Below are 144,179 nucleotides of genomic sequence, written 5' to 3'. Positions count from 1 at the left end.
CCCCCATATCACACACACTACACCTCCATATCTTACACCCTGCTCCCCATACAGCCTGTACCCCCCATATCACACACACTGCCAGGGTGGATAAAAATCAATGTTTTTTTAAAAAAAAATCAAAAAAATCGGATTTTTTTTTATTTAAATCGGATTTTTTTCAATAAACTGCTTTTTGAGGAAAATATTTTACCATCCAAAGGTTCTTCCATCATGAGATAAAGCTGAGTTGTTTAACTCAGTAGAATAAAGGCTGTATATGTGTAACATTCACAATGCCATGCTCTTCCAGAGGTTTCTGTAGGATTAGTGGGCAGTTTCTCTCCTATATTATCACAGACGCTCGCTTTACTTATGCAGTTCTCAAAACTGAATTTGACTCCGCAGAGGTCCCAGTCTCTTCTTCACGGCAAAAATATTACAACATGAACAGAGTTGAGAAAAAGACCTTAATCCTATTGTTCTACAAACCTATGAATACAGAATCAACCCCTTCAGTGCCAAGTCCAAGAAGTTAGACAATATGTTTGATTGTTTGGAGTGGAATAAATCTGCACAACAGAAGAAGAATGTGAATCTAAGTGTGAGGAGGAGGAAGGGCAAGCAGACAACAAAATGAAAGTGAAACTTTGAGCACAATACTGCAGCATAGCCACAGACAGACAAGTCTGGATCTGTTTGTGTGTACGATCTGAGGTTTATTACATTCTTTCCTTATAATGGCAGCAGGCCGTAAAAGAGACCCAGTTTGGGAATATTTTAATGAAGCTCCTTCGCCTATCGGTAAGGCAGGCATGCGTGCAAGGCCTGGTGGCGCGAATGAGGCAACATCATGAGAAGTGCGGTGATGAAGATGACCAAAGAAACACTTCTGAACAGGCAGGATCTTCAGGTTGGTAAACATTTTTATTGAATCCTATTTCTAAAGACTGAACTGTCATGTGTGAGAAAAATTATATTTCTTACTATTACTGCATGTTACTGTCATTTGGTACAGTTATGAAGAAAAACAAATATTCCTTTTGGGGCAGGGGCAGTGATGTGTTGTGTACAATAAGCAGAAATTGTATAATAAACAATACAATAACAGCATTGACTTTTTTTGTTTAGGGGAATTCATGGATTCTGGAAACTATCCACCTCCAAGATCACCATCATCCTGTTCTACAGTTTCAGAGTTATCCATCCAGGATAGTGCTTCATTAGCAGCAGCATCATCATCAGACACCCACAGCCACATATCACCATCACCCAAAAGGAAGAAAAAACCTTTACCTCCTGGAACCACCATAGATAGGTTTGTGATAAGAACTAGCAGATTAGAAAAAGAGTTGATTGATGAAAAAATTGCCCAGTTTATTTATGCAACGAACTCTTCTTTCCGTCTGACTGACAACCCACATTTCACTAATATGGTTCAGTCACTGAGACCAGGATACAGTCCACCCAGCAGAGCTGATGTTGCAGGGAAACTGCTGGATCAAGTGTATCACAGAGAAATGGAGCAACGTGCAACAGCTCTGGAGGGTAAAATTGTTAACCTAAGTATTGATGGGTGGAGTAATGTCCACAATGATCCTATTGTATGTGCTTGTATAACAACAGAAGAAGGTAAAGTCTTCCTTGCACAAACAACTGATACGTCAGGAAATGCACACACAGCAGAATACTTACAAGAAGTGGCAGTAAAAGCTATAACGACATGTGAACAAAAATTCAAATGTCTAGTACGCAGTTTGGTCACTGACAATGCTGCAAACGTATCCAAGATGAGAAGAGATTTAGAAGAGCAGGGAGGAAATACAAAGCTGCTAATAACATGGTTGCAGTGCTCATTTGCTGCACCTCTTAGCCAAAGACTTAAGTGTTCCAGAAATAAAGGCTAATGTTGTTGAAATTGCTAAATACTTCCGTAATAATCATTTTGCTACAGCAGCTCTGAAAAGGATGGGTGGAACCAAGCTAACGCTCCCACAAGATGTTAGATGGAACTCTGTGGTGGACTGTTTTGAGCAGTATATCAAAAACTGGCCTATTCTGATGACACTTTGTGAAGAAAATCGAGATAAAATAGATGGCACTGTCACGGCCAAAATCCTCAACATTGGGCTTAAGAGAAATGTTGAACATATGCAGAGCTTCCTGAAACCCATCTCTCAAGCTTTAAACAAAATACAGAAAAATAGCTGTTTTATTGCGGATGCTGTTGAAATTTGGAAGGAACTGAGTGAACACTTAAAAACAGAACTACACATAGACAGAATTAAATTACAAGCAGTAAACAAACGAATGGGACAAGCACTGACTCCAGCTCATTTTTTGGCAAATATTGTCAATATCCAATATCAGGGTCAAAACCTAAGTGCTGAGGAAGAGGAGTTAGCTATGACATGGGTATCCAGCAATCATCCATCTTTAATGCCAACTATAATAAACTTCAGAGCTAAGGGGGAACCATTCAAGAAATATATGTTTGCTGAAGATATTTTAAGGAAGGTCACACCAGTAAACTGGTGGAAGTCACTTAAGCGCTTGGATTTAGAGACTGTTCAAGTAATGATTTCACTTTTAACAGCAGTAGCTTCTTCTGCAGGCGTTGAAAGAATATTCTCTTCCTTTGGACTCATTCATTCTAAATTGAGAAATCGGTTGGGACCCAATAAAGCAGGAAAGCTTGTTTTTCTTTTCCAGATTATGAATAGGAACAAAGAAGAAGATAATGATGATGAAGATGACGACAAGTGAGGTACAGAGGACAGCAGGGACAGTAGTATTTAAGTTTTTCATGTGTCGGCTGGGCTGACAGTCTAAGTTTCTTAAAATATATATATATTTTGTTTAGCCAAATTAGTTAACAAACATGGATGTTTGTTTAAGCAAATAACTTATGCTGTAATGTTGTTATTGTTTCAGTTGAATAAATCTATTTAAATTGTTATTAAGGTCAGGATTATTTTTCTCCTTCCTAAGTACAACAGAACAGTGGTGTCCAAATATGAATGATTAACCCATTAAACTGGGGAGAAAAAAAGTAATATAAAAAGTGATTCTAAAAATCTTCATCTACTTGCATGTGAAAGTAGCAGGAACTAGTTTAGGTAGAAACTTTGATTTAAATCACTGATTTAAATCAAGCCTTACTGACTAGTGATTTAAATCGTGATTTAAATCAGTTAGATTTAAATCAAATCCACCCTGCACACTGCACCCCCATATGTCACACACCCTGCTCCCCATACAGCCTGCACCCCCCATATCACACACACTACACCTCCATATCTTACACCCTGCTCCCCATACAGCCTGTACCCCCCATATCACACACACTGCACCCCCATATGTCACACACCCTGCTCCCCATACAGCCTGCACCCCCCATATCACACACACACTACACCTCTATATCTTACACCCTGCTCCCCATACAGCCTGTACCCCCCATATGTCACACACCCTGCCCCACATACAGCCTGCACCCCCCCATATCACACACCCTGCTCCACATATCTCACCCTGCCTGTACTCTAAATTACCCCTCTCAAAAACTCTGCACCCCTTCACATCCTTCTGTCACAGTCTGCAGCCCTCATATGCCACTCACCTCTCATTACCAGTCTTCATGTGTCCCGATCTCCTTCATGAAGCGATATCTTCTTCTGCTTCTTCTGCTTTCTGCCCGGCAATCCTGTGTCTCCTCCCACACAGTCACATGGGCACATGACATCATCGCAGGTCCTGGAAGGATGGATTCCGCCTCCTGTGCAGGAGTGCTTCTTCTCTGCCGCAGCTCAGAAACGCCTGGTGGGCCTCTCCAGGTCAGGGGCCCCTCTGCTCCCTGCTGACACCGGGCCCCCCTGACTCACAGGCTGGCGGTCGCGTGGTCGGCCACTGAAGAGCGCATCTCCTCTCTTACAGAGAGGAGCCGGCTCTGCGAGCGGCTGCCGGGCCCCTATAAACCTGCGGGCCCGGTTGCAGTGGCGACCTCTGCGACCGCGATCGTTACGCCCATGTGACGACCTGATAGGCCAGGGTGTTACATAAGGTACACAGAAGGCCAGGCATGAGATTGGTAATTTGAGTACATCAATCATTCCATTACTCTCATTAGTGTCACAGAGGCTTCAATTAAGATACTGTTCTCCTAGCCACTGGTCCTAGTAGTTGGATGGGCTTTGCAAACCCACTGGAGCCGTCACCACAGGAGTAATTACATGCAGTCCCACGTGAGGGACATGGCCTGAGGAAAATACCTCCACTAATGTGTGTCGCCCACCTGCAGCGGTCGCCCCAGGGACACCACTCCACCTTCGGGGACGCCGCAGGGTCTCCACTTGTTGGAATCTCTGGGCACAGGTATGTGAGGTTTATTTACATGGGAGTCATGACGCCACTCACGGTTTGCGGTCAGGTATATGCGTGATATCACTGCAGGTTTAACAAGCGTCTGGCCCTGATGGAGTCTGCAGTCTGGTCGTATGGCCTCTCGTGAGTGAGGCTGGCCCTAGGGGCTCGGGTGTGTAGAACAACAGGTCCCAGAATAACTCAGTCGCAGTCCAAGGTGTCTTTCAACTTGTTTTACTCACTTTCAGATGTTTTTGTAAGGTAACCCGGGCGATACTGAGATAACCCAGGAGGAACCAGGTATCCTTTAGGCCGGTCTAAGGGTAACCGTTAACTCGCCTTCCTAGCACTTTTTGTTTCGGATAACCCCTGACTTGAAGTACCATGGGGTTCATCCAGGGAAGTCGCTACTGCCTTTTCTCCCCTTTTTGGCCCTTTTGCCGGCAGCGTGGACCAAGGAAGATGGCTCCAGGCTCGATCCTCCTTATGGGCCCCCTCGTTGCTGCTGAGGCTCGGACTCTAGTTGGTTGGTGTGGGACTTGTGGTTCCCCCCACTGGCAGGTTTAGCAGATCAGTAAATGGTCGTCTACTCTAGGGACCTGTTCCCCGTGCGTGCCTAGTCACCAGGAGTCTCCGTACACGACCAGCTGACTTCCTCAGCGTCTTTCTGTCCGACTTGCTGGTAACCGTTCTCCCCCGCCAACAGCTACTACACGTGCAGGGTCTGTCTACCGTGTCAGCGCGCGTCTACCCCTTCATCTTTACGTGCCTTCTGCTACCAGACTGACTAACTCCTCCTACTTTCCTTACAGCCACTGCCACCTTAGCTTCCAGCCCCTCCCCTACACCCCTAGATGAGATGTGGAGGTACGCCCCCTCTTGGGTCTGCCCAATGGTCCCCTCTAAGGTCTGGGAGACCTGGTTGCTATGTGTCTGTGCGTACACACCCTATTCCGGCCTTTGGAATTACCTGGAAGCACTGTCCCAGCATGGTGGTGCCTGACCAGGTCAGGGGTGCCACATTCCCCCTTGGTTATCAACATCACGTCCTCGGGCTGCAAAGACAAGAAAGTTAAATACAACTTTTTCCACACAGGGCAGTCATTTACATTTAAAACATACCAGGTCCAATTCCACCACCACCTACCACCCACATGTCCTGGACCCACCCAGAAACTTCCAGGAGGCAGGTTACCGGTCCCTTTGGTGACCAGGTCTGGGTCATCTGTATCCCAGACCTTTCCTCCAGTCTTCCTAACCTGAGGAGGGTGGTGTAGGGTAGGCCCCATAAACAGGCGTACCCGCTTCCGCGTGTTGGAGAGCAGGCCCCATAAACAGGCGTGCTCCCTTGGTGTTGGAGAGCAGGCCTCATAAACAGGCGTGCTCTCTGGTGGTGCAGAGCCAGGCCCCATTAACAGGCGTGCTCTGAGAGATAGTACCAGTGAGGTAACTTTTTACAATGCAAGAGTTTGTGGCTATAGCCAGTTCATAGCCTGTGGTCCATTTTTAAAGTGCACATAACCTGGTGCTAAGGAGTAAAAGGTTCTCGCAACAGTCCTTGCGGGCACATATACATGAATGTTACTTTAACTTTTAACATGTTAAACATTCTCTAACTAAACAGGTTCTCTACAAAGACATTTTAGACTACACAGATTTTCTCCTCTCAAGACCAGGGCTCTTAGTTTCAGTGCTCTGATTCCGGGAGATTGCAGCATGAGCGCTTTGGGTGTTTTGGGAGTCTTCTGGTGGTGATGACTCTGGGGACCTGGTAGGAGCAGTGGGGGTGGAGTCTGAGCTCACTAAGGTTTCCCTTGGTCATTGCACTACGTCCAAGGCAAACCAGCCTCTCTCTCCCATGTGAATGTGAACTCGACAACATCCCCCACATAGAGATCACGACCAGGGTGACCCCGCTGCAGATGGGACTGCACGTCCCGTCTGGAGACAAAGATCCCCTTCTTCACTCCGGCTTCCACTATAAAGCCCCACCCTGTGCGGCAGCTGAATTCTTCCACTACCCCATGGTGGAGGGGACCTCTGTCCTGGTGCCTGGCCCGCCGCAGGGACTGTTTTTCCTGCAGGTCCCTAGCCTCCACTTGCTCTCTTTCTGGGGTCGGCTTCTCAAGGGGGTGTCTGGCTCTTACACTACGCTGCCCTCTGCGGGCTGGTCTCCGCATTACCATCACCTGGTCATCAGCAGGTTACCAGGTCACATACATGATGGAATTATTTGCAACCAGGTTGTTAGGGGAACAGCAGCGCGACCTCAGGGCCTCCCTTTCTCTCAAAGGGTGCTGCGACCTCCTCCGGTTGGTTGGGGAACAGCAAGGATGACTGTAAGACCTCTTCTCCCTCCCTGGTGGAGGGTGCTGCGACCTCTTCCGGTCTTTGGGGGAACAGCAGCGCGACCTCAGGGCCTCCCTTTCTCTCAAAGGGTGCTGCGACTTCCTCCGGTCGGTTGGGTAGCAGCTCTGGGGATGAGCCTTCAGTAGCCAGATAGGATGAGAAATCCCTCTCCAGCGGAGAGGGTGCTGTGACCGCTTCTGGTCGGGATGGCAGCTTGTGGCCCAGGCACTTGGCTAACAGGTCAGCCCAGGGCAAAGGCTTCGATTCTCTCTCTGGCTGAGGGGGCACTGTGTCCACTTCAGATCGGGGTTCGCAGGTGCTGGTTCCTCAGTCAGCGACTGGGTTCGCTGTGACCACCTCTGGTCGGGCAACTAAAACAGGAGGCGTTGCGGCCTGGTCTGGTCGTGGGTGTCGCATCTGGTGTTGCATCGGGGGTCGCACCGGACATCTCACCAGACGTCACATCGGGCAACGCACCAGACATCTCACCAGACATCATATCGGGCATCGCACTGGACATCGCATCAGGCATCGCACCAAGCATTGCATCAGGCATCGCATCAGGCATCGCTCCGGCGTCTGATGATAATGCCGGTGGGGTCAGCATACCATGTGGAAGAGGGGCGGTTTTGCACTCACTCAGATCCGTACTGGAGACATCCCGCAGCATGGTCGCCACTGCCGACGACGACTCCAGCTGAGTGTAGGGGTGCCTCCAGGTGGGCCTCGCTGCACCGACAACCGCAGGTTTCTAATTGCCATTATCATCTTTTTCTTCCAAGCGGCTATCTCTCGCCTGCTCTGTTCTTCCATACCGTCGGCAATTCTTCCCACTTCTGCCTCCAGCTCCTCTGCGGTCATGGGCCTGGTCCAACCCTGCTCTCCCTGGTCACCTTCTGCAGATGCCATCTTATCTCCATCGTTGCTCATCAAGTTCTGGTCACGCAGCCGTCTTAGTTTAGTTTCTGGTTGTTCTCCTCCCTTTGGACTGGGACGTCCCCGCAGTCCGGGGACAGATCCGCCCCCATCTTCTCTGTTAACTCTGCTAGAGCGCCCCCTACAAGCTGGGATAGCTACTCATCTTCGTGGACGGTTACCTTTCTTTTGCGCGGGCTGCAGCTTCTTAAATCGCGCGCTTTTAACAACAACAAAATGGCGGCGGTTTAAATTTTCTGATCATACCGCTGAGGCGCACTGTCACCTGTCTTAACAGGTCTAGTCCTTGATCCTGTTCGTGACGCCAGAAAGGGATGTGTCGCCCACCTGCAGCGGTCGCCCCAGGGACACCACTTCACCTTCGGGGACGCCGCAGGGTCTTCACCTTGGGTATGATGGGATGCTTTAAAAGAGGTCTGGGGGCACGAGATGAAAACATCATTCTCCCTCTGTACAAATCACTCGTCAGACCACACTTGGAGTATTGTGTGCAATTTTGGGCACCGGTGCTCAAGAAAGACATTACTGAACTTGAAAGGGTTCAGAGGCGGGCTACTAAAATAATAAATGGAGTGGGTGCATTACAATACACGGAAAGGTTATCAAAATTAGGTCTATTTACTCTAGAAAAGAGAAGACTTAGGGGAGACCTAATAAATATGTACAAATATATCAGAGGGCCATATAGAGATCTCTCCCATGATCTGTTTGTACCAAGGACTATGACAAGAACAAGGGAGCATTCTTTTCGATTGGAGGAAAGAAAATTCCTACATCAGCATAGAAGAGGGTTCTTCACGGTAAGAGCAGTGAGGCTCTGGAACTCTCTTCCTGAGGAAGTGGTGATGGCCAACTCACTGAATGAATTTAAGAGAGGAATGGATGCTTTTCTTGATAGCAAAAGTATAGAAGGTTATAAATAGCATAATCTTACAGGTGGATAGAAGAGAGACCTAGATTATTAGAGGAATGGGTGGGCTGCAACACCAAGACAGGTTATTAAACTTGGGGTTATTTAGTTTGGAAAAACAAAGGCTTAGGGACGATCTAATCACAATGTATAAACATATGAGGGGACAGTACAGAGACCTTTCCAAAGATCTTTTTACACCTAGGCCTGCGACTGGAACACGGGGGCATCCGTTACGTCTCGAGGAAAGAAGGTTTAATCATAATCACAGACGAGGATTCTTTACTGTACGAGCAGTGAGACTATGGAACTCTCTGCCGCATGATGTTGTAATGAGTGATTCACTACTAACATTTAAGCAGAGCCTGGACGCCTTTCTTGAAAAATATAATATTACCAGTTATGTATATTAGATTTTATGACAGGGTGTTGATCCAGGGAACTAGTCTGATTGCCGTATGTGGAGTCAGGAAGGAATTTTTTTCCCCATTGGAGCTTATTTGACACATTGGGGTTTTTTTGCCTTCCTCTGGATCAACATGTTAGGCTACGGGTTGAACTAGATGGACTTAGAGTCTCCCTTCAACCTTAAAAACTATGAAACTATGAAACTATGTCTGGCTACAGGTATGTCAGGTTTATTTACATGGGAGTCGTGACGCCACTCACGGTTTGCGGTCAGGGATATGGGTGATCGCCACTGCAGGTTTAACGAGCGTCTGGGACTGATTGAGTCTGCAGTTTGGTGGTATGGCCTCCCGTGAGTGAGGCTGGCCCCAGGGGCTCGGGTGTGTAGATCAACAGGTCCCAGAATAACTGTCCAAGGTGTCTTTCAAGTTGTTTACTCACTTTCAGATGTTTTTGTGAGGTAACCCGGGCGATACTGAGATAAACCAGGAGGAACCAAGTATCCTTTAGGCCGGTCTAAGGGTAACCGTTAACTCACCTTCCTAGCACTTCCTGTTTCGGATAACCCCTGACTTGAAGTACCGTGGGGTTCATCCAGGGACGTCGCTACTGCCTTTTCTCCCCTTTTTGGCCCATTTGCCGGCAGCGTGGACCAAGGAAGATGGCTCCAGGCTCGATCCTCCTTATGGGCCCCCTCGTTGCTGCTGAGGCTCGGACTCTAGTTGGTTGGTGTGGGACTTGTGGTTCCCCCCCCCGGCAGGTTTAGCAGATCAGTAAATGGACGTCTAGGGACCTGTTCCCCGTGCGTGCCTAGTCACCAGGAGTCTCCGTACACGACCAGCTGACTTCCTCAGCGTCTTTCTGTCCGACTTGCTGGTAACCGTTCTCCCCCACCAACAGCTACTACACGTGCAGGGTCTGACTAGCGTGTCAGCGTGCGTCTCCCCTTCATCTTTCTGCGCCTTCTGCTACCAGAATGACTAACTCCTCCTACTTTCCTTACAGCCACTGCCACCTTAGCTTCCAGCCCCTCCCCTACACCCCTAGATGAGATGTGGAGGAACACCCCCTCTTGGGTCTGCCCAAGGGTCCCCTCTAAGGTGTGGGAGACCTGGTTGCTATGTGTCTGTGCATACATACCCTATTCCGGTCTTTGGAATTACCTGGAAGCACTGTCCCAGCATGGGTGCAGTACTCTGTGGTGCCTGACCAGGTCAGGGGCGCCACAAATGCACAGATAGCATTAGGTAAAAGTTTCCCTTGGGTTGGGATCAAACCCGGGAGGCAGTTTGTGGTAGTTAAGACACTGACGAGGGGATGGGGTGTTGTTGCTGGATGGAGCTGGATACATGTGCCACTGTCGTAATATCTGTCATCTGGAGGAGTAAAGGCTGTGACTGCAGACCATACTGGTGGGAGATGCAAAAGTTGAGGTCCAACTAAAAGTTGGAAGACAGTGGATATCGCCTGGTACGGCAGCGTCAGTGAACCTCAAAAGCCGGGTGTACTCTTCTGGGCTTCAGAGAGGCATTCTGCGCATGATCGGAAGTGCAGAAGCTGTTCTTCTGATCATTCGCTGTTCACCTCTCTGAAGCCGGGACATGTACACCTAGCTTCTGAAATGCAGTGGCGCTGCCAAAATGAGCCTGTGCAAGATTTCAAGGAGCTGCGATTCCACCAGCTACTGGAAATCATGTGCTTGGTGTTGTTGTGGACAAACCCATTGTCTTATATATAGAGAAAAGAAACCCATTGTCTTGTTTCCTCCCTGCTCTTCTTTTCCTCCTATGCCGTTATTGCTTGATACCTCTGTGTGAGCGTGCAGTGAGATAGAGTTTTGGTTTCACCTGGTTGTCTATTTCTGTAGGCTTTATCACACTCCTGTTCTGGCCACTCCCCTGGGGTTGGGGGAGGGGGGTATAAGATCAGGGATGGTCAGAAGCAGGGACAGGAAGCCGGCTCAGACATCTTCAACTTCAGAGGTAACTCTGAGATAACGGACAGCTAGGAATCCCTGGACTGAATGGTTTCTCCATAAGCTCTGTTACAATTACAGACTATCTAAACAAGCCATTAGATGGCAACATTTCCCGCAACATCCTACATAGCAATCCTGCTCTTTACATTTTATACATTCTATACAGTGATAGGCATGTGTGTTCAGGGGCAACAATCCCACCACTTCCCTACATGTTTTTTTAAATTGAAAAAGGCTGATGGACAGATCTGGCCACATGGTCCTCCATCAGCAGCCATTGTATGGACAAGGGAGCTGTATGGTCTGTGATAATGAACGTTTAAAACTTATAGACCATATTAGTTAAGTGCCACAACATCATGTTCCCAGTACATTTGGTGAAATGAAGATGCAAGCTAATCACAATTCTGGTGCATTTAGTACAGTAAATCAGCCTTATTGTATTTTTTATGGATGAGAAGTCAGTCACTCTCTGTATTACGGGAGCATCAATTGGATTCTAATGGAGATGCATAGGGACAGAGCTCTGGTCTGCAGGGAAGATGATGAGAGATCTGGGACCGACCGAGGCAGCCGAGCCCAGCGCAAGACTAATTTTGTCAGTCTCAGAGTTTGCATGGAGGTGTGACCTTTTAGTTCAGGACCTATGTTCTTGTGATTGGTGGGGGTTCCAATGTGACCCCCGGTGATCAGCATCTTATCAGCTAGTACCTACCTGGTTAATAGTTTATAAGTTATGATTGTGAACATCTTTAAAAGGTTATGCTCATTAGTGATGGGCAGCCAGGGTATTTTTGGTGATCCGGTTCCCATGGCTCCGCTCACCAAAAAGAGTCGTCTCATTCGGATTGTTCTTGGCTCCCTATTAAATATGTGTTCAACCCAGGTGAACACATATTTAAGATTAAATTAATGCCGATGAAACCCCGCCTACCTGCGGCTAAAACCCGCCCACTTACAAGGGACCAATTAGATTGTTGAGTGTGCAGGGTTTAGCCACGGGTGGGCGGGGTTTCAGAGGCGAAAAGAGCCGTTTAGGGAATTTAGTGACTCTCACTGGGGATCCAGCTCCTGTCAGTCACAGCAGGGAGCCGGATCTTTGTGTCGGATCGTTCGCGACCGACACATCATTAATTCTCATCTCCAAGGTCCTGTCCCAATATGTAGCAGGTGTAATAATAATAATAATAATATTAGCAAATACCACTGTAATACTGCGTCACTGCACTCCTTGCTCTCATGCAGGGACGCACTTTGTCTCACCGCCGCGGCAGGGTCTTCCCATGCTGCCCGGTGTCCCTGCCTCTCCACCACGTGGGCTTCTCCTCCTCTCGCCTCCCGAAGTCTGTGCACGCATCACAGGACCTCCAGGAGCGCCCCTAAGGAGTGCGTGCCGCTGCCCCTCTCTTACAGGGCCAGCGCTCACTCCTAGGAAGTGCCTCTCAGCCTATCGCTAAGGCTAGGTTAACATTTCCGTTGTTTTGCATCAGTCACATGCGTTGCTTAACGCTTGTGACTGATGCGTTGTACAACGGATGACAAGTATTGGAAGAGAAAGCGGATTCCGTTATAAAACAAGAGACAGAGAGAACGATCAGCTGATCGCTCTCATTAGCTGGCCGCCGGCTTTTGAGAGCAAACAGATGATCTCCAGGCGGCCGGCTAATGAGAACGATCAGCTGATCGTTCACAATAGCCGGCCACCGACTTTTGAGAGCGAACAGATGATCTCACGGCGGCCGGCTAATGAGAACGATCAGTTTAGATAGTTAATGTCCAGTGCTCTAGCTACCTAGTTTTCAGCTTCCCTTGTTTGTCCCGTCTGTTCAGTCCTTTTGGTTTCCTTTACTTGTCGGTTCTATTCTTTCGGTACTAGTGTCCCTGCCTGTCCATCCCGGCCGTGCCTCCAGCCTCATCTATCCCAGTGGCCCTCGCCACACCAGAGATTGCGCCTGTCTAGCCCGGCTGTGCCTCCAGCCTCAGCTACCTCGGTGGCCCCTTGCTATAGCAGAGACAGTGCCTGTCCAGCCCGGCTGTGCCTCCAGTCTCAGATATCCGGTGGCCCTCGTCATATCAGAGTCCAAACTGGCCGTGCCTTCTGCCTCTGCTACCCTCGTGGTCACTGTCTACATTTGAGATTCAGCCCTGACTGCTCCTGTGTCCGTTTCTACCTAGGGGTCAGCTGCCACAGTCCCGGTCTTTACCCCACAAAAAAGTAGGTCTAGGGTCTCACTGTTGTCTAGTAGGCCCACTTCAGCTCGCCACAGCACCATCTCCAGTGGCGAGTATGACAACCTACTATTAGAAATGTAGAATAGTTCTCCTGATATAGCCATGTCTCTTACCTCATGTGCAGGGCATTGCTGGTTAAGTATCTATGGTTATGTTCACTCATATAGTGACAGTTAGTTGCTCCTGGTCATAATCATAGATATCTGAGCTGCAATACCCTGCACATGAGGTAAGAGACATAGCTAATCAGGAGAGCTATATTACATTTATAATTGGAGGCATTTGCTAATATAATTATTATTATTATTATTATTACACCTACATATTGGGATGGGATCTTGGAGATAGGAATACCCTTTTAAGTATCTGTATAAACAGGTCTATTGCCTTTTTGGAGTATCGAAAGAAAAGTAGGAATCTATTGCCTCTCCTTTCTCCCCATTTTATCACTTAGATTTCTGAAATTGCATTTTTGGCTGCTTTGGTGTTTATATCCTGGGTATTTACATTCTGAGCCTCAGTTTCCCACTTGACACATCCAAACCATGTTTTTGCCTTGTCATTTGGTACTTATGCCTAGCACAGCACACTGTCTATTTTTTTACTACACCTATTATGTCTTACCCTTGGGACTTCTGACAGTTTTGGAATGCCTCACTGGCATTAACCCTGTTGTGAGCCCCACATCTGCTCTACATTATGTGTTCATCCTTCATCATGAGAAAAAAATCTGCCCAGATTTTTACCTATTAGTATATAAGTTAAAGCCAGTGCTATACCGGAACTATCAGACAGATTCTATACATACCTGTAGTGGTCAGCTCAGATGTTTAGGTTTTGAAATCCAAGAAAGTAAAATTTTTAAAAATTAGCTGCTTGTTGAGTGACAGCAGCAAAGGAGAATATATATTCATAGTTATCCCCTCCCCCTGTTAGAATTAGCATAAGTATTATACAAACGATACACTTTGTCTCTTGGAGGACCTGTGTGAGGTCATACCCATGTGACCAGAAGGGGCGGGACTCAGCCAACAAAGCTGGATACCAGGTCACATGGGTATGACCTCACACAGGTCCTGCAAGAGACAAAGTGAATCATTTGTATAATATTTATGCTAATTCTAACAGGGGGAGGGGATAACTATGAATATATTATCTGCTCCAGTGCAACTGCAACTCAACAAGCAGCTCATTTTTTTTTTTTTTCCAAAACTTTTTATTAATTTTCCAATTTTTTATAAACATAACAAGATATTCAAGGTTACGCAAGGAAAAACATTTGTCTGACAATATGTGACATAATAGGGTGCAATGCCCCAACTTGATATTTTAAACTGATTATCTGATTGATATGGTCTCTATTAAACCAAGGCAAAAGTACTAAGAAATAACAGACACGATACAAGTCAATTAGAGTCATTAAGCCCCTAAGCCAACCCCGAATGCTTCCAAATTTTCTGGCACGTCTTGTGGCTACCTTAGCGTCTCGTCTCCCTTTCCTCCGGAACCCACACCTCCGTGATTTTCAATTTACCCAGTTTGTCCTGGATATCATTCAGAAGGTACCATTCCGATTGTATAAAAGGTGTCATCAGATTATTTATTTCTCCCTGAGTAAATTGACTTTCAATGAAATTTCTCCATTTCCCAAAGAACTTGGGTGTCAACCTGTCTTTGTCCGTTTCCGCTTCCACTTTCTCCAGCCTCAATAAATTATGTAATTCCCCGATGACCTCTTTTATGGATGGTCCCTCCCTTTGTATCCAATGCTTTAATATGGACCGTTTGGCTATCATGGCTATGTCATGTACTATTGTATATTTCTTCTTTCCCGGCATGTCCGATCCCCCTCTTACTCCTCCCTCAAAGGAATGGAAAATCCACACCATTAGCTCTAGATTTCCAGAAATTCCCCATGTTGCCTGGACAAATAATCTAACTTGATTCCAGAACCTGTGAATTTCCTTACACTCCCATAGTCCATGTAGCATATCTGTTTTTTCTCTTTGACATTTAGGACACCGCATATCTCTTCCCGGAATGTTGAAGCCCATAATAGCCCTGTGTAAAATTCTAAATTGGGTGTCTCTCCATCTCTCATTGGTAACATGTTTCCGCATCTGTACCCATCCCTTCAATATATCCCCTACAACTTCCTGCCCTTTCAATTGTTTCCCCCACGCTGTTAGAGTACGGCTATCCTCCCCAGATATAAGCATTCCCCGAAATGTTCGGTAAATTTTGGAAACATTGACACTTGCTACATCACTTTCCATAAGCTCATCAATCAAACTCTTATTCAATTCCTTTCCAAGCTCCCCCAAATCTACAAATACTCCATGCTTCAGTTGTTCATACTGGATGATATGTGAGCTATTAAGTTCATACTTGTCAAGCACTTCCCGTCCTGTCAGCCACCTTCTCTCCTCCACATTCATGACATCCTTCATTCTCTCGACGCCCTTCTCTTTCCATCTAGTAAATAGCTTATTTTCCCGTCCCATGGGAAAGTTCGGAGATGCCCAGGGATTTAAGTACTTAGATACTTTCCATGACAGTCCCAATTTCTTTCTTACCAGTTTCCATGTTAGCATAGTATCTCGGAATAAGATTGAGTTCCTTATATGCCCATCCGCCCTGGACAATGGGGAGTGTAAAATGGACGCCAAATCCCACGGTGATGCATACTTGGCTTCCATGCCATAGTCTGAGTGCCTGCTTGTTCCTCTCAACCAATCAAACACATGTCTCATTATACACACCAGGTTATAACCCCGAATATCCGGGAAACTAAGACCTCCTTCCTCCGTTGACTTCATCAATGTTCGTAACTTTATTCTAGGTTTCCTTCCCCGCCATATAAAATCCGCATACGCTGAGTTGAGCCTATTTACGTCCCTCAGTTTTAGCAATATCGGGATCGTCTGGAATGGGTACAACAGTCTAGGAAAGCTCATCATTTTTATCAGGTGGCACCTTGCCAGTAGTGGTAGAGGCAGACCCTTCCAACCCTTTAGTTGTGCTATAATTTTCCTAATTAGTGGGCCATAATTCATCTCGTAAATTGATTCCACCGTTCTTCCTATATGAATTCCCAGATATTTAAGTGATGTCTGTGCTATAGGAATGCCACATATACAACCATCCCTTACATTCCCCCCTTTTAGGAACAGGATCTCACACTTTTTTTTATTCAATTTGAATCCTGAGACTAATCCAAATTTTTCAATTAGGGCTAGAGTCTGTGGCAAATCCACGCTAGGGTCCCCCATATATAGTATGACATCATCGGCAAAAAGTGCTGTCTTTATTTCAGTTCCCCTTACCTTAATCCCTTTAAAACTATTCGGGCCCTGCAATATTCTTGACAATGGTTCAATGGCCAAGTCGAATAGGAGGGGAGATAGCGGGCAGCCTTGTCTTGTTCCCTTCATCAAAGGGAACACGTCTGATAAAAAACCTGGAGTGTGTACCCTAGCTCCCGAGTTAGCGTAAAGATTCCTAATGTATAGCCTCATTTTGCCTACAATCCCTGTGGCCTCTAGTACTTTGTCCAGCCAGCTCCAATTTACATTGTCAAACGCTTTTTCTGCGTCGAGTGTAACTAGAGCGGGTCTTGCCCCCCTCTCTATCTGATCCAATCTCATCGCATCCACCACTAGTATTGTCTTCCGGATATTAGTGACAGCATTTCTCCCTTTAATAAACCCTACCTGATGCTCTGTAATGATCCTTGGAAGAATCATGGCCAATCTATTAGCCATAATCTTAGATATTATTTTTAAATCCTGATTTATAAGTGATATGGGTCTATAACTAGAGGGATCATCCAGGTCTTTAGTTCCCTTAGGGAGTAATTTGATATATGCTACGTTTGAATTTTTAGGAATTTCCTCTCCTTCCAAAAATGCATTAAATACCGCAGTTAAATCTGGCGAGATCAGATCCCTCATAGCCTTATAAAACTCGCTGTTAAAACCGTCGGGGCCTGGTGCCTTGTTGGTGTTAAGCTCCCCGATTGTTCTAGTCACCTCCTCAACTGTGATATCTGCATTTAGGTCACTCAGATCTTCCTCTGTTACGCTAGGCAAGTGCGCTTGTCTTAACCACTCTGCCTCGTCAGTCATGTCATTGTTTCCTGGCCCATATAGTTTTCTATAAAAATGTCCCAGCAATTTATTAATTTCCTTAGGATCTGTGGTCACCTCCCCCCCCTTTCTTTTTAGTTTGGAAATCACTGTCATTTTCCTGCTACCCCTTGCCAAATTTGCCAGCATCCTCCCCGCCTTGTTGCCAAATCTATGTAGCTCTGCTTCCCTGTGCGACCAAAATAATTGTTCCTTTTTTTTTGCCCATTCGTCGAACCCCCTTTTTGCCTCCAACCATCTGTCTTTCGTCGTGGGAGATCTATTAGCCAAATACTTTGTGTATGCTACCCGCACTGCTTCACTCTGGGCATTATAATTCTCATTGGTCTTCCTTTTGATCATGGCCGCATATCCAATCAGGCGACCCCTCAAGACCGCTTTTGCCGTTTCCCAGTATAGCACTGGGTTCCCCTTGTGTTCCTTGTTTTCCTCTGTGAATTCTCCCCACCACTCTCGTAATACCCTGTGGAAATTATCTTGTCTGAGAAGAAATGATGGAAATCTCCATATGATATCTGTACCTCTCTTGAACTGCTCTCTGATACCCAATCTCAACGGACTATGATCAGATATCACCATGTTTTCTATCACACATTCTTGTGCCCGATTAACTAGGCCTTGAGAAATCCAAAATTGATCAATACGCGACCAGCTATCATGAGGATGCGAGAAGTGTGTATATTCTCTATCATGCGGGTGAGCTAATCTCCAGATGTCCTTCAAACCCACGTCTTCTAATGTCACATCCCTATGGTCCGGCCTTCTGTCCACATCCCCTGTCCTCTCCTTCCCCCTCCTCCTGTCTTCAGCTGAGTCTGGAACTGTGTTAAAATCACCTCCTACTATGATGTTGGTCTCCCCATCTGCTAGTATGCTGGCCTTTATGCCATCATGAAATATGCTCTGTTGGGAGTTTGGACCGTAAACATTATAGATACTTAATTTACCCGCTGGACTAATGATTGTTAAATGCTGCCACCGTCCCTGGTCGTCTGCCTCGTGTGTCACTACTTCATGGCTGAGCTGTTTATGTATTAGAATCATTGTCCCCGCTTTCCTACCTTGTGCCTCTGCCCCATATACAGTACCCACCCAGTATTTCTTCATGCGGAAAAAGTCCTCCTTCCTCAAATGCGTTTCCTGTAATAATGCAATATCTGTTTTTAGTCTTTTCAGATGTCTTAGTATCATTGCTCGTTTGTTAGGAGATCTCAAGCCTTTCACATTCCATGTAGTTATTTGTACCATATTTGCCTTTGTATTTTGCTCTTACTACTTCCTCCCCTGTGGGCCCTGAACTCACAAGAGACGAGACAATTATTACCAGGTATAGAATTTGCCCCCCAGGCTTGATATATCTTTTCCCCACCTTGTATGTATAACAAACATAACAATAAACAAGTAACTGTAGAACACGTTTTCCCTTCTGGGAAATTTTTGGCTCTTTTCGCCATGCTGATGACTTCCCCTTTTCCTAGCCAAACTGTTGAGCTCCCTAGTCACCCCCCTTAGAGTATACGTTCTAGCCCCGGATTCATATGAGTCACATGAACAAGCCTTAAATAATGGCAAAAATAGTACAGTATGACAAAAACTCTATAAGGACTTCAAGTCCAACTTAGCTCTATTTTCTGGTGGTCATCCCCGCACTCAGAGCAGACAGATCCACTTCATTTACGCCTGGAAGTCGTTCCTGGACAAAGGCGGGTGAAAGTAAGAATGAAAGTGAATCTAGAAGTGGAACTGAAAGTAAGCGTGAGACTGAATATGCGAGAGAAAAAGAGTGAGACAGAGCGCGTGAGGTACTGAAAGTGAGCGTGAGACTGAAAATGAAACTGAGTATGAGAGTGAGTGTGAAACTGAAAGTAAGCGTGAAACTGAAAATGAGACTGAATATGTGAGGGAGGGAGAAAAAAAAAAAAAAAAAAAAAGTGTGAGACTGAGAGTGAGTGTGAGAGTGTGAGACTGAACGTTAGGAGTAAGACTGAAAGTGAAACTGATAGCAAGCGTGAAAGCAAAACTGAACATGAGAGAGTGAAATCAAGAGAGTGAGAGAGTGCGAGAACAGGACCAGCAATATCTAGTTCAGTTCAGTTATCATGAACCATTTCCAACAGTTAGTCTCTGTGTTCCGAGCGAGGATTATTTTGTTGTTTTGGGCTCAATCTCCTTTCCTCTCTACTCTCCACCCGCGATTGCTCCTCAAAGCTTCTCGAGTCTTTCCCTGGGCCTCTTGGAGATCCTCCTCTGCTGGTCCCTTCTCCATTGTTTCCTCTTTTTTGTCCATCAGCCCGATTCTTATCTTGTTCTGCCATGAGAGTACGCTCTGCTTCTTTAAAGTCTTTGTAATATGCAAACGAGCCATTAAGATTTCTGACTTTCAGTGTGGCAGGGTATAGCAGTTGGCACTTGACTTTTTTGTTATACAGGAATGAACATACTTTGCTGAATTCTTTTCTCTTTCTGGAGACTTCTGCTGAATAATCGCCGAAAATTAGCAGTCTGTTGCCTTGGTAATGCAATGGTCGCTGTCTGTCTCTAAAGGCCTTCAGTATTTCCTCTTTATGTTTATAATCAAGATATTTGACTATCACTTGTCTTGCCCTCAGCGGGGCTTTCTTGTTTGGGTTTGGATCCTCTCCCCTATTCGCTTCTTGTTGTCTCAGTGGTCCCACTCTGTGCGCTCTTTCCACTCTGAATTTAGCCTTAATGCCCAGGGCCTGAGGTAACTCCTGTTCACATATGTTATCCAGCTGTCCCAAAGATACCGATTCTGGCAGCCCCACAATGCGCAGATTATTTCGCCTCGATCGGTTCTCTAAGTCTTCTGCTTTATCTCTCAAATAATCGTTAGATTTCACTAGAGCTGCTATTTGCTCTTGCATAGCCATTATTTTCTCCTCTGAGTCAGATATTCTCTGCTCTGTTTCTGCCAGTCTAGATGCATGTCCACTAATCTGCTTTTGCATAGCTGCTAGGGATGTTTGTATGGCTGTTTCAATGGCCACTTTAATCTCTTTTGACAGCTGTGATGTCACTTCGGCAGCCAATTTTTTATAATCAACATTGAGCTCTTGTGCATGCTTGTCTTGGCCTGCAGGTGGTGCTGGTTTCTTAGTTCTCTTATTCTGAGCTGGGGATTTTCCACCCTCCCCCATTTGTTTACAGTATTTAGATAATGGTGTGGCCGGCAGTTTCTTGTTTGCTTTAGAAGGAATGTTACTGTTTCTGACATGCAGCTTCTGCTGGCATTTATCATGATTAGACACCTTATATTGCATGTCTAAGTGATCAGTCCGGTCTCCTGCGTCTCTGGCCACTCTTTGCTTGCTGCACTCCTCCTCCTCCTCCTCCTCTCTTTCTTGTTCCTCCATGTCCCCTTCCTCTATCCATTGTGTTTCTCCCTCTGCAATCCCCTGCAGCGATTTCTCTCCTGCTCCATCCTCCCCCGACCCCCTGCTCTCATCTCCTTCACTTCTCCCTCTCCTGGCTTCCATTACCACATCTTGCACTGGGGACTCTGGCTCCTCCTCCATCAGGCTTGTAGGTGCCATGTCAGTCTCCTCTTCTCCACGCCGGCAGTCAGGATCTCCACTCCTGCAGGGCCCCTCACCACCACCAGCACTCCTCAGTAAGTACCGCTCCATAGCTGTGTGCTTCCTGCTACCAGACGTGCTGCTCTCTGCTCGCTCACTTGCCCGGGTATGCTGTTTATCGTCGGTTTCTCAGAGGGGTGTCGGGAGCTTCTCCTCTATGCTGCCTCCTCAGCCAGGACCGGAACAGGAACTCAACAAGCAGCTCATTTTACAAACTTTACTTTCTTGGATTTCAAAACCTAAACATCCGAGCTGACCACTACAGGTATGTATAGACTCAGCCTGATAGTGCCAGTATAGCACTGGCTATAGCTTATATACGAAAATCCTGGTGATTGGTTCCCTTTAAATCCCAATATTTATTACAAAAGGAAAGCCAAACAGACGAGTCTAGAATCTGAATGATAAATGGTTTCCCCTTTCCCTCAGCTACAGTTTGTTTTTAAAATAAAACTTTGCTTTACTCATCCTCCCCGGGTCCAGCCCTCCCGGTGTCTGTTATTGACTCACTTCACATGGACAATGCTGGAGGCTATCAGTGAGTTCAGCCATCAACTTGGGCAGAACTGCTGAGCTCACTGATTGGCTGCAGAGCTATCAATGTAGCATCAGTGCTTCTGACACTGGGAACAGCGGTGGAGACTCAGCACTACATCCGGGGAGGGGGTGTCAAGAACAGTTTGATTTTTAAAACAAACTGCAGCCAGTGGACAGAATTTTTCCCAAACTAAAAAATCCTTACAAGAGGCAATTAGACTGATTGTGTGTCGCCCAGGGAAGGGGGTACTCAGTCCCGGGCAGAATATTCAGTTAGGAATATCACTCCTGTGGCCGTTGCCCGGTGCCCTGGACCCCTTTTGTAAGGATGGATATTTACAGGGGAGATAAGAGTTAATGTCATGTGACGCTGTGTCACCAGGGGTTAAAGGGATACCCAGAACCGGGCCAAGGGGTTGCTTCTGGAAGGGGATCACGGTGTCGTGACCCGGTCCGTGCTCCCTGGTTCCACAATAAAAAGGGGGGTTATGTTCGTGACGCCACCCGTGGAATGTGATCAGAGATGACCACCGCTGCTGCAGAACCTCCGGGGGTGATGGAAGGCAGCTTGAGATGGGACGGCTCCCCACGGGTAGAGCCTTTTCCCCGGGGCAGTGTGTTAGTTTATGGGGGGAGTGCAGGACACGAGCACAATAAACAGGCAGACTCACGGTTTTGCAGTTTCTTTGTCTTTTACTGATGATGGTATTCAGCAGAGTACTGTCCACGGAGTCTGTGAAGGGTTCAGGGTTTCTCCCACCCAGCCGGGCCGTTTTGGCTTCCTTGCCTGCACTGTGTGTCTGTGGCCCTGCTGCTGTGTCAAGTAGGCAGCCGGCTCTGCTCTGCTCCTAGGTACCGACCTGACAGGCAACTCGAGTCCTTCCTAGTATGTTCCTGAACTCTGCGTTTGTTGCTTGTGTCTGTGGTACAGGTGAAAGATCTGGAATCTTCACTTCTCTGGTGTTCACTGTACAGTATGTAACCTGCAGTCTCGGATCCAGCATCCATTCTGTGTGCTCCACTGGGGTGAGCTCTGCAATGCTCTGTCTCCCAGGAATGTTCCTCTTTGTACTCTGTCTCCTTCCCTCAGACCCTCAGCTAGGCCTGGAATTGGTCAGTGGATCCTGAGGTGAGCTTGAGCCAGCTTCCAACCTACAGATCCTTTCTCCTCAGTGCTCTGCACTGAACAAACAAACTGAAACTACTGACCATTTCCCCTTCCCACCAGAATATACAGGGAAGCAGCTTGGGCTCCCCCTTCTGGCCAGGAGGTCTTGGTGTTGTGTGTGGGGAGTTAACCCTTTGTGTTGTTACTGTGGCAACCCTGGGGTGCCACATTCCCCCTTAGTGAAGAACAGTACTCCGGGACTGTGAAACAAACAAACAAGTTATCACAACAATTATATATATACAGAGTCTCAAAAGGAAAAAATACAAAAACCTTAAAGCTCAAAAAGAGTCCAAAATGTTCAAAAATATATAAGTGTTCATACAGTATAGTCTCTGTAGGTACTGGGCTTATTGGTCTTAACGTTGCAATTATATAAATTATTTCAATAACCAAACGCTTCTTAAAGGTCTCTCTACTCTGGTCATAAGTGCAGTAGGCCTCACGGCCCTCGGGCCACCAACATGTGATCAAGTTGTAACTCTCCGTGCTGCCACCTTACACCACTCTTCTCTCACCTTTTCTGTACACTAAACTGTTACGGTTTTTCATATAAACATAACATATGTACATTTTATATGCAATTCCACATTAGTCTTTATATCTTGCTGGTATCTGACCCTGAGTACTACGCTGTGACCTGCGTACTGCTGGTGTACTGGGTGTACTTAGCATAATGGTGTGGGTGGAAGTGTACCTATTTGGTGTTTCTGGTACTTGTGAGGATGGTGGACTGACTGTAGGACTGGCAAGCTCACTGGGACCAGGAATCTGTTCTTCTACGGTTTCAACTTCCAGTTCTTCTTGTCTTGAGACTTCTTGTGGTATGGGTTCTGATTGTGGTTCCACCACTTGAGGGAAGGCGATCATTGGGACTACTACTGCTCCATAGTAATTTGGCCATGTTTTTGGGAAATCTCCTAAGACTGTATGGAACACGTCTTCTTCCTCCTTGACAGGTTGTACCTGTATGGGTAAGGTGACTTCTGGTGTCTTCAGGGTTTCAGGACACGGTTTGAGTTGATCTCTTGACACGACAGCTGATGTCCTTCCTTCATCCTTACTGATGAGACACACTTTGGGATTATCCATACTGGATGGTAAGACTGTATATGGGGTGGTTTCCCACTGATTATCCAATTTGTTTGTGCGTCGTTTCCTCTTGAGAACTTGGTCACCAGGTTGCAATGGGGTTGCTAGAGCATGCTGGTTGAAGGTTCTCTCCTGTGTTCCCCTAGATTGGAGGCTTTTCTCTATGCACTCTTGTACTTGGCGATACTGCTGCTGACGTAGGGTATCCCAATTAGATTCTTGAACTTCCGCATCTGGCTTCAGAATTCCCATATCTAAATCAATTGGCAGTTTACCGGGCCTTGCACGCATGAGGTAACCGGGGGTGCAGTTTGTAGAACTCACCGGGACATGATTGTACAAGTCCACCAAGTCTGGCAATTTCTCTGGCCATTGATTTCTTTCTGACTCTGGTAAGGTCTTCAACAGGTCAATCACAATATGGTTCATCTTCTCACATAAGCCATTTGTTTGGGGATGGTATGCTGTTGTGCGGATCTTTTTACAGCCATACATGTTACAGAATTCTTGGAAGATCTGTGATTCGAAAGCTGGACCTTGATCTGCAAGGACTTGTTCTGGGTAACCATGGGGTCTGCAAAAGTACGTCTGGAATGCTTTAGCTGCTGTTCTAGCTGTAAGGTCTTTCACGGGTACCACCACTAAGAAGCGTGAGTAATGGTCCACGATGGTTAAGGCATAGACATAGCCGGACCGGCTTGGTGACAACTTGACGTGGTCTAATGCGACTAGCTCGAGTGGTTGCTTGGTTACTATGGACTAGAGTGGAGCTCTCTGGTTCTGTTGATCCTTTCTTCTGAGGTTGCACGGTTGCATTTTCTACACCAATCTTCAATTGATTTTCTCATGCCAACCCAGTAGAATCTTTCTCTTAAGAGCACTTCCAACTTTTTCCAACCAAAATGACCAGCACCGTCGTGGTAAGCTTCCAGAACCATCTTGACGTCTCTCTTGGGCACGATGATCTGCCAGACCAACTCATGTGTTTTTGGATTGGTGTGCCTTCTACAGAGCTTCACTTGGTACAGGAACAATTTACCTCTCTCTTTCCAGAGATGTTGTGTCTCAGCTGGGGCATTCTGATTCGGGTATGCACCTTGTTGTGTAAGCAGTTCTTTCACTAGCTTCACAGCTGGATCGCTGTCTTATGTGTCAGCCCATCCATGGTGTGCTAATGGGTTGAGAGTTGCCTGTTGTTGTTTTTGGTAGACACTCGGCTGATACTGTCCCACCTTAGGACGGTGAAAGGCCGGCAGCTCAATTTCTTCCAGTCCCTCCGGTTCCTCTTCCACGTTCCCCGAGTGTGGCATCTGCATCTGCATCTGCATTCCCGTTCTTGTGGCCTGCCCTGTACTTGATGACAAAGTTGTAGTTTGACAGTCGGGCTATCCATCGCTGTTCCAGCGCACCTAATTTTGCAGAGTCCAGGTGGGTCAACGGATTGTTGTCAGTAAAGATGGTAAATTCTGCAGCTGCCAGGTAGTGTTTGAAACGCTCTGTTACAGCCCAAACTACTGCCAGTAGTTCTAACTTGAAGGAGCTGTAATTCTCTTGGTTTCTTTCTGTAGGCCGGAGCTTCCTGCTTGCAAAGGCAATAACTTTCTCCTTGCCTTCCTGCTTTTGAGACAATACTGCTCCCAGTCCTACGTTGCTGGCATCCGTGTACAAAATGAAGGGTTGATGGTAATCTGGATATGCCAGGATCTCTTCTCCTGTCAGTGCCCACTTCAACTTCTTAAAGGATTCTTCTCTCTCATCACTCCACTGGAAAGGAGGATTTCGGGCTGCAGACTTCTTTGACTGTCCTACCAGGATGTCTTGTAGGGGAGCTGCTAGCTTCGTGAACCCTTTTATAAATCTTCTATAGTAGCCCACCAGTCCCAGGAATTGCCTCACCTCTTTCACGCTGGTGGGTCTCGGCCAATCTCTTATCACGGTAACTTTTTCAGGATCTGGTGCTACCCCTTCTGAGGTCACGACATGTCCCAGGTACTGTACCCTTGGCTTTAGAAGGTGACACTTGGATAGCTTGATTTTCATGCCGTATCCGGATAAGGCTTCAAACACTTCTGCCAGGTCTTGTAGATGCTGTTCATAGGTCTTGGAGTAGACTATGACGTCATCCAGGTACAGGAGCACAGTTTCAAAGTTCTTATGTCCTAGGCAGCACTCCATCAGTCGCTGGAAGGTACCAGGCGCGTTGCAGAGTCCAAACGGCATTCAATTGAACTCACAGAGGCCCATCGGCGTGGTGAATGCTGTCTTCTCCTTATCGGCCTCTGCCACAGGAACTTGCCAATACCCACTAGTCAGATCTAGGGTGGAAAAGTAAGTAGCGGATTTTAATGCAGCCAATGACTCTTCTATCCTAGGTAATGGGTATGCATCCTTGTGTGTAATGTGGTTGATCCGTCTGTAGTCTACGCACATCCTCATGGTCCCATCTTTTTTCTTAACTAGCACTAGTGGGGCTGCCCAGGGGCTACAACTGTCTCTTATTACCCCTGCTTCTTTCATTCCTTTGAGCATGTCTTTGGCGCATTGGTAGTGAGCCGGTGGTACTGGTCTATACCTCTCCTTTATGGGTGGATGGTTACCTGTGGGTATAGTGTGCTCTACCCCTTTGATCTGCCCAAAGTCTAATGGGTATTTGCTGAATATTTGTTCCTATTCTTTCACTACCCTGTATACTCCATGCTTTTGATGGGAGGGTGTAGAATCGGTACCTACATGTAGCTTTTGGCACCAATCCTCCAGCTTTCCCTCTGAGCCATTGTCTTCCGCCTGACTTGACGGCTTCAAGGGCTCAACGGTGGTGATGGCGTTGTTATCAACCGTATATAGCTTAGCCATGGTAGCATACTTTGGTAGGGTGACCTCATCTTCCCCACAATTTAGAAGGCGTATTGGCACTCTTCCCCTATGTACCTCAACTATTCCTCTGGCCGTCAATACAGTGGGCCTACTGTCTGAGTACACAGGTTCTACCAGGGCCTGATAGTCTCGCCCTCTGATGCCTATTGCGGCTCTACACCAGATCAGCATTTCAGTTTTGGGAGGAATTACAATAGGTATTGGGTCACTTACCCTTGCACTGCCAATTTCACCTCCTGACATTTCTACCTGCTGCTTCAGCATCAAGGCTTTAATTTCCTTCTGCAGGAGTCTCTGTTGCCCAGGTTTGGCAGTCTCGACGATCTGCTGCAAGACAGTAATTACCTCTGCAAAACAATTTTCAATTACATTCATTCCTAGCAGCATAGTTGGTTCACGTTCTCGTCGGTCAACATCAACAATGATAATACCCTGATTCTGCAATTCTACTCTCCCAATCTTAATGGTCATTTCTCTGAAACCAACCTGTGGTACTAATTCACCATTGCTAGCCCATATACTCAATGCAACATTAGATGGACTACTGCTAACGTCTGAATCAGCCCAGTACCTCTTATAAAGGACATGCGGAATTGATGTTATTTGGGAACCAGTGTCCAGCAAGGCGTTGAGCGGAATGCCATCCAGCACGATGGGGATGACTGGACGTCCTCCCACATACTTGTCGTGCCAGGGTGAGGGACCTTGAGAGTTTATTCCTGAGGAGCGGCCCGCCTCCCCAGGGGATCCCCATTTAAAGCACATTCACGGGCAAAGTGACCTGGCTCCTTGCAACGGCGGCAAATGGGCTGTCCATCCGGCTGGTAGCGGTCGCTGGGTCGTCCTCTCGTCGCTTGGTATCTCCTAGGCCTCATCCACGGGACATCCTCCTTGCTGGTCGCCAGCTCAATCTTGGGTGCAGACTTGGATCCACGCAGCTCCTGGACGATTCTAGCAATGGAAGCAACAGTGTCTGTCAGGGCATCAAGCCTTTGATGGAGAGCCTCATTAGTGATCGGCTCCAGGTGGTTAGCAGCAGCCGCTGACATGGCCGATGTCACCGGCACTACTGGCTGCTGGAGTGCCACTGTAAGGTGTTGAACAGAGTCTATATCCCGCGGCTCCTCCACCTGCTGGAGGCGGATGGCTCTATCCTTTAGCTGGGCAAATGTTAGTCCTGGATCCTGGATCACCATCATGCTCAGTTGTCCCCGGTGGGAAGGGGATGAGAGTCCATCCAGGAATTGGTCTATCAGCAGCTTATCTGCTCCAGGGGCTAAGGCAGGTTCTGCTAATTTAAGTGCTCTGAGCGCCTCCTGCAAGTTTAAGGCAAAGTCTCTTGCGCTCTTGTAACGGGGTGCCGGGGGTGCCTCGGGGATTGTAGTCGTGGCCCCTTTTTCTATCAGGCCAACCCCCGGCTACGCCGTCACTATTGGGACAGGGGATTGTTCTGTGGGGCAGAGTGTGGTGGAAAAGAGCATACTATCAGCCGCAGGAAGACTCTTCAGGCAGGGATCAGATAAACCAAACGACATATTTATTGCACAGAGTTTCACAGACAGCTCAATGCACGGATCTTGTAGCGCACGGTCACAATTCCTGTCCGGGGAAATCTTTCCTTGTTGTCTCCTCTAGTGGGGATGTGCCCGGCTACTCTGCTTCACCTAGGCTCCCACTCCGGCTATCACAGACTGGACCCACACCAATTCTGCTTCACCATTGAGGACACTTCTTCTCTCCTTCCCTTCGTTCTTCCTGTCCACTCAGCTCCACACTCTGCCCCTGGCTGTTCCTTCTCCCCCGTCCCAGAATCAACTGCCTTCAACACACACACCACTCCCTTTCCCGCTAAGCTGCCGGCTCCTCCTCCCTCCTGCACAGTTTCTATGGGGACAGCCGTCCCACCCGGCCACTAGGGGAAACCCACTAAAACAGTATAAACATTTTTATTAATAACATCAACATTAACAGCTTTCAGGGGGGGAAAACGGCGCCTCCTTGTAAGGGGTCTGCCCACCCCTTACACTCTCTCTAGGTTTTTGCTTGCATCCAAAGAACCTCATTTTAGCCCGGCTGCCGGCAGTGGATTCAAAAGCTGCTTTTAGTCCAGCTATTATATGCTCTACAGTGTCCTTTGCATCGTCCGGCCAGGATGTAGCCTCCCGCTGGGCATTGCCAGTTAACTGTCCCATAAGCATACCAACACGCTGAGCTTCTGTCAGGGAATACATGCTGTAGTAGATTTTTAGCTTTCCGATAAAGTCATTAAGTGTGTTGGGCTCACCTGAGTACTGCGGCAGCCACACTGCACCCGGGGTGTACGGCATCAGGAACGGCATGATAGGTGCCACTGCACCGCCGGGTACAACAGCGTCTCCCTGCTGCGACATCTTTGCGCCCCCTTAGTTAATTTCACCAGTCTTCTTGACAGCAAGCCTGGGACACTTTTCTGCGTTTTCGTTCGGGTCGCAACACCGAGCGCACCCCCTCTGCAAGCGGTGGGCGGAGTCTTAGTTTAGGTACGATGTTTTCCCGCGCGTAGCAGCTAATGGCGCGATTAAAGATGGCGCCTGGAAAATTTTACCAATCATGTTTTTGGATTTTCCAGGTATCTTTGCAAAGTTTAAAGTCCGTTCTTTGTTGCAACAATTCACAGAGAAAGTCTTTTATGCGATGCAATAAGTCTTTACAGGCACACGTCACCCGGGTTGCAGCCGGGTCCAGTCCGCATCCTGTTCGTGACGCCAAAGTTGTGTCGCCAGGGGTTAAGGGGATACCCAGAACCGGGCCAAGGGGTTGCTTCTGGAAGGGGATCACGGTGTCGTGACCCGGTCCGTGCTCCCTGGTTCCACAATAAAAAGGGGGGTTATGTTCGTGACGCCACCCGTGGAATGTGATCAGAGATGACCACCGCTGCTGCAGAACCTCCGGTGGTGATGGAAGGCAGCTTGAGATGAGACGGCTCCCCACGGGTAGAGCCTTTTCCCCGGGGCAGTGTGATAGTCTATGGGGGGAGTGCAGGACACGAGCACAATAAACAGGCAGACTCACGGTTTTGCAGTTTCTTTGTCTTTTACTGATGATGGTATTCAGCAGAGTACTGTCCACGGAGTCTGTGAGGGGTTCAGGGTTTCTCCCACCCAGCCGGGCCGTTTTGGCTTCCTTGCCTGCACTGTGTGTCTGTGGCCCTGCTGCTGTGTGAACTAGGCAGCCGGCTCTGCTCTGCTCCTAGGTACCGACCTGACAGGCAACTCAAGTCCTTCCTAGTATGTTCCTGAACTCTGCGTTTGTTGCTTGTGTCTGTGGTACAGGTGAAAGATCTGGAATCTTCACTTCTCTGGTGTTCACTGTACAGTATGTAACCTGCAGTCTCGGATCCAGCATCCGTTCTGTGTGCTCCACTGGGGTGAGTTCTGTAATGCTCTGCCTCCCAGAAATGTTCCTCTGTGTACTCTGTCTCCTTCCCTCAGACCCTCAGCTAGGCCTGGAATTGGTCAGTGGATCCTGAGGTGAGTTTGAGCCAGCTTCCAACCTACAGATCCTTTCTCCTCAGTGCTCTGCACTGAACAAACAAACTGAAACTACTGACCATTTCCCCTTCCCACCAGAATATACAGGGAAGCAGCTTGGGCTCCCCCTTCTGGCCAGGAGGTCTTGGTGTTGTGTGTGGGGAGTTAACCCCTTGTGTTGTTACTGTGGCAACCCTGGGGTGCCACAACGCCACCTGTGGATTGCGGTTAAGGATGGAGAACCGCCGCTGCTGAATGTGGGTACTCCCAGAGCTGGTGGTGATTGCAGCAATGATATTAAGCCCTCTGCAGGTAGGGCTGTACCTGGGGGATGTTACAAGGTAATAACGGAGACCACACCAGATTATCCTTAACAGTCTCTACTCACGTGAACCCAGGGGTTGCTGGTTCAGGTCCCTTGGAGTATCAGTGCCAATGTAGTGACCCAGGTTGCTCTGTCCACGGCACTCTCTGTTAGTTGGGTCCCCATAGTGTGGAGCATTTGAAACCCGACTGTTCCTTTTGGGTTACAGTCTCCTTCTCCGTACGGCGGGCAGTGCGGACCATGTGGGGAGGTAAGTTTCCAAACCCCGATCCTAGTTTACTGCTGATGCCCCCGGATTATTTGGTTCGGTGAAGTCCGTAAAGGTGTCCTCACCGGGCAGGTATTTATCAAGCCGTGTAGAACTGGCGCCTGATCTAGGGCCCTGTGCTCCGTTCGTGTTCCGGTGCCAGCGGTATCTCCGGTACCCGACCTGGCGACCTCTCTCCTGTGCCCTGGGGTCACCGTTACACGGACCTAACTCAGGCACGTCCGCACACCTCTTCTGCGTGCCATACTTCTCTAGACCCTCTACTGACTGACTGCTGACCACTCCCACCAGGTTGGTTAACCCCAGGATTTATTCCCATGGTGACCATCCCTCTATATGGTTAACCCTCTATGCCCGGTGTGGAGTGAAGAACTAGGATTTTGATTGTGCTTTGGTGGTATTGTAGCGCCCCTGACTGCGTGAGGGTGCTACAGGGAACTGCATCCCTGCATCCCTTGGGGACACCCCAAGGTGCAGGGCCTACCCCCCCATGGTTCCAGGTTCTCATCAACAGTGTCACTGACATCCCGCACTATAAGGCTATGTGCGCACGTTGCGTAAATACATGCAGTTACGCTGCGCTTTGTAGCGCAGCGTAACTGCATGCGTCCTGCGTCCCCTGCACAGTCTATGGAGATTGTGCAGGGGCCGTGCGCACGTGGCGTTTTAGAGCGCAGCGCTTCGGCTACTGCCGAAGCGCTGCGTTCTAAGAAGTGACATGTCACTTCTTCCGTGCGCTTTGCCGGCAGCTCCTGCTCTGTCTATGGCAGGAGCTGCAGGCAGAGCGCATGGAATCAGCTTTTTTTTTTTTCACTACGGACATTTCTGCAGCGATTTAAAGCGCACATGTGCTCTTCAGATCGCTGCAGAAATTTCTGCAGTGACTGTACGCAACGTGCGCACATAGCCTTAATCCCAACCACACCTCACACCAGGTCTGAACAGACACACCAAGGGGTTGGTCAAGTTGGAGCAGGCAGACTGGTGGGAGGGGAGACAATGAGTTGAGAGTTAGGGGTACTTTACACGGCTAGCGATGTCAAGTGCGATAGTACCCGCCCCCGTCACACATGCAATATCTGGTGATCGCTGCCGTAGCGAACATATCTTGTCGGCGACGTTGCGGTGACCGCTGAACAATCCCTCCTTCAAGGGGGAGGTGCGTTTGGCGTCACCGCGACGTCACTAAGCGGTCGGCCAATAGAAGCAGAGGGGCGGAGATGAGCAGGACATAACATCCCGCCCACCTTCTTCCGCATTGCCGGTGGACGCAGGTAAGGAGATGTTTGTCGTTCCTGCGGGTTTACACACAGCGATGTGTGGTGCTGCAGGGACGACAAACAACATCGTACCTGCGGCCGAACCGACATTATGGAAATGAACGACGTTACGCAGATCAGCGATATTGTACGTTTCTGCGCTTGTTCATCGTCGCACCTAGGATTTACACGTTGCAATGTCGCTACCGACGCCGGATGTGCATCACTAACGACGTGACCCCGACGATATATATCAGTAGCGATGTCGAAACGTGTAAAGCCCGCCTTAGCCCTCAGAGAGTGAGGAGCAGGGGAGTTGGAGCTCCCAGGGAGGCAACAGGTTGGGTCGCAAACGGTGGTGCGGGACCACAGGAGTCGGGGACCAGTAATAGGAACACTGGACAGGAGTGTAACAGACGCAGTCTAGGAGGACTGTTGGCACCAGAAAGCCCAGCCACCTTACCGGTACCGAGCACGGCAGGGTACAGGACCCTAGATCAGGGAAGAGCTTCAAGCGCCTTGGTAATTAACCTGTGGAGGATAGTCTCTTTATGAACTTTCCCCAAGAGCTCAGAGATTGGAGGCATCAGCACAACGCGGGGGATAGGGTTCTCCAAAATGCACAACCCACTAAAATCCCAAGTGCCAGCCATCAAGATCACAGCTGCCATACACACAGGTAGCGGGGCCCCCAAAGCTTCAAGCCGAGGGGCCACAACAGTCAAAAAATTTGTGCACGGAGGCAGGGCTCCGGATTTACCAAGTGACACTGGTGGGAGCGGGACCTGGACGGGCTTCCCCCGTAGAGACTGCGGTGCCTAGAGACTTTGGTTTACCATCTGTGTGAGTGTCTGCTTAATCCAGCTGATCCAGCACCACGTGTACCGCAGTGAGTAATCTGACCCCTGCACCCTGCTTGTCAAGGGCAAGCCACCCAAATCCCCAATATCCGGGGTCTTCCCTACCTGCGGACGGACTGACATCTGGCTGCCCCACACTATCTGCTCCGGCACTCCCTTCGGCAGCGGCGGTACTCCCCTAACCGCAACCTGCAGGTGGCGTCACGAACATTCATCCCCTGTAAATATCCCCTTACATTTAAAGTGGCCACAAACCCCCGGGTCTGGAGACCCTCGAGCCACAGCAAACCCGGATTTGAGCAGTTCGACTGCTGCTGGGGCGGCACAGTATCGGCACTGGTACTCCAGGTCCCAGGGGGTAGGTCCTGCATCCCCAAGAGGATGCAGTTCCTTGTAGTTTCCTGAGTGTCTCAGGGGCACTACAATTGGTTTCAACAAGTATCCTGTTGTCCAGTGTAAACCCACCAGTCTGCAGTCACTCTGTGTGTGTCACTAGGAGTTTTGCAGAAAACTCACCGATTGTCATGGCAGTATCAGATGCTGTTCACATTACAGATCCTGACACTCCCTTTGGTTTCTTTGGTGCTTCTAAACTACACAGGCAGGTTTGGGCATTGACCAGCTGTAAGCTCATTCATGATCAGGCTAGTGTTCACCTCTGCTAGGCTGACGGTTACTTCTGGATCACATGTTGTTGGAAGCCTATCACATTGACTCCCTTCCTATTTAAGATGGCATAAATTGTCTTCTCACGCCGACTATAGTTTATTGCTGTATTGGTCTGTGTGCTGTTGTGTCCCAGTCCTGCTGGAAGTGCTTTGTGCTTGACGTAGTGTTCTCCCAATGTCTTGCTGTTTCCTCCCTGCTCTTATTTTTCTCCTAAGCTGTTATTGTCTTTATTCCTGTGTGTGTGCTGTGAGAGTTTTGGTTTCCCCTGTTTGTCTATTTCTGATGGCTTAATCATTCCTGTTCCAGCCCTCCCTTAAGGTTGGGGAGAAGAGGTATAAGATCAGGGCTGGGCAGGAGCAGGGCCAGGAACGCGGCTCAGACATCCTCACCTTCACAAGTAACTCTGAGATCAGACATAGCTGGGGACCTCTAGCCTGAGGGCTAGTCTAGGAGCCCCTGTCTCCAGCTTTCTCAGTAATCTTTGTGACAATGTGACCTTTATGTGACTACAGACTTGTCAATCCTTTGTGCGCACTGTGAGGATTCTCCATTGTTAGAGCCGGGAACGGCAGTCACGTGGTTGCGAGTATGTGATATGTAGCAAAAAGAGTAGTCAGCAGCTGCAGGTAATATTATAATCCTTTGTTTTATTCTTCAAAAAAATACATTAAAACATAGACACTGTCTGATCTACGTGTTTCGAACTAATGAGTTCTTATTCAATTCATAACACATATAAAACCAAAATGGCAAGCTTAAATAAATCCTACCCCCATACACAATGCCAAAGGGAAAACAGTGGGAGGAGAAAACAAATCAGGTGTAGTAAATAATTACTGAATCAAAAAGCACCCACAATTAGACCATACAACCCCTTTAAGCTGCTGTTTTCTTCATAAGCCTCTGTTTTTCCTGCTGCACCAACGTCTTCTGTCCGTGCTGTATAGATACCGAAGGCTTCTAGGATCCATCTCTCCAGGTAAGACGTAACCGGTAAAGATCTTTATTATTGTTTGCTGACGACTTTTCAGGGTCAAGTTTAATCTTAAAAAATTGCAGAATAAAACATGCAGTATAACTATGAAGATTCAGAATTTTTTTTACTTTTCATTGAGGGAAAAAAAAACCCATTCACTCTTTTTTTACTCTACAGTGACTTCAGGCAGCTTATTATTCGGTCCTACAATAAGTGCAGCTCATGATGGCATTACTCAGCATAAGTCACGCATTGCTACACACGTTGACATAGTAGTAAAAGGAAACCTTCAGCAAACCCACATCTCCAGGATTTCAGGTTTACAACTTGCTGCCATATATCGGGTGACTGAAAGCAATAGGGTTAGAGCCATTCTGCTTTGTTACAGAAGGAATTACCGAGGATTATTTGATTACTTCTACAAAAACTCGGTAAAAGGGATATAAATAATTTACAGTTCTTGTAAACTGATTACACAACATAGTCAACCAATGCAATTAGTGATCATCAGGCTCTCACTAAAGACCTTGATAGTAGATCAGTCCATGTCTGGCCCAGTGTAGTCAATGGCTGACCAAGACGATTGAGCTGCAGTGGCACAGTGTGATTCCTGGTGCTGCTGATATTTCATTCTAGCAATGAGTGAGATCTCTTTGTTTAGCAGCTGAGCAGACACTCATTAGTGAGTTCTCCACCTAGCATTGAGATCCCATTCTTGAATGCATTTTTTTGGATGTTAGGTATGATTTTGCTTTTACGCCTTATGTCACAGGTGTGTCACGGTTGACAGACTGTCCAGGGGTGTCAGGCTGTAGAAGGTCGCAGGGTTTGGCTTCACAAACTGCTCCTTGACATTCTATTCTTCCTGCTGTGGTGTAAATGGCATCCTATGTATCTTCCCTGCTTGGGGTTAATCCCTTTCCTTTTAGGACCCTGTGGATATCCACACCTTTCAGCTGTTAATCATCATCACATCATGTTCCTTTGTGTCCTTAAATATCCACTTTTCCCCTTGGTGTTTGCTGACGATAGAGTTATATTCCTATACAGGCCTTAGATGCAAGCAGTCGGCTTGCAGTCATCTGAAGAAACATTGTTGTTTGTTGCTGTTCCTCTCCCTGAATCTTCCTAGAGATATTTGTTCACTTCCCCCTATTTGTGCTCCCTGTGTCTTATTTAGAGCTTAGTGGGATAGACTAAGTGCTCATCCCATCCGCTCCTTAGCTAGGGCCCAGTTCAGGGTCAGCCAGGGCCAGGTATCCTGATTGGCGCATAGATTTGAAACCTATCTAGGGAGCTCAGGGGAGCCAGGGGCCAGCAGAAGGGTGGATTAGGGATCACCATCTTCCCCTTCCCTAGACACAGGGTTCCCCTCTTCCCTTTCCTCTCTTTTCACCATTCACTTGGTATTTTCCCATACCTAGTGTGATACAGAGGGTTCACGCTACGATATATTGGGCGATATGTCGGCGGGGTCACGTCGTAAGTGACGCACTTCCGGCATCGTTTGATATATGACAGCGTGTGACAGCTACAAGCGACGGTGAACGACCAAAAATACTCACCTTATCGTTGCTCGTTGACCCGTCGCTCATTTTCAAAAAGTCGTTTCTTCTTTTCTGCGCCGGTTGTTCATCGTACCTGGGGCAGCACACATCACTCCGTGTGACACCCCGGGAACGATGAACTGCAGCTTACCTGCGTCCCGCCGGCAATGCGGAAGGAAGGAGATGGGCGGGATGTTTACGTCCCGCTCATCTCCGCCCCTCCACTTCTATTGGGTGGCCGCTGTGTGACGTCGCTGTGACGCCGAACGTCCCTCCCCCTTCAGGAAGAGGATGTTCGCCGCCCACAGCAACGTCACTCAGCAGATAAGTATGTGTGACAGGGGTAAACGACTTTGTGCACCACGGGCAACTAATTGCCCGTGATGCACAAACGATGGGGGTGGGTGCGATTGCTCGTGCGATCGCACGATAGATCGTACCATGTGACGCCGGCATAAGACTAAGGGACCATTTTAAAAGCTTAGGAAGCCTTTGCAGGTTTTTTGTGGTAATTATTCTAGTTTTCTGAGATAATGACTTTTGGGTTTTCAGTGGCTGTAAGCCATAATCATCAACATTAACAGAAATAAACACAGATCACTCTGTGTGTAATGACTCTATATAATATGTGTTTCCTTTTTTGTATTAAATTATTGAACTAAATGAACTTTTTGATGATATTCTAATTTATTGAGATGCACCTGCACACTTTCCCTAAGGCCCCGTTCACACGCACGTGCCTCCGGTACGTGCTAGGTCCGTGCCCGCATGCACCAGAGACACAGGCACACGTAAACCCATTATAATCAATGGGTTTATGTGCACGCACGTGTTCAGCCATTGGCCCGTGCCTGTGTGTGGAGCAATAGGTGTTTTAACTGCATGAGAGGACACACACAAGCTAGGGACCCCAACGTAAAGAAATACTTTGGCGTAGTGTTGGGGCTCTGTTGCATTGATCAATTCAGTAGCTAAATTTCTCTTTATTCGTATGTTCATGGCAGTAATGCGGATTCCATTTTTCACATTTTCATTCTTACATATAGCTATTGGATTTTTCATGTCAGTATTCACACAGCAGTTTCTGCTTTTCATATATTCCCCTTACATAGTCACTGGTGTGCATACCTTCTCTCCATATAGTGTAGATTTTTTTAGGTTTTTGCACCCAGTTCAGACTTAGAATGGTGTTCCAGACGTTATTTCTTAATTGTGCCACAAACACGGCATACGGAGAGGAAACCACCCCTTTAATACGTATGTGAAAAAACGGTTCGTTTTTTCACGTGCGTGTGAAGGGGGCCTAAAACAGTTGTTAGCAGGATATAGCATAATATTTGCAGCCCATAATATGCAAATTGTATGGGAATTGGATGATGCTGGTATCATGACCAGTCATTAATACAGTTAGGTCCAGAAATATTTGGACAGTGACACAATTCTCGCGAGTTGGGCTCTGCATGCCACCACATTGGATTTGAAATGAAACCTCTACAACAGAATTCAAGTGCAGATTGTAACGTTTAATTTGAAGGTTTGAACAAAAATATCTGATAGAAATTGTAGGAATTGTACACATTTCTTTACAAACACTCCACATTTTAGGAGGTCAAAAGTAATTGGACAAATAAACCAAACCCAAACAAAATATTTTTATTTTCAATATTTTGTTGCGAATCCTTTGGAGGCAATCACTGCCTTAAGTCTGGAACCCATGGACATCACCAAACGCTGGGTTTCCTCCTTCTTAATGCTTTGCCAGGCCTTTACAGCCGCAGCCTTCAGGTCTTGCTTGTTTGTGGGTCTTTCCGTCTTAAGTCTGGATTTGAGCAAGTGAAATGTATGCTCAATTGGGTTAAGATCTGGTGATTGACTTGGCCATTGCAGAATGTTCCACTTTTTTGCACTCATGAACTCCTGGGTAGCTTTGGCTGTATGCTTGGGGTCATTGACCATCTGTACTATGAAGCGCCGTCCGATCAACTTTGCGGCATTTGGCTGAATCTGGGCTGAAAGTATATCCCGGTACACTTCAGAATTCATCCGGCTACTCTTGTCTGCTGTTATGTCATCAATAAACACAAGTGACCCAGTGCCATTGAAAGCCATGCATGCCCATGCCATCACGTTGCCTCCACCATGTTTTACAGAGGATGTGGTGTGCCTTGGATCATGTGCCGTTCCCTTTCTTCTCCAAACTTTTTTCTTCCCATCATTCTGGTACAGGTTGATCTTGGTCTCATCTGTCCATAGAATACTTTTCCAGAAATGAGCTGGCTTCATGAGGTGTTTTTCAGCAAATTTAACTCTGGCCTGTCTATTTTTGGAATTGATGAATGGTTTGCATCTAGATGTGAACCCTTTGTATTTACTTTCATGGAGTCTTCTCTTTACTGTTGACTTAGAGACAGATACACCTACTTCACTGAGAGTGTTCTGGACTTCAGTTGATGTTGTGAACGGGTTCTTCTTCACCAAAGAAAGTATGCGGCGATCATCCACCACTGTTGTCATCCGTGGACGCCCAGGCCTTTTTGAGTTCCCAAGCTCACCAGTCAATTTCTTTTTTCTCAGAATGTACCCGACTGTTGATTTTGCTACTCCAAGCATGTCTGCTATCTCTCTGATGGATTTTTTCTTTTTTTTCAGCCTCAGGATGTTCTGCTTCACCTCAATTGAGAGTTCCTTAGACCGCATGTTGTCTGGTCACAGCAACAGCTTCCAAATGCAAAACCACACACCTGTAATCAACCCCAGACCTTTTAACTACTTCATTGATTACAGGTTAACGAGGGAGATGCCTTCAGAGTTAATTGTATCCCTTAGAGTCCCTTGTCCAATTACTTTTGGTCCCTTGAAAAAGAGGAGGCTATGCATTACAGAGCTATGATTCCTAAACCCTTTCTCCGATTTGGATGTGAAAACTCTCATATTGCAGCTGGGAGTGTGCACTTTCAGCCCATATTATATATATAATTGTATTTCTGAACATGTTTTTGTAAACAGCTAAAATAACAAAACTTGTGTCACTGTCCAAATATTTCTGGACCTAACTGTATCTGTATAACTTAATATGTAGCTTTATATGTGCTCTGATGGACTTGTTGATCATCACTTGCAATGGGCAGGCTAATGGGGGGATTGCATGTTCCTGTGTAGGTTGAGAAGAGTTCATTTACTTTAACATTTCTCCACCTAGTATAACAGCATCCCCTATGACCTGGACCAAGCCCATGAGAAAGTAATAAAGGAAACTAATCCACGGCCAGATAACGAATCCGACATTCTGATTCATCCACTAATTACCAGACATACAGTGCAGCCCGAGGACAAGGGAGGAAGCCACTGTAATACACAGAGGATAAAATAAAGAGCCACGACAGATAGAAATCCATCTCCAATACAAGAGGATGTCTGAGGTCAGAAGTGAAGGCTGATCTGTAAGATGATAAAGGACATTGTCAGACTAGAAGGAAGGAGGAAGAATTCTCATACAAAAGAGTGAAGAACTCACAAGAACTGCATCCTGAAGTGCAAACTTCTCTGGAAATAGAGCACAACTTTGTTGGGGTATGTTCAGATGTAACACTGAATTTTTATTTAGCAGATTTTTCGTCTGGAAAATCAGCAATAGAAGTTCTAGCTAAGTGGGTGAGCTTTCTCTAATCTCATCTATGCTTTGCTTTTATTTTCAGGACAGATTTTTCTGTCTGCACCATGTCAAGTTTGCCCATAGACAATAACGGGCGGCTTAAATCTGCAATATGCAGTAAAGTGGAATTTGCTGTAAATAAAAACAAAAAATTGCAAGGGAAAATGATAAAAAAAAAGAATTAAGGCTGTAGCCGTCATATGGTATGTAACGAGATCTGCAGCAAGATCCACAAAACAGGGGCAGATCTCCTGCAGATACTTATGGATTTGCTGCAGAAAGTGTCCGCAAGAAATCCGCTATGTGTGAACTTGCCTTTAGTATTAAAGTGACTCCACAACTACTTTTTATAGAGGTCATGTCCATTACGAACTGCTTTCATTTTGAAGTTGTTGCTGCGAAGAAAATGTGTCGCCCTGGACAAGCCAGGGGCCACAGGTAACAACACCACCACACCCCACACTCCCTGTAGGCACATCGAAGTCAGAACACAAAATCCTTGTTGCCTTCCCCAGGGGCTGTTGTCCACACCAGGGGGTGGAGCCAGGCAGTTGGTCTCCACCCACCAAGGAGTTCACAGTCCTGGAGGAGGGAAAACACAGGCAGTTAGAGTTAAGCTGAGGAAGTGGAAGGAGGAAAGAGTAGAGAGGAGAAAAGTGACAGAGAAAGAGCCTGAAGTTGGTCCGGGTGTGTGGCCCGGACAGAACAGCAAGGTTGGCAGACGGTGGTGACCGTCTGCAGTGGAGGCCGATTGGAGTCTGCCGTAAGGACCGTGGACGGGTGGTGACCCGGCGGTACCGGACCGGCGTACAAAGAGAAGCCAGCACCATTGGCAGGGGCCTTTCGGATCCCGGCAAGGCTTGGAGTCGCCGTGAATTTGCCAAATCCGTTAGTGAAGGGGACCTCCGGGTTTCCAAACAGCCAAGTCCCGATAGAAGGCAACCGTCCAACCGTGAAGGGGAGACACCGCCAAGGGCAACCGTTTCCCAGGGCCAGCGCCTGCGGGCAAAAAGGGGCTCCTCCGGCCTACATCCAAGTCGGGGAGCGGGTTACCGGTGGGAACCCATCGCTACCAACATTGAACTTAGGTGCAGGGAGAGACAGTCATCACTAACCTATGGGGAAGAAGCAACCGCAGCCGTCTGGGGGACCCGTCTATCCAGCCATGTATTTTACCGAGAACTGTGTCATCGTCTCAGGCTGAATGAGTACCCCCGTGCCGTACGGCACAGCGCTGCCCCTGCGACCCTGCACCTCACCAGGCCCCGCAACCCGCCTGTCATTCATCCCTACCCCATCATCGGGCCCCGGGACAACCCCCTACCCACGGAGGGGAGAACTAACATCAAAGCTGCTCCCTGTCACCGCTCCCGGGATCCTCGTCCAGAGCAGCGGTGGTGTCCACACAATCACCACAACCGTGGGTGGCGTCACGGACAATATCCCTAAAACCAAACCATTCCCCTTTTCACTCACGGGCGAGGAGCGCCACTCGAGTCCCCGGGATCCGGCCCATCGCTCGAGCCACCGAGCAGCAGCGGCCGCAGCAGCAGCGGCAGCCGGACCCGAGCAGTGGGAGAGCGCAGCGTCCCCTCTACCCGCCCGCGACATAAACATGTAGTCAAAGAAGCTCTCCATGCAGGTGAAACAAGCCATTCTTCATCTGCAAAAACAGGAAAAAAACTATCCAAATAATTGCTACAATATTAGGAGTGGCTAAATCTATAGTTTGGTACATCCAGAGAAAGAAAGCACTGGTGACCTCAACAATCCAAAAAGACTTGGACACCCACCCATAACAGAGGTGGATGATGGAAATATAATTACCATGGTGAAAAGAAACTCCTTCACAACATTCAACCAGGTGAACAACGCTCTCCAGGATGTAGGAGAATCAATATCAAAATCTACCATAAAGAGAAGACTGCATGAAAGAAAATACAGAGGGTTCACTACACAGTGCAAGCAACTCATAAGCCTCAAGAATGTAACGGGGTGCCAGGGGTGCCTCGGGGATTGTAGTCGTGGCCCCGGTTGCTCTCAGGCTAACCCCCGGCTCCGCCGTCACTATTGGGACGGGAGGTGGCTTGGTGGGGCAGAGGCCGCCGTCAGTTGTACAAAGAATCTGCAGACGTAGATCAATGGAACCAGCAGGAAAGTTTATTGAACACTTCTTCATCATAGAGGCAAAACACATCAGATGACTTCACACTTTTGCTAGGGAAAAACCTGTTCCGGACGTCTCCTCTAGTGGGGATGTGCCCGGCTACTCCACTTCACCTGGCTCCCACTCCGGCTAACACAGACTGGACCCACACCAATACTGCTTCACACTTGAGGATACTCCTTCTGTTCTTTTCTCTTGCTTTCCTGTTCACCCAGCTCCCACACTCTGCCCCTTTCTGCTTCTTCTCTCCCGTCCCGGACTCAACTGCCTCTGACTCAAAACCTTTTTCCTCCAACACACTCTCTCCCTCCCCCCAAGCTGCCGGCTCCACCTCTCTCCTGCACTGTTCCTATGGGGACAGCCGTCCCACCCGGCCACTAGGGGAAACCCACTAAAACAGTGCAATAACAATAAAACATTTTTATTAAATAACATCAGCATTCAGGGGAGAACTGCACCTCCTTGTAAGGGGTCTGCCCACCCCCTACAAGAATATGAAGGCTACAGGGCCACCATCAGGGCATTACAATTGTGACTCCTGTAAGGGTCCCCTGAGCAGAAGCCAGGAGGGGGGCCCGCCACTGACAGCCTGGGCCCCTCTCCTTTCATTCCTCAGCTCATCGGGGCCCAGGGGGCGGGGCCGTGATCAGGGCAATGAGGAAGGCCCGGTCGCTAATAAAGAGCTGCCCTCTCTCTTCCAGCTCTGCACTGATTTATGTGATCAGTGCAGGGCAGGACAGGAAATGTACTGGAGCAAAATGGAGGCTGAGGTGAAGGACCTATTAGGTCATCTGACTAATCATGTGCCTGATCACATGACCGGTAAACTGGCAGTTCCTGTTCAGCTTCTACAGCCTCCGTGCAGGTCCCAGTGGCTCCTCTCCTGTCCTGCACCGATCAGGAGCTGCAAGATGGGGTAATGTATAGTGTGTGTAAATGTGCATGTAGTCAGTCTGTCTCTGTCTGGATGTCTCTCTCATTCCCTCTCTGTCTATCTCTGTTATTACCTGTCAGTCTGTCTCTGTCATTAACTGTAAGTATGTCTCTTTCCCTGTCTGTCTCTCTCTTTCCCCGTCAGTCTGTCCCTCTCTCATTCCCTGTCTCTCTCTTTCCCTGTCTGTCTCTCTCTTTCCCTGTCAGTCTGTCTCTCTTTTTCCCTGTCAGTCTGTCTCTCTTTTTCCCTGTCAGTCTGTCTCTCTCTTTCCCTGTCTGTCTGTCTCTTTCCCTGTCTCTCTCTTTCCCTGTCTGTCTCTTTCTCTGTCTGTCTCTGTCCGTCTCGCCACAGAAATCATACTACCTCACACATAGTCTTACACTAACAATGTCCTTTGTTGCCTATAGCAACCAATAATAGCTCCTATTAATGACCAGTAGCTCCCAGCTCCATTGTCTTTAATGCAAGCAGGTTTCTTGGCGAATAACTGTAAAGTGCGGTTTTAAATTTTTCTCCCTACATAGTCTATGACGTTCCCTGGGTCACATGAAGTGTCTGTGCAAAATATCGTGATTGTAAATGAGACGGTGCAGATTCCTTTAGCAGACATACACATACATAGACACACACAGCTTTTATATATTAGATATACGCATATGGCTGACGATTCTGTCTGGGGTTCATCATTTTGATGACCCAAAAACGGTACATGCAGCTTTTTTCGGGCTGTCAAAATGACGACTAGCGGTTAATGTTTGATTGGTGAGGACTGTTTTCAGAATTGGAGATTTTCCAAAAGTGATGGTCGGACTGGTGAAGGTTCGAGGTAAGTACAGAAAGGAGGATCTCAGCTCACCCGCTAAATGCATCACCCAGGTCCTTTTTCTGGGGGACGGTGCAGGGAGGGCAGCTCCATGTTCAAAGAGGTAAAGTCCGGCAATAGGAAAAAGTTGTTTCCAGCATCATATCTAAGAAATAAGGATAAAAACAAATTTTATTCCATAACTTACTTGTGCAGATCTAGCAGGATATAGCTAAGACTAAGAGCCTCTTTTAGGTTTGACATGCGTAAGACATTGTTTTATGCTTTGTGGACGTCCATCCAACCTAGTGTTTGTTTTAACCTTAAGGAATAAAATTGTTTCTTAACCATATTTCTTGAACGTGATGCTGGAAACAACTTATTTCTGTTGCCGAAGGTTCGAGGGGTGGAGGCGGAGCTGTGGTGGAGTCTGAAGGGGGTCTGAAAATTTTGGCAGTATGGGCCCCTGAAATTCCTGGTGGCAGCCCTGGAAGGCTAGATTGGACCTTGTAAAAAAAATAAATTAAAAACCAGCCCAGTTATGGAAGAACATTCTTTGGACATATAAAACCAAGATCAACCTCTACCAGAATAATCTAAAGAAAAATACAGCTCATGATCCAAAGCATACCACTCATCTGTAAAACATGGTGGAGGCAGTGTGACGGCCGGGCATGCATGACTACCAGTGGCACTGGGTAACTAGTGTTTATTGATGATGTGACACAAGACAGAAGAAACCGGATGAATTCTGGGGTTTTTAGAGACACACTGTGTGCCCAAATCCAGCCAAATTGATTGATCAGCGTTTCATAATACAGATGGACAATGACCCAAAACATGAAGCCAAAGCAATCCAGGAGTGTATTAAAGCAAAGAAGTGGAATATTCTTAAATGGCCGAGTCATCATCTGATCTCAACCTGTGCCGCCCCCGTGCCAGCAGCCGGGGCTGCTCGGATCTGGATCCTCAGTGTAGCTCGAGGGATTCTTCCAGACCTAGGGGTCGCGCGGACACTTCAAATAAAAGGGGACGTATTTGTACGGGATTTGCTGTAAACTGTCTGTAACGCCACCCACGGTGTGTGGTGAAGTATGGCACACCGCTGTTGTGGGCACCCGGGGGCGATGGGATAGCAGCTGGATGTTAACCCCTCCGTGGGTAGGGACAGATGCCCCGGAGACCAGTGTCTCTGTGCTGAGGGTGGTGATTGCAGTGGCCGGTGCACCCGGTCAGACCGGGGAGTGTTAGTCTACTCACGAGTAAATAAATCAGACGAGTCCAGTGGTAAACCAAGGTGGTGGTGGCTGGCCGCCGCACCAGGTGCATTCGGGTCCCACACCCGGGCTGATGGTCTGTGTCACTTTCCTCTGCACTACTGTGAGTTCTCTTTGGGCTCTCCGATGTGGAAAACGAAAGCCCGCTCCCAGAACTACGGGTGGGAGCCTTGCCCGCTGACGCTGGCCCTTGGGATCTACCGGGCCCTGGCGGATGCCCTATTCCCCGCGGTGGGCTGTTGTCTGCTTTTGGGACTTTGGTTGGGACAGGACCTGTAATCCTGCCCTCAATTGGTTAATTAGCTAGGCCGTTGGTTCCGGTCCTGGCTTCAGGGTCTAAGTACCCCCTCTGTACACGGTTTCCGGGTCGGTTCTCTGGTGTTGGTACCGGCGGGCTCCAACCATGTCCCGGTCCACCTCGGATCTCCGGCAGCCGTCTTCCCATCTCCTGTTTGACACTGACCACCGTCTGCCACCTAGCCAGCACGCCGGGGCTCCAACCCCGACGACTTTCCACTCTGGCTTGCACTTGAACTTCCACTCTCAACTACACCTCCTCCACTCCACTTGAACTACAACTTCCGACTGAACTTTTCCCGCCCCGAGTTCTCCAGACCCCTAGGTGGGCGTTTCTCATCCAGCTGGTCCGGCCCACTGGTGTGCCTGTCCTACCCTGGGGGAGTGACTAGGATTTTGTCGGCTGTGTGTAACCCTTTGTGGGACGGTGTTATGCGGGGGCCCTTTTTGTGGGACTACCTGGCTGTGCCAGGGCGTCACATTCCCCCTTGGTTGAATACAGACCGTCCACGGGCTGTCCGACCACCACCGTTTATTGTAACCGGAACTGAAATAATAAAAAGGGATAACAAGTATAATAAAATTAATACATAAAAGCACATTTCTTCCCTTTACGGGAGGCACCATTCTTAGACGTTGCAAAATGGAACGGGACGGAACGGACCACCTTCTCATTGCACCCACCCAAAACAACCTGTTTCCTGGTGCCACCGCTAACACTGGTGCACACCCCTTATCCCAAGTCCAGGAACGGGTCCGAGTGACGCCCACATGGGCCGGGTAAAAAGTTCCTTACCCGGCAGTCCATCTCAAGGGCCCCAAGTCCGGAGGGAACCCTGGCCTGGAGGTTAGCCACCGGTTGCATTAGTGACTGGGCCTCGGCCTACTCTATCGCAGGCCATTCCTCCAATCAGCCTCTCCAGAGACTGCGCCTTGTGCAACAAGAAGATAGGTAGGGATATTTACAAGACCCAAAAGTTTCTGGGTTGGCCTGCCAATTCTCGGCCATGGTCCTTTAAAACAAGGCATTTTCTTTAACTTGGGCAAACACAACTGGGGTAGCCGGGAACCGCTACCTTTTACTCATCTTTAGATCAGGTGAGGTATTCGGTTTTCATTTGCACACATACACAACTATAAACACAGCAAGCGGGCACCACTCACTAATCTACGGTTTCCCTGTACCTGAGTGGTGACTGACCTAAGTTAGGGCGTGTGGACCTTCTTAGCCCTCCATTCTCACTTAGGACTTGTGGGGTAGAGTGTATTACAGGCTCCTCTCCCCTAATGTCAGGTACAGCTAGTAAGCACCTACGGGGGCGTAGCATAGGTGCAGGTGTAGGTGCATCCCTGGGTATCGATATTGGTGCATCGCTAGTCAGCCTCGCTGGCTCTGTATCTTCCACGGGTTGCGGGAACATTATCACGGGAACAATCACCGCTCCATTCTGCATAGGCCAGTCAGCCAGAAAGTCACCCATAACAGTGTGGATCACCTCTTTCCTCTATTCCGCGCTCGGAATGGGGGCAGGAACTTCCTCCACCATCTTCAAGGGCTCTGGACATCTCTTCAGGTGGTCCCTGGAAACAGTGGCAATGGTCTTCCCTTGGTCGCGACTGACAAGATACGCCTTTTGATTCTCCCAGTCAGTGGGTTGAATAACATAGGGGGTCCTCTGCCGCAGGTCATCCAACTTGTGCAATCTTCTATTCCTCTTCAGCACTACGTCTCCCGGTTCAAAGGGGGCAGCCTGGGCTCTTAATCTCTTAATATCTTAATTTATATTATCTATACTGAAAGACACCGCCTCTCTCTCCTTTTCTGTTTCTATAGGTGTCTTCTTCAAAATACCCCTGATGATCCCCCTTTCATTACATTAGGAGGGGGGGAAACGCGTCGAGAGAGCTGAGGGTGCCAGCTTATTTGAGTTGGGCCCTTTGACTCTGTCCTATCAATTACATCTATCACTCTGACTGGAGATTTCAGTCCAGTCAGGAACCAACCTATTTAACGCTATTGTTTGTGTTTTTGTGGTTCGTCTTACACTTACTCACCTGGTCTTCTTGGTGGTGGACATATGTTAATGAGTAATAGGGACAGCGAGGGTCAGCCACCTGGAACGGGGGGTGTCCTTAAAATTACGACACCCTCTGTTGGTAGGAAGGGCAAGCAGAGGTTGTGATCTAGTATCTACAGTCATTCCCTGGCAACCTGTCTATCGCTCAATTTCCTCACGCTAACCTATTTCCATCTAACATTCACTGGCACTGTTGTATGTCCTTTATGTTGTCCCGAGACAGACACTTTGTGTCTGTTTTTAGTATTGATTTATTAAAGTTTAGATTTTTAGAGGTATTGTCTATGTGGTTTTTCTGTTCTCATACCTCGGTATTCTACTGGTCGTGGTTCTGCTGGCCTAGCCCCAACACAACTGTTTCTGTCCCTGCAGTCTGTTGCTGGAGAGACTTAACCTTTCACCTACATTCTTATAGAAGCATTACTTTACATTATTATTATTTATTATTATAGCGCCATTTATTCCATGGCGCTTTACAAGTGAAAGAGGGTATACGTACAACAATCATTAACAGTACAAAACAGACTGGTATAGGAGGAGAGAGGACCCTGCCCGCGAGGGCTCACACTCTACAGGGAATGGGTGATGGTACAATAGGTGAGGACAGAGCTGGTTGCGCAGTGGTCTACTGCACTGAGGGCTATTGTCGGTTGTAGACTTGTTGGAAGAGATGGGTCTAGAGGTTCCTCTTGAAGCTTTCCACGGTAGGGGAGAGTCTGATATGCTGGGGTAGAGCGTTCCAGACTATGGGTGAAGCACGGGAGATATCTTGTATGCGATTGGGGGAAGAGTAGATAAGAGAGGAGCAGAGAAGGAGATCTTGTGAGGATCTGAGGTTGCGTGCATGTAGGTACCGGGAGACTAGGTCACAGATGTAGGGAGGAGACAAGTTGCTTTTTATATAATATATATATATATATATATATATATATATATATATATATATATATATATATAATGCGTGTGTGTGTGTGTATATATATATATATATATATATATATATATATGTATATAAGTAAAAAAAGTATATATATATATATTTAATGTATAATACCTTACACATTACCAACACTGTGATATCATACACGTTGCACTATCATACAATATGATCATTATACCATATTACATCACAATATTTACAAAAGATGCACGACATGATTCACTACATGAAATAACAATACAGTGACACAATTGGTGTACATACATCACTCTTACATACTTGTAATAAAACTTCTAATTCAATTTTTGTGCTTAAATAAAATGAAAATCTATTATCAATCAACACAACACGACTGAAACCTGCAGGGACCGACACCTTCTCACCATTAACCACTAGGTGGCGGTGTAACGCAGTTACTTATCGCTATCACGTGACCGGCCCCAAGCCGCCCCATCTGGTAATGACAGCAGGGAGGTGATAAGACCTTGGTGTGTGCGGTGTCAGCTGATACAATCATGTGATGCGCTGTATGACACGAGCTCACGGACACTAGAGCGTCCACATCTCCCCATCTCTTTGTCTCCTTCTAAGGAGCCATCTTGTTGATGACAATACGACCTACTACTTGTGTATTTGTCTTCTAGAACATGGCTGCTCTGTGGCCGTGTAAGGAGAACGCCTTGTAAGCAGGGTTGTATCCACTTGTTTTCCTTCTTGTAAGGAGAGGGGGCAGTAAGGTTGTGAGTGAGAGGATGGCGGAGATCTGAGGAGCTGACCTGCCGCGCGTCTGTACCGACTGTGACAGCTCTTTTCTACCAATCAGGTATGGACCCTGCGTCCTGGGAAGGAGTGAGCGTACATGGAGGCAGTGATCGTACATGTAGTGTGCATGTGTGTTGGCTGTATGATGTGTGGTCTGTATACACTGTATGGACAGGTGTGTAGATAGGATGGGAAATGCCTGGTACCATATGTGCTGTGTATAATGCAGGATGTGTGTAGTGTGTCTGCCAGGAGGATGATGGGCTATGTATAAATCATAACTACACCAGGTGCTATAGGATCCTATAATGTGAGTCCTCATCATGTCACGTTATTCCTTATAGGACTTCCTGACTTATTAGACCTTCCCGACTAGAGCAATGTATGGGTGGCCATTTGCTCTTACCCACAATACCATGCCCTGCCTGCGTGGGCCTTCCATCGTGTCCGGTCCCTCTCCCTGCCTACGTGGGCCTTCCATCGCGTCCGGTCCCTCTCCCTGCCTGCGTGGGCCTTCCATCGCGTCCGGTCCCTCTCCCTGCCTGCGCGAGCCTTCCATCGCGTCCGGTCCCTCTCCCTGCCTGCGTGGGCCTTCCATCGCGTCCGGTCCCTCTCCCTGCCTGCGTGGGCCTTCCATCGCGTCCGGTCCCTCTCCCTGCCTGCGCGAGCCTTCCATCGCGTCCGGTCCCTCTCCCTGCCTGCGTGGGCCTTCCATCGCGTCCGGTCCCTCTCCCTGCCTGCGCGAGCCTTCCATCGCGTCCGGTCCCTCTCCCTGCCTGCGCGGGCCCTCCATCGCGTCCGGTCCCTCTCCCTGCCTGCGCGGGCCCTCCATCGCGTCCGGTCCCTCTCCCTGCCTGCGCGGGCCTTCCATCGCGTCCGGTCCCTCTCCCTGCCTGCGCGGGCCTTCCATCGCGTCCGGTCCCTCTCCCTGCCTGCGCGGGCCTTCCATCGCGTCCGGTCCCTCTCCCTGCCTGCGCGGGCCTTCCATCGCGTCCGGTCCCTCTCCCTGCCTGCGCGGGCCTTCCATCGCGTCCGGTCCCTCTCCCTGCCTGCGCGGGCCTTCCATCGCGTCCGGTCCCTCTCCCTGCCTGCGCGGGCCTTCCATCGCGTCCGGTCCCTCTCCCTGCCTGCGCGGGCCTTCCATCGCGTCCGGTCCCTCTCCCTGCCTGCGCGGGCCTTCCATCGCGTCCGGTCCCTCTCCCTGCCTGCGCGGGCCTTCCATCGCGTCCGGTCCCTCTCCCTGCCTGCGCGGGCCTTCCATCGCGTCCGGTCCCTCTCCCTGCCTGCGCGGGCCTTCCATCGCGTCCGGTCCCTCTCCCTGCCTGCGCGGGCCTTCCATCGCGTCCGGTCCCTCTCCCTGCCTGCGCGGGCCTTCCATCGCGTCCGGTCCCTCTCCCTGCCTGCGCGGGCCTTCCATCGCGTCCGGTCCCTCTCCCTGCCTGCGCGGGCCTTCCATCGCGTCCGGTCCCTCTCCCTGCCTGCGCGGGCCTTCCATCGCGTCCGGTCCCTCTCCCTGCCTGCGCGGGCCTTCCATCGCGTCCAGCTCCTGAACTGGCCTGTATGGGCCTTCCCTTGCATCCGGCCCCTCTCCCCGCCTTGGCGGTCCCTCCCTCGCGTCTGGCCCCTCTCCCTGCCTGCGTGGGCCTTTGTGGATATGCTTTTATCAACATTTCACCTAGTGCCTCTCAATAGTCTGCGGTCGGCCATACACAGGACAATAAAATGTGAGTGGATCCTGGAGAAAATCTAAGGCCAAATTCAGACGTCAGTGAAACAATCTTAATCTCTTCGTATAGACCAGGCTGTTGTGTTTGGGACAGGAGACCGGCGGTCGGTCTGGACACCGTGGTTTGTGCTTCACATTGTTTTCTAGATCTCTGAATTCGGCCCTACGTGTACAGGGGCCCAGGTTTTCTGCATTGAGAACCACGAATGAACTCTCCTCTTTTGCATGGATTGTACATGATGGGTGCCGCTGTCCTGTCTCCTCATCTTGATAGCGGAGCACAGATTGTGTCACTCGTGACAGGAAGCTCCGGCCGCACTCCTCTCAGGGCTATGATTGCCTAACATGGCAGAGGGAAGTAATATAACGTGACCTCTGTGATTCCCAGAACTGTACATTGTATTAACCCATTAATGTAGGATTTTTTTATGACCTTTAAGTGTTTTCTGAAGATGAAAGACACATAAACTTACTCAAGAAGGTGTAAAAATAGTAAAATTCCTCTATACTGTTCCTTCCATGGAATTTTAATTATAGCCCAGGATACATTGCCCCTGTGATGCCAGTCATTGTCCACTGTGGTGATGTCACTACAGATGGCATCTGTGCGTTTTTTTTTCTTTCACAAACCCATCCATTTGAATAAGAGTTTCACCTGTAAATCGAATAAAAAATGGCGCTCTCTTGGCTCCAGCTCCGGGCCTTGCTCCCTTTTCCTATGGATGCTTCCCTTTGCCGCTGTAGCAAACCTCCTCTGACATTATCAACATTGGCCTTTTTAGGCCAGCTCAGACAGATGCCAGGTTTTTGCTTATTAAAGGAAATCTGTCACCAGATTTGGCAACTATAAGCTGCGACCACCACCACCACTGAGCAGCATACTGTATATAGGAGCCCAGGCCACTGTGTAGAATGTAAAAGAAACAACCACTTTTATAATACTTAACTGGGGGGGGGGCGGTCTGGTCCGATGGAGGTCGCTGCTCTCGTTCCGATGCCTCTTCACTACGGCGATCTCCGTCATCCTTCTTCTGAGGCCTGTGTGCATGAAGCATCTATGACATGCCTAGCTCCAGGGCCAGGGGGTTCTCTGTACCGGGACGGACTAGTCCGGTGATGTCGCGGCGGTATGGCCTGGTTTCGTGACCCTGGCAATGTCTTTCAATAACAGAGGGATGATGATTATGATTATGGGGGTTGTAGTTAAAAGTAAAGGTTTGTGACGCCACCTGTGGTTTTGCGGCTATGTGGGCCAACGCTGCGCTGTGTATTCCCAGCAGATGTTGATGGCGCAGCTGAGGTGATATTACTCCCCACAGGTAGAGCTTGAGGCCCGAGGATGATGAGAGGGCGTGGGAAGGATGTAGACGACACTGGGGTTGCAGTCAAAGTCTTTACTCCCGGTACCAGTTCCTCAGACGTACAGTCTGCCGGCAATCACCCGCGGTATGCTGGAATCCACTATGATGGGCTCCCGCCGATCCCAGGCAGGTCAGAGGTCAATACCGGTGCACCCCTCAGATGTGCCTTTCCATGCCATCTCTACTGCGCTGACTCTCGCCCTCCTGTCCCGCGCCTCCGCACACAGTGCCCGAGCCAGGGGCCGTGGACCTTCCAAGGGTTTTCTGCCTACTTGGCTCACTGATCCTCTGTGGCCCCCTTCCAGCAGATCTGTGTGCTGATTTTCGGCCCTGGATGCTTGTAACCATCCAGGCCCCCGGTGTTACTAAAAAGTATGTTTGTTTTCTTTTAATCTAGGGACTGGGTCCCCATTTTGTGGCCAGATCCTTCCACCCGGTGTTCTGTAGAGCAAGCCCACAGGTGCTTCCCGTACTCCCGTATCTCTAGAATCCCTTCTTCTGTGTCACTCAGGGCGAGCAGAACCTCCGAGTCTATATCCTCTGGTCGTCTCCTCACCACACCACTAACTGACATCAACTGTCAACTTTTAAACTCAACTCCGTCCACTCACCTCAGACACCTCACCCACTAAGCTCCGCCCCCAGTCTGGCCTCGGGGACAGTGCTAGCCACTATACAATTCCAGCTGCACTAGGCCCTATCCATGGTTTAGTGGAGTGTTGTGATGAGTCTGTGTGCGTGTGTCATGTGAACCGGTGGGTGACCCCCTCCTTACCTTGGGATAGGATACCACAACTCTGGCTGAGGTGCAGTACCTATGTGGCGACGGAAGCCTCAGAGGCACCACACCTACATCATCCACACTGGTTGGCATTGAGGTCCTGCTCAGGGCAGATAAAAGTATTGTAGTGCACATGCGCCGGCAGTCTTTAACCTTTCCTCGTGCCTGCGCATTACAGTACTTTAAGCTGCCCTCAGCCGGGCATATCACATTGCATTTGCCCAGGACTGTAATGTCGGCCTGTGTGGATGACGTAGACGAGTTATCCACACTGGGCTGGGAAGAAGGAGGACGGAGATCGAGCAGAGAGGAGGCGCCGGACCAGAGAGCAGTGAAACCCATCGGACTGGGCCACCCCCTAGGTGAGTAATATATAAAAGTGTTTTTTATGTTATACAGAGTGGCCTGGGCTCTTATATACAATATTCTGGAATGCTGTATATAACGGAGCACTGGTGATGGCCACAGTTTATAGTCGCCAAATCTGGTGACCCCTTCCCTTTAACCCCTTCACCCCCGGCCACTAAAACACCCTAATGACCGGGCCATTTTTTGCAATTCTGACCAGTGTCACTTTGACAGGTTATAACTCTGGAACGCTTCAACGGATCCTGGCGATTCTGAGATTGTTTTTTCGTGACATATTGTACTTCATGTCAGTGGTAAATTTAGGCCGATATTATTTGCGTTTATTTGTGAAAATTTTGGAAATTTGGCAATTTTCAAACTTTGAAAATTTATGCCCATAAATCTGAGAGATATGTCACACAAAATTGTTACTAAATAAAATTTCCCACTTGTCTACTTTACATCAGCGCAATTTTCGAAACAAAATTTTTTTTCGTCAGGAAGTTAGAAGGGGTCAAAGTTCATCAGCGATTTCTCATTTTTCCAACAAAATTTACAAAATAATTTTTTTTAGGGACCACATCACATTTGAAGTGACTTTGAGAGGCCGAGGTGACAGAAAATACCCAAAAGTGACCCCATTCTAAAACCTGCACCCCTCACACTGCTCAAAGCCACATCCAAGAAGTTTATTAACCCTTTAGGTGCTTCAGAGGAACCAAAGCAATGTGGAAGGAAAAAATGAAAATTTTACTTTTAACACAAAAATGTTACTTTAGCCATAAAATTTTAATTTCTCTAGTCCCTTCCACGACAGCATAGGAGGTTGTCTCTCCACGCCCTAATTGGGACAGGAAGTTCAAGAGGTTTAAAAGGACCCTCCCACCTCCCATAGCCAGTGTCTTTCCTGTCCCCATGGGGCATGGAGAGGTTTTTATTTTCTCCTATGCTGTGGTGGCCGGCGAACTACAGTATAATATTTTTTTTTTTTTTTTTCTTCCCCTGTTACCTTAAGCCGGACAGCATCGGTCGGGCCTTCACCGCTCCTCCCTTGCTGTTCCCTCACGCTGTGGGGGACCGCTGCTCCAGCCTTCCGGAACCTCCTCTGGGGTGATGCAGGCTGCTGAGCTCCCCGGCCGGCGTCCTCCCTGAGCCGCCGGCCGCTTCCTGCATGCACGCTGCCGGAGCGATCCGGAAGTGCTCCCGGGGGCGGGACTTCCGGTCTTGCGAACTTCCGGTTGAGCGCTTCCGGTTTGCGGAGGCAGCGTGGAGGACACGCCGCCGCTGACACGGCCTGTCGGGGACCTGCTGCAGGAGGCGGGGAACATTACCAGTCGCTGGGGGGGGGCAGGCCTTTCCACAGGAAGGCTGCCCGGAAGGCATCAGAACCACGGTAAGGTTTCTTCTGTGTGCACTGTCCGGTCTTCCTCTGCTTCTGCAGAGCCCAGCGTTTCCCCTGCTTCAGTAAGAGGCTGAGGGACGGTCCCTTATGCCTGGTATCAGGCTGACTTGGTGAGTGGTTTCCAGGAGGATGTGCCTGCTGGTATTTGTGTCAAGTCTGACAAGTGTGCAACGGAAACTTTGCCAGCAGTGTACGTCTGTCCCTTCCATGGGCTACTGGGAGTTGAATCTCAGTGGACACTCCTGGATATTGCTGTATCAGGATATGGGCTGGCTGCCTGGTCTGATGACGCCTCTCTGTTCCGTTGAGTGGAGAGGGCAGGCATCGTGTATATAGACACCGTCCCTTGTGCCAAGCTACGGTCCATGTTGATACAGGAGCTTCAGGCCTCGCTGGCCTCCCTCCCTGCTGCTGACCCTTCTGCCACAAAACAGTTACCTCCAGTCGTCTGATCCTGAGGCTGATTCCGCCTCGGTGGGTCCCGATAAAGGTTTTCCTCCGGGAGGCCTGACCGGTCTTTTCTTTTTCCCTGAGCTGATTGGGGGATCTTAATGGAGCAGTTGGGTGCACTATGGGGTTGGAGGATGAGTAGGTCCTCCCCTCCGTTCAGGGCGAAATATTCGCGGACCTGAAAACCACTGGGCATGCTACTGTCCTGGATCTTCTCTCTAGAATGGGATTTCCTTGAGGAGCTTTCTGGAGTGTCCTCTGACACAGTTTCCCCTGGAGAGTTCTGGGTTGCTTTGGGAGTTTCCCATGCAGGTGGCCAAGGTCGCTCTACAAACGGCACTCCCCCTTGCGGACGATTACCAGCTTGGGAATCTGATCGTTAGGTCAGGAGTCTCAGGAAGAAGTCCTAGGAGGCTTCGTCGTCTCCCATCGGGCCCATACTGCCTCCTCTTCGGTCCCCCTGTCCCTCCTTCGCAGGCTCGACCAGTGGAGGCTCATTTCCTGGGGTGCTCCTAGGGTTGAGTACTGGAATCCCTTCCCTTACTTAGGAAGGCAACTAGTTTGACAGGTACCTCTGTGTAGTCGGTCCGCCTGGCTGCCAGGACCTCAGTCTTGTCTAACTCGGACAGACGAGCTCTAGGCTAAGGCTTGGAGTAGGGACTCTCCTTCCACACTGCGGATTGCTCCCGTCTGTTTCAGGGTTGGGCCTGCCCTGGATGATATTCTGGACAGGGCGACTGATCGTCAGGCCAACCGGATACACCCTCCAGGCAACGGTCATTTCGTCCCTCGATACCTCGGGCCTCCCAGCCCAAGGGGTGAGGTGAGTCTGACCGTGGGAACTACCCTTTGGGTGAGGGGAGTACTTTTCTCATCCCTTCCCATCCACAAAGTCCTTAGCATGACGAACAGTGTGTCGGCTCGGGTGGGGAGACGGCTCTCTGCCTTTCTTCCCCAGTGGCGGGCCTTCTCCGCCTGGCCAGGGGTCCTACAAGCTCTTCTCAGAGGGTCTATTGGTCTCTTCCCCCAACCAACCCCCCCCCCCCGGCCTCCGCGACACACCATCTGGAGACGTCCGGTTTTTTTCCATCTATCTGAGGCGTCTAATTCCAGCGGGTCAGATGCCGTCGTTTCATGCATGGAGTCTGGGAACTCTGTTGTTCCCCTGCTCGGTCTCCGCCACCTGTTGGCCTCGATTGCCCTGAGGGACGCCTAGTTCCATGTGCCCTTCCATCCTTGTCTCCGGCAGTACCTCAAAATTGCGGTTCTGCACGGAGGGGCCATGCTTCATTTCCACTTACAGATACTTCCCTTCGGGTTCTTCTCGGCTCCAAGGCTCTTTCAAGGATCAGGGTTGAGGTGGTCACCTTCCTCCGTTGCAGAGTTGGCCTCATCCTGACAGGCATCCTTCCCCCAGAGGATCACAGATTGACGCTGCTGGCCAAACTCTCTATGTTCATAGACAAGCGCGCCCGACCCTTCGAGGCGCTATATCGGCCCTGGGTTTATGACGTCCTGCATTCCCTCAGTCTTGTGGGCTCCGGCCCACTCTTGTTGTCTATGGGATCATATCCTGGTTCATTGGGTCGGACTCCCTTCCTTCCTGAACTCCGGTTTCGCCTGTCGGCACCCGTCTTCTCGTCCCTTCTTTGGTGTGTCCCTACAACCTGATGGTTGGGGTTGCCTGGACCCGGTCACCCCTGGTTACACTGGCAGCCGATGCCAGCCAGAGGGGCTGGGGGGCTATGGTGGACGACTATCAGTTCAGGGGGGCTGGAGCCCTTAGGTCGGCACCCAGTCCTTCAACTACCGGGAACTCGGGGTGGTCGGAGAAGCCCTCCTCGCTGCCCAGGATCCCATCCGGGACACTCATGTCCAGGTCTACTGGGACAATGGCTCCACAGTGGCACATCTCCGCCATCAGGGCAGTACTAGGTCGGCGCCCTGAAGTCTGTGTCCTCCCGGATCTTCCACTGGGCAGGGCAGTCCCTGCTGTCCCTTTCTGCAGTCCATCTACAAGGGTCCCTACACCTTCCAGCAGACTTCCTGAGTCGTCAGGATGTTCACCCAGAGGAGTGGAGTCTGGCCCAAGCGGTGTTCTGCTCTCTGGTGGCAAGGTGGGGTACTCCAGAGGTGGACCTCTTTGCTTCAGCAGGAACTCGCCAGGTCGCAACATTGTCTCCCTGAACCCTCGGGGCAACGCGTTGGGGGTGAACGCCTTCTGCCACGATTGGTCCTTTTTGCCTCGATACGCCTTCCCGCCTACTCCTCTTCTCGCACGAAGCCTGAGGACGATCAGGGACGACGGAGCCACGACCATCCTGGTCGCTCCTCTGTGGCCGCGACGGAGTTGGTACTGCCTGATCCTGACTCTCAGCCTCGACGGACCGGTCCTCCTGGGTTCAGACCCCAGTTTCCTGTCTCAGGATCCGATATTCCATCCGGTTCCCCAGGAGCTCCAGTTGGCTGCCTTGCTTCTGAGGCCAGAGCACTGAAGGCCCAAGGACTTTCTGACTAGGTCGTGGCTGCTCTACAAAAGGACCGTACACCAGTGGCTAGTAGTATTTCCCCTGAGGTCTGGATGAGATTTCCTCCTGGTGTGGTTCTCGGCCTCCTGACCCGCTCCGGCCTACCATTGCGCAGATTGTCGAGGTCATCCAGAGTGGATTGGACTTAGGCCTTCGGCCCAGCGCCCTGAGGGTGCAGATCTCGGCGCTTCGTACAGTCTTGTCCCGGCTCTGGCAGATCGTCGCTGGATCCACCGTTTCAGGGTGTCCGCTAGTAGGCTCTGTCCGCGGCGGAGGATCCTGACGCCTTGCTGAGATCTCAATGTGGTCCTTACCGGATTTTCTCGGTCACCCTTTGGGCCACTGTCCTCTTGTAACATTCGTTCTCTTTCTCACAAGACTGCCTTTCTTGTGGCTATTACGTCTTCTCGTAGAGTCGGGGAACTTCAGGCTTTGTCTATTCGGGAGCCTTCCGGACCGTCAGAGATGACAGCATTGTTTTCAGCTGGACCCTTCCTTCCTTCCCAAGGTGGTTTCGGCTTTTCACCGTTCTCCGTCCTTCATCCTGCCTTCCTTCTGTCAGAATCCTCCGGGTGAGGAAGGGTTTCATTCTTTGGTTGTTCGTCGGACAGTGTTGCACTACCTGGAGGTTACTGCTTCCTGGCGCCTTGATTATATCCTGTTCATCCAGCCCTTTGGCCGACATAAGGGCAGGAAGGTGGCTAAGAGTGCCGTCGCCAACTGGATTGTGCGGGCAATTTGAGACGCCTACCTCGCTCAGCATCTCTCTCCGCCTACCGGATTCACGGCGCACTCCACCGGGGCTACCTCTGTCTCCTGGGCTGCAGGGGCTTCTCCTGAGCAGATCTGCAAGGCGGCTACGTGGTCTTCCCTCCATACTTTCACGAAGCATTGTTGTCTGGATCCGGATTCCAGCAGGGATTGGCTTTTGGCAGGACAGTCCTGCAGGCTGTGGTCCCCCCCTAGGTATCAATTCTTTGGTATTCCTCCTATGCTGTCGTGGAAGGGACTAGAGAAATAAGAATTATTCTTACCGTTAATTCGATTTCTAGGACCTTCCACGACAGCAGGTAATTCCCTCCCCTTTTATATTCATATATTCATGGATATGTTGTACTTCTCATTTGCTATGCGTTCTTTGTAAGACACTGGCTATGGGAGGTGGGAGGGTCCTTTTAAACCTCTTGAACTTCCTGTCCCAATTAGGGCGTGGAGAGACAACCTCCTATGCTGTCGTGGAAGGTCCTAGAAATCGAATTAACGGTAAGAATAATTCTTATTTTCACAAGGGAGAAAAGAGGCAGTGCACCATACAATGTATTGTGCATTTTCTCCTGAGTACGCTGATACCGCAAATGTGGTAAAAATCAATTGTTTGGGCGCACAGCAGAGCTCGGAAGGCAAGGTGCGCCATTTGAATTTTTGAACGCAAAATTAGCTGGACTCATTAGCAGACGCCATGTCGGGTTTGAAGACCCCCTGAGGTGCCTAAACAATGGAGCTCCCCCACAAGTGACCCCATTTTGGAAACTAGAGCCCTCAAATAATTTTTCTAGATGTTTGGTGAACACTTTGAACCCCTGGGGGCTTCACAGAAGTTTATAACGTTGAGCCGTGAAAAGAAAAGAAAAATTGTTACCACATAACTGTTGCTTCAGCTAGGTAGCTTTTTTTTTCTCAAGGGTATCTGGGAAAAAATGCACCATGAAATTTATAGTACATTTTTTCCTGAGTACGACGATACCTCATATGTGGTGGAAAGTAATTGTTTGGGCGCATGGCGGGGCTCAGAAGAGAAGGAGCACCATTTGACAGCAAAATTGGTTGGAATCATTAGCGGACGCCATGTCACGTTTAGGCACCATAGGGGGTCTCCAAACAGTGGAGCTCCCCCACGAATAACCCCATTTTGGAACTAGACCCCCCCAAGGAATTTATCTAGATGTTTGGTGAGCCCCTTGTACCCCCAGGGGCTCCACAGAAGTTGATAACGTTGAACCTTTAAAATTATTATTTTCCCTGCCGCCCATGACAGCACCACCTGAGAGAGAGGTTCCGCCCACATCAGGACAAGAAACCCACTGATAAAAAGGCGGCACCTCTCCTCCACATCAGTTTGGTTTCCTGTCCTGGTATGAACAACCCATTGCTATCCCAGGTCCGACCCGGTGTGGATGCCTGGTACTTACCTGAATCCGGTGCTCGGGCCTGGATGCACCCCCCCTCGGCCTGGAGTCGCTCCAGGGATGTGCGCACTCACGGCGGCCGCTGGAAGGCTTGTCTTTGCTGTGCAGCACGCTGGAGTGAAGCAGGACGCTCCGGCCGGAAGTGACGCGTGTACCCTGGTGACGTGCGCAGTGCGACCAGGAAGTGACTGGTGTACGCATGCGCACTGGGATCCAAGATGGTGGCGCCCATGTAACGGGGATCTCCGTTTAAAATGTGGCCGGCGCTTGGGACTGGTGAGTTTTTTTTTCTTCTCTGTTTTTCTGTATTATGGCAGGAGATTCACCCCGCAGCAAGGAGCAGCGCAAGGAGTCGCCACAGCGTGGTTCAGACCGTGGCTCAGCGGATCGTTCCAGGAATGCTGTATCCAGTCCGGGCAGCGTTCGGTCGGTGGGTCCCAAGAGGTCCAAGGTAGAAAAGAATCCGCCTCCTGATCCGGTATTGCCAGGAGTCGTGGGGGTGAGTGAACTTCGTGGTCAGCCGTGTTACTAAGGCCCCGTTTCCATGTCCCCTCTCTTGTTAGGTACAGAAAAAGTGTACCTTCAAGCAGCGTCACAAGGAATGTGCACTATGCCAATCCTTCCTGTCTTCTGATTACAACAAGGCCCTATGTGCAGGCTGTATCCAACAGACCCTCCTCAAAGAAGGGCCAGGGTCCTCATCTGAATTACGTTCCATTATTAGGACAGAAGTCCCTTAAATCCCTTAAGGGGGGCAAGAAACGCAAGAAATCGCGTCATCCTAAGCTGTCTACTCCTGATACCTCGGCGGGTTCGGCTCATGACTCTCGGTCGTCAGGCACCTCGGGATCCTCCCCCTCTGATTCTGACTCCTCCTTCTTTTCCGATGAAGGTGGTCGACCTTGTTTCCCTACTGCGGACGTGGGATCCTTGGTGAAGGCGGTGCATTCGACCATGGGAATGGTGGACCCCAGGGGACCCGAATCCACCAAGGATGTCATGTTTGGGGGCTTAGATTCCAAAAAACGTAAGGGGTTTCCTATTCCCCAGAAGGTTCAGGGTCTCATAGCTGACCAGTGGAGAAAAGTGGACAGAAGATTGAATCTTAGCTCTTCCCTTAAAAGGAAGTACCCAGTGGATGGGGAGGCGTCTACCTCCTGGGATAGAACCCTGAAGATTGATGTCGCTATTGCCAAGGCTTCCCGCTCCACTACCTTGCCATTTGAGGACTTGAGGGTCCCTTAAAGATCAGCTGGATAGGAAGGCTGATGGGTTTCTGAGAGGAACTTGGGAATCCACAGCAGGTGGCTTGCACCCTGCCGTGGCCAGCGCTTGCATTGCCCGGTCTTTGATGGTGTGGCTTCAGCAATTAGAAGACCAGTTGAGAAATGACACTCCAAGGAAGGATATTATCTCGTCCTTGCCCTTAATACAGGGTGCTGCAGCCTTTATGGCAGATGCCTCGGTTGATTCCTTAAGACTTTTCGCCAGATCGGCAGCGCTTTCCAATTCCGCACGTCGGGCCCTCTGGCTGAAAAATTGGAAGGGTGATGTCCAATCCAAGGGTCGGCTGTGCGGCATGCCTTGTGAAGGTACCTATCTTTTTGGCTCAGGCCTGGATGACCTCCTCACTAAGGCATCCGATAAGAAACAGGGGTTTCCGGTTTTCCCGGTGACATCCTCTCGCAGCCGGCCCTTTCGGAGACGTCAGTTTTTCACGAAAAAGTCCCAAAAAAAAAAGATCAGTGGAAGGACCGTAGAAAGAATACCTCAGGCTTTCTCTTTGGCAAGCACTCCGATAATAAGAACAAACCCTCCCAATGACGCCAGTCATCAGGTAGGGGGCCAGCTGTCCCTCTTCCTCCATGCCTGGAAGGCGATCTCCTCCAACAAATGGCTCCTTCAGATTGTGGCGGACGGGTTAAAATTGGAATTCAGTTCGCCCCCCTCGGGGGTCTCTAATAATAACCTCCTTGCGGTCCCCAGAGCGGCAGCAGGCCTTGGAAGTAGAAGTGCTGACTCTCCTCTCGAGGCAAGTCATTCAGGAGGTCCCCATGGGACAAGAAGGGGACGGCTTTTACTCCACTGTGTTTCTAGTTCGGAAGCTGGACTCCACCTTCCGCACCATCTTCAACCTGAGGAACTTGAATTTGCATCTGATGCAGCGAGCCTTCAAAATGGAGACCATGAAGTCAACTGTCAGGCTGTTGTATCCAGAGTGTTTTATGGCGGTCCTCGATTTAAAGGACGCCTATTATCACATCCCTATTTTTCCGTCTCACCGGCGGTTTCTCAGGTTCGCACTACACGTCTCCGGGAGGCTGAGACACTTCCAATTAGCAGCGCTGCCATTCGGGCTTTCCATGGCCCCACGGATCTTCACCAAAGTCATCGCGGAGGTCATGGCACATGTCAGGGAACAGGACATATTGATCGTTCCGTATCTGGACGACCTCCTGATAGTGGGTCAGTCGGAGTCTCTATGTGCCGCTCACGTGTCCAGGGTCATCACCATTCTGGAAGGCCTGGGGTGGGTGGTGAATCAGCAGAAGTCCAGACTCCAGCCTCTCCAGTTCAAGTCTTCCTGGGTCTCGTCTTGGACTCCACAAGCCAGTTGTGCCACCTGCCAGAGGACAAGGTCGCCAGGATCTTGTCCTTGCTCTCTTCCGGAAGAAGTTGCCCAGGCATGCCCTTACGGCAGGCTATGTCGCTGGTCGGAACTCTTACCTCTTGCATCCCAGGAGTATGGTGGGCCCAACTGCGTTCCAGAATCCTCCAGATGGAGGTCCTTCGGTTTCAGAGACTGTTTGGAGGCTGTTTGGAGAAAAAATTGACCCTGTCTGCAGACACCTTGCACTCCCTGGGTTGGTGGCAGGACCCCTCTCACCTCCGGACGGGGGTTCCTTGGCTTTCCCCAGTCACGGACACAATAGTCACGGATGCCAGCCGTTGGGGTTGGGGTGCCCATCTGCGCCAACAGGTGCTTCAGGGTCCCTGGGACGCTCAGTTGGTCAGACAGTCCTCCAACTACAGGGAGCTCATGGCGGTTCTCAAGGCACTAGAGGGGTTCCTACCCTTCTTGAGAGGTCGCCATGTTCGGATCCTTTCGGACAACAGGGTGACGGTGGCGTACGTCAACCATCAGGGAGGCACCAGGCCCCCTTCTCATCTGACTCTGACTATGCGCATCTTCCAGCTGGCCGAACAACCTCTCTCCTCCTTAACAGCTCTTCATATAAAGGGGACAGACAACGAGGAGGCAGACTTCCTCAGCCGGCACTGTCTCAGTCAGGGGGAGTGGTCCTTAGACCCGGAGGTCTTTCGCAAGATCATGCTTCTATGGGGTGTCCCTGTTCTAGACCTGTTCGCTACCATGGCGAATTGGAAAGTGGACAGGTTCTGCTCTCTCAACCCACGAGACGATCCTGTTGCCCTCGATGCGTTTCAGATGTCTTGGTTTCAAGGCCTCCTGTACGCGTTTCCTCTTCTGATCCTGTTGCCTTCGGTTCTCCGGAAAATCCGGGACGACAGAGCGGAGGTTATTCTCATCGCCCCCTTCTGGCTGAAGCGGGCATGGTTTTACTGGCTGCGGACACTCTCTGGTGGATCCTTGGGTTCTCCCGGACACCCCTCATCTCCTTTCCCAGGGCCCAGTTCGTCACCCCCCCCCGACCCGGCTCTCCATTTGACGGCCTGGCGTTTGAGCGGCATCTGCTAGCTCGACGGGGTTTTTCTTCTGGCTTGATAGACACTCTTCTTCACAGTAGAAAAGCGGTCACCACGGCCATTTACGGGAGGATCTGGAAGCGTTTTCTCCTTCAGTCCGGGGCTCGGGCGGAGGACCCCCCCCTCCCCCTCCTATCTCGGCTATACTAGAATTCCTCCAGAGGGGGTTGGAATTGGGGCTCTCCACCAGTACACTCCAGGTGCAGGTGTCAGCCTTAGGGGCACTGTTTAATTGTGGTCTGGCACAGAATGAGTGGATTTGCAGGTTTATTAAATCTAAGTCCAGGTCTGTACCTGTTCAGGCTCCCAGGGTGCCCCCATGGGACCTCAATTTAGTGTTGGATGCCCTCACAGGGCCACCGTTTGAACCCTTAGGGGAGGTCCCTCTCAAACTGCTGTCACTTAAGGTTTTTCTCCTCGTCGCACTCACCTCGGCCAGGCGGGTGGGGGATCTCCAAGCCTTGTCCATAGTTCACCCTTATACCCAGATTCTGGATGATAGAGTAGTGTTGCGGACTGATCCCTTCTGCCTGCCCAAGGTTTCTAAACCCTTTCATCGGTCCCAAGAAATCGTGCTTCCTTCCCTCTGTGACCCCCCTCATAACGAGAAGGAGGCTAGGTTGCACACATTGGATGTCCGGAGGGCCTTACTCACGTACCTAGATAGGACTAGGGAATGGAGACAGTCTCAGGCCCTGTTTGTCACATTTCAGGGGCAATCCATGGGGCTTCTAAGGCTATCTTGGCCAGATGAATCAGGGATGCCATCGGCTTGGCATACTCGGCTAAGGACACCACTCCTCCTCAGGGCATAAGGGCGCACTCCACTAGAGCAGTGTCTACGTCTTGGGCAGAGAGGGCTGATGCCTCTATTGACCAGATCTGTCGGGCGGCTACTTGGTCGTCTCCTGGTACTTTCTTTCGACACTATAGGCTGGACTTATCCTCCACAACTGACCTTTCCTTTGGGAGACGGGTCTTACAGGCGGTGGTCCCTCCCTAAGGTGGTGGTCTATATGAATCTCTCAGGTGGTGCTGTCATGGGCGGCAGGGAAAAATCTTAATTACTCACCGGTAATGGGATTTTCAATAGCCCATGACAGCACCCTTAGTTCCCCCCCTATTCACTGGATGTGGGCACCCTTCAGGGAGTGTTAGTTATTGGTGTTTTTCCTTGGGTGGTGGTATGATTAATCTGTTTGTTTGTGTTTTGTTGGTCCTCTCTGGCTCTGAAAACCTACTGATGTGGAGTAGAGGTGCCGCCTTTTTATCAGTGGGTTTCCTGTCCTGATGTGGGCGGAACCTATCTCTCAGGTGGTGCTGTCATGGGCTATTGAAAATCCCATTACCGGTGAGTAATTAAGATTTTTTTTTTTTACCACAAAATTTTTGCATCAATCAGGTAGCTGCTTTTTTTTTTTTTTTTTTTTTTTTTTTACAACGGTATCAGGAAAAAATGCACCATAAAACATATTGTGCAATTTTTTCCTGAGTACGCAGATACCTCATATGTGGTGGAAATCAATTGTTTGGGCGCATGGCGGGGCTCAGAAGAGAAGGAACGCCATTTGACTTTTCAAACGCACAGACGCGCTGCACTGATCGACCACTGCAGGACGCACGGTCGGATGAAATACAAAAAGCGTCGGGGATACAGAAAAAAAACAAAAAAGTCATGCCAAAAACTGAGCAGGGATGCCGATCCGTTATGTGCATCCCTGATCAGTGCTCAGCGGCACGCACAGACAGATGCGATACAAAAAGCGTCAGGGATACGGGAAAAAAGTCACGCCAAAAATTGAGCATGGATGCAGATACGTTATGTGCATCCCTGATCAGCGCTTGGCGGGACGCACGGAATGATGCGATACAAAAAGCGTCGGGGATGCGGAAAAAAAAAGTCCCGCCGAAAACGGACCACAGATGCAGATCCGTTATCTGCATCCCTGATCAGCGCTCGGTGGGACGCACGGACAGATGAGGTGTAAAAATGGACGGGATACGGGGGAAAAAAAACCCCAAAGTTATACTCGCAGTACCCAGAGGATTAGCAGGAGGATCACTGACCAGAAGAACTGCAGGAGGAACAGAAGGCAAGCGAGATGGACAGCTTTACAGGAGCAGCAGGCAGGACGTTGGACAGCTCTGCAGAATACCCAGGAAGGACCCAGCGATGGAGGCAGATGTGATCGGGCCAGTGGAGACCTCGGAGGACCCGGTGAAGATAGGTAAGTGGACGTCGGGGGGGAGAGCAGAGGGGGAGTGGGGAGTGGGATACCGGAGAAGGAGCTGCAGAAGCAGAATAGAGATCATGGGGGAGGCAGGCAGATCGGGATGTCGGGGGGCAGATCGGGATGTCGGGGGGCAGATCGGGATGTCGGGGGGCAGATCGGGATGTCGGGGGGCAGATCGGGGCGTGGGGGGGCACGGGCAGGGGGCGTCACGGGAGCGCGCAGGGGCTGCAAGGTGAGCACAGTACTCACGTGGAGCAGGAGCAGAAGCGGTGACATCAGTGGCGGCAGCAGCGGTGGGGTGGTACCACAAGTACCAGCCAGTCCACGCTGCCGACATGTTGGGGGAGGCTCCCCAGACCAGCACAGGCCTGTGGAGGGCGGCCTCCTGCAGATCAGACCGCCCCACTGCACACTGATTGGAGCGATTGCGCGTCATAGCACGATCACTCCAATCAGGGGCTGGGGGCGACATGTTTGAGGTCCACCTATGATCTGCTGTAGCTGCTACGGCATCTCATAGCCGGATCTCACAGTATCGCACTAATTTGGGCATTATTTTTGCCGATATTAGTGCGAACGATGTGGTTGGCGGTTCAGATTTGAACAGCCAATCACATCGATCGTCGATGGGGGTTGGCGATGCCACCCCCCCTGCAAAGGTCCCCTGCTGTAAGAAACAGCAGGGGACATCATTTGAAAGCCGTTGCTATGGCCACAGCAATCAGATGAACTTTAGGCAGTAAAGTTACGTCCCTGGTTGTTAAGTCACGTTAAAATAGGACGTAATTTTACTGCCCGCGGTCGTGAAGGGGTTAACCCTTGCAGCATGCTGGCTTCAGAGTTGTGATGGACCAATGTCTTGTTTTGTGACTTCCATCTGCTCCCAGCTGGGCCGTTGGTGTTCAAAGAAGCTCTTGTTCCGGAGTCTTCCAGCTCCTAAAGTGTCAGAACGTGGTGTGCAATTTGTTTGCAGGTTCTGATGGGAGCTGTGCAGGTATCTAACCATCTCCTTAGATTATGGCTCTGGCTATCACCCTCAAAGTCCTTAGAGAACTGAGAATATCAGTCTATGAAGCAGCTCTCCTAAGGGTATGTGCGCACCTAACGTTTTTTGTGGCATCATAAACGCTGCGTTTCTGGCCGCTAAAAAACGCACAAACGCAAAACGCAGGCGTTTTTAACGCGATTTGGTGCATTTGTTCACTAAAAAACTAAAGAGAAAACTCCTAAAAATACACAATTTATTTAATCAGTGTTAAAACGGGAAAAGGAATCCCAACATCACAGGACCCTACTGTGTTTCCAATTCAATTATATTGGCCATAGTGCATTGATATCATCTATAATAGATTTGAGTGTTGGTTCATTTGAGTTTTTCCTTGCTAGTTCTGTCACCTTCATACCTGCTAGGGTCTTTTTAGGGCCTGGAGGGACAGTCTCCGTTGAGCGAGGGCGCCAAAGGCGTAGGCTTTTAGGGTGCCAACCTCCGCGGCAAGGAAGGTGTGAGTTCAGGGTGATATTAGGGATAGGCCCCGACCCTGTACTCCTTGGATATTTATTCCTTTGTAAATTTGATAGATGTTGGGATTCCTTTTCCCGTTTTAACACTGATAAAATAAATTGTGTATTTTTAGGAGTTTTTTCTTTAGTTTTTTAGTTATTGCACTTCTAAATTATTTCTCTGCATTTGTTCACTGAGTTTTTATGCGTTTTTTTTTTATCAATGGACAATGCCATTAAAGATTGGTAAAGAAAAAAAAAATATCTGATGTTATTTCCTGCTTCAATCTGTTCTCCTTCATTCTCCACTAGTGTATGCAGGAGAACAGACAGCAGCTGCAGAACTACAAGTCTCAGCATACTCCATCCAGGACTGTATACAGGAGTTTTTTGCCCAAAAACGTAAAAAACAAACAAACATGGGCTTCACCATATTTTTGTATGCTAGCCAGGTACAGCAGGCAGGTACGGGCTGCCCCCAGCCGCCTATTTGTACCTGGCTGAGAACCAAAAATATAGAGAAGCCCTTTTTTTAATTATTTATTTAATGAATTTCATGAAATAATTAAAAAAGAAAATGACGTGGGCTTCGCCCAATTTTTGTGTCCATCCAGGTACAACTAGGCAGCTGGGGATTTGAATCCGCAGCACAGGGTGCCCATGCTTTCTGGGCACTCCCTCTGTGAATTGCAGTCCGCAGCCGCCCCAGAAAATGGCGCTTTCATAGAAGCGCCATCTTCTGGCACTGTATCCAAATCTTCCAGCAGCCCTGATGCCGGGTGGCTCGCTGGGTAATAATGGGGTTAGGACTAGCTGTGTATTATCAGCTGGCCCCAAGCCCGAAATTCATGGTGTCCCGCCAATATTAGACATGGCCACCATGAATTTCTAGTAAAGATAAAAATATTTTTCTCTGTGTATTTTTTTTCTATTAGAAATAACACACAACACAATTAGTGACTCCATCTTAAAGAACCCCCCCCCCCCCCTTCTCCGCAGTAGTCCTGGGTCAGGGGTCCAGCGATGTCCAATCCGGATCCAATATCATCTGATTGGTTTGCCAGAACAAAGGCAAAGCGATCAGATAATATGTCAGGTTCAAGTATGTGAATCACACGACACATCAGCTGATTGCATAAATGCCGTTTATACAATCAGCTGATGCATCAGTAGAAAAAAAAACAAAACACACCTCTGTGCAGACTCCCGTCCGATCGCTGCGGGAGCTGCCGGCAATCAGTGATGCGGTCACCTGACAGCATCAGCTGATAGTTTAAGACGGCCAGGCGGTAAAAAGCCGGCTTCACCACGAGACTTATACGATCAGCTGATACAGTCAGGTGACCGCATCAGCTGATCACCAGCAAGTCCTGCAGCGATTATGAATATGATTATTTTTATATATATATATATATATATATATATATATATATATATATATATATATATATATATATATATATATATATATATATATATATATATATATATATATATATATACAGGTTTTTTTTACTGTTCACTTTTGATTTCGCAGCTGCTTCCACCTCCTGTCCGGACATGGCGCGGGAGGTGGAAGCAGCGGTGGCGATACCGGGAGGATTCACGCTTCTGTGTTTACCAACACAAGTAATCCTCTTCCTGTACATGTCACTGCACTACCCACCCCTTGCGTTTTATAGCTGTGTTTTTAGTCCTAGAAAGGCAGCTATATTTGCAATTTGCGTTTTTCATTGCGTTTTTTAAGATCTCATTGAACTCAATGGGTGAAAAACGCAGGAAACCTCCTTCTCTGAACAGTGTCCAATTTCATACCAGCAGTGGTCAAAGTGAAGAAGAGTGTTGATTAAACTTTGTCAGCCTGTTCCCAACATCTTTCCTGATGATAAAGTCAAACTTGTTACAAGACTCATAAGCCGGCTCCCAAGTTTCAGCCCACTTCAATTTGTTCCTAAAATGAATTCGGTCACTTATCCACTTGACCGGAAGGGATATGGTTACGCCAGATATTTTTGATAACTCAGTAGACTTTTCTAACATCATAACCCTAGGCTCTCCAGCTCTGGGAGAGACCGCGGCTTTGGTATTAATTGTAAACAAAAAGGACAAAGAAGGAAATGGCACAGGGAAATTACAAAAAAGTAGTTTTTATTGAGAAAGTATCAAAAATATTTAATATCAAGACAATCAAAGTTTTAGCAATAAAAGGTAAAGGGATAAAGTCACAGAGATGTATATGGATGGATTATAAATATAGTACAGAGCACAATTGTAATAACATATACCATACCGCCACTCAAATAACCCTACCAAAGTAATAAGAAAGATTGTTTATCTTAGTAAACCAGGTAAATGGCTCCAATGGGATATGAGAGACCGATGAATGTTAATTGTAGTAACTCCACTAGCATATAGTAAACAGTATAAAAGGTCTCATAACATAACCCATATGGAGGGGCCAATAAGGAAGAAAGGTGCAGGTGAAACCCCTGAAGAGCACCCTGTAGTCATGTGGAGGTAACCTGAATCAAGGTGGGGGAGCTTAAAAAGGGGGGGGGGGGTAAAGGAAAATTAGATGCACCGCAGATAATCCACAACAAAAAGCAAAAAAAAAAAAAAAAATATATATATATATATATATATATATATATATATATATATATATATATATATATATATATATATATATATATATATATATATATATATATATATATATATATATATATATATAAGGCCCAGATACATAAACCTGTATAAAACAGGGAATGCCAAAGGGAAGACAAAAATTATAAAAGTGGTGGGGATTACCGACGGTGCGTCTATGTGCCAGTAGTGGCAAGAAAAAGTGAGGACTAGTCATGGAATATTGAGGCCAGGCCACCGGAAGTAAATTATTGAGCGAGCCCTAAGATAGTAAATATAACTACAAAATAGTCGTGTAGCAAAGAGGAAGGGCTGCAGTGGCAGTAATATCTCAGACAAATTGTATAAAAACTAGTCATGGGTCAGAGAGGTAGGATGAAAATAGACAAGGTATTAAGTGTTAGAACACCTCCGTTATCAAAAACTCCCCATGAGACATGTAAGAGTTAAATATCACAAAGTCGGATACAAGGGAGGGAGGCTGAAAATGGCAGCAAGATGTAAAAAAGAAGAGCAACCGTGTCAGTAGACATGAATGGATGAAGTGCAGTATATACCGCTGACACGGGCAGTCACTAGTAAAAATTCACAGGGTGTAAGATAGAGGATGAGAATGGGGAGAGAGACCGTGTCAGTAAACGAATTGCAATAATTCCGCTGACACGGGAAATCAAAGAGCCAGAGATACCTGATAGGATGGCAGAGCGTGGTGGCAGGTAGAGGGACCCAACGTCCGTTTCGCTTGGGTGCTTTTTCCAGGGAGTAATATGTCTGAAGACGCTGACACCTTAAGAAGGGTCAGCGCAGGTGTCAGCAATCATGACGTAGCGGTGGCTGACACTGCGCATGCGCCGGGAGCGGAGGCCAGAGGGCGGAGCAGACAGAAGACCACTAACATGTAGGGCGCATGTGCGGGAGAACGGACGTCTCCATAACTCCCACGCATGCGTCCAAAGTGGGCAGCGTCATGCAACACCCCTCAGCAGTCAGCTGACCGGCAGACGTGCGCAGCCACAGCAGTATAGAAACGTAACAAGAAGTGTATGAAAATAAGAAAAGTGAAACAGAAAGAAAAATGAAAAAAGGGGGAGAAGGTATATTTAATTTGACATAATAACAGCAATATAGTCCTATGTAATTCCGATTTTCTGAGTTTTCCAAAACGTCCACCAATGGTGGAGGAAATCAAGGCAGGATAAGGAAGACAATTTCCGCAAGCACTCAGAAGCGATACCTATACCAAAATAATACACAAAAGGAACAATTAAAAAGAGAAGTACAAACATGAAGGATTAAAAAGAGATTTATATTAAAAACGACAACAATTGTGTTCAGAGATGGTGCAACCAAGAACCAATACTGTATATTTTAAATGAAATCAATAGCATTATACGAGTAATGTCAAAACGACTTATAAGAAACAGAACCGCAGACCCTGTTGCACAACACAGAAGGAAATGTAACCATTATAAGGGGCACATCTAGGAAAAGGACTCAACCATGTTACAAGAATGGAGAATAACTGACTGTCTCATTGAGACCGTGGGGGACCAGGGTGTTGAGGGAGACAATCCACTTCGACTCACGTTGTGCGAGAGTCTTGCGTAGATTGCCCCCCCCGAATACCCCCATGGACTACGTCGATGCCCCGTACCTTCAAAGACCTTGCGTCACATCCGTAATGTTTACGGAAGTGACGGGGGATGGTCTTTAAAAGGGAAACGTCCTCCACAGAACCAGCAGCATTAATGTCCCTCACGTGCTCCCTGACTCGTACGTGCAATTCGCATGAGGGGAGTCCAACATAAATCAGGGAGCATGGACAGGTAGCGTAGTAAACTACGTGTGTAGATGCACAAGTAGTGTGCTGGCCAATGGAGAACGTTCTCTACCCCTCGGAACAAACAAAAGATGTAGTTCGCAATGTTAGGGCATGCCACACAATGACCACATGGGAAGCAGCCACGGAGCGGACCACCGGAGCCAAAAGGATTAGAGCGGGGAGGGACGTAATGGCTATTGACAAGATCTCCAAGGTTCCTCGCCCTCCTGGCTGTCATGAGGGGCCTCCTGGGCAGAACATCAGCCAAAATGGGGTCCGTGAAAAGGACCGACCAATGTCTGCCCAGGATATCCCTAATCGCGTCCCACTGGTGGTTATTGTTCTGTCCCCACTTAAAGGCGATTGAAGGCGCGTAGTTGTGGGATGGTGTGAGAATCTTACCTTCGTTTTTCCTATAGGTGAGGCAGACATGACCAGAGCGCTCCAGAGTTAAACATGCACATGCTGAGATGAAACAATGGTGGTTTATTTTCTCCAAAGGTTAAGGACATGAAGGAGTACAGCGGTCCAAGTACCTGGCATTGTGGTTCTCTTGTGATGCTTGTTTCTGGAGTCACTAAGGTCAGAAGACTTTGCTTCTAGCAGCTCCAATAAGGGATGTGATTCTCACAAAAACTCTGGCTGGAACGGAATATGCCAGGAAGTGATGTAAGAGGATCAGCAGACACTCCCATGGGCTGGACATAAGAAACAGAGGAGCCAAAATGTCTGACCAGTAGATGGCAGCAGAGACAAGCATGAAAAACATTAAATAACAGTTTTAACTAAAACAATTAGTAACAGCACACTCCCTGTCTGAAATTTACTTTGGGGATTTCACTATTGAGTTCATAATACAACCTGAAAGGAAAGGCACGTTAAATGCAAAAACAAGCTGAATTGAGTCCAAAACAAGAAAGATGGCTCAAAGTTCAGGTCCGGTAGCATTCATCCCGTAGGGACGCTCTCTATGGGCAACAGCAGAACAAGTTCGTGGATTGGTTTTGCAAAGGTCTTCATCTCACCTTTCCTGATGACCTTTAGCTCCACCTTCCGAACATTGCCGTCCTGGCTAGGCAGTATCCTAGTAATCAGTCCCATAGGCCACTCAGTCCTTTCTGTGGTATGGTCTTTCAGGTATGCAACTGCTGCTATAGCTTCTGTGGAGGCGTTTGAGAAGATGTGGAGTTCCTTCTTTATGCTAGAGGTGAGGGAGATTTTGATATAACATCTTGGGATGTGAATGTTGTTCAACCCACACAACAACTGTTTCCAAGCTTCCCATTTTTGCTGTTTGTCGGAAGGGAGTGCAGTATCCCAGTCCTTGACGCTTTCAGAGAATTGACTCAGCAAGGATTTGCCTTGTATAGTGATAGGCGCCACAAATCCCAGCGGGTCGAATAAGCTGTTCACTATAGAGAGGACACCATGTTTTGTGAATGGCTTGTCTGAGCAACTTACTTGAAATCCGAAGGAGTCGGCTGCAAGATCCCATCTGATGCCCAGGCTCCTCTGCACACGTGGACTGTCTAGCCCCAAGTCAATGTCCTTGAACCCAGGGGCGTGATCACCCGACTCAAAGGCTCTCATTACAGTCAGGCTATTTGAAGCAATTTTGTGCAACCTGAGTTTTGCCTGGGACAGCATGCCTTGAGTCCTTTTGAGCAAATCAATGGCTTCTTCCTCTGTGGGTAATGATTTGAGCCCATCATCTACATAAGTCTTTCTCAACAAAGTCTCTGGCGTCTGTTCCATACTCAGACACTTCCTCTAATGCGGTTCTCCGGAGGCCATAGGTTGCAACTGCATGTGAAGGGCTGTTTCCAAATACGTGGACCCTCATACGATTTTCCACCATCTCTTTATTGGTGTCATTGTCCTTGTACCACAGAAATCTGAGGAAGTTCCGGTGGTCCTCTCTGACTAGGAAACAGTGGAACATCTGTTCAATATCGGCAGTGATGGCGACCAAGCTCTTTTCTGAACCTCAGCAATACTCCTATCAAGTTGTTTGTTAGGTTAGGACCTGTGAGGAGAACATCGTTAAGGGATACACCTTCATGTTTGGTGCTGGAGTTGAAGACAACCCTGATTTGATTCGTTTTTCGTGGGTGGTATACACCGAATGAAGGCAGATACCAGCACTCTTCAATCTTCTTCAAGAATGGAGCAGGTTTTGCGTGGTTGTTGCGGAATATTTTGTCCATAAAGGCAACAATATGTTCTCTCATTTCAAGTTTGCTGTTCATAGAACGCTGAAGAGAGTTAAATTTGGTCTGAGCTTGAGCTCGGTTGTTTGGGAGTCTTACCCTGGTAGATCGGAAGGGTAATGGAGAGACCCAGTGGTTGGTTTTGTCTTTAGAAAACTCACAGTCCATTATTCCGATGAATTCTCGGTCCGCTATTGACAAAGCTACTTTATCGGCGTCCTTGGTTGTGAGAGAGACTGATCTTCCCAAGTTGTCGATATGCAGAGAAGAAGCGATGTCAGGTAGCTGTATTGTGTCTGGAGACTTTTCTTTCACTCCATAGTGATGAGGACATGGCTTTAGGCAGGTTGTGCGCCCATCTCCATTCACGTAAGTCTTGAAGAAATCAATTTCTGAACGATCAACGCACACATTTCCTATGACTACCCATCCCAAGTCCAGTCTCTGGGCGTATGGTGCACAGTCAGGCCCATTACACTGCTGTCGCACCTTGTGTACCCTTAGATTGTCTCTGCCGAGCAGGAGTAAAATCTCTGTGTTATTGTCCAAAGGTGGGATAACACTAGCGAGGTGTCTTAGGTGTGGTTGATGAAATGCATCCTCTGGGGTAGGAATTTCATTCCTGTGGCTGGGTATTTGGTCACATTCAACGAGCGTTGGTAGAGGTATTTCAGTCTTCCCATTGATAAGAGAAGCAATGAATCCCTGAGCTCTTCTGCCGCTAGTCTCTATGCGACCCGAGCAGGTGTTAATGGTGTAGGGTTCTGATGATCCATTAATTCCGAAGGCTTCAAAGAATTTGGTTCCTGGTAGGGACCGGTTGCTTTCGTCATCTATGATGGCATACACCTTCATTGCCTTTTCTGGATGTCCCTCAGGATAAACCTTGATGAGGCATATTCGGGCACAACATTTCTGTGTTTGGCCCTCTCCACATACCTCTGAGCGTGAGCAGGAGACGGCTGTGGTGGTGTCAGTCTGATTCTTGGACTCCCCGCCATGACTTGGAGTGGGAGCGGTGGTGACTGCAGCCGGTGTGTTTCTATCTAGCTGGTTTGGGTGCATGGCTGAAACGTGTTTTTCACTATGACACTGCTCACACATGACGATGGATTTACAGTCCTTGGCCATTTGCTCAAGTGATGCGCAGCATTTGAAACAGATCCCAAGCTCTGTGAGGACTTTCTTGCGCTCCTGTAGGGTTTTGGATCTAAACCCTCTGCACTTGTCCAGTGAGTGTGGTTTTTTATGGATGGGACATTCTCTATTGAAAGACTTATCTCGTAATGCGATGGTGTCCTGTTTATCTGTGGGTGCTGCAGGTGATGGTAGCTCAGTCTTCCTAACACTCACAGTGTTCTTAATGTCTCTGCGTTTGTGTATGGCACCTTCATACCTTGATGATGATGTTGTTGCAGCTGCCGAAGTGTTGAACTCTGGGAAGTCGAGGCTGGGGTCGTTCCTCATCTGGGCCTGCTCGTTGATGAACTTGCAGAAGTGAATAAATGGGGGAAAGGTGACGTCATGCACTCTTTTGTACCTTGAGACTGACGTTGCCCATTTCTCCTGCAGACTGTATGGCAGCTTCACCACGATTGGGTTCACTCCATGGGCTGTATCCAGGTAGCACAGCCCAGACAGACGAGGATCTCTTTTGGCGAGCTCCAGCTCCATGGGCAGATCACTTAGGTCTTGAAGCTTGTGGACTTCTTTAAGGTTGATCTTTGGGATGTCCTGCAGTCTCTTGAATAGGGCTTTCTCTATTGCTTCTGCGCTGCCAAAGGTGCGTTCCAGTCTTTGCCATGCAGCAGCGAGACCTGCTTCTGCTTGTCCCACAGACAGTTCTGAGGCTCTTGATACGGTTTGTAGAGCCTGGGCCCAACCACTTGATCAGGAGGTCGAGCTCCTGTTCTGCAGTTAAGTTGAGATTGGCGATGGCTGCCTTGAAAGTTGCTTTCCAGGCCCTGTATCTCTCTGCACGATCATCAAATTTCGTGAGACTAGTGTTGATTAGCTCTCTGCTCACCATGAACCTGGCAAACTCAGACATATCTGATTTCTCACCACTTGTTGCCACGACGACTCGTGATGCCCCTGGGGCATATGGGCTGCCTGGCGTGAATGGATGAGATGTTCCCGGGTAGAATGACGTTGCTGCAGGGTTGAGCTGTGGTTTAGCCTCTGTAGATTCTGATGATCGCTGCTTGAGCTGTGGAAGTGGGTCAGGAAACACTTGGTTGCCATCTTGCCGTGGTGACTGTGTTTGACAGGGCACCTCTTGGTGACTGCTATTAATTTGCTCGGGTGCTTTAGGTGGTACTGGCACTGGTAGAGGTAAGTTGGAGGTTTCGGTGTTGTCGGCTTGAACGGTACTGCAAACCGGGTTTGCTACAGGTAACTGATTCAGTACATAGTCTCTTGTGCGATCAACTGGATTGTCTGCTTCCAGTGGTGGCGAGTGAGCTGGATCAGGACCTTGGATCAATGCTTGCTCAAGTAGTCTCACTTTAGCTAGTGCAACTTCCTCTTCCATCTGTGACCGAAGAATCTTTATCCGAGCCTCCGCTTTTGCCCTTTTGGCTTCTGCTTTAGCGGCTTCTGCTTTTGCAAGGGCTTCTACTTTAGCGGCTTCTGCTCTTGCAAGGGCTTCTGCCTTTTTGGCTTCTGCTTTAGCTGCTTCTGCTTTTGCAGCGGCTTCTGCTCTTCCAAGGGCTTCTGCTCTTGCAAGGGCTTCTGCTTTAGCGGCTTCTGCTCTTGCAAGGGCTTCTGCCTTTTTGGCTTCTGCTTTAGCTGCTTCTGCTTTTGCAAGGGCTTCTGCTTTAGCGGCTTCTGCTCTTCCAAGGGCTTCTGCTTTAGCGGCTTCTGCTCTTCCAAGGGCTTCTGCTTTAGCGGCTTCTGCTCTTGCAAGGGCTTCTGCCCTTTTGGCTTCTTCCTCTACTTCTCTTTCTGTGAAGGAACGTCTCACCTTGGATTCCTCTGCTCTTATGCGAGCCTCTAGTATCCTGTCGCTGAGGGCTGAGCTTCTTGAGGATGATGTCCCGGATGACCGAGAGGAACGTCTAGATGAGGTTGATCGGTGTGATCTGGTTTCTTGCTGGTGAGAGATACGGTGTTCGGCCTTGTCTATGGCATCTTGCACCTTGGCATCTCTTTCCTTGTCCACCTCTTCTGCCTTGCTCAGGTCTGAAAGAGCTTCATCAATTTTAGAGTCTTTTAGAAAAGTAATGTACCTTGTTGACAGTCTCTTGTATCTTTCATGAGCTGTGTTCAGCCGTTCCAGAGCGGCTTGTAAGCATGTGGCATCACCTAATGAGGATTCAAGTCTTGACATGTAATAGGTGACTCGTTCCCACTGTTCTTCCAGGTGTTCACATAGCTCATCTTTCATAGTGTGATAGTTTTCAGTGGCCTTTATCGTGGGTTTGGAAGAGCGCTTCGGTCGGACAACTTGGTCTGCTGAAAGCACGGGATCTGCCTCCTGGGCTTCATAATGGACAGTATCAGATTGTATTTGCTCTGTTTCAGCAGTGGGGAACTGTCCGAGGTCTTTTTCGGCCATTTTGATTTAAGGTGTACTGTCTCTTTAAGAAACTTGACTTTTGAATACGGGTCTGAAAATTGTTGTGCAACTTTGCAAGGACTCCCTGATGAAATTCCCAAGGTATCTTTAGCAAAACATGGGGTTCGCAGTCCAGCAATGTGCAGTAATGAGGTATAATGTACTGCAAGTCTATAGAAGGGGTATGGCAAAAGGGAAACAGCAGGTGCATAAACTGTCCCTTTACAATGCAGTCAGAGGTGATACAGGACGTGGCAGATGGGAGAGCTTCCCCTTAGGCTTGTCCAGGCATGCACTGTGCAGGCAGACTAGTGCACAAGGCTTGTTGCTAGGCAGATTACAAGGGAAGTTACAGGGCTCTTAGGGATCTGTAGCCGGGGTATTGAGCTGTTAAGCAGTCTTCTGACTGATTGGGCTCTCAAGGAAGTTTTGACTTTGGGCTGTTAAGCAGTCTTCTGACTTGGGGCTGTTAAGCAGTCTTCTGACTGTTCTGTCCCCACTTAAAGGCGATTGAAGGCGCGTAGTTGTGGGATGGTGTGAGAATCTTACCTTCGTTTTCCTATAGGTGAGGCAGACATGACCAGAACGCTCCATGAAACAATGGTGGTTTATTTTCTCCAAAGGTTAAGGACATGAAGGAGTACAGCGGTCCAAGTACCTGGCATTGTGGTTCTCTTGTGATGCTTGTTTCTGGAGTCACTAAGGTCAGAAGACTTTGCTTCTAGCAGCTCCAATAAGGGATGTGATTCTCACAAAAACTCTGGCTGGAACTGAATATGCCAGGAAGTGATGTAAGAGGATCAGCAGACACTCCCATGGGCTGGACAAAAGAAACAGAGGAGCCAAAAGGTCTGACCAGTAGATGGCAGCAGAGACAAGCATGAAAAACATTAAATAACAGTTTTAACTAAAACAATTAGTAACAGCACAGTTATACGTACCAATAAATCTGATTTGACTGTCCGTGGTTGGCCGACGTGGTTGATACTGGAGTAGTTGATCTCTGGGGGTATTTTTCTCACGAAGGTAACCCTTTTTTATGCAGGCTTTGGTATGTAGCATTGTCCAGAGTTGCCACAAGTTTGTCAGGAGTTTTCTTCTGCCTACTGTCTATTGCTTCCTCTTATACTTCACACTTCCATACTACATTCATTGTTATTTTGTACTATTGGATACGAGGTGTTGTCGACATCTGCCACTCGGCAAGCAAGTTAACACCTTGTTGTAACAGTTCTTGGTGCTGTAGACACCTAGCTTCTGAAATCAAGGTAATGCATCTTTTCAAGTGAGTCTCGTTTGCCTATACTTCACTGGTACCCTGCGCCTAAAGTGAACCTGTCAGGTGCAATATGCACCCAGAACCACGAGCAGTTCTGGGTGTATATTGCTAATCCCTGCCTAACTGTCCTTGTATCTAGTAGCATAGATAAAGAGCTCTTTAGAAAAAGTATTTCTAAAGATCTTTTATTATATGCTAATGAGCGCGGGGACTAGTCACAAGAACATTATATCCCCCGACTAACCACCCTCTTAGCATGTTAGTACACCCACAGAGGCATACTAACATGCTATTCACTGCAGCATCACCAGCGGTGGCGCGTGTACCTGTGTTCGCTGTGACCGATCTTCTGAATGTCGAGCACTTCCAGTCATGCACACTAGACCTCTCTGAAGCCGGGACGTGTACACCCGGCTTCATGCTCCGCATGATCGAAAGTGCCCGGCATTCAGAAGCGCAGTTACAGCGAACACAGGTATGCGCGTCACCGCTGGTGATGCTTAATTGATTAGCATGTTAGCCCACCCTTGTGGGCAAACTAACATGCTAAGAGGGTGGACTAGTCAGGGGATATTGCGCTCATTAGCATAAGATAAAAGATCTTTAGAAATACTTTTTCTTAAGATCCCTTTATCTATGCTAGTATATACAGGGACAGTTAGGCAGGGATTATCAATATGCACCCAGAACTACTTGTGGTTCTGGGTGCATGTTGCACCTGACAGTTTCCCTTTAACTATTTCCTTGCTATAAGCCCCAATTTGCAAGCATTACTGCTATTAACTATTGCCCTGCTGGAGGATACCAGACTGCATTTATTACGGTTATTCCTGTGATTGACTTGTTCCCTTCTGAAAGATATCCGTTTCCTACACAGTCACAGTTTCTGCTTATCTGCACATATGGCTTAGCATCACTTAGTACTAGCTGTTTATCTGCCTCCTCCATTACCTTACTCTTAAGGCCCTGTCACACACAGAGATAAATCTGTGGCAGATCTGTGGCAGATCTGTGGCAGATCTGTGGCAGATCTGTGGCAGATCTGTGGCAGATCTGTGGCAGATCTGTGGCAGATCTGTGGCAGATCTGTGGCAGATCTGTGGCAGATCTGTGGCAGATCTGTGGCAGATCTGTGGCAGATCTGTGGCAGATCTGTGGCAGATCTGTGGCAGATCTGTGGCAGATCTGTGGCAGATCTGTGGCAGATCTGTGGCAGATCTGTGGCAGATCTGTGGCAGATCTGTGGCTGATCTGTGGCTGATCTGTGGCTGATCTGTGGCTGATCTGTGGCTGATCTGTGGCTGATCTGTGGCTGATCTGTGGCCGATCTGTGGCCGATCTGTGGCCGATCTGTGGCCGCAGTGAAATTTTGGACAATCAGTGCCAGGTTTGTGGCTGTGTACAAATGGAACAATATGTCCATGATTTCACTGCAACCACAGATCTGCCAAAGATTTATCTCTGTGTGTGACGGCGCCTTAAGGCCTCATTCACACGTCAGTGATTCTGGTAGATATGTGCTAGTTTTTATACGTACCAGAATCACGGACATGCGCAGACCCATTATAATCAGTCTGTCTGTGTTTTTCACTGACGTGTGAAACAGGTGTAAGGGGTACTTTGCACGCTGCGACATCGCTAGCCGATGCTAGCGATGCCGAGCGCAATAGTACCCGCCCCCATCGCAGATGCGATATCTTGTGATAGCTGCCGTAGCGAACATTATCGCTACGGCAGCTTCACGAATTTACCTGCCCTGCGACGTCGCTCTGGTCGGCGACCCGCCTCCTTCCTAAGGGGGCGGGTCGTGCGGCGTCACAACCACGTCACACAGCAGCCGTCCAATAGAAGCGGAGGGGCAGAGATGAGCGGGATGTAAACATCCCGCCCACCTCCTTCCTTCCGCATAGCCGGTGGAGGCAGGTAAGGAGATGTTCCTCGCGCCTGCGGCTTCATACACAGCGATGTGTGGTGCCGCAGGAACGAGGAACAACATCGTATCTCCTATTGGTGCGACATTATGAAAATGTCCGACGCTACACAGATCACCGATTTACGACGCTTTTGTGATCGTTTATCGGCGCTTCTAGGCTTTACACGTTGCGACGTCGTTACTGGTGCCAGATGTGCGTCACTTTCGATTTGACCCCGACGATATCGCAGTAGCGATGTCGCAACGTGCAAAGTACCCCTTAGGCTCACGTTGCGTTTTTTTTTTGTGCAGATTTGTCACAAATGTAGTGCACTCATTGAGTACATAGTTTTAGTTTTATAAGATGCACTGAATTATAAGACGCACCCCAAATTTAGAAGCTGAAAGTAGGAAAAAATATTTTTTAATGTTAAAATGAAGGTCCGTCTCATAATCCTAGTGTGTCTTATATTAGCCCACCAGGGGAAAGCAATGGGGAGGAGCGGCTCAGGAGGGTCACGTGACACAGGGTCGACAATGCTGCGGGCTCAGATGATGGTGTGTCACGTATAAGGAGGGTCACAGCAGGCACGGTCAGCGATGCTGCGGGCTTGAAGGAGGGAGTGTCGCGTCAGAAGGGTCGGTAATACTGCAGGCTTGGGGTGTCGCGGCAGCAGGCGCCAATGATCTGCTGGCAGGCCGTGGGTTCCATTGAACTGCCAACGGTTGACGCGATGGACTTCAAGAAAATTGCCGCGGAGGCCAATCTGTGCCCGCACCTCCTCCTCGGCAAATTTTTCAAGTCTTTTACAGCCTGTTGCAGGTTTTCATCTAGGATTTTCCTGTATTTAGTTCCATCCATCTTCCCATCAACTTTGACCAGCTTCTCTGTCCCTGCTGAAGAAAAGCTTCCCAACAGGTGGTCTCAACTTTGGTCTTTTCTGACCAGTGCACTTTCTTCCTCATGCTATGTAGGGGACACAGCATAAGAAGTCCCATTTGCAGTTTTCCAAAACCCATGTAGGGGACACAGCTAGCACGCGGAAGAAGATGCTAAGGTCAGATGAGACCAAGGTAGAACTTTTTGAGCTAAATGCAAATCTCTTTGTGGCGAAAAACTAACACTGCACATCACCCTGAAAACACCACCCCCACCATCACACATGGTGGTCGCAGCATCATGCTGTGGAGATGCTTTTGTTCTGCAGGGATAAGGAAGCTGGTCAGAGTTGATGGGAAGATTTATGGGGCTAAATTCAGGGCAATACTGGAAGAAAACATGTGAGAGGCCTCAGAAGACTTGAGACTGGGACGTAAAGTTCACCTACCATCAGGACAATGACAATGGCTGTTCACAGAAACCTCTGTCCAATCTCACTGAGAGAGTTCATGTGCAAAAAAGAATGAGCAAAAAATGTCATCCTCTTGATGTGCAAAACTGGTAGAGACATCCCCCAAAAGACTTAAGGGCACTTTGCACACTACGACGTCCGCAAGCCGATGCTTGTGATGCCGAGCGCGATAGTCCCCGCCTCCGTCGCAGCTGCGATATCTTGTGATAGCTGCCGTAGCGAAAATTATCGCTACGGCAGCTTCACATGCACTTACCTGCCCTGCGACGTCGCTCTGGCCGGCAAACCACCTCCTTCCTAAGTGGGCGGGTCGTGCGGTGTCACAGCGACGTCACACGGCAGCCGTCCAATAGAAGCGGAGATGAGCGGGACGTAAACATCCCACCCACCTCCTTCCTTCCTCATTGCAGCCGGGACGCAGGTAGGAGATGTTCCCCGCTCCTGCGGCTTCATACACAGCGATGTGTGCTGCCGCAGGAACGAGGAACTACATCGTAACATCGGTCCTTTCGAAATTATGGAAATGAGCGACACTACACCGATCATACGATTTCGACGCTTTTGCGCTCGTTAATCGTAGTAAAAACGATTCACATACTCCGATGTCAACAGCGACACCGGATGTGCGTCACTTTCGATTTGACCCCACCGACATCGCACCTGCTATGTCGTAGTGTGAAAAGTACCCCTTAGACTTACAGCAGTTCTTACTACAAAAGGTGGTCCTATTGATTTGGGGAACCTGAATGCAAATGAGCGTCACAATTTACCGATATTTGTATTTATTTTTAAATATTTAGAAAACCAGGTATTATTTCCTTTACACGTCACAAATACGTACTACTTAGTGTTGGTGTATCACATAAAATTCCAGTAAAACATGTTTAAGTGTGTAGGTGTAACATGAAAAAAATGTGGAAATGGTCACGGGGTTTGAATACTTTTTCAAGGCACTGGACTAGTTTTGAATGATAAAAATACTGTTTAATATGCTCTGCTGACAGTGGAGCGGTGGACATGCACGTGCTGCCCCCTCCATTTATTTGTGTAGGAGTTCCTAGAAGAGGTGACGAGCACTTGACGACCTCTCCACTGTCTGCTGAGCTCGATGGGGTTTTGTTCTCAGGATAGCAAGGAGAATAACTCGTTCAGTTATTTTTAGCTATGCGTCTTTGTATAGCACACTGTATGGCAGAATTATTTAACTTTGGGGATGGGATTTTCTATAGTTATTCCCTTCTTTATGTAACTGCAGTGAAAAGTTTGACATGCATGTAATGTATGCAGCCACTGCGTTCATGTGTTTCAGTAAGGCCTTACACGGGAAATGAATTGTCGTGAGGGAAGAGAGAGTCTGCTGGTGACACTGCTGTTGTGACTATTCATAGTGGAGTGGGTTGTTTACATTGTAGCTGTCACTATTGATAGGGAGAGAGATGGGTACTATATATAGCTGTGACGATTAATATGGGGTGCGCCGGGGACATTGTAGCTGGGACTATTAATAGGGGGTGTACTGGGGACATTGTAGCTGTGACTATTGCTAGGGGCTGGGCTGGGGACATTGTAGCTGTAACTATTGATAGGGGGTGGGCCAGGGATATTGTAGCTGTGACTATTGATAGGGGCTGGGGACATTGTAGCTGCGACTATTGATGGGGGAATGGGATGGGGACATTGTAGCTGTAACTATTGATAGGGGGAGGTCTGGGGACATTGTTGCTGTGACTATGATAGGGGGAGGTCTGGGGACATTGTGGCTGTGACTATGATAGGGGGAGGTCTGGGGACATTGTGGCTGTGACTATGATAGGGGGAGGTCTGGGGACATTGTGGCTGTGACTATGATAGGGGGAGGTCTGGGGACATTGTAGCTGTGACTATTGATAGGGACTTGGCTGAGGAGGGAAACAATCATGGGAAAAGTATAATAGAAACACGGGCACTACTTTTGGATTTTTCACCCACTCCTGGTTTTGGCTACAAATACTGAGGTAAAAAAAAAATCCCCTAAGGGGTGTTTTTGCAGGGGATCAAATGACTTTCCTGCCCCATTTCGTTAGCCATAAATGGCTTTTAGATAGCATTTCACTATTTAATTTTTTTTTTTACTTCTTTCACTTGTCTTATTACCACAGACAGATCATTCTCTTATGTAATCTCCGCCGTTTGGCCTCCCTGGTCTTCTGTCTGCTCAACTACAATCCTATTTTTTTTGTATTTCAACTAATGTTTTAATGAGTACATTGACATTTGGGATTTAGCTCAGCTATGAGCTAGAGGAGCGCACCGCGGGAAAATAATGGGAGGCTTCGAACACTTAAGATCCTCTTTAAGCGGAAAAGACACAGGAGCTGTAATCCAAACATTTTCTGGTCTTCCCGCGGTCGTAGCCCCTTGCTATCCTCTACATACTACTTCTACATCCAATGCATAGTAGGAAGACTAAATAAAGACGATGAAAAAACAAATGCCAGCACTCTTTCTTGATTTTATTTTGTCTGTTTCTTATATTTGAAAACGGGAAACATATAAAGAATTCTTGTCTGTGTGTATCTCTCTGTGAGTCTCACTGTGAGTCTCCCTATGCGTATCTCTGTGCGTATCTCTGTGCGTATCTCTGTGCGTATCTCTGTGCGTATCTCTGTGCGTATCTCTGTGCGTGTCCCTGTGCGTGTCCCTGTGCGTGTCCCTGTGCGTGTCCCTGTGCGTGTCCCTGTGCGTGTCCCTGTGCGTGTCCCTGTGCGTGTCCCTGTGCGTGTCCCTGTGCGTGTCCCTGTGCGTGTCCCTGTGCGTGTCTCTGTGCGTGTCTCTGTGCGTGTCTCTGTGCGTGTCTTTGTGCGTAACTTTGTGCGTGTCTCTGTGCGTGTCTCTGTGCGTGTCTCTGTGCGTGTCTCTGTGCGTGTGCGTGTCTCTCTGTGTGTGTGTGTGTCTCTGTGTGTGTGTGTCTCTGGTGCTGAGACATGTCCCCCCATTTGCCCCTCACTGTGGTGTGTGGCTGTAAAACAAATAGCTGCAGCAGGAGCCTCCCCCCTCTGCCCGGTCTGCTGCAAAGATAGACAAATCCAGCTCCCTTGGATAAACCAGTCAAGCTTCAGCCAGCCACCTGCCAAAGATAGAAATGATCAGCAAGGAATTACCCTTGATATCAAGCAACGATTTATGATTCTATTAATTTGATTAATCATGATCAGAGATCTTTGGATAGCAATTTCAGCTAAATATAAGCGCCACTGATCACTAAAATCTCCGGCACTGCTCTCTACTGATATAAGAAGTGGCGACATACCATCTGTCCGTGATTTGACTGCTGAGGCCACTGATTGGCTGCAGAGGTCAGGTGACTGATGGACAGGATGTCATCGCTTCCAGTGGGATGACATCCGGTTAATCAGTCCCCTGATAGATGTGAGCTTTAAAGAAAAAAAGCCAAGTTGTAAGATCTGAGAATAATCCTCTCTTGTAGGTGCTGACATCCATATTTTGCTTTTCTCACTAGACTTTCTTGGAGACCACAGAGAAGACTATTCTCTTTGCGGAGACTGACAAACCAGTCTGGCTGCCAGTGAGGGGACTTATAGCTGCAATGCTCCTCAGGGAAATATGCAAATTGTCTCTCCAGGGAGGAAAGAGACAAACTTTAGTGCCACCTATTGAAAGTAGCAATCCTACAAGTCAAAAGTGGCCTTTTAACAAGCCTTTTCATATGACTCAGGATTTTAGGTCTCCGCAAGGAGAACAGTCTTCCCCGGGGTCCCCACTAAAGCTTCTCATAAGCCAGATCAGTTCCCATACTTTGCATTGATGAGGGGCAATCTCCCCAAAACACCGTGTCTGCAAATTGGGGTTCTGATCTGGTATAAATCCTAAGTCATATGACAAGGCTCGTTAAAAGGCCACTTTTGACTTGTAGGATTGCTACTTCCAATAGGTGGCGCTAGAGTTTGTCTCTTTCCTCCCTGGAGAGACAATTTGAATAGACTTTCTTGTTAACTTGTGCCTTTACCGTTTTGCAGATCTTTCATCTTGGTCTGATTTATTTTATGTGTCGTTATAGTGAAATTCTGTCTACGACCAACACTTACAGCACAATCATGACCGAGTTTTGGTTGATTTCTGCTCCTGGGGAGAAAACATGCCAACAAACTTGGGAAAAACTTATGGCCGCCACCATCAAGAATAACAACTTATCTGCCAACCACAAGTTTAACATACCTGACTTGAAGGTAAGTGCACTGTGATACATGTCAGATTGCGCACCCGCACACGTCAGATTGCGCACCCGCACACGTCAGATTGCGCACCCGCACACGTCAGATTGCGCACACGTCAGATTGCGCACCCGCACACGTCAGATCACACACCTGGGACGCAGTGCAGATGAGGGCGATGACCTGCGGTGGAACGTATGAAGAACTTGCGGTGGAACACAGCATTATAAATGAAAGCTGGTTTATTGCTCAACGTGTTTCAAAGTGGTCACACTTCTTCAGGAGCACCACGTCTCCTGACGAAAAGTGATCACTTCAAAACGCGTTGAGAAGTCGCCTTTTATTTATATCCAGTGTATTGGCTCTTCGTAACTCTTCAGCAGCGCAGTGATGACCACGCCATTTCTCTGGTTCCTTTGCATCACCATTTTATATTTTTCATTCAGTAGTGTTGCCTTTGAATTTATGAAAGGTTTTAACAAATAGAAACATCTCAAGCAGTTTATAAAGTAAGGTAATCATTTCTGTTTTCTGCTTTAATGCAGGTTGGCACGCTTGATGTCCTGGTCGGTTTGTCCGATGAACTGGCAAAATTGGATTCATTTGTAGAAGGGTAAAAGCTATTTTTTAATATGTCTAAAATGTAAAAAATTAGATGTACAAATATTTACTCTTGTTTTACTCTTGCTTCTCCTTTGAATATTCAGCTTTTTTATTATTTTTTTTTAATCCACCGAATAGCTTTTTTATTTGGTGTTCATTTTTATGGTCACCAGATCCTCAGGGGTGTGTTTTTAGGCTGCTCTGCATCATCCTGAGACACGCCCCCTTGGAAAAAAAACCCCATAAGTCACTCTAAATATAACGGCCCATATCTCTGGAACTGAGAGGTGGATTTTTAAAAAAAACAAAAAACACAATATTCAGGAGAGCAGAAGGAATAAAATGAGAGCAAACACTTGAGACTTTTGACTTAGTGACAAGTCCTTTTTTAAGGAAGTCTCCATGACTTTTAAATGGATGACCTATTCCTTTAGTATCTGTTTAAATAGGTGTTATCTGCAGTATCCGGCACTAAAAGTGTGATGGAGCTGGAATTTCTACTTCTAAGGCTACATGCGCACGCTGCTTTTTTTTCCCTGCTTTTTTGCTGCTTTTTTGGCTGCAGTTTTGTTGTCAGAACTTTCTGACATTTGACTTCCCAGCAAAGTCTATGAGAAGTCAGATTTGTCATGCGCACGTTGCAGTTTATTTGTCAGCGTTTTATTTGTCAAAGGTTTGTGACAAAATGCAGCATGTTCATTCTTCCTGCGTTTTTGTCAACATTTGTCACAAAAACGCAGGGTGTGAAAAAACGCGCCAAAAACGCAGCAAAAACGCACCTAAAACTACATGCGTTTTTTGGGACATTTCCAGGCTGTCTCTGACAAGGTGCAGTTTTGGCTGCAGTTTTGGCTGCAGTTTGTGAACACAAAAAGATGCAGTGTGCGCATGTAGCCTAAGGCTGCTTTCACACATCCGGTTTTTGCAGTGCGGCTCAATCCGGCTCAAAAACCTATGCAACGGATGCGGCGAAAAAAACTGATCCGTTGCATAAGTTTTTCCATGCGGCCCGTCCGGTTTTTGACAGATGCGCAGTGCAACAAACCGCATCCGGATGTGTTTTTTGCCGCAGGGCGCCGCATATGGCGTCCATAGGCTTGCATTGTAAATCGCACCGCATCGGCGCGATGCGTTTTTTTTGCCGCACAAAAAAACGTGCCAGGCAACATTCCATCCTGCCCCCGCATGGGCTAAATATGCCGCATCCAGCAAAAAATGGACGCAACGCAAGGCCATGCGGCACAATACAGCGCTAATGCAAGTCTATGCGGGAAAAAACGCAATCGGCGGCAAAAAAAAAGGTTGCATTTTTTCTGCAAAGCGCCGTATTGTGCCGCTCAGCAAAAAACGGATGTGTGAAAGCAGCCTTACACTGTTTTTATTATATGAAGATAAGGTATGCACACCAGTGACTATGTAAGGGGAATACATGAAAAGCAGAAACTGCTGTGTGAATACTGACATCAAAAATCCAATAGCTATATGTAAGAATGAAAATATGAAAAATGGAATCTGCATTACTGCCATGAATATATGAATCAAGAGAAATTTAGCTACTGAATTGATCAATGCAATAGAGCCCCAACACTACGCCAAAGTATTTCTCTACGTTGGGGTCCCTAGCTTGTGTGTGTCCTCTCATGCAGTTAAAAAACTTACCGTGTATGGGAAGCTGAGACCCAGGCTATATATGCGTATAATGTGGACTGGCAATAGGTGTGGTGGGGCCGGGGTCACAAACGAAAAACTACAAATCAATCAAGAAATAACGTCTGGAACACCTTTCTGAGACTCACAATGGAGTTCCAGACGTTCTTTCTTGATTGATTTACATTGTTTTTATATCCAGCACTGCAAACAGCTAATCGGAAGGGTTGCGGGATACTGGACCTCCACTGATCTGACATTGATGACCTATCCCTATCGTTAGCTAATCAATTTAAAGTGAACCTGTCAGGTGCAATATGCACCCAGAACCACGAGCAGTTCTGGGTTCATATTTCTAATCTCTGAGTAATCATCCCTGTATATAGTAGCATAGATAAAGGGATCTTTAGAAAAAGTATTTCTAAAGATCTTTTATCTTATGTTAATGAGCGCGGGGACTAGTCCCAAGGGTGTATTATCCCCCGACTAGCCGCCCTCTTAGTATATTAGTATACCCACAGGGACATGCTAAGATGCTATTCAATTCAGCATCACCAGCGGTGTAGTACGTACCTGTGTTCGCTGTGACCGCCCTTCTGAATGTCTTGAGCTTTCAGTCATGTGCAGTAGACGTTTTCTAAAGATCTTATATCTATGCTACTAGATACAGGGACAGTTAGGCTATGTGCGCACTAGAAATGTGAAGTTTTTCAAGAAAATTTCTTGATAAACTTCTGGGAGTGAAAGATTTCCGGACCTCCGGAAAAAATCCGCACCAAATCCGCATGCGGATTTGCCGCGGAATAGCCGCGAATTTGCAGCGATTTTCCCGCGGGTTGTTCCCTGCGGATTTTGCAGGCTGTACTGCCGAAATCCGCAGGTACCTGCGGAAAAGAATTGACATGCTCATTTTCTCAAGAAATTTTCTCGAGAAATTCTTCTCAAGGAAATTTCTTGAGAAAAATCCGCACAGTGCGCACAGCTATTTTTTTTTTTCTCATAGAATTTGCTGGGAAATGTCTGCACAAAGATTGCAGACATTTCTCAAGAAATTTCCGCGGCAAATCCGCGGGTAAATCCGCGTGTAAAACGCACTAGTGCGCACAGAGCCTAAGGCAGGGATTAGCAATATACACCCAGAACTGCTCGTGGTTCTGGGTGCATATTGCTAATCCCTGCCTAACTGTCCGTGTATCTAGTAGCATAGATAAAGAGATCTTTAGAAAAAGTATTTCTAAATCTCCTTTATGATATGCTAATGAGTGCAGGGACTAGTCACAAGCGCATTACTTCCCCCAACTAGCCCGCTCTCTTAGCATGCCTACAGGTGCATGCTAACATGCTATTCAGTGCCCATTGCCCAGCGTCATTGGCAGTGGCGCGCGTACCTGTGTCCATTATCACTGCCTCAGACGCAGTGTTTCGGGTCAGTGGGCATGATCAGAAGTCACCGCATGACCGGAAGTGCTGGGACTTCAGATCATGCACACTGAGCTTAAACTTAGCATCTGAGGCGGTGACCCTGGGCATTGAGTAGCATGTTGGCACACCCCTGTGGGCGTGCTAACATGTTAAGAGGGCAGACTAGTTGGGAAAAATAATGCCCTTGTGATTAGTCGTTGACCTCATTAGCATATCATAAAGGATCTTTAGAAATCTTTTTTCTAAAGATCCCTTTATCTATGCTAGTGTATACAGGGACAGTTAGCCAAGGATTAGCAATATACACCCAGAACGGCTTGTGGTTCTGGGTTCATATTGGACCTGACAGGTGTTGGAGATGTTGGAAGTTGGTGTTGGAAGTGTTGGAAACCATTTGAAGGGGGAAAAACAATTATTTTTCCATCATTGCTATTGAAATGGTAAATGTGGTGGTCGTGTTGGGTATCTTGGCCTCGGACTAGGAGGCAGCTTGCTGAAGCAGAAACCTTCCACCAATGCTACATGTGTATCCATCCCAGTTGCTTCTGGATACATTATCACTTGTTACTTTGTAGCAATCAGCTGTGTTGAAGAAGCCTTTCCAAAAATCAGAAATTTGCTTGTTTTTGCAATAAACAGTGTTTGTGTGCAGGTTGCAGTGAGCGGTCTGCAATTTAGAGCATGACCTTGGAATTTATCATGTCCGTAACAAACCAGCACTGAGTAAATTGGCAACTGATGACCTAGATTTCAACAGCAATTAATAAGTTAAATCCCCAGACGCCTGTGATCAGGGATTTCTGCCTTATAAAATCTATCATATAGTTTCCGGCTAAGTTACATATATGCATGTTTTCTGATTATCTCCACGGCATGGGCCACTATTACTAGATCTGAAGTATCTGTACCTTTTAAGTCAAGTGTAGACGGCGCTTTACCATAATTTCTCTGTTTCCATCCATAGATCCACTCGTGTAAAAAGGCAAATAATGAAGCTCGTCCTTTCCTATAGGTCCTGAGCACTTCACCGTCTGTAATAATAGATTTACACCTCATATTCACTTGATTGCAATTTAAAGCCTGAATGGTAAAATCTCGTATAGAAGCGTTCTTGAATTTCCCGACAGCAGCTGCCGATCATAAACTACTTCTAGGAAGAATAATCTGCTGATTGTGCCGCCGCGGGCGCCAGAGCTCAGCGCTTATTCTCAGCGTTTAGATGCACTAAATAGGCAATCATGATCTCGTTCCATCTTCTTATCTAAATAATATAGTTTTGCTGAGATTTGGAAGCTTTAGGAAAGATATTTGCACCCCTCCCCCACCGTGATCGGACGTAGGGATGGAGGGGGTGATCACATATCGATCGGTGTCCTATATGTGGATGGATGAGTTATTTATTCCCGCCGATCTATTAGTTATCACCTTCTCTAGATGATTGTGATAATTTGGTATAGCTGGAATAATCCAAATAAATCAAGTTATCCAATTGATAGGTGATAATTTGCTTATCGTTGGGTGTGTAAGCACTGGGACCCTCATTGATCGGCAGAATGGGGGATTTTTAGTCCCATTTACAAAATGGAGTAGTAGGTCAGATAAGCTAACACTGCTCCATTAATTTCCAATAGGGCTGCCGGAAACAACCAAGTGCAACACTAGGCAGCCGGGTAGGGAGGGAATGGAGCAGCAGAGAGGATTAAAGTGCCCCTCTTTACCGGTCCCAGTGGTCGGACCCCCACTTATCAATAAGTTATCACCTATGCTGTGAACCCCTACAATTTTCACACTTTATTTTTATCTACTCGCCCTTTGTGTTTGCCCCCCCTCGCCCTTTGTGTTTGCCCCCCCTCGCCCTTTGTGTTTGCCCCCCCCCTGCCCTTTGTGTTTGCCCCCCCCTGCCCTTTAAGTTTGCCCCCCCCTCGCCCTTTGTGTTTGCCCCCCCTCGCCCTTTGTGTTTGCCCCCCCTCGCCCTTTGTGTTTGCCCCCCCCCCTGCCCTTTGTGTTTGCCCCCCCCTGCCCTTTAAGTTTGCCCCCCCCTCGCCCTTTGTTTTTGCCCCCCCCTCGCCCTTTGTTTTTGCCCCCCCCCCTTTGGCCCTTACCTTTTGCGTCGTAGAGTGGAGGTTGTTTATTAGGCAATTTTCTTCCTTTAAGGTACAAAACAGGTCTGTGTTCCCTAGAGAGAAAAAAAAAAAAAATGCCTCTGAATAAGGACATCTGTCCGAAACGCGTAAGCACAAAACACTGTGTACCTAGGATTGCCAAATATTAAGCTTTTTATGGAAGATATATAATAAAGACTTTTCTGTTGCTGAATTTTTATCTACCAATTTGCTTCCTTAAAGTCTCCTGCACAGTATAGAAGCTATATGTACTAAATCGGTGGTCACCTAGCCGGAAGTAGTGTGGTTTCTAACCAATCTGATATACAGCCATCTTTTATGCCCATGTAATATGATGATCTGTGCAGTCTTCTCAGGCTGCCTTCCACTGTGTGAGGATGGAAAGATCTGAAACAAGTCTGGAGAGGCAGTCTGTTGTGCAGCAAAGATAAACTGCTGAGACCTCTGCACCTATATGTAGTGAAAGTCATTATCAAGATATGTAGTTTTCTGCAACATGTGGAAGCCAAACTTTTATTATACCGCCATAGTCTACATGTGGATCATCAGTGGTCAGCAGCCGCCTATACTGATAGGCAGCAATTAAAGGCGTTGTACATGGTGCTGAGCCGCTATAAATGCCGGCTATAAAACAATTATTTATTATTATTATTAATAATAATAAAAAAGGGAGGTCTTCTTTCTTCACGAGCCCACTGCTCCCCTTCCTCCAGTCTTCCTGCTTTTGGGATGATGATGCGCTTCTGATGATTGACAGCTCGGATCACTGGCTTAGCTGCACCTCTTTCCCGAGCCGTGTACTTTCCATTGCTATTGAGAGAAGCCGTTTTAACTCCTCCGCATCAGAGCTGGCCACTGCACAGCAGCGCTTACAAGCCTTATAGACAAAAGCCTGAAAGCGCTGCACTCCTTGCCTAAGATGATAGACGGCAGAGGTGGCCAGTAACCTGCACAATGAGCTGTAAACCATACAATTAAAAATATCTCCATTTTTTGAGAATGGAGAGGAATTTTAAAAAGTGGTATATTGCAAACTTTTACTGGCTTGGACAATATTGGTGCAAATTGAATATTTTTCCAATATTTGAACTCTTCCTTGAATATAGTGATTTTTTTTTTCTCCTAATATTCTAATCTGCTCTAGTCAGCAGCACAAACTCCTCATATATGTGTCTGTCTTTCACAGAACAGTGAAGAAGGTTGCGCAGTACATGGCCGACGTCTTGGAGGACAGCAGAGACAAGGTGCAGGAGAACCTATTGGCCAGCGGAGGTATGACCCTATACAAACTCTGTAAAATATTAGTTTATGGGGTTGTCACAGCAAAAATTGTATCCCCTAATATTTTCTACATATGTCTGTAATGTATTGTAGGTGTATTAGAATACTTACCGATTGCCGTTTAGTCCAGTTCCAAGCATAACTTCGCCCCCCCCCCCTATGGGTCATGGACGTTTATCATCTTTGCCGGTTCTTTGCCGGTTTTCTCTGTGTGCTACTTCTACCAATAAAGTTTCCATTGACTCACGGTGTGAACGTGGCTTCCAGCCCAAACACAAACCTCTGTGTGATCAACAAGTCTGATTTGAAGTCACACGATCCAGAAGTGCAGCGGAGCAGCGCTGTAAACTGGGGAAGGCAACAAATAATTACTACATCTACACTGCATCACATACGTGTTTAGAAAGGGTTAAGGGATACAATATTTTTTTGGTAGGGCTTCTTTAACAAGTTATTACCTTCCCACAGGATAGGTGATGATATCTTTCTGACAGCTGAGGGCCACACGACGGGAACCGCCAAAATTCCTAAAATTTTGCTTTGATTAGACTTATGGACCTTCATGCCTCGCCTCGCCTCTGGCCGTCCCATAGACAATAAAAGGAGCAGTGGCCCGCACGCTTGACTATTAAAAAGGCACGGCGGCTGTTTATTTAGTAGAGGATCCGCAGCAGAAATGTCACACGTTTTTCATGTCAAAAATGTTAATTTTTTTTTTTTTTTTATACCTTCAGATTTTTTTATGGTGCATGTGAACACAATTAAAAAAACTCCATTCATGTTACATTGGTGGTTAGGGGGATTTAATGAGGAAATCCTCCATTAAAGTGCTGTGACAATAATCTGTGGATGTTGGATGGGAGCCCTGAGAACTGCCACCTGACGGCATCCATTGCTCCTGTATTGATTAGCCAGTCTGGAGCGATGTCCTCAAAATCTAACCAAACAAGAAGTTGCAGAAACCATCAGTTCGAAGGCTGTGCTCAGAGCTCCTGTCTGATGGCCACGGATCATTCATATGTCCGAAAGATGGAGTTTTCCAGATCGATATGCAGAACTGAAGTATCTCTCGTTTGGCTCTTAAGAACAAGGGTCATGATGAGTCTGTTGTGTGAGCAGAGCGGTGGTACGTATGCATGACCCTTAGCCTAGTGATGAGCGGGCACTACCATGCTCGGGTGCTCGGTATTCGTAACTATTGATGAGTGAGCACTACCATGCTCGGCTGCTCAGTACTAGTAACTAGTGATGAGCAAGCACAAACCTGCTCGGTTGCTCAGTACTCATAACCAGCAGTTGGATGCTTGGACGGGCATGACTGTACATGAATCACACCCATCCAAGCATCCAACTGCTGGTTACGAGTAGCGAGCATGGTAGTGCCCGCTCATCACTAGTTAAGAGTACTGAGCACCCGAGCATGGTAGTGCCCACTGATCGCTACTGGACCCCACTTCTCTGGTTCAGTAGCAGTCCCAGTGGTCTAATCTTTACCAATCCTACATTTATCACGTGTCCTGTGGATAAATCTTATTGGTGGGATGATGCATACATGTCCTTGATGTCTTAAAGGGCACAAATATTTTCCTTTTGATTTATATAGATTTTTTTTTTTTTAAATTTTGATTTTTGATGCCTTTAATTTGCTACGACAGCCATTCCTAAAATACCTTTACTTTTATCAAGGTCTGTTATTTTACTTGAATCTATTCTTCGTAGATGTGTTATTATCATGCGCCGTCCCTATAATGTCCTGAATGATAGGTTTTAGCACCCGTCATCGGAGGACAATAGAAGGATTGTGATTACCCGGTAAACAGCACTTTTAATATATCAGTCATTCCATTCTTAAAGGGGCAGCACATGACGACAGATGTGCGTGTGAATCAGTGGCTCTTGCCCTTGGCTGACGTCCGTGCCCTCTCACCGCTCTCTGCTCTTTGTTTTTCAGTGGATTTGGTCACATACATCACAAGGTTCCAGTGGGATATGGCGAAGTACCCCATAAAACAGTCTTTGAAGAACATCTCAGAAATAATTGCTAAAGTAAGACTCGTGTTTCCATAATGTCATTTTCCGCCTTTATGGAAACTGTAGCCCAGGGTGAGGAAAAATGGTGTCATGGAAAAGGGAATAGGATGTTTGTGTTTTTTCCTTCCTATATACGTTAACGTGACTGGGAAAAACCAGGGCTGCTGTGTTCCTGCAGACAATACATAGTGTTGTGTGAACTGTTCACATGATGCACAGAGGCAGCGGTATACCATATATAACCCATGTGGAAAGGCAGCGTGACCGTCTGAAATGCTCCAGCGCACACAAACAAAGTCACAGATCCTGAATTTAAAGCTGAGGTCTACGGACCCCCATTAGTATGCGCGGGGGGGGGGCTTTATGTATCTGGTAATCCTGATAAAACACCGTTGTCTAAGCATTTCCAGATCCTAATTTTTCAATTCTGACCGGTGTCACTTTATGTGGCCATATTTCTAGAAAGCTTCAACGTATTCCAGTGATTTTCAGATTTTATTTTTCTTCGTGACACATTGTACTTTGTGTTCATGGTAAATTTAGCTTGATAGGTTTTGCGCTTTTATTTATAAAAATTTATATATATATATATTTCTTAGAGACTTACTTAGTTTTGAAGTGACTTTGTGGGACTTCTATATTGGACCCCCCCCCCCAAGTGACACCATTTTACAAGCGGCCCCCTCCCCCTTCAACATGTTCAGAACTGCTGTCGGGTGGTAATTTATTAACCCTTCCAGTCATGCAAAGTAGCCTGACCAGAAAGAGAGTTATTTTTACCACTTAAGTGTTGATAACTTCTGAACAGGTCCCTATACCCAGCAGACTCTCAGGCAGTTATTTGGCTGTGGATGGCTCTTGGAACCATCAGGAACCCACAACCATGTCATTAGAAGGAGGCCTCATACTCTCTTAAAGGGAATTTGTCTCCAGGTTTTTGCCACCAAATCTGAGAGCAGCATAATGTAGGGGCAGAGATCCTGATTCCAGCGATGTGTTACTTACTTGGCTGTTTAGTGTAGTTTTGATAAAAATCACTGCTTAATCAGTAGGAGATTATCATTGCAGGACTACTTGGCGTGCTGCAGGTAGTCCAGCATATTCATGAGCTCTGTATAACTGCTAGATCTGCAGCCGAGAAAACATTGACAACAAACAGCTCAGTAAGTGACACATTGCTCTCAGATGAACAAAACCCTGATGACAGATTCCCTTTAAAGAAGACCTTTCACTTTATTTAAATAGAGCGTCTCATACAATTGCCACTGCTCTACTGATTCCGGAACAGTTTTTCTTTTCCTTATGTGCCCCTCCAATCTAAAGTTATGTCTCCCGGTAATAATGGTACAAAATTCTCCTTTCACCCAACTGGGCGTGCACCACAGAACTTCCTTGTGGGCGTTTTCTTTTTCTCTGCTGGCCACTCAAAAAGCAGCTACGCCCGCTTCTGTGGTACACGCCCAGTTGGGTGAAGGGAGAATTTTATACCATTATTACCAGGGGACATAACTTTATAATGGAGGGGCGTAGAAAAAAAAGAGAAACTGTTGCAGAATCAGTGAAACGGCAGAAATTTGGGGGAAAAGTACAGATTAAATATTAATTAAAAATCAATTGATAGGTCCTCTTTACACAGTATACAGCTGTTAGATCAACAGTAGATGGCTGTGTCCTGATGCCCCTCATGGACTTGCGTATTTCGGAGCTTTCTCATAGTAGTTACAGTACCGTCCACATTCACTGGCATTAGGCTGAACGGTTCCAGTTTTGGAGTATTTTTCTTTTACCTCTCGTAATAATGCATAATTTCCCCCTGTCATCCGGATCGCTGGGTGTAAGCGTCTGACTTTACCTCTTGTCCGTTTTTAGGGTGTTACACAGATTGACAATGACCTGAAGGCGCGGGCTTCTGCCTACAACAACCTGAAAGGAAACCTTCAAAATCTTGAAAGGAAAAATGCGTAAGAATCAGTATTCTGTGTCCTTTCTTTTTTTTTTTTTTTTTTTTCCTTCTCTCTACCTAGAAAATAATGATAATAAAAATCGTGAGTCTTCGGTGGTTTATACTTCTTATTGGTGTCCTCTACTAAGGACTCTAACATTTATCTTTGCTGTTTTTTTTCCCTACCTATAAGCAGCCACCCTTTAAGAAAATATCCGGCTCCGTATAAACCTTTACGACTGACGCTCTTCCATGTTTTCACTTTAGTTTTTCTTTCTTTTATTCTAAGAGGCGTAACTTTTTTGTTTTCCCACTGATATTGCCCTATGAGGGCTTGTTCTTTGCAGGACAAGTTTTAGTTTCTAAATGAAACTGCTCAATTGTTCACACAATATTCTGGAACACATCGGAGAAAACTTCTAAGGAGGGGTAAAAAAAAAAATTATTTCCACCATTTTTCTTTTTTTTTTTTTTTATGGTGTTCCATGTGTGGTAAAAATGTGATGGCAACATAATTCTCCAGGTCAGTACGATTAGTGACAACAAACGTGAAAGTTTTTTTTATTTATGTAGCAAAAATAATCACATTTTAATTTTATTTATTTTTTTGTGTCGCCCTGCAACTTTTTACATTTTTCAGTTTATGGACTTGTTTTTTTGCATGGCAAGCTGAAATCTTTTATTGGTATCACTTCAGGGTACATACAGTCTTTTGACTGTTTCTTTATTGCATTTTTGGGGGCGAGCTACTGCGACTGAAAGCAGTATATCTGATGGCCCCATTTTTATTTTATTTTTTTTCAATTGTTTTCATTTTTTTTTTAGCTTTACAGCATTTACCGGTTAAAAACACTTAGATTATGATCGGTTTGGCAATAGTTTTTTTTTGTTTTATTTATTTAAATTTAATTCTTTTTGAATTTAGGAAATAGGGGAAGATTCAAACTTTTTTTAAAAACTTTTTTCTTTGTCGCTCCATTGGGAGACCTAGACAATTGGGTGTATAGCTTCTGCCTCCGGAGGCCACACAAAGTATTACACTTTAAAAGTGTAACCCCTCCCCTCTGCCTATACACCCTCCCGTGCATCACGGGCTCCTCAGTTTTATGCTTTGTGTGGAAGGAGGCACACATCCACTCATGCATTCTCATTTTAGTTATATCGGTTGGAAGAAAAGAGGGCCCCCACGGGGCCCCCAGCATGTTCCCTTCGCACCCCACTACGTCGGCGGTGCTGTTAAGGTTGAGGTGCCCATTGCGGGTACAAAGGCCGGAGCCTCATGCCGTTTTCCTTCACCATCCCTTAGCGGCTCTGGGAGAAGTGGGATCCTGACCGGTCATCCATTTACTGGGACCGGGCTCCCTCCGCAGCCCCTGTGGGAATCTGCCGGACAGGAGTCTATTCATCCTCAGGGACCGGGCCCTGCATCTATAAGGTACTCTGTGTCCCCATGGGGACTGTGCATGGAGCGCCTTTTTCCCGGACGCTGCAGCAGCTGCTGATTTGTGATGACCGGCGGACGTCCGCGCCGACCGCGCCTGCTTGTCGGCCGCGGTCTTAAATTTAGTCCCCGGCTTCATCGCGGCCTAGTAGCAAAACTCCCGCCCCCGGGCCTGCCAGTCAGGGGTAAGGGCGGGACTGCCGACCTGACGTCGGTGGTGAGGGCTGGAGCATCCTGTATGTTTCCTCCCCCCTCACTGATCACTGTGGGGACCCCAGATTCCCGCACAGCTCTGGGAGACCTAAGGCAGGGAATCTGGAGGACACGTACTTTCCTAGCGCCGCCCACGGCTCCCTCCTCCCCTGAGAGCTCCGGCAGCCATTTTTCTTCACATTCTGCCGGTGGAGGATTTTCAGAGAAGAGCTCTGCTCTGGCGGCGGACGCATTAGTTCAGAATTGGTCGCAGTTTCGACTGCCTTATGTATTTCCTCCTCTGGCGATGCTGCCCAGAGTGTTACGCAAGATCAGGTCCGACTGTCGTCGCGCCATTCTTGTCGCTCCAGATTGGCCGAGGCGGTCGTGGTACCCGGATCTGTGGCATCTCACGGTGGGTCAGCCGTGGGCGCTTCCAGACCGCCCAGACTTGCTGTCGCAAGGGCCGTTTTTCCATCTGAATTCTGCGGCCCTCAACCTGACTGTGTGGCCATTGAGTCCTGGCTCCTAGCGTCTTCAGGGTTATCTCAGGATGTCATTGCCACTATGAGACAGGCCAGGAAACCAACGTCCGCCAAGATCTATTACAGGTCTTGGCGGATCTTCTTGTCCTGGTGCTCTGATAATGGTTTTACTCCCTGGCCTTTTGCCTTACCCATTTTTCTTTCATTCCTTCAATCCGGAATGGACAAGGGTTGTCACTAAGCTCTCTCAAGGGACAAGTATCGGCGCTCTCAGTATTTTTTCAAAAGCGCCTGGCAAGGCTTCCGCAGGTCCGCACGTTCCTGCAGGGAGTTTGCCACATAGTCCCACCTTACAAGTGCCCGCTGGAACCCTAGGACCTTAACAGGGTGCTAACTGCTCTTCAGAAACCACCTTTCGAGCTGCTGCGGGATGTCTCTTTATCATGTCTTTCGCAGAGGGTGGCATTTCTAGTGGCAGTTACTTCACTCCGAAGAGTGTCGGAGCTTGCAGCGCTGTCATGCAAAGCCCCCTTCCTGGTCTTTCACCAGGATAAGGTGGTTCTGCGTCCTGTCCCGGAATTTCTCCCTAAGGTGGTATCTCCTTTTCATCTCAATCAGGATATCTCCTTACCTTCATTTTGCCCTCATCCAATTCACCAATGTGAAAAGGATTTGCACTTATTAGATCTAGTGAGAGCACTCCGGTTCTACGTGTCTCGCACGGCGCCCCTGCGCCGTTCAGATGCGCTCTTTGTCCTTGTCGCTGGCCAACGTAAGGGTTCGCAGGCTTCCAAGTCAACCTTGGCTCGGTGGATCAAGGAACCGATTCTTGAAGCTTACCGTTCTTCGGGGCTTCCGCTTCCTTCGGGGCTGAAAGCCCATTCTACCAGAGCCGTGGGTGCGTCCTGGGCATTGCGGCACCGGGCTACGGCTCAGCAGGTGTGTCAGGCAGCTACCTGGTCTAGTCTGCACACTTTCACGAAACACTATCAGGTGCATACCTATGCTTCAGCAGACGCCAGTCTAGGTAGGCGAGTTCTTCAGGCGGCGGATGCCCACCTGTAAGAGGGAGTCGTGTCGGCTCTTTTTATCGAGGTATTCTTTTACCCACCCAGGGACTGCTCTTGGACGTCCCAATTGTCTGGGTCTCCCAATGGAGCGACAAAGAAGAAGGGAATTTGTTTACTTACCGTAAATTCCTTTTCTTCTAGCTCCTATTGGGAGACCCAGCACCCGCCCCTGTGCCCTTTGGGCTGGTTGTTCTTTTGTGTACACATGTTGTTCATGTTGAATTGTTCTTTTGGTTCATGGTCTTCAGTTCTCCGAACATCCTTCGGATTGAATTTACCCTAGACCAATTTATAAGTTTCTCCTTCCTGCTTTTGCACCAAAACTGAGGAGCCCGTGATCCACGGGAGGGTGTATAGGCAGAGGGGAGGGGTTACACTTTTAAAGTGTAATACTTTGTGTGGCCTCCGGAGGCAGAAGCTATACACCCAATTGTCTGGGTCTCCCAATAGGAGCTAGAAGAAAAGGAATTTACGGTAAGTAAACAAAATTCCCTTCTTTTACTCTCCTTAGGTAACTTAAACCTGTCTGATCTCACGCATTATATACCGCAATATTTAGTAACCAAGAATGATTGATTGATTGGAGCTAAAGGTTCAACTTGATGGCACAAGTTGTTTTTTCAACCTATGTAATAGTATTGCAGTGTATAGGAAAAATGATGGTCATCTGTGATACCCATCCTGTGGTTGGGCTTTACAGGAGTACAAAGGGGGGGGGGGGGGGCGCCTTGGGCAAGCTTTCTGCTTCCATGGCCACCCATTTACTCTCCACCCTCACATTGAGGTGGACGGCAATGGGCGTTGGTGCACACCCTAGTAGCCACCCCATTCAAATGCTATTGTTGGTGATTGACAACAGCATTGATGCAGTTAAACAGCAGCGATCGGAGCACAGGTGACTGCTGTTAGAGGCAGCAGGTGACTGCTGTTAGAGGCAGCAGCTGGCTGTATAAAGTGGTCAGGGCCCACCCTGCGTGAAGCTGACTCTGCTCCTCAGCCTGCTCCGTACACCTGCACTCCCACTCCACAATCAGATTGAGGTGGGCGGCGTTGGTGCATGTCCTTGTAGCCACGCCATTCAAATGCCGTCGTCAGTGATTGACAGCAGCACTTAAACGGCAACGATCGGAGCGCAGGTCAATGCCGTCAGAGGCAGATGCTTTGCTGGAGAACACAGCCGGCACCTGCCCTGTGTGGAGCAGGCTCGGTTCCTGAGCCTGCTCCATACACCTGCATCCGACATACAGTACAAACCAAAAGTTTGGACACACCTTCTCATCTCTAGAACAACTGTTAAGAGGAGACTTTGTGTAGCAGGCCTTCATGGTAAAATAGCTGCTAGGAAACCACTGCTAAGGACAGGCAACAAGCAGAAGAGACTTGTTTGGGCTAAAGAACACAAGGAATGGACATTAGACCAGTGGAAATCTGTGCTTTGGTCTGATGAGTCCAAATTTGAGATCTTTGGATCCAACCACCATGTCTTTGTAGAAAAGGTGAACGGATGGACTCTACATGCCTGGTTCCCACTATGAAGCATAGAGGAGGAGGTGGGATGGTATGGGTGTGCTTTGATGGTGACACTGTTGGAGATTTATTCAAAATTGAAGGCATACAGAACCAGCATGGCTACCACAGCATCTTGCAGCGGCGTGCTATTCCATCCGGTTTGCGTTTAGTTGGACCATCATTTATTTTTCAACAGGACAATGACCCCAAACACACCTCCAGGCTGTGTAAGGGCTATTTGACTAAGAAGGAGAATGATGGAGTGCTACGCCAGATGACCTGGCCTCCACAGTCACCAGACCTGAACCCAATCGAGATGGTTTGGGGTGAGCTGGACCGCAGAGTGAAGGCAAAAAGGCCAACAAGTGCTAAGCATCTCTGGGAACTGCTTCAAGACTGTTGGAAAACCATTTCCGGTGACTACCTCTTGAAGCTCATCAAGAGAATGCCAAGAGTGTGCAAAGCAGTAATCAAAGAAAAAGACGGCTACTTTGAAGAACCTAGAATATAAGACATATTTTCAGTTGTTTCACACTTTAAGTATTTCATTCCACATGTGTTAATTCATAGTTTTGATGCCTTCAAAGTGAATCTACAATTTTCAGAGTCCTGAAAATAAAGAATACTCTTTGAATGAGAAGGTGTGTCCAAACTTTTGGTCTGTACTGTATAACATACATGTACATTACATGTTAGGAAGGGGCGTTAAAATGATAGATACTGATCCTTCTAGTGGAGATGCAGCGAGATTCAAGACCAAGTAGGAAACTAAGTAGGAAAATGTGATTATTGTAGGAAGTGAGTCACTTCTTGACAGGTTTACTCATGTGAATCTTTAACTTCTTTAAATGCAATTATAAAAACCTAAGCAGCACGGCACTGACGCTCTACAGTCAGGGGCCACACGGCCAGCGCAAGCCGATCCCATAAACCGTAAGAGGGCATTTACATCCGAGACTTTGGCATATGTTAACAATATGTAATATACAGTGGCTTGCGAAAGTATTCGGCTCCCTTAAATATTTCAACCTTTTCCCACATTTCAGGCTTCAAACATAAAGATAAACCATTTTAATATTCTGGTGAAGAATCAACATCAAGTGGGACACAATTGTGAAGTTGAATGAAATTTATTGCTTATTTTAAACTATTATAAAAAATAATAAACTGAAAAGTGGAACATGCAATATTATTCGTCCCCTTTAAGTTAATACTTTGTAGCGCCACCTTTTGCTGCGATTACAGCTGCAGTCGCTTGGGGTCTGTGTCTATCAGTTTTGTACATCGAGAGACTGAAATTCTTGCCCATTCTTCCTTTGCAACCAGCTGGAGCTGAGTGTGGTTGGATGGAGGCGTTTGTGAACAGCAGTTTTCAGCTCTTTCCACAGATTCTCGATTGGATTCAGGTCTGGACTGTGACTAGGCCATTCTAACACCTGGATGCGTTTATTTGTGAACCATTCCATTGTAGATTTTGTTTTATGTTTGGGATCATTGTCTTGTTGGAAGATAAATCTCCGTCCCAGTCTCAGGTCTTTTGCAGACTCCAACAGGTTTTCTTCAAGAATGGTCCTGTATTTGGCTCCATCCATCTTCTCATCAATTTTAACCATCCTCTCTGTCCCTGCTGAAGAAAAGCAGGCCCAAACCATGATGCTGCCACCACCATGTTTGACAGTGGGGATGGTGTGTTCAGGGTGATGAGCTGTGTTGCTTTTATGCCAAACATATCGTTTGACATTGTGCCCAAAAAGTTCGATTTTGGTTTCATCCGATCAAAGTACCTTCTTCCACATGTTTGGTATGTCTCCCAGGTGGCTTGTGGCAAACTTTAAACAACACTTTTTATGGATATTTTTTGAGAAATGGCTGTTTTTTTGCCACTCTTCCATAAAGGCCAGATTTGTGCAGTGTACGACTGATTGTTGTCCTATTGACAGACTCTCCCACCTCAGCTGTAGATCTCTGCAGTTCATCCACAGTGATCATGGGCCTCTTGGCTGCATCTCTGATCAGTCTTCTCCTTGTTTTAGATGAAATTTTTGAGGGCTGGCCGGGTCTTGGTAGATTTGCAGTGGTATGATACTCCTTCCATTTTAATATGATCGCATGCACAGTGCTTCTTGGGATGTTAAAAGTTGTGGAAATCTTTTTGTAACCAAATCCGGCTTTAAACTTCTCCACAACAGTATTATGGACCTGCCTGTTGTGTTCCTTGGTCTTCATGATGCTCTCTGCGCTTTAAACAGAACACTGAGACTATCACAGAGCAGGTGCATTTATACGGAGACTTGATTACACACAGGTGGATTATATTTATCATCATCAGTCATTTAGGACAACATTGGATCTTTCAGAGATCCTCAATGAACTTCTGGAGTGAGTTTGCTGCACTGAAAGTAAAGGGGATGAATAATATTGCACACCCCAATTTTCAGTTTATTCTTTTTTACAAAAGTTTAAAATAAGCAATAAATTTCGTTCAACTTCAGAATTGTGTCCCACTTGTTGTTGATTCTTCACCATAACATTAAAATTTTTCTCTTTTAAGCCTGAAATGTGGGAAAAGGCTGAAAAATTCAAAGGGGCCGAATACTTTCACAAGGCACTGTACATGTCTGATGGGTGCAGGTTCCTTTTCCTGAAGAGTGGAGGTCTCCTTGTGCTCTGCAGTCCTTTCCATTAATCTTTATATGAGCTCCTAAAACGGACAAGTTTCACTGCTCCCATCCCGTGTAAAGGAGAGAGCCGGTCACATTCGTTACCACCTCACCTCCTCCTTACAGGATGCCATTATCCAGGAATCCCATACAGGGGACAAGGCACACTGTTAGGACTTACCAGTCCCTGCTCCTGCTTAATCTCCACTTTTCTTCCCTCTAACAAAGAAAATCCATGTGAGTATGTCTGTGATCAGATGGGTGGGAGAAGGACCCTGCAGGTGGCAGGTTGTGCACCCCTGTAATACAGCTATCAGGTGTGTGCCAGTGTCCATCACATAACAAGAACACTAATAATGAGCGTTCCTTTCAATGACAGCAAACTGAGATCTTTAAGACCCATTGATTCAAAAAGTACAGAGGACAATTGTATAACGTTTCCTTATATTCTTGAATACAAGATCCTCGGCGATCACTCCGTACAAATAGTCGTTTATTTTTTTTAAATCCTTTTAGTTTTTATAAAATTGTCTGATTCTATTATTTTGACCTCATTACAGTTTCTTTATAATTGTCTTTTGTGGTCTTACCATAATTGATCTTAGTAATTATGCAATTGTGTTATCCCTACAGAGGAAGCTTAATAACCAGAAGCCTGGCCGAAATTGTGAAGAAAGAAGACTTCATCCTGGATTCTGAATACCTGATCACACTATTAGTTGTCGTCCCAAAGTAAGTGGTGTCTGCAGCAAAAAGAACCATGATCACTAGGTGCAGGTCTGTAAGGAGATGCCCATCATTGTCCCATCCATTATCATCATTATCTTCCATTCTTCATTATCTCCATCTATCCATCAACTCCATCTATGCATGCACCCACCATTACCAACATCCATCCAACCATCTTCGCTTGCTTCCATCCTTTCCGCCCCGTCTCCATTCTTTCCACCCCCACTCCATCCTTTCCGCTCGCCCCCCCTCTATCCTTTCCGCCCCCCTTCTATCCTTTTCAGCCCCCTTCTATCCTTTCCGCCCCCTCCATCCTTTCCGCCCCCCCTCCATCCTTTCCGCCCCCCCCCCATCCTTTCCGCCCCCCCCTCCATCCTTTCCTCCCCCCCTCCATCCTTTCCGCCCCCCCCTCCATCCTTTCCGCCCCCCCCTCCATCCTTTCCGCCCCCCCTCCATCCTTTCCGCCCCCTCCATCCTTTCCGCCCCCCCTCCATCCTTTCCGCCCCCCCTCCATCCTTTCCGCCCCCCCTCCATCCTTTCCGCCCCCCCTCCATCCTTTCCGCCCCCCCTCCATCCTTTCCGCCCCCCCTCCATCCTTTCCGCCCCCCCTCCATCCTTTCCGCCCCCCCCTCCATCCTTTCAGCCCCCCCTCCATCCTTTCCGCCCCCCCTCCATCCTTTCCGCCCCCCCCCATCCTTTCCGCCCCCCCCCATCCTTTCCGCCCCCCCCTCCATCCTTTCCGCCCCCCCCTCCATCCTTTCCGCCCCCCCCTCCATCCTTTCCGCCCCCCCTCCATCCTTTCCGCCCCCCCTCCATCCTTTCCGCCCCCCCTCCATCGTTTCCGCCCCCCCCTCCATCCTTTCCGCCCCCCCTCCATCCTTTCCGCCCCCCCTCCATCCTTTCCGCCCCCCCTCCATCCTTTCCGGCCCCCCTACATCCTTTCCGGCCCCCCTACATCCTTTCCGGCCCCCCTACATCCTTTCCGGCCCCCCTACATCCTTTCCGGCCCCCCTACATCCTTTCCGGCCCCCCTCCATCCTTTCCGCTCCCCCTCCATCCTTTCCGCCCCCCCTCCATCCTTTCCGCCCCCCCTCCATCCTTTCCGCCCCCCCTCCATCCTTTCCGCCGCCCCCTCCATCCTTTCCGCCGCCCCATCCATCCTTTCCGCCGCCCCATCCATCCTTTCCGCCGCCCCTCCATCCTTTCCGCCGCCCCTCCATCCTTTCCGCCGCCCCTCCATCCTTTCCGCCGCCCCCTCCATCCTTTCCGCCGCCCCCTCCATCCTTTCCGCCGCCCCCTCCATTTTTTCCGCCCCCCTCCATCCTTTCCGCCCCCTCTCCATCCTTTCCGCCGCCCCCTCCATCCTTTCCGCCGCCCCCTCCATCCTTTCCGCCGCCCCCTCCATCCTTTCCGCCGCCCCCTCCATCCTTTCCGCCGCCCCCTCCATCCTTTCCGCCGCCCCTCCATCCTTTCCGCCGCCCCCTCCATCCTTTCCGCCGCCCCCTCCATCCTTTCCGCCGCCCTCTCCATCCTTTCCGCCGCCCCCTCCATCCTTTCCGCCGCCCCCTCCATCCTTTCCGCCGCCCCCTCCATCCTTTCCGCCGCCCCCTCCATCCTTTCCGCCGCCCCCTCCATCCTTTCCGACCCCCCCCCTCCATCCTTTCCGACCCCCCCCCTCTCTATCCTTTCCGCCCCCAGCCACCCTTTCCGCCTCTCCATTTATCCAACCTCCATCCATCCTCCATTATCACTGTCACCCCCATAATCTACTTTTAGCAGTTACCTTCATTTAGCACAATGGTGACATACTTTGCAGGGAAACACAAATTGTTTTGGATGCTAAACTAGCTAGTAGTCCCCTTTTCTCAATCATATATAAAGTAGTAGTGTTGGCTAAATAATGGTGAGATATGGATGTTCATCCTTCTGTCCATCACCCCTCGTATGATACGCACATCTTTACAAATATTGTAATTTCCAAATATATTTGGAGACCTACCATCTGGGGCAAATCCATTTGACATTGTGTCAGGACATGGGCGCTCATGAACATCCTTGGTAACTTTGTATATAACTATTTGATGATTGGTTGATCATTTTGTTTTATTAAAGAGCAAGTATTTTGTATACTGTTTTTCAGAATGAATTATAATGATTGGGTTAAGCAATATGAAACTCTAGCAGAGATGGTCGTCCCACGTTCCAGCAGGTAAGTGACCAGCGAGCGATACGAGGATCTGTTGTGTAGGGGAGTCGCCCAACCCCATCTGGACAGGAGATGGCAGAGTAAGAAGGATTGGGCATGTTGAATTTCTTTTGTGCCCGATCAACTTCATTTTACAGAAAATTAGCCATTGTGAGGGATTTTTTCTTATTGAAATATACTGTACATACTGTAGATGTTTTTAGCTCAATTATTTTGTAGGGGAGTCAGGAGAAATAATTTGGACATCAGTTATCTGAACAGTATAGCTACCTTGTCCTTTCACCCACTGTGTGCATGGGTATATATATATATATATATATATATATATATATATATATATATATATATATATATATATATATATATATATATATATATATATATATATATATAAAAATTATATTAGTGCCTTGCGAAAGTATTCGGCCCCCTTGAATTTTTCAACCTTCTCCCACATTTCAGGCTCCAAACTTAAAGATAAAAATTTTAATGTCGCGGTGAAGAATCCACAACAAGTGGGACACAATTGTGCAGTTGAACGAAATTTATTGCTTATTTTAAACTTTTGTAGAAAAGAATAAACTGAAAATTGGGGCGTGCAATATTATTCATCCCCTTTACTTTCAGTGCAGAAAACTCACACCAGAAGTTCATTGAGGATCTCTGAATGATCCAATGTTGTCCTAAATGACTGATCATGATAAATATAATCCCCTGTGTGTAATCAAGTTTCCGTATAAATGCACCTGCTCTGTGATAGTCTAAGGGGTACTTTGCATGCTACGACATCGCTAGCGATCTTGTTAGCGATGTGAAATTCTAGATTGCAAGTGCGATCTTTCGGGATTGCACATAGGTCATTTTACGCATGTGCGATCTCAGAAGATCGCACTTGCGATCTAGAATTTCACATCGCTAACGAGATCGCTAGCGATGTCGCAGCATGCAAAGTACCCCTTAGTGTTCTGTTTAAAGCGCAGAAAGCATCATGAAGACCAAGGAACACAACAGGTTGGTCCGTGATACTGTTGTGGAGAAGTTTAAAGCTGGATTTAGTTACAAAAAGATTTCCAAAACTTTAAACATCCCAAGGAGCACTGTGCAAGCGATCATATTGAAATGGAAGAAGTATCATACCACTGCAAATCTACCAAGACCCGGCCGTCCATCCAAACTTTCATCTCAAATAAGGAGAAGAGTGATCAGAGATGCAGCCAAGAGGCCCATGATCACTGTGGATGAACTGCAGAGATCTACAGCTGAGGTGGGAGGGTGTGTCTATAGGACAACAGTCAGTCGTACACTGCATAAATCTGGCCTTTATGGAAGAGTGGCAACAAGAAAGCCATTTCTCAAAGATATCCATAAAACGTGTCGTTTAAAGTTTGCCACAAGCCACCTGGGAGACACACCAAACATGTGGAAGAAGGTGCGCTGGTCAGATGAAATCAAAATTTAACTATTTGGGCACAATGCCAAACAATATGTTTGGCGTAAAAGCAACACAGCTCCATCACCCTGAACACACCATCCCCACTGTCAAACATGGTGGTGGCAGCATCATGGTTTGGGCCTGCTTTTCTTCAGCAGGGACAGGGAAGATGGTTAAAATTGATGGATGGAGCCAAATACAGGACCTTTCTTGAAGAAAACCTGTTGGAGGCTGCAAAAGACCTGAGACTGGGACGGAGATTTGTCTTTCAACAAGACAATGATAGCAAGCATAAAGCAAAATCTACAATGGCAATGGAATGGTTCACAAATAAACGCATCCAGGTGTTAGAATGGCCAAGTCACAGTCCAGACCTGAATCCAATCGAGAATCTGTGGAAAGAGCTGAAAACTGCTGTTCACAAACGCCTCCATCCAACCTCACTCATCTTCAGCTGTTTGCAGGGGAAAAATGGGCAAGAATTTCAGTCTCTCGATGAGCAAAGCTGAGACACATACCCCAAGCGACTTGCAGCTGTAATCGCAGCAAAAAGTGGCGCTACAAAGTATTAACTTAAAGGTGACGAATAATATTGCACCCCCCAATTTTCAGTTTATTATTTTTTATAAAAGTTTAAAATAAGGAATAAATTTCGTTCAACTTCACAATTGTGTCCCACTTGTTGATTCTTCACTATAAAATTAAAGTTTTTCAATTCAAGGGGGACGAATACTTTCGCAAGGCACTGTATGTATATTATGTGTGACATCTGCTTTCGTAGTAGAGTGACTTGTGTGGTTGTGATATAGATGATAAACTGTTCTCTATCTCTATTTACCCCTCAGTGTGTTATCAGAAGACCAGGACAGTTACCTGTGTAATGTTACCCTGTTCAAAAAAGCCGTAGACGATTTCCGGCACAAAGCCAGAGAAAATAAGTAAGTTCTCATGTGGATTGTCCCTGAAGATGGACCGGCTGCGGACATATAGTGGCACTATATAATATTTCTGGTCCTTACAGGTTCGTTGTCCGGGATTTCCAATACAATGAAGAGGAGATGAAAGCCGATAAAGAAGAAATGAACAGACTGTCTACTGACAAGAAGAAGCAATTTGTAAGGACTGTGCTCTATACTTAGATCACAGACTCTATAAGACCCCATAGAGCTCAGAGCAGACCCCATAGAGCTCAGAGCAGACCCCATTGAGGGCTGTGCAACTTAAGTAAAGTCACTCTCCCCTTTCTATTCATTGTACTGATGTCTCCACTAATTTTTCAATGTACCTTGTTCTTATTTTACTCCCTTGATAATTGATATAACTTTGACTAGCTGCAGTGACCACCACAGGGAGCCAACAGAATATGCATTTGATGCGCCCCAGGGCCTAGGGTTACTCAGTTCCGGGTGTTGGATACAGAGGGGTGGCCGGTGCCCGGTTCCGTGACCCCGGGGGTGGCTTGCAAAAGAAGGGATATTTCCAAGGGAATATGTAAATGTTTGTGACGCCACTTGCAGTATGCGGCTATTTAGGGGAAAGCCGCCGCTGCTTAATGTCCTCTGCTGGGGCTGCGGGTGTGGTGCAGCATAGATGTTGAACCCTCCACAAGTAAGGTTAGGCTCCAGGGGTGGATGATAAGGAGAGTAGTTGTTTGTGCAGAAGATGTAGCTAGGACTCAGATAACACGGGTACTGCGGTTCAACTTTGTTTTTACTCACAGTTGCCTGGTCCAGCAACCCGCTTCTTGCTGGTTCTGAGGTCCTAGGTTCCTTTTGGTCCCTTTGCGGGTGTGGTGACCCAGTGAACTCCTCCTAAAGTTACTGCCCGAACTAGGGTCATGCACCCTGCCGTGCTCAATCCGAGGGGTGTTGGTTCAGTATTCCCCTCCAGTTACTGTTCTCCTTTTTTTAGGTAATCGGGGTCTCCTCCAGACCCCACACACACCGACCGACGTCTCCAACCGTCACTCTCTTCACCCTCACTGTAACTAACTGACAAATTGACCACTCCCCTCCCTGGGCTTCTGGCTACCGGATTGGGCAGCTCCCAGCCAATGGGCAGTTAACCCTATAAACCCGTTGCTAACCTGTTGCTCAGTCTGGGAAGAAGGCAATGTAAAGTGTATGTAGTGCGGGTTACCACCATTGGTCTTCCTGGAACCTGGGGTAATGCAGTCCTCTGCGCCACCTGTCACCTCAGGGTGCGCCACCTGTCACCTCAGGGTGCGCCACCTGTCACCTCAGGGTGCGCCACCTGTCACCTCAGGGTGCGCCACCTTTATGCAGTGCTGGCGGCAGGCATTTCAGTGGCAAGCAATGCAAGCAGTTAGGCACGATATCCTCTGTCCAGCGACTTATTTCCTGGAAACTGTTCTTGTTGCATCAGAGAACTTTTATCCCAGTTACAAAATATTGTGACGGGTTGGATGCCTTACCGCAGATCCATTCATTCTCTATGGGGCAGATAGAAAAAGCCGAGCGTGGCACTCAGAAGCCCCATAGGGAATAAATGGAGCAACGGACGACCCGTGCACTGCTGCTCAATTCCAAAGGGGATAAAAGTTCCCTGTTCTCCCAATCGGATTCCTGTGGTACTGACCCCAACCGATCTGGAAGTTTCCACATGCAGATAGTGATAACTTGTTCTCACCAGACAACCCCTTTTAAAGGGAACCAATCATCAGGATTTTCTATATAAGCTAAAGCCAGTGCTATACTTGTGCTATAATGCTGATTCTATCCATACCTTTAGTGGGGAGATTGGATGTTTAGGTTTTGAAACCCAAGAAAGTAAAGTTTATAAAATCGGCAGCTTCTTAAGTGACAGAAGCTGAGGAGGAGATAATATCTGGGGGGTATTCAGAGTTATCCCCTCCCCCTGTTAGAATTAGCATAAGTATTCTATAATCGACCTAGCAGGACCTGTGCTGATGTCATACCAATGTGACCAGAAGGGGCTGGGCCTCCGCCAACAAAGCTTATACCACGAAGCAACATTTTTCTGTTGGCTGAGGCCCTGCCCACTCTGCTCACATGGGTATGACATCAGCACAGGCCCTGCTAGGTCAATTTTATAATGGTTATGCTAATTCTAACAGGGGGAGGGGATAACTATGGATTCCCCCCCCCACAGATATTATCTATTCCTCAGCTGCTGTCACTCAAGAAGCTGCCGATTTTATAAACTTTACTTTTTGTGATTCAAAACCTAAGGTAAAAAAATGCGGGGACCAACCTGCGGGAAATTACACATCAAAAACGCGGTAAAAACGCAGGTGTGTTATTGGTGCGTTTTTTGAACACAAGTGCGCTAATCTTTCAGACTCAAGAAATTTCTTGAGAAAAATCTTTTTTCTAGTTCGCACAAGGCCTAAACATCCGAGCTGACAACTAAAGGTATGTATAAAATCAGCCTTATAGTGCCAGTATAGCACTGGCTTTAGCTTATATAAGAAATTCCTGGCGATTAGTGCGCTTTAAGGGTGATATCTGAACTATCACCCTTTTGTTTATTGTCGGGAACTGCCAAAAATTTGGGGTTTTTTTGCCATTTACAAAGATGCAATCAGTTGTTTGCCATTTGATCACTGTTTTAATGACTGGACAGCATGTCCTCTCCCTGTGTATACAGTAATGCCTATTGGTGCACTCTGCCTGTTTTGAATGGTGCACTTCTAGTGACAGCCATCTGCCTTGTATACATCATTCTTTCTGTTCTCATCTGCTATTAATTTAGCTAGGATCATTCTGTATCCAAGGCCCAGAATCCCACATGGACGTCTCCCATAGAAAGTGGCACAAATAAAAATAAAACTGAGATTTGTATACAGCGATCAGTCAGCGTGTGTAAGAAAACAAAAGCTGTTTTGGAATTAAGTGATATTCCTGTTAATATCAATTACCGTATTTTTCGCTTTATAAGACGCACCTGATTATAAGACCAAATTTGGTGAAGGAAAAGAGATTTTTTTTTTTTTTTTTGTTAAATGGGGTCTGTCTTATAATGCCAGTGTCCATTTAAAAAATCATATAGTGTATATGTCCCTCATAGCCCCCACATCCTAAAATTAGCCCTCTTAATCTGTATATGGCCCTCTTATTTTGAATATAGCCCCCTTGTGCTGGCACATGTCCCCCAGTGATGCCACATGTCCCCTATTGCTGGCACATGTCTCCTATTGATGGAACACGTCCCCTATTTATGCCACACGTCCCCCTGTGCTGGAACACGTCCCCTACAGCTGGCACAGGTCTCATATGGATGGCACACGTCCCCCTGTGCTGCCCATGGCCCCTTATGGATGGCACACGTCCCCCTGTGCTGCCCATGGCCCCCTATGGATGGCACATGTCCCCCTGTGTTAGATATTGCCCCCCTATGGATGGCACACATCCCCCCTGTGCTGCCCATGGCCCCCTATGGATGGCACACGTCCCCCTGTGTTAGATATGGCCCCCATGCTGCTGCCCATAGTAAAATAAACACTTTACTTTACCTTCTCCAGTGCTGTCCTCCCTCCTGTCTCCCTCCGTGCTTCTGATCTCCTGCACTTCCTGGTTCTTGGTGCCGGTCATGTGATCGGCACAGCAGAGAGATATCATCTCTGCGTGCCTGATCACAGCGGCAGCAGGAGACCGGGAGATCAGCGCTGGAGGAGGTAAATAAAGAGTTTTTTTATTTTACTATGGGCAGCAGCATGGGGTCCATATCTAACACAGGGGGGACATCTGCCATCAAAGGGGGGCGCAGGCAGATATAATATGCACCGCTACCCCAGCCCATCACCACAGTGCGGTTTCAGCACCACAGTGATTGACAGCGGCAGTGCATATTATATGAGCGGGAGCAGGAGATTTAACGCTGCCTGCCTGCAGCTTTCACCAGCCCTCAGCAGCGCTCTAGAGCGGACCCCACCTCCCCTGGGCTTTAGTGTGTGTGTGTGTGTGTATGTATGTATGTATGTGTGTATGTATGTATGTGTGTGTATATATGTGTGTGTGTATATATATATATATATATATATATATATATATATATATATATATATATATATATATATATATATATATATATATCCCCACCCCGTATATTCGGATTATAAGACGCACCCCCTACTTTCCCCCAAAATTTGGGGGAACAAAGGTGCTTCTTATAAAGCGAAAAATACGGTGGTTTAATGGGAATATGACATCTACATAACCTGTATTGCTTTCTTCGGCGCTCCATTGGGAGACCCAGACGATTGGGTGTATAGCTACTGCCTCCGGAGGCCACACAAAGCATTACACTAAAAAGTGTAAGGCCCCTCCCCTTCTGGCTATACACCCCCAGTGGGATCACTGGCTCACCAGTTTTCTGCTTTGTGCGAAGGAGGTCAGACATCCACGCATAGCTCCACTGTTTTTAGTCAGCAGCAGCTGCTGACTATGTCGGATGGAAGAAAAGTGGGCCCATATGGGGTCCCCAGCATGCTCCCTTCTCACCCCACTTGCGGTTTGTAAGGTTGAGGTACCCATTGCGGGTACGGAGGCTGGAGCCCACATGCTGTTTTCCTTCCCCATCCCCCCTCAGGGCTCTGGGCGAAGTGGGATCTTACCGGTCTCCAGGCACTGAGACCGGGCTCCATCCACAGACCCAGAGAACCTGCTGGATATGGAGCTGAGTATCGTCAGGGACAGGCCCTGCTACATTAAGGTACTCTGTGTCCCCGGGCAAGCGCGCACACACACACCAGCATTGCTGGGAGTGTTAGTGCGCCGGGGGCAACAGCGCGGAGCGCTCGTGCTATTATTCACTACAGCTTTGCTGAGTGACTTTATGTATTGGGAACTGCCGCGCCGGCCGTTGCTGGGTGTTTTTTACATTGTGGCGCGGCTGGGACTTGTGGTGCGCCGGGGACTTCCGCGCTGGCCGTGCACATGGACGGCCGCGCTTATTACTCGAGTCCCCGGCTTTGCGGCCTAGTTTTCGTTTCGTTCCCGCCTCCAGCCCTGCCAGTCAGGGGAGAGGCGGGACGCTGTACAGACAGTCAGCGCCGAGGGCTGGAGTCTGCTTTGCATTCTCCAGCCCCCTTCACTGGACACAGTGGGACGCCAGTTTCCCGCTCTTGTCTGGGGCACGCCCACGGCCCGCCCCTCGTCACACGAGCTGGAGAAGGACGCCGGCAGCCATTCCTGCACGCAGTCCGAGCTGGGGAACGGAGACATGCTCTGGGCAACCAACACAGGGCTCTGGCGACCACACACCCGCGTTATAGGCGGGCGGTAAGCAGCACCTGAAGTGCTGACCCCACTAAATACCGAAGTGTCCATTTGTATTTTATGCTTGTATGCTATACACTGCACTGTAGGTCGCTATCTTTGGCTATATGCCCTTCTAGATGGCGAGATAACAGCAGCAAAAACGCAAGGGTGCTAAGGCACAGGTTTTCTATGCTGCTTGTATTGCATGGCTGAAGTGTTCATTTGTACTTATGCTTGGATGCTATACATTGCACTGTACGGTCGCTACTCTTGGCTATATTCTCCTAGAGGGCTGGACAACAGCAGCAAAAAAAAAAAAAGCATGGGTGCCAAGGCACAGGCTTTATAGGCTGCTTGTACTGCATGTGCTGAAGTGTTCATTTGTATATATGCTTGTATGCTATACATTGCACTGTACGGTCGCTACTCTGGGCTATATTCTCCTAGATGGCTGGACAACAGCAGCATAAAAGCAAGGGTGCCAAGGCACAGGCTTTCTATGCTGCTTGTATTGCATGTGCTGAAGTGTTTATGCTTGTATGCTATACATTGCATAGATGACTAGAATACAGCAGCAAAAAAGCAACACAGGCTTTCTATGCTGCTTTTCCTGCATGTGATACTGTTCCAACGGCAGGTTCCACTGACCCCCATTGTGTGCAATGCTCCCCTGTAGCACTTGGTCAGCCGGGGTCTCTACTAGAGGTGGCCAAAGGAACCACCTGTGAACCCTGTCCAGGGACAGGGACGGAGATTGTCATGCAGTCCAGACAGGCCATGGGCAATCTTGATTAATGCTCCCTGGCCACCCTCATTTGGAACGTACTCAGTGCTCCGGGGGGGTCCCAGGCATTCCAGGGTGAAGGCTCTGACACGGACGGCAGTCCCAGACAGCCTAAGCTAGCTCGCTGGGTGCGACACTCGGCTTCATCACTGGTCAAGGTCCCAGCAGGACGACTCTCTGTATGATGAGGCAGACGTAGCTGATCAGGGCTTTGGTCCTGACACCGCTCTCAATCCGGATACACCGGATGGTGACGCCATAGTGAATGATCTTATAGCGTCCATCAATGGAATGTTGCATATTTCTCCCTCAGCTCCCCCAGTGGAGGAGTCAGCTTCACAGCAGGAGAAATCCTTTTTCAGTACTCATGCGTAGATTGAGTACTTTTTCTGGCCACGCTGACTTCAGAGACGCAGTTCAGAAACACCACGCTTACCAGATAAACGTTTTCTCCAAACGTATTAAGGATGCACGTTATCCCTTTACCCTGACGTGGTAAAGCCCTGGACCCAGGGTCCAAAGGTGGATCCCCCAATCTCCAGGCTTGCGGCTAGATCCATAGTTGCAGTGGAGATGGGAATTCACTTCAAGATGCCATTGACAGACAGATAGACCTCTGGTTGAAATCTGTCTGTGAAGCTATCAGCGTGTCGGTTGCTCCGGCATTCGCAGCCGTATGGGCACCCTAACCTATTTCAGCTGGTCTTGCGCAGCTGGTCTTGAGCACATGTACATCTGTGCCGCAGGTGGTGTCCTTAACCTCGCAATGTCTGCATTGCGACTTACCCTAGTAATGCTGTCCTGGGGGGACAGTCGAGGTTGGTCCTTCCCAGGCTCGGGCAAGTCCCAATTGTCCTCGTCTAAAAGGGCTCAAAAGGCTCAGAGGGGCTCAGATTCCGGCCGGGCTCATTCACGCCCAAGGAAGGCAGCAGGAGGAACCGCTACCAAGGCGATCTCCTCATGTATTTCAGCTCTCTCTCTCCGCATCCGCGGTGGGTGGCAGAATCTCCCGCTTCTGGGTACATTTAGCTGCCACAGGTCACAGACCGGTGGGTGAGAGACATTGTGTCTCACGTGTACAGGATAGAGCTCTGTTCTCGTCCTCCGGCTCGATTCTTCAGAGTTCCCCCCCCCCCCCCCCCCCCCACCGAGCCGATGCTCTTCTGCAGGCAGAAGGAGTGGTAATCCCTGTTCCTCTTCAGGAACAAGACACGGTTTTTTCCTCCAATCTTATTGGGGTGCCAAAAAAGGGTGGCTTTTTCCGTTCCGTTCTGGACCTAAAACTGCTCACCAAGCACGTGAAGGCCAGGCGGTTCCGGATGTAACTCTCCGCTCCGTCATTGCCTCAATGTCTCAAGGAGATTTCCTAGCATCAATAGACATCAGGATGCTTATCTCCACGTGCCGATTGCCCCAGAGCACCAGCGTTTGCTACGTTTCGTTATTGAAGACGAGCATCTTCAGTGCGTACCACTGCCCTTCGGTCTGGCGACAGCCCTACGGGTTTTCACCAAGTTCAGGGCAGCAGTGGGAGCAGTCCTGCACTCTCAGGGTCACTCTGTGATCCTTACTGGACGATCCACTTGTCAAGGCACCCTCTCAAGAGGCATGCCGACACAGCCTGAACGTGGCGCTGGAGACTCTCCAGAGTTTCGGGTGGATCATCAACTTTTCAAGGTTACATCGGGCACCGACCCAATCGCTGATATATCTGGGCATGGAGTTTCACACTCCCTCAGCGATAGTGAAGCTTCCGCTGGACAAGCAGCGTTCACTACAGACGGGGGTGCAGTCTCTCCTTCAAGGCCAGTCACACTCCTTAAGACGCCTCATGCAGAGGCAGTCACTTTCGCGCAGTTTCATCTGCGTCCACTTCAATGGGACATGCTTTGCCAATGGGTTGGGGAGTCGACGTCCCTAGAAAGGAACGTTTCCCTTCTCAGACGGTCAAGGACTCTCTTCAGAGGAGTCCATCCTTCAGATCAATGTTCTGGAAATCTGGGCAGTGCATCTTGCCCTGCAAGCCTTCCAGCAGTGGCTGGAAGGAAAACAGATCCGAATTCAGTCGGACAATTCCACAGCGGTGGCAGACATCGCCCACCAAGGCGGAACACGCATCGCCAAGCCTACCAGGCAATCCGGCGGATTCTGATGTGGGTGGGGGACAGAGCATCCACCATATCCGCAGTTCACATCCCGGGCGTAGAAAATTGGGAAGCAGACTTCCTCAGTCGCCTGGGCATGGACGCAGGGGAATGGCCTCTGCACCCAGTATGGTGTCAGGAAATCTGTAGCCGCTGGGGGATGCCGGACGTCGACCTAATGGCGTCTCGGCACAACAACAAGGCCCCGATTTTCATGGCGCGGTCTCACGAGCAAAGAGCTCTGGCGGCAGGCGCCCTAGTTCAGGATTGGTCGCAGTTCCAGCTACCCTATGTGTTTCCTACTCTGGCACTGTTGCCCAGAGTGCTACGCAAGCTCAGCTCCGCTTGCCGCCGCGCCATCCTTGTCGTCCCAGACTGACCGAGGAGGTCGTGGTCCCGGATCTGTGGCATCTCACGGTCGGCCAACCGTGGGCACTCTCAGACCGGCCAGACTTACTGTCCCAAGGGCCGTTCTTTCCACTGAATTCTACGGCCCTGATCCGGACTGTGTGGCCATCGAGTCCGAGATCCTAGCGTCTTCAGGATTATCTCAAGACGTCATTGCCACCATGAGACGGGCTAGGAAGCCGACGTCTGCCAAAATCTACCACAAGACGTGGAAGTTATTCTTATCTTGGTGCTCTGCTTAGGGAGTGTCTCCCTAGCCATTTGCATTGTCTCCTTTTTCCCCCCTTCCTGCATCTGGATTGGGAAAAGGTTTGTCGCTCGGCTCCCTTAAAGGACAAGTCGCAGCGCTGTCGGTATTCTTTCAGAAGCGACTAGTACGACTTCCTCAGGTACGCACGTTCCTGCAGGGGGGTTATCACATTGTCCCTCCGTACAAGAGGCCGTCAGACCCATGGGATCTGCACAGGGTATTAATTGCTCTCTAGGAGCCGCCCTTCGAGCCTCTGAGGGATGTTTTCACTTTCTCGACTTTCACAGAAAGTGGCCTTTCTGGTAGCGGTCACGTCTTTTCGGAGAGTGTCCGAACTAGCAGCGCGGTCATCCAAAGCTCCCTTCCTGGTGTTCACCAAGATAAGGTAGTGCTGCGTCCGATCCCAGAGTTTCTCCCTAAGGTGGTATCCCCTTTTTATCACAATCAGGATATCTCCTTACCTTCCTTTTATTTCATTTCATCGATATGTAATGGCTTTGCATTGTTGGATCTGGTGTAGAGCACCCAGAATCTACATTCCCGCACGGCGCTCCTGCGCCGCTCGGATGCACTCTTTGTCCTTGTCGCTGGTCAGCGCAAGGGATCGCAGGCTGCAACATCCACCCTGGCTCAATGGATCAAGGAACCAATCCTTGAAGCCTACCGTTCTACTGGGCTTCCGGTTCCATCAGGGCTGAAGGCCCATTCTACCAGAGCCGTGGGTGCGTCCTGGGCATTACGACACCAGGCTACGGCTCAACAGGTGTGCCAGGCAGCTACCTGGTCGAGTCTGCACACTTTCACCAAACATTATCAGGTGCATACCTATGCTTCGGCGGACGCCAGCCTAAGTAGATGAGTCCTGCAGGCGGCAGTTGCCTCCCCGTAGGGGAAGGCTGTCTTGCAGCTCTAACATGAGGTATTTCTTTACCCACCCAGGGACAGCTTTTGGACGTCCCAATCGTCTGGGTCTCCCAATGGAGCGCCGAAGAAGAAGGGAATTTTGTTACTTACCGTAAATTCCTTTTCTTCTAGCTCCTATTGGGAGACCCAGCACCCGCCCTGTTGTCCTTCGGGATTTTTGGTTTTTTTCGGGTACACATGTTGTTCATGTTGAATGGTTTTCAGTTCTCCGATGTTACTTCGGAGCGAATTTGTTTAAACCAGTTATTGGCTTTCCTCCTTCTTGCTTTTGCACTAAAACTGGTGAGCCAGTGATCCCACTGGGGGTGTATAGCCAGAAGGGGAGGGGCCTTACACTTTTTAGTGTAATGCTTTGTGTGGCCTCCGGAGGCAGTAGCTATACACCCAATCGTCTGGGTCTCCCAATAGGAGCTAGAAGAAAAGGAATTTACGGTAAGTAACAAAATTCCCTTCTTTGTTTTTTGTTTTGTTTTGTTTTTTAAATTCTTAATTGTTGATATCAAAATATATATAGCGAGAGAGAGAGATATCTAATAATATAATGATGCTATATAAGCAAGTACAATGTGTACCGTATTTTTCGTTTTATAAGACGCACCCCAAAATTTAGAGATACAAAAAGGTAAAATAAATAAAACTGGGGTCTGTCTTATTCTCCGGTGTTGTCTTACCGGAGGGGGGCAGCAGTGGTGGTGAAGCGGGTTCACAGGAGGCAGCCGCGGCGGGTCAGTAGTGGCGGCAGCAGCGGCGGGTCAGTGGCGGCAAGAAAAAAGAAGGGTATACCTTACAGGGATCAGCAAACACTTAAATGTTTCGAAAAAGTAAAAAACTTTATTGTACTAACAGTGTAAACTTAAATGCAGAGGCTTAGTATGAAAAAGGAAGTTATAAGAGGTCTTCTCGCGCCATAAAACCTCCTCTCTCTACCCTCCCCCGTCAATAGACCCACCTTCCCACATAGTGTGAGTATGGGCCTGATTTCTCTCCCACTGCTCAGGCTGCACCGTTCATTCCTAGCTGTTCTGATATGAACAGAAAGGTGGAATTAACCCTTTCAGGTGTGAGGGACAATACTTGTATTTAATCTAACGTGGTGAGTGGACTATAGTACTTGGATGGTGTGGCCCTGCTCCCAAATATAATATTGATTGAGTGGGAATGTGGGGTGTTAACAGGGCTTTGTCTATCATTTAGGTACATAAAGCCAGGTTTGGTACTCATTGTCTGGATGCATTAAGGAAGAGTGCAGCCATTGATCTTGTCACTGGTAATAACTTCCTTACCTATACTAAACCTCTGCATTTGAATAGGCCGTATTTAAGCTTCAAATTCAGTGTATATCTGAGATATATTAACACTTGAGCATACTCCTATGTATTATTACACGTTTGATACCATATGACCGGCCAGTTATAGATCTCTCTTGACCTGATACTCCATATACCAGTTCAAGGGAAGGGTATTTTTGTACCTCATACTATGTATGCAAATATTCTATGCTGACTATATAATCACTTGAATAGGAGGTTGGTGTGTTTGGGGATTTATGCCTTGTTGGACTTTTTAAGTGTTTTTAATGTCTGGGTTTTTTTTGTGATCTTGTTTGCTCCCTGAGCCAGGAAATGTTTACACTCTTAGTACAATAAAGTTTTTCACTTTTTCAAAACATTTAAGTGTTTGGTGATCCCTGTAAGGGTATACCCTTCTTTTTTCTTAACGTTTCTAGCTTGTATATTGGGAGATCCCAACAGGTGGTGCCCTTCTTATATCTAGAATTGGGTCAGTGGCGTCCGCAATAGCATGGCAGTAGTGAGAGTAGCGGTGGCGGGTCAGAGGTGGAGCAGGCCGGTGCGGTGAGTGTCCCAGTCTGTCCGCAGTCTCTGTTCAAATGATGGCGCCTGGAGGAGATGGAGCTCTCATTCAAGGGCTCCATCTGCGCACATGTTGGCTCCCGGCGCCAACATTTGAAACGGAGACCGCAGACACACTGGGACACCTGCCGCACAGCCAGCCGCCCGCATGTACAGAGTGGCAGCCAGCAGGCGACCTGCCCGCCCACCTGCACAAACAGGCAGCCAGCAGGCGACCCGCCCGCCCACCTGCACAGAGAGGCAGCCGGCCTCCAGGATAGGGAGGCAGCCGGCACCGACAGGCACCCGGCTGGCTGCACGCAGCCACAGGCACCCGGCTGGCCGCACGCACGCAGCCACAGGCACCCGGCTGGCCGCATGCACGCAGCCACAGGCACCCGGCTGGCCGCACGCACGCAGCCACAGGCACCCGGCTGGCCGCACGCACGCAGCCACAGGCACCCGGCTGGCCGCACGCACGCAGCCACAGGCACCCGGCTGGCCGCACGCACGCAGCCACAGGCACCCGGCTGGCCGCACGCACGCAGCCACAGGCACCCGGCTGGCCGCACGCACGCAGCCACAGGCACCCGGCTGGCCGCACGCACGCAGCCACAGGCACCCGGCTGGCCGCACGCACGCAGCCACAGGCACCCGGCTGGCCGCACGCACGCAGCCACAGGCACCCGGCTGGCCGCACGCATGCAGCCACAAAAGGAATTTTTGGGAGGAAAAGTGCTTCTTATAATCCGAAAAACACAGTATATATTTTACTTTTATTTAGCGTCATTTATTCCACAGTGCTTTACAGCATCACTACTGTCCCCATTGGGGCTCACAGTCTACATTCCCTATCAGCATGTCTTTAGAATTTGGGAAAAAACAAGAGAACCTAGAGGAAACCCACGCAAACACTTGGAGAACATTCAATCTCCTTCCTGTTATCATAAGGACATTAGACCCTGTCATTTGCAGTATATAGAAGCATAATCTGAAAATGGTCTAATTTGGGCAAAGCAGGAGGTGAACTGTAACATCCTCTGTTGTGAATGGTGGATCTTCTGTTATCTGCTGTATATAGAGGTGTCACCTTTTTACTAAGCCTGTCTGTGATGATAATGAGACTGCTGAAAAGTCTTTTGTACAAAACAGAGTTTAGTATAAGGCCTAATGGCCAGTGTGAGGAGGAGGGGGGTTTCTTAGTTTTTGTTTTTTTCTTATCAATAGTTTAAAAAAAATAACTTTGAATGTACATCCTAATTTAAACAATAGATCATTTTTTATTCTCTATAAATTGGAAAAGTAATCTCCTATTGATGTAATTGAATTTCGCCTGGTCACTAGGATATCGTGAAAGATTTTTTTTTTTTTTTTTGAGAATTCCCCAGCACCTTTGTTAATGACAGTATACAGCACCTGCAGGTCTTGTATACGGCCGGTCCTCTGTATTACCTGTTATAATTGATGTCTCTCTCTGCAGGGTCCTCTGTAATACTAGTTGTAATTGATGTGTCTCTGCAGGGTCCTCTTGTACGATGGCTCAAAGTAAATTTCAGTGAAGCTTTTATTGCGTGGATCCATGTGAAGGCTCTGCGGGTGTTTGTGGAGTCCGTATTAAGGTAGGAATCAATTGCATGTCATAGTCAATATCCTCAGAAGCCAACACTTCACGATCTGCAGCTCTCGTATGTTGGGAGTTGTACTCTCACATCCGGAAACAGGTTGCACAGCACTGCAATGAAAGGACAGCATTCCTGGAAATTTTATTTTTTGGGTAAAAAATAAATAAATAAAAAATATTTATTCTCTGCAGTATGTATCTTGGCCACTAGATGTCAGTAGAGAACAAGCAAAACCACAGGCTGGTGAAAATCGTTTTTAGGCTATGTTCACACTAGAAAAATGATTTTTCTTAAGAAATTTCTTGAGTGAAGGATTAGCGCACCTGCGTTAAAAAACACACCAATAACGCACCAAAAAAAGCATGCGTTTTTACCGTGTTTTTGGTGCGTTTTTGGTGCGTTTTTTGCAGGTTGGTCCCTGCGTTTTTTAATGCTTTAACAGCAATAAATAATCTAAATAATAGATAATCGATAGATAATGGATAGATAGAAAGATGAATAGATAGAGGGATAGATAATAGATGAGAAAGACCTATATAATGTCCCACCCCCCTGCATATTCTAAGCTGGCACCCTTTAGTGCCTTTCATGTGGCACTAAAGGGTGCTTAGCCTTATATTTAGCCAAAAAATAAATAATTAAAAAAAAAACGACGTGGGGTCGCCCCTATCTTTTGTAGCCAGCTAGGGTAAAGCAGACGGCTGCAGCCTTCAGACCACAGCTGGCAGTTTCACCTTGGCTGGTAATCCAAAACAGAGGGCACCCCACGCTGTTATTTTAAATAACAATCAAATCTGGATCCAGCGTAATCCAATAAGGGGGTCCCACGACGATCCGTACCATAGTCAATGTAATACTATTGTATGAACTGAGGATTTCGATTGCGTTAGGGCAATGACAACCAGAGACGGGTTCGTGGTGCAAAGAAGTTTTATAATATTCAACCAACACTATGTACACCGGAAAGAACATAAACACAGTAGAACATAAACACAGTAAATACCTGCCAGGTTCGGAGCAAAAGGGAATTCCCGGGGCCGCGCACCAGACTCCCCCAGGGAGACCACCAGGAGCGACCCCTATACAGGGGCTGTCTGGCGATCACCCCAGAAGGCCTAAATGCGCAGCAGCCGGGACACGAAAGGGCAACAGGTATAGTCCAAAAATGTCCGTACGTGATATGGAACGTGAGTCCTAGGGTGGATCTGAAACGGAAGGAACCGGGCAGAAGTGCCAACCAGAGATGGCAGACTGAGTCCGGGACCAGCGAGGGCACAGCTTAATGAGACCAGGTGGAGTCCAGAGCCGGTGTCGGGTGTTTCAACAGGATCCAAATAGCAATCAGGAACCAAGAGCAGCAGGGCAGGAGTAGACAGGAAGCAGTATATTCAGGCAACTAGACTAAGCTTAGGGGCGGGCTTTTAAACAGATGAACAGGAAGTAGGGCAACAGAACAGAAAACTCCATGTTAACAAAGGGCAAGATCCTTCAGAAGAAAACTGGAAATCCCGGAACTCTGACAGTCAATATCCCAGTCAATGAAGAACAGAATGTTCCCCATTGGCTGGGAGAGCAGTGCAGTGACCTGTGTGAACATCATTAGGTCAGCCCAGGTCACTGCAGGGGATGACGAGCGCTGCTGTCAGGAGGTTAGATGAGATCATTACCTGCTGTGACGATCTCCTGACGTCAGCGCTGTCACTGACTTCTATGCACGCCGCGTTCTCAGCGAAGAATCGCTGGAGCCCGTGACTTCACCACTAGTGACAGTCTCGGGCCGCCCGCGAGACGTAACGTGAGAACGCGGCGGACATAGAAGTCAGTGACAGCGCTGACGTCCGGAGGGCAGGAGATCGTCACAGCAGGTAATGATCTCATCTAACTTCCTGACAGCAGCGCTCGTCATCCCCACGGCTGCCCGCACTGCAGTGTGAGAAGCTGCTGATACTGCAGTGCGGGCAGCCGCGGGGCTGGAGCGGGACACAGACTGCACGGGCACCCGAAGGAGGTCATACGGAAGTGCTTCCGTGCAGCTTCCGGGGATTTTGCGGGCCCATTGACTTGTATTGAGTCATGGTCCGTTATCATGGAACAGAATAGGACATGTTCCATAATAACAGAGCGGACATACGGCATCCGATGTGTTTTTTGTAGGATCGGATGCACACGGAAGTGCTTCTATGTGCCATGTGATCCTACACAAAAGACATTGAAAACATAGTCCTGATGATTATATTACAGTCAGTGGAGTGAATAACGCAGTTAGCTGCAGAAAAGAAGTGACGTGCTCAGTCTTTTTCTTAAGAAAATCTACCGAAAGAATTCTCTTAAGAAAAAAACGCAGTGTGCGCACAGCTAATTTTTTTTGCCTTAGGTTTTGCTGGGGAATGTCTGCAGAAAGGTTACAAGAATTTCTCAAGAAATTTCTGCAGCAAAAACGTGGGTATAAAATGCAGTGTGTGAACATTGCCTAACTCTTAAGGCCTAAGCCACACGGCATGAAAATCGGAGCGAGTGGAATGTGATAAAACATCGCGTTCCACTCGGTCCAATATTAGCCTGTGTGTCAGCGCACATGAGCGATTATTTTCTCAGACCTAATCGGACCGAGAACACAATTGCAGCATGTTGCGATTGTAATGCAAGACTCTTTCTCTCGCACCCATTCAAGTCTATGGGGCGAGAGAAAAATTGCACTGCGCTCGCATTACACCAGTGTACCGCGAGTGCAGGGCGAGAATGGCAATAACCGGCTATGAAGGAGAGTGTGAGATAAATCCCTCCCTCCCTTCCGCAGCGCCGGCCCTCCCCTCAGCGCCGGCCCGCCCCTCCTCAGGGCTGGCCCGCCCCCCGCAGCTGAGGTCCGAACGCATGATCGGACCTCAGTCGCAGTGACACTTGCATGGCACTCGGCTCCCACTGTGCTGCCAGCGTGAGCCGAGTGTCATGCGAGGATCGCATTAGTCCCCCCGTGTGGCCCCGGCCTTACTCCTATGCTGTGAAATGAGTGTCAAGATGGCCGTACACATAGGACTGAGCTGCCAGATAGCCGACGAGTAGCCCAAACATTACTAGGCCAGACTACTAAACTGAGAGATCAAAGGTATAGCTATAAACAAAAGTGTCAGGGACTTGCATAAACGGGCAGATGGAGATGATCTATTTGTTTAAAGCATCATTAATTCCTACGTACTGTGGAAAGGGTGAAATGTGTTGAGCACGTCCCCAAATTTCTAAGTATATATTTATTTCTAAAGATGCTGTTGACATAAATTTCTCACCAGATGTCAGTAACAACCCATCCAATCCACACAGGCAAATCTACAATTTTCTCCTTGGTTTTTTTCTAATCTACCAAACTCGTCTACTTTCAGGAAATCACAGCTGATAAATATCAATAGGACACACCACAGTTTATTTCTTTAGATTGTTGAGATGCTTCAGACATCTGCATACTTTCAGTGTAAGGCTATGTGCGCACGTTGTGTACATTCACTGCAGAAATTTCTGCAGCGATCTGAAGAGCACATGTGCGCTTTAAATCGCTGCAGAAATGTCCGTAGTGAAAAAAAAGAAAAGCCGATTCCATGCGCTCTGCCTGCAGCTCCTCCCATAGACAGAGCAGGAGCTGCCGGCAAAGCGCACGGAAGAAGTGACATGTCACTTCTTAGAACGCAGCGCTTCGGCAGAAGCCGAAGCGCTGCGCTCTAAAACGCCACGTGCGCACGGCCCCTGCACAATCTCCATAGACTGTGCAGGGGACGCAGGACGCATGCAGTTATGCTGCGCTACAAAGCGCAGTGTAACTGCATGTATTTATGCAACGTGCGCACATAGCCTAAATGATGAAAGTCAAAGCAAATGACTACATAATAGACGTGCTACTGATATGAGAAACTCTCCTACATGTATTGTACTGTTCTTTCTTGTGGTTTTTAAGTGCAAAATATGCACAGAAAATCTGCAGTAAATCTGCCATGTCTGAGTGTAGCCTAAAAGATGTTATTAAATTAACAACGGGTTATTAGGAATTAATGGATTTTATCCTCCTCTCGTTCTCTCTCTCTCGTTCTCTCTCGTTCTCTCTCTGTCCCTCTCTCTGTCTCTCTCTCTCTCTGTGTGTCTCTCTCTCTCTCTCTCTCTCTCTCTCCCTCCCTCTCGTTCTCTCCCTCTCGTTCTCTCTCTCTTTCTCTCTCCCTCTCGTTCTCTCTCCCTCTCGTTCTCTCTCTCTTTCTCTCTCCCTCTCGTTCTCTCTCCCTCTCGTTCTCTCTCTCTTTCTCTCTCTCCCTCTTTCTCTCTCTCCCTCTTTCTCTCTCTCTCTCGTTCTCTCTCCCTCTCGTTCTCTCTCTCTCTCGTTCTCTCTCTCTCTCGTTCTCTCTCTCTCTCGTTCTCTCTCTCTCTCGTTCTCTCTCTCGTTCTCTCTCTCTCGTTCTCGTTCTCTCTCTCTCGTTCTCTCTCTCTCTCGTTCTTTCTCTCTCTCGTTCTCTCTCTCTCGTTCTCTCTCGTTCTCTCTCTCTCGTTCGTTCTCTCTCTCTCGTTCGTTCTCTCTCTCGTTCGTTCTCTCTCTCGTTCGTTCTCTCTCTCGTTCGTTCTCTCTCTCTCGTTCGTTCTCTCTCTCTCGTTCGTTCTCTCTCTCTCTCTCGTTCTCTCTCTCTCTCTCGTTCTCTCTCCCTCTTTCTCTCTCTCTCTCTCGTTCTCTCTCTCGTTCTCTCTCTCTCCCTCTCTCTCTCGTTCTCTCTCTCTCGTTCTCTCTCTCGTTCTTTCTCTCTCATTCTCTCTCGTTCGTTCTCTCTCTCTCGTTCTCTCTCTCGTTCTCTCTCTCTCTCGTTCTCTCTCTCTCTCTCGTTCGCTCTCTCGTTCGCTCTCTCTCTCGTTCGCTCTCTCTCTCGTTCGCTCTCTCTCTCGTTCGCTCTCTCTCGTTCGCTCTCTCTCTCGTTCGCACTCTCTCTCGTTCGCACTCTCTCTCGTTCGCTCTCTCTCTCGTTCGCACTCTCTCTCGTTCGCTCTCTCTCTCGTTCGCTCTCTCTCTCGTTCGCTCTCTCTCTCGTTCTCTCTCTCTCTCGTTCTCTCTCTCTCTCGTTCTCTCTCTCTCTCGTTCTCTCTCTCTCTCGTTCTCTCTCTCTCTCGTTCTCTCTCTCTCTCTCGTTCTCTCTCTCTCTCGTTCTCTCTCTCTCTCTCGTTCTCTCTCTCTCTCTCGTTCTCTCTCGTTCTCTCTCGTTCTCTCTCGTTCTCTCTCTCTCTCGTTCTCTCTCTCTCTCTCGTTCTCTCTCTCTCTCGTTCTCTCTCTCTCTCGTTCTCTCTCTCTCTCGTTCTCTCTCTCTCTCTCGCTTTCCCTCTCTCTCTCTCGCTTTCCCTCTCTCTCTCTCGCTTTCCCTCTCTCTCTCCTCTCGCTTTCCCTCTCTCTCTCTCTCGCTTTCCCTCTCTCTCTCTCTCGCTTTCCCCTCTCTCTCTCTCTCGCTTTCCCTCGCTTGCTCGCGCTCTCGTTCTCCCCCCCTCTCTTCTCCCCCCTCTCTTCTCCCCCCTCTCGTTCTCCCCCCTCTCGTCCCCCCCCTCGCCCCCCCGCCGTCCCCCCGTCGCCCCCCCGTCGTCCCCCCTCTTGTCTCCCCCCCCTCTTGTCTCCCCCCCTCTCGCCCCCCCCCTCTCGCCCCCCCCCCTCTCGCCCCCCCCCTCTCACCCCCCCTCTCGTCCCCCCCCCCTCTCGTCCCCCCCCTCTCGTCCCCCCCTCTCGTCCTCCCCCTCTCGTCCCCACCTCTCGTCCCCCCTCCCCTCTCGTTCTCCCCCTCCCCTCTCATTCTCCCCCCTCCCCTCTCGATCTCCGCCCTCCCCTCTCGATCTCCCCCCCCCTCTCGTCCCCCCCCTCGCCCCCCCCGCCGTCCCCCTCTCGTCTCCTTCTCGCCCCCCGTCGTCCCCCCTCTCGTCTCCTTCTCGCCCCCCCCGTCGTCCCCCCTCTTGTCTCCCCCCCTCTTGTCTCCCCCCCTCTTGTCTCCCCCCCCTCTCGCCCCCCCCTCTCGCCCCCCCCCCTCTCGCCCCCCCTCTCGTTCTCCCCTCTCGTCCCCCCCCTCTCGTCCCCCCCTCTCGTCCCCCCACCTCTCGTCCCCCCTCCCCTCTCGTTCTCCCCCTCCCCTCTCGATCTCCCCCCTCCCCTCTCGATCTCCCCCTCCCCTCTCGATCTCCCCCCTCCCCTCTCGATCTCCCCCCTCCCCTCTCGATCTCCCCCCTCCCCTCTCGATCTCCGCCCTCCCCTCTCGTTCTCCCCCCTCCCCTCTCGTTCTACCCCCTCCCCTCTCGTTCTACCCCCTCCCCTCTCGTTCTCCCCCCTCCCCTCTCGTTCTCCCCCCTCCCCCTCTCGTTCTCCCCCCCTCCCCTCTCGTTCTCCCCCCTCCCCTCTCGTTCTCCCCCCCTCCCTCTCGTTCTCCCCCCCTCCCCTCTCGTTCTCTCCCCCCCTCCCCTCTCGTTCTCTCCCCCCCTCCCCTCTCGTTCTCTCCCCCCCTCCCCTCTCGTTCTCTCCCCCCCTCCCCTCTCGTTCTCTCCCCCCCTCCCCTCTCGTTCTCTCCCCCCCCTCCCCTCTCGTTCTCTCCCCCCCTCCCCTCTCGTTCTCTCCCCCCTCCCCTCTCGTTCTCTCCCCCCTCCCCCTCTCGTTCTCTCCCCCCTCCCCTCTCGTTCTCTCCCCCCTCCCCTCTCGTTCTCTCCCCCCTCCCCTCTCGTTCTCTCCCCCCCTCCCCTCTCGTTCTCTCCCCCCCTCCCCTCTCGTTCTCTCCCCCCTCCCCTCTCGATCTCCGCCCTCCCCTCTCGATCTCCGCCCTCCCCTCTCGATCTCCGCCCTCCCCTCTCGATCTCCGCCCTCCCCTCTCGATCTCCGCCCTCCCCTCTCGATCTCCGCCCTCCCCTCTCGATCTCCCCCCTCCCCTCTCGATCTCCCCCCTCCCCTCTCGATCTCCCCCCTCTCGATCTCCCCCCTCCCCTCTCGTTCTCCCCCCCCTCCCCTCTCGTTCTCCCCCCCTCCCCTCTCGTTCTCCCCCCCTCCCCTCTCGTTCTCCCCCCCTCCCCTCTCGTTCTCCCCCCCCCTCCCCTCTCGTTCTCCCCCCCCTCCCCTCTCGTTCTCTCCCCCCTCCCCTCTCGTTCTCTCCCCCCCTCCCCTCTCGTTCTCTCCCCCCCCCTCCCCTCTCGTTCTCTCCCCCCCTCCCCTCTCGTTCTCTCCCCCCCCTCCCCTCTCGTTCTCTCCCCCCTCCCCTCTCGTTCTCTCCCCCCTCCCCTCTCGTTCTCTCCCCCCTCCCCTCTCGTTCTCTCCCCCCTCCCCTCTCGTTCTCTCCCCCCTCCCCTCTCGTTCTCTCCCCCCCTCCCCTCTCGTTCTCTCCCCCCTCCCCTCTCGTTCTCTCCCCCCCACCTCTCTCTTGTACCTCCCCTCTCGTTCTCTCCTCCCTCGTTCTTCCCCCATTGTCCCTCTGCCCTCCCTCTCTGTCGCGCCCTCCCTCTCTGTCGCGCCCTCCCTCTATGTCGCGCCCTTCCTCTCTGTCGCGCCCTTCCTCTCTGTCGCGCCCTCCCTCTCTGTCGCGCCCTCCCTCTCTGTCGCGCCCTCCCTCTCTGTCGCGCCCTCCCTCATGTTTCTCTGTCTTGCTCTCCTGACTATGTCTCTCTTTTCAGGTATGGGTTACCTGTGAACTTTCAGGCCATGCTGCTTCAGCCTAATAAGAAGACCATGAAGAAACTGCGGGAAGTCTTGTATGATTTGTACAAACACCTGGACAGCAGTGCGGCATCCATTATTGATGTGAGTAGCCCCAGATCTGTCACATCTACATAATCATTATGCCCTTATTTTGAGAGTCAGCGATTATTTCATGGACGTCAGTGGTACGGTGAGGACACGGTGTAGTGTTACCTGGGAAATGACGATGTCTTCTCTCCTGTCCTCACATCACTCGGGTATAGCCACAACACGAGCAGCATATGGTCTATGAAATCTTACCTGGGTAGATGAGTGATATCTCTGCTGCAGAATTGTCTTGTAATGTATTAATGAGGGATTTCAATAGTAATGAAAAAACAATCTTAATTTCTGAAATAAATTGGTCTTCAGATTCTGGCTCTCCGGCCACCATAAAACTACTACTCCTAGCTGGAAGTTGTAGTTCTACTGCAGAAACTGATATTTCAGTCGTCTCATCCAGACTACAAGGTCTATAAATGTTGAGAAGATGTAATCTAGTAGGGGTATCTTACATATGGCATCATCCATACAACCAGTGAAAATAAAGGGTCTTCTAGGAAGAAGAAAACCATAAAGGCATTTTCTTACGATAGACCATCAGACTTTGTTTATCGCTCAGACGTTTGGCTCCCTGCGTCGTTCCCTTAAGGCCACTTTACACACAACGACATCACTAACGAGATATCGTTGGGGGTCACAGAATTTGTGACGCACATCCGGCCTCGTTAGCGACGTCGTTGCGTGTGACGCCTACGAGCGACCACTAACGATCAAAAATACTCACCACATCGTTGATTGTTGACGCGTCGTTCACTTTCAAAATGTCGTTGATCTTCTGGGACGCAGGTTGTTCGTCGTTCTTGAGGCAGCACACATCGCTACGTGACACCCCCGGGAACGACGGTGGTGGGAGTGACCTTATGTGGCTACTCTTCTCCGCCCCTCCGCTTCTATTAGAGGCCCGCTGTGTGACGTCGCTGTGACGCCGAACGAACCGCTGCCGCCCACAGCGACGTCGTTAGGCAAATAAGTACGTGTGACGCGTACCTCCGATATTGTGTGCCACGGGCAGCGATTTGCCCGTAACGCACAAACGATGGGGGCGGGTGCTATCGCTAGTGATGTCGCAGCGTGTAAAGCGCACTTTAGGCTTTGAAAGCAGCTGCGGTGCTCGCGGTCAATGGAGGTCCTAGCAGTAAGACCCTCAGAAATCAACGTCTTATCACCTATCCTGTGGATTGTTAGTATCCTGCGATCTTGGAACTTCCCCTTGATTCCATCAAGGCACCTGGAAAATTAGGGTGCTGTATCTCCTTAGGGCCACGTTCCCCGATAGTTGCATTTTGCCTGTGGCAGGACACGTCTTGCTCATTAATGATCACACGCATTCTCGCTGATCTCTGTACAGAATAATTGGATTGTGTCCATACAGCTCTGCTGACCTGGCGGACACATCTGGCTCAGAGTCATATGAAGTTCATGTCTGAGATCTGTACTTTTACTCTGCACTAAAATACATGTTTACATTGGGCTTAAAATCATTCACAAAAGGTATGGATCACAGAACGTTCCGAAAACTCATCTGCTCCGTCACGAATTAAGATAAGTAACAGTACCTATATCTGAGGCGAGAGAACATTAGTGTCATTTTGCTTAAATGCTATGGACACCTTTGAGATGTAAAAAATGATTTTTACATAAGTGGATACCTTTAGGTAACAAAAATAGCAGTACTTTTAAGTTCAGATTCATTCATTCATTCATTCATTCATTCATATTCAGGCCCATGATTTACAGTTTGCAGCCTGATCCCATAGATTTTTTTTTTTTTTAATTTCTTGAAGGATTGCCTCTCCCTGCAATATAGGCTGGATATGAGGCCTGTACATCCCAGGGTGCTGAGGTTTTTTTGTAGCTCATATCTTCTACCCTGCAATTTCCTCGTTCCCTCTGTAAGATGAAATTTCTTGTCTGCACTGCAGATCTGTATACAATCATTCTACACTGCCTTCCGCTATCTATAACCCTGTGAGAAGGGAGGCGGGAGCAGGTAGCATCCATAAGGAGTTAGACACTACAGCATTAAAAGGGTAGTACATTTTTAATGAAGACCGTTTTCAAAAGTGCTTAATTTTGCATTTGGTACTCCAATTAACTAAAAAAAAAACAACAAACTTTATGTACGTGTACATAACCATACCTCAGACTCTACTGAATTCCACTGAAACAACTAGTAAGCATGTTCTCATCAAGGGTATTGTGAAGGAAGGTGAAACATCCCATCACCTACAATGCCTTGCGGAAGTATTCAGCCCCCTTGAATTTTTCAACATTTTCCCACATTTCAGGCTTCTAACATAAAGATAAAAATGTTAATGTTCTGGTGAAGAATCAACAACAAGTGGGACACAATTGTGAAGTTGAACGAAATTTATTGCATATTTTAAACTTTTTAAAAAATAAATAAAATTGGGGCATGCAATATTATTCGGCCCCTTTAAGTTAATACTATGTAGCGCCACCTTTTGCTGCGATTACAGCTGCAAGTCGCTTGGGGTATGTGTCTATCAGTTTTGCACATCGAGAGACTGAAATTCTTGCCCATTCTTCCTTTACAAACAGCTGGAGCTGAGTGAGGTTGGATGGAGAGCGTTTGTGAACAGCCGTTTTCAGCTCTTTCCACAGATTCTCGATTGGATTCAGGTCTGGACTGTGACTTGGCCATTCTAACACCTAAATACGTTTATTTGTGAACCATTCCATTGTATTTTTTGCTTTATGTTTGGGATCATTGTCTTGTTGTAAGACAAATCTCCGTCCCAGTCTCAGGTCTTTAGCAGACTCCATTTGGTTTTCTTGGTCCTGTATTTGGCTCCATCCTTCTTCCTATCAATTTTAACCATCTTCCCTGTCCCTGCTGAAGAAAAGCAAGCCCAAACCAAGATGCTGCCACCACCATGTTTGACAGTGGGGAGGGTGTGTTCAGGGTGATGATCTGTGTTGCTTTTACGCCAAACATATCGTTTGGCATTGTGCCAAAATATTTTGATTTTGGTTTCATCTGACCAGAGCACCTTCTTCCGCATGTTTGGTGTCTCCCAGGTGGCTTGTGGCAAACTTTAAACAACACTTTTTATGAATATCTTTGAGAAATGGCTTTCTTCTTGCCATTCTTCCATAAAGGCCAGATTTGTGCAGTGTACGACTGATTGTTGTCCTATGGACAGACCCTCCCACCTCAGCTGTAGATCTCTGCAGTTCATCCAGAGTTGATCATGGGCCTCTTGGCTACATCTCTGATCAGTCTTCTCCTTGTTTGAGATGAAAGTTTGGATGGACGGCCGGGTCTTGGTAGATTTGCAGTGGTATGATACTCATTCCATTTCAATATGATCGCTTGCACAGTGCTCCTTGGGATGTTTAAAGTTTTAGAAATCTTTTTGTAACCAAATACGGCTTTAAACTTCTCTGCAACAGTTTCACGGACCTGTCTGTTGTGTTCCTTGGTCTTCATGATGCTCTCTGTGCTTTAAACTGAACGCTGAGACTATCACAGAGCAGGTGCATTTATACGGAGACTTGATTACACACAGGGGATTATATTTATCATCATCAGTCATTTAGGACAACATTGGATCATTCAGAGATCCTCAATGAACTTCTGGAGTGAGTTTGCTGCACTGAAAGTAAAGGGGCCGAATAATATTGCACGGCCAACTTCTCAGTTTATTCTTTTTTAAAAAAGTTTAAAATAAGCAATAAATTTCGTTCAACTTCACAATTGTGTCCCACTTGTTGATTCTTCACCATAACATTAACATTTTTATCTTTATGTTTGAAGCCTGAAATGTGGGAAAAGGTTGAAAAATTCAAGGGGGCTGAATACTTTCTCAAGGCACTGTATTGTAAATGGGGGATCCTATGTTTTCTACTGTAAATAGAAGTGTGGCCTTTTATAGTAATCCTGTCTGTGATGATAATGAGACTGCTGAAAATTAATCTGTACAGAATAAGAATAATCTGACTCTTGGAACGGTTGCAAACTGTAGATCAGTGGTTTGAAAGTGCAGACTGAAAAAATAATGCTACTTTCACTTAGAGGGGTTTTACGCTTTCAGGAAATCTTCATTCCCAGGCACAGCTCAGTTGAAAAAAAACAAACGAAAAAAGCGCTCTAAACTTGCCACCCCCCCAGTCAACCAATGAGTCTCCATGGCTTCTTTTGGTGTCTGGAATTGGCTGGGGCACCTACATCGTATTATCAACGTGGCAGCCAATTAGTGGCTCTGAGCGGGGTGTTCTGGCTGAGCTCACAGATTAGCGCAGCAGCCATTACTAGACACTGTAACAGCTGCGTAGACTCGCCAGGAGGTGGTGTATAGCGTTTTTTGGTTTTCTAATTATATCAAAATGCGCTGGAGGCGGGGGTGATGATTTACTGAATGGGGACAGCTCCTTTATGAAGAAATTGCATTTCTTTTTCTGGCTGCGGTTTCATTCATTTTCAGACCCCCATGATGTGCAGTTTGCACCTGTTCCCTGTGTTACTACTTTTCTCATGTGGATTTGCCTCTTCCGGTAATACAGGCTGTATGTGAGGCCTGTGTGTAACTTAAGGGACCGCTGACTTAACTAGCTCTCAAGTATCTGCAGAGCTTAATTCCTGGAGCGATTTCTCCTTCTCTAATCCATAATGGGTGTGGAGACACGGGGCTCAGTGGGTGCTCTCGTCCGCTGGCCTGGCCGCCTTTAGAAAAACAGCATGGCCCAGGGCTCATCCCAACTGAACGCCGACCTCCTTAACCGTGGGTGGAACACTACTCAGACAACACAGGATGAGGGAATCACAATGTTAATACTTCATTGGATACCCAAACGATTAACGGCACATAGCACATAACCAGCAAAACCACAAAATGTAACCGGCAACAGTTTCTCACCCTTTCGCTGGCTCACCAGGGATTAGAATGTTCGTGCCTCAGAGCTTCCAGGGCTACTTACTCCAATTCAGCAGCACCCCGCTTTTGGCGGGCACTCACCGAGAATGGAATAACGCCAGATTTAGGAAGCTGTCTGAGGACCCTAAAGCCTGTAGTCAGGTGACTGGATTGTCCCAAGCTGGATTCCTTCCTTAGGTAGACCTTGATAGCTCAGCCGAATCCTTGCATTCGATGTTGAAGTCCATGTAGTATTATAATCCAGGTTCAGTTATGGCTTGCCAAATCGTATCCGCAGGTCCTAGATTGGTATCATGTAGCAAGAGTCTCTGGACAGTCCTCCTTCTTATACCCTTGAGCTCTCCATTCAGACCATTGGGGTCTTCACGATTGGTGGATAAGACTGGGCTCTTATTGGCTAGATTTCAAGACGAATACAAAATATCCCTAGTAGTAATGGTAGCATGGCAGAGAGAAGGGAGAGACAGCTAAGTTTACATTGCATTTAGAAATACAATGGGAGGTTCGCATAATTGAGTTGTCTGGGTGTCTGGCCTTCATTGGCTAAGGCAATTACATGAGTCAACAAGAACTGTAAAGCTGGGTTCACACTAAGCGACAGCGACAACGACGTCGCTGTTACGTCACCATTTTCTGTGATGTAACAGCGACCTTGTAAGTCGCTGTTATGATCGCTGCTTAGCTGTCAAACACAGCAGAAGCAGCGATCATAACGTCGCTACATGTGCAGAGAGCAGGGAGCCGCGCTTAGCGCTGGCTCCTTGCTCTCCTAGGTACAGTACACATCGGGTTAATTAACCCGATGTGTGCTGCAGCTACATGTCACAGTGCAGAGAGCAGGGAGCCGCGCGCACTGCTTAGCGCTGGCTCCTGGCTCTCCTTGCTACAGTATACATCGGGTTAATTAAAGGGAACCTGTCAGCAGAAATTTCCCCTAAAACCTAACAGATTCCCCCTCTGCAGCTCCTGGGCTGCATTCTAGAAAGGTCCCTGTTATTATTGTGCCCCCTTTCTGACCAAAAAAAAGAGTTTATAAAGAGGTACCTTTTTGGCTTCGGATTCTATAAATGTGACACGGGGGCGGGCAGCCTGATGGCCGTTATTCTGCCCCCTGGTCCTGTATGCCGCCCCCATCGCTGATTTCCATACTTTTGGACTCCGCCCACTGCTCCAGCCATCCCCGCGCATGCCCAGTGCCAGTCTCACGGGACTGAGCAGTGTGACCGCTGGTGACGTGTGCGCAGACAAGTGATTATGGGCGGGACTGTGACTGTTATCAGCAAGTACCCGCCCATAATCTCGTGAGCGCGCAAACCTCTCCAGCGGTCCCACTGTGCTCAGTGTAGATGCTAGACTGTATGGGCTGCTTCCAGGGATGACGTCTCTTTGTCACGTGATAGTATTTTGAACACGCCCCTATCACGTGACAAAGGGACGTCATCCCTGGAAGCAGCCCATACAGTCTAGCATCTACACTGAGCACAGTGGGACCGCTGGAGAGGTTTGCGCGCTCACGAGATTATGGGCGGGTACTTGCTGATAACAGTCACAGTCCCGCCCATAATCACTTGTCTGCGCACACGTCACCAGCGGTCACACTGCTCAGTCCCGTGAGACTGGCACTGGGCATGCGCGGGGATGGCTGGAGCAGTGGGCGGCGTCCAAAAGTATGGAAATCAGCGATGGGGGCGGCATACAGGACCAGGGGGCAGAATAACGGCCATCAGGCTGCCCGCCCCCGTGTCACATTTATAGAATCCGAAGCCAAAAAGGTACCTCTTTATAAACTCTTTTTTTTGGTCAGAAAGGGGGCACAATAATAACAGGGACCTTTCTAGAATGCAGCCCAGGAGCTGCAGAGGGGGAATCTGTTAGGTTTAAGGCTATGTGCGCACTTACCGGATTTTTCGCGGATTTTGCTGCGGATTTGCTGCATGTTTCGCTGCAGAAAATGTTCATAACATCTCTGCAGTGAATCACCAGCAAATCCTATGGAGAAAAAAAATCCTGTGCGCACTGGGCGGAATTTGACAGCTGCGTGTTTTGCTGCGGAAATCCCGCAGCAAAAACAAGTGCATGTCACTTCTTTTCCGCACATCGCTGCGGGATTTTACTCCATTGACTCAATGTTAATCATGAAATCCCGCAGGGAATAACGCAGGCAGCAAATTCTGTGCGGTTCACTGCGTTTTGCTGCGTTATTCCCTGCGGTATTTCGCGGTTTACCTCCGGTAATGTACATCACTTGCTTGCGGTTTTGCAGGGAAGTGATGTCATTACAGGAAGAGGAAGCCGTGCAGAGTAAACACACACAGATCACACACACACAGATCACAGACATAGATCACATAGACACAGACACATAGAACACACATAGAAAGCAAACGGAAATATAGAAAAAAAAGAACGTGGGCTCCGCTGCATATTTACCTTCCAGCCGAGGTAAGCACACAGCGGCGGGCCGGTATTCTCAGGCTGGGGAGGGAGAGGGGCAGGAGTAATGTCCCCCGCCTCACTCCCCCTCCGGCAGCCGAGAAAATCAGCCGCAGCTGTCCCGGCACTGTCGCATGCAATATGCGGCACTGCCGGAGTGTCCTCGGCTCTTCTTGCCACCGTGTAGCAGTGGTGGCAAGGTAATACAAGGGGTTAATAGTGATGGGGGACCACCACCATTAACTCCAGGCTTGATCATGGCAGCGTCTATGTGACAGCTGACATGATCAACCCGTAAGTAAAGTGAAAAAACACAGACACAGAAAAATCCTTTATTTTAAATAAAACAAACAAGCCTCGTTCACCAGTTTATTAACCCCTCCCGCACCAAAGCTCCGGCGTAATCCACACAGCTCCGACTCCGGCGTCCTGCACTGCTGACATCCAGCCGCGATGTGTCACAGACACAGGCTGAATGCAGCAGACAGGAGAGGTAATTATCGGTCATTTCCCACGGCCGGTAATGTGAACTCACTGCCGACCGTGGGAAATGCAGCGATCTGTCCTCTATCTATCCCTCTATCTATCTATCCCTCTATCTGTCTGTCTATCTATCCCTCTATCTATTCTTCTGTCTATCTATCTACTCAGAATTAAATGACTTTTTTTTTTTTTTTTCCAATGTGCTTAATTGCAGTGAATGCAATAAAGCACATCCCAACCCGCACGCGGCAAAACCGCGGCAATACCGCGAACAATACCGCGGTAAAACCGCGGCAAACCGCGGCAAACCGCATGCGGTTTTCGGGTGCGGTTTCCCGCGGTTTTTTACCGCGAGTGCGGTAATCTTTGAGAGGATGCGGAATTTTCTCAAGAAAATTCCATTTCCCAGTGCGCACAGAGCCTTAGGGGAAATTTCTGCTGACAGGTTCCCTTTAATCTCTTGTCTATAAACAAACTATCTTCATGTCTGGCTGAATTTTAAGAAATTTAACCCATGCTAGGCACTGCTTAAAAACCCATGTCGTCACAATGGGTTTCTTATCTCCTGTGCAGAGACCCTGATAAGTGTGTGTTTTCCAGTTCCCTGTTCGTTCTGACCCTGCTTCCATCTCTTCTAGGCTCCCATGGATATACCCGGGTTAAACCTCAGCCAGCAGGAATACTACCCCTACGTCTACTACAAGATTGACTGCAATTTGCTGGAATTTAAGTAAAGGAAAACCTGGTATCTGTGTTATTGGAGCAGAGATGAGTTTGAAGTACAGTGATTCTCCTATCTACCTACCCTGTGCTTGCTTCTCACGCCTGTACCCAGGATGACCCTCTTGCCCCTGCCCTTAGTCGTCCTTTTTGACACTTGATTTTGTTTCCTTTTAAAGATTAGTCGGTAGATATTGTCGCTTTTAATCAGTTATTTAATGTCCACCCAGCAAATAAGAGTCTATTTATAAAGAGGTTTATTTAAGGCTGGCATTGCCGCGTGGCCCGGAGATGTAGACGTCATCATTCCTCATTCGTACGGTGATTCCTCTCGTCAGCGCTGCTCGTAGCTAGATCCTGTTTACAAGGGGCGATGGTGTAATTGTTTTATACCATTCCATTCACTGTATTTAGTCCATAGTGTTTAAATGTGGAGTTGTGATGTAAAGTGTATGTAATATTTAATGTATGTGCTTTCTGTATATTTGATAAAGATCTACAGCACTGTCGGCGCACACACAAGGAAAAGAAAATTAAACATACCTGTACAAATGCTCACGTGTCCAGATTGTTTTCTTACCGCTATCTCATTGCAAAGATGTGAGATTGCTTTGTGATCGTGTGACTCCAACGTTTGAGGAACATCATTCATCCGGACATCCTTTTTAATTCTTGGCAGAATGTCGCTATTTAATTAAAGATGGCAACAAAAAGAGGAATCAATATCCTCCAAAAATTAAGCATTACTTACAGCAAAGAAGGGCAGCAGTTGTACATCGCCCAGGCTAAAAACTAGTACTCTACCAGGATATAGCCAAACCCCCACTAAGTGGAGGCATCACAGGTGCAGGAGGAGCAAATCACACACACACTTCCAAAAAACGGAGGGGGCGATTGCTGGATGGTAAAACTGCACACTGATGGCTTGCATAGAGCGCTGTTCACACATACAGATGCACAGTCACAAGCCCGCAGCCTATTAGAGACCACATACAGATGTACAGTGCGATGCTATACACTTGTATAGAGGCCACATACTGATGTACAGTACAGTCCCATAGGCTTCTATAGAGGCCACATACAGTTATACAGTGCGGTCCTATACACTTGTATAGAGGCCACATACAGATGTACAGTGCGGTTCTATACCCTTTTATAGGGGCCACATGCAGATGTACAGTGCGGTCCTATACACTTGTATAGAGGGCCACATACAGATGTACAGTGTGGTCCTATACCCATACTGATGTACAGTGCGGTCCTAAACCCATACTGATGTACAGTGCGGTCCTATACCAATACTGATGTACAATGCGGTCCTATACCCATACTGATGTACAATGCGGTCCTATACCCATACTGATGTACAATGCGGTCCTATACCCATACTGATGTACAGTGCGGTCCTATACCCATACTGATGTACAGTGCGGTCCTATACCCATACTGATGTACGGTGCGGTCCTATACCCATACTGATGTACGGTGCGGTCCTATACCCATACTGATGTACAGTGCGGTCCTATACCAATACTGATGTACAATGCGGTCCTATACCCATACTGATGTACAGTGCGGTCCTATACCAATAATGATGTACAATGCGGTCCTATACCCATACTGATGTACAATGCGGTCCTATACACTTCTATAGAGGCCACATACTGTACAGTGCGGTCCTATACACATACTGATGTACAGTGCGTTCCTATACCCTTTTATAGGGGTCACATACTAATGTACAGTGCGGTCCTATACCCATACTGATGTACAATGCGGTCCTATACACATACTGATGTACAATGCTAACCTATACCCATACTGATGTACAGTGCGGTCCTATACCCATACTGATGTACAGTGCGGTCCTATACCCATACTGATGTACAGTGCGGTCCTATACCCATACTGATGTACAATGCTAACCTATACCCATACTGATGTACAGTGCGGTCCTATACCCATACTGATGTACAGTGCGGTCCTATACCCATACTGATGTACAATGCGGTCCTATACCCATACTGATGTACAATGCGGTCCTATACCCATACTGATGTACAATGCGGTCCTATACCCATACTGGCGTACAGTGCGGTCCTATACCCATACTGATGTACAGTGCGGTCCTATACCCATACTGATGTACAGTGCGGTCCTATACCCATACTGATGTACAGTGCGGTCCTATACCCATACTGATGTACAATGCGGTCCTATACCCATACTGATGTACAATGCGGTCCTATACCCATACTGATGTACAGTGCGGTCCTATACCCATACTGATGTACAGTGCGGTCCTATACCCATACTGATGTACAATGCGGTCCTATACCCATACTGATGTACAGTGCGGTCCTATACCCATACTGATGTACAGTGCGGTCCTATACCCATACTGATGTACAATGCGGTCCTATACCCATACTGATGTACAATGCGGTCCTATACCCATACTGATGTACAATGCGGTCCTATACCCATACTGGCGTACAGTGCGGTCCTATACCCATACTGATGTACAGTGCGGTCCTATACCCATACTGATGTACAGTGCGGTCCTATACCCATACTGATGTACAGTGCGGTCCTATACCCATACTGATGTACAATGCGGTCCTATACCCATACTGATGTACAATGCAGTCCTATACCCATACTGATGTACAGTGCGGTCCTATACCCATACTGATGTACAGTGCGGTCCTATACCCATACTGATGTACAATGCGGTCCTATACCCATACTGATGTACAATGCGGTCCTATACCCATACTGATGTACAGTGCGGTCCTATACCCATACTGATGTACAATGCGGTCCTATACACTTCTATAGAGGCCACATACTGTACAGTGCGGTCCTATACACATACTGATGTACAGTGCGTTCCTATACCCTTTTATAGGGGTCACATACTAATGTACAGTGCGGTCCTATACCCATACTGATGTACAATGCGGTCCTATACACATACTGATGTACAATGCTAACCTATACCCATACTGATGTACAGTGCGGTCCTATACCCATACTGATGTACAGTGCGGTCCTATACCCATACTGATGTACAGTGCGGTCCTATACCCATACTGATGTACAATGCTAACCTATACCCATACTGATGTACAGTGCGGTCCTATACCCATACTGATGTACAGTGCGGTCCTATACCCATACTGATGTACAGTGCGGTCCTATACCCATACTGATGTACAATGCGGTCCTATACCCATACTGATGTACAATGCGGTCCTATACCCATACTGGCGTACAGTGCGGTCCTATACCCATACTGATGTACAGTGCGGTCCTATACCCATACTGATGTACAGTGCGGTCCTATACCCATACTGATGTACAGTGCGGTCCTATACCCATACTGATGTACAATGCGGTCCTATACCCATACTGATGTACAATGCGGTCCTATACCCATACTGATGTACAGTGCGGTCCTATACCCATACTGATGTACAGTGCGGTCCTATACCCATACTGATGTACAGTGCGGTCCTATACCCATACTGATGTACAATGCGGTCCTATACCCATACTGATGTACAGTGCGGTCCTATACCCATACTGATGTACAGTGCGGTCCTATACCCATACTGATGTACAGTGCGGTCCTATACCCATACTGATGTACAATGCGGTCCTATACCCATACTGATGTACAATGCGGTCCTATACCCATACTGATGTACAATGCGGTCCTATACCCATACTGGCGTACAGTGCGGTCCTATACCCATACTGATGTACAGTGCGGTCCTATACCCATACTGATGTACAGTGCGGTCCTATACCCATACTGATGTACAGTGCGGTCCTATACCCATACTGATGTACAATGCGGTCCTATACCCATACTGATGTACAATGCGGTCCTATACCCATACTGATGTACAGTGCGGTCCTATACCCATACTGATGTACAGTGCGGTCCTATACCCATACTGATGTACAATGCGGTCCTATACCCATACTGATGTACAATGCGGTCCTATACCCATACTGATGTACAATGCGGTCCTATACCCATACTGATGTACAATGCGGTCCTATACCCATACTGATGTACAGTGCGGTCCTATACCCATACTGATGTACAGTGCGGTCCTATACCCATACTGATGTACAGTGCGGTCCTATACCCATTCTGATGTACAATGCTAACCTATACCCATACTGATGTACAATGCGGTCCTATACCCATACTGATGTACAGTGCGGTCCTATACCCATACTGATGTACAATGCGGTCCTATACCCATACTGATGTACAGTGCGGTCCTATACCCATACTGATGTACAATGCGGTCCTATACCCATACTGATGTACAATGCGGTCCTATACCCATACTGATGTACAGTGCGGTCCTATACCCATACTGATGTACAGTGCGGTCCTATACCCATACTGATGTACAATGCTAACCTATACCCATACTGATGTACAGTGCGGTCCTATACCCATACTGATGTACAGTGCGGTCCTATACCCATACTGATGTACAATGCGGTCCTATACCCATACTGATGTACAGTGCGGTCCTATACCCATACTGATGTACAATGCGGTCCTATACCCATACTGATGTACAGTGCGGTCCTATACCCATACTGATGTACAGTGCGGTCCTATACCCATACTGATGTACAATGCGGTCCTATACCCATACTGATGTACAATGCGGTCCTATACCCATACTGGCGTACAGTGCGGTCCTATACCCATACTGATGTA

At 48.2% G+C, this 144,179-nt stretch overlaps 1 protein-coding gene and 1 long non-coding RNA gene across 2 annotated transcripts; one reads left to right on the top strand and one right to left on the bottom strand.

Moving 5' to 3' along the window:
- The first annotated feature begins 48,835 nt into the window (after positions 1-48,835).
- Positions 48,836-139,976, top strand: ATP6V1C1 (ATPase H+ transporting V1 subunit C1). Its single transcript, XM_075353028.1, has 13 exons — positions 48,836-48,952; positions 85,971-86,139; positions 86,670-86,737; positions 93,106-93,191; positions 95,152-95,246; positions 97,101-97,192; positions 105,164-105,262; positions 107,400-107,468; positions 109,743-109,835; positions 109,919-110,012; positions 123,021-123,118; positions 130,763-130,889; positions 139,342-139,976. The coding sequence occupies exons 2-13, from the start codon at positions 86,008-86,010 to the stop codon at positions 139,435-139,437; spliced, it is 1,149 nt and encodes a 382-aa protein (XP_075209143.1). The 5' UTR covers positions 48,836-48,952; positions 85,971-86,007; the 3' UTR covers positions 139,438-139,976.
- Positions 84,396-110,873, bottom strand: LOC142317060 (uncharacterized). The gene is made up of 4 exons (XR_012754662.1): positions 110,616-110,873; positions 91,899-91,972; positions 90,705-90,827; positions 84,396-85,019 (listed from the first exon to the last, which is right to left on the bottom strand). It is a non-coding gene; the product is annotated as an uncharacterized LOC142317060 (long non-coding RNA).
- Positions 139,977-144,179: the final 4,203 nt, after the last annotated feature.

The sequence above is a fragment of the Anomaloglossus baeobatrachus genome, chromosome 6, assembly GCF_048569485.1.
Source record: "Anomaloglossus baeobatrachus isolate aAnoBae1 chromosome 6, aAnoBae1.hap1, whole genome shotgun sequence".
NCBI classification, from domain to species: Eukaryota; Metazoa; Chordata; class Amphibia; order Anura; family Aromobatidae; genus Anomaloglossus; species Anomaloglossus baeobatrachus.
The sequence above is the reverse complement of the archived record's forward strand: the minus strand, read 5'-3'. Positions and strand labels throughout refer to the sequence as shown.

Excerpts from the sequence above, each read along its gene's own strand:
- ATP6V1C1 (XM_075353028.1), top strand. The coding sequence starts at position 86,008 with ATGACCGAGTTTTGGTTGATTTCTGCTCCTGGGGAGAAAACATGCCAA. Across the intron at positions 86,738-93,105 it reads TTGGATTCATTTGTAGAAGG|AACAGTGAAGAAGGTTGCGC; the intron begins GTAAAAGCTATT and ends TGTCTTTCACAG. Across the intron at positions 97,193-105,163 it reads AATCTTGAAAGGAAAAATGC|AGGAAGCTTAATAACCAGAA; the intron begins GTAAGAATCAGT and ends TTATCCCTACAG.